The sequence below is a fragment of the Aspergillus fijiensis genome (genome assembly GCF_003184825.1).
Source record: "Aspergillus fijiensis CBS 313.89 unplaced genomic scaffold BO72scaffold_10, whole genome shotgun sequence".
Lineage (NCBI taxonomy): Eukaryota > Fungi > Ascomycota > Eurotiomycetes > Eurotiales > Aspergillaceae > Aspergillus > Aspergillus fijiensis.
The window spans coordinates 1-131,941 of record NW_024468986.1 but is presented as its reverse complement, the minus strand read 5'-3'; the positions used below and the strand labels follow the sequence as shown (position 1 = coordinate 131,941).

General features: G+C 41.8%; 40 protein-coding genes across 40 annotated transcripts; 23 read left to right on the top strand and 17 right to left on the bottom strand.

Moving 5' to 3' along the window:
* Positions 1-25,041: 25,041 nt before the first annotated feature.
* BO72DRAFT_423423 (U2 snRNP complex subunit CUS1) lies at positions 25,042-27,268 on the bottom strand. The gene is made up of 2 exons (XM_040942837.1): positions 27,059-27,268; positions 25,042-26,999 (listed from the first exon to the last, which is right to left on the bottom strand). Exons 1-2 carry the CDS (start codon positions 27,113-27,115, stop codon positions 25,371-25,373), a joined length of 1,686 nt encoding a protein of 561 aa, XP_040804130.1. The 5' UTR covers positions 27,116-27,268; the 3' UTR covers positions 25,042-25,370.
* Positions 27,269-27,336: 68 nt separating this feature from the next.
* On the bottom strand, positions 27,337-28,289 carry BO72DRAFT_398505 (mitochondrial 37S ribosomal protein mS33; the record flags this gene model as incomplete). The annotated part of the gene is made up of 4 exons (XM_040942093.1): positions 27,337-27,782; positions 27,845-27,894; positions 27,943-28,151; positions 28,251-28,289. 4 exons carry the CDS (start codon positions 28,287-28,289, stop codon positions 27,754-27,756), a joined length of 327 nt encoding a protein of 108 aa, XP_040804129.1. The 3' UTR covers positions 27,337-27,753.
* A 180-nt stretch (positions 28,290-28,469) lies between these two features.
* On the top strand, positions 28,470-29,797 carry BO72DRAFT_445535 (ribonuclease III). The gene has a single exon (XM_040944071.1). The coding sequence runs from the start codon at positions 28,718-28,720 to the stop codon at positions 29,558-29,560; it is 843 nt and encodes a 280-aa protein (XP_040804128.1). The 5' UTR covers positions 28,470-28,717; the 3' UTR covers positions 29,561-29,797.
* An 841-nt stretch (positions 29,798-30,638) lies between these two features.
* Positions 30,639-31,170, bottom strand: BO72DRAFT_12733 (uncharacterized protein). The gene is made up of 2 exons (XM_040939060.1): positions 30,793-31,170; positions 30,639-30,738 (listed from the first exon to the last, which is right to left on the bottom strand). The coding sequence occupies exon 1, from the start codon at positions 31,076-31,078 to the stop codon at positions 30,818-30,820; it is 261 nt and encodes an 86-aa protein (XP_040804127.1). The 5' UTR covers positions 31,079-31,170; the 3' UTR covers positions 30,639-30,738; positions 30,793-30,817.
* Positions 30,928-32,920, top strand: BO72DRAFT_445534 (SWIRM domain-containing protein). The gene is made up of 2 exons (XM_040944070.1): positions 30,928-31,065; positions 31,169-32,920. The coding sequence occupies exon 2, from the start codon at positions 31,263-31,265 to the stop codon at positions 32,442-32,444; it is 1,182 nt and encodes a 393-aa protein (XP_040804126.1). The 5' UTR covers positions 30,928-31,065; positions 31,169-31,262; the 3' UTR covers positions 32,445-32,920.
* A 338-nt stretch (positions 32,921-33,258) lies between these two features.
* On the top strand, positions 33,259-34,974 carry BO72DRAFT_445533 (CDC50/LEM3 family protein). Its single transcript, XM_040944069.1, has 6 exons — positions 33,259-33,387; positions 33,444-33,480; positions 33,536-33,632; positions 33,684-34,389; positions 34,439-34,601; positions 34,672-34,974. The coding sequence occupies exons 1-6, from the start codon at positions 33,294-33,296 to the stop codon at positions 34,769-34,771; spliced, it is 1,197 nt and encodes a 398-aa protein (XP_040804125.1). The 5' UTR covers positions 33,259-33,293; the 3' UTR covers positions 34,772-34,974.
* Positions 34,712-36,415, top strand: BO72DRAFT_445532 (zinc metalloprotease). The gene is made up of 2 exons (XM_040944068.1): positions 34,712-35,484; positions 35,540-36,415. The coding sequence occupies exons 1-2, from the start codon at positions 35,200-35,202 to the stop codon at positions 36,200-36,202; spliced, it is 948 nt and encodes a 315-aa protein (XP_040804124.1). The 5' UTR covers positions 34,712-35,199; the 3' UTR covers positions 36,203-36,415.
* spt16 (chromatin-remodeling protein SPT16) lies at positions 36,346-40,195 on the bottom strand. Its single transcript, XM_040944067.1, has 7 exons — positions 39,752-40,195; positions 39,605-39,689; positions 39,398-39,519; positions 39,183-39,335; positions 37,692-39,123; positions 37,040-37,638; positions 36,346-36,990 (listed from the first exon to the last, which is right to left on the bottom strand). Exons 1-7 carry the CDS (start codon positions 39,929-39,931, stop codon positions 36,499-36,501), a joined length of 3,063 nt encoding a protein of 1,020 aa, XP_040804123.1. The 5' UTR covers positions 39,932-40,195; the 3' UTR covers positions 36,346-36,498.
* A 139-nt stretch (positions 40,196-40,334) lies between these two features.
* BO72DRAFT_398487 (putative mitochondrial carrier protein) lies at positions 40,335-42,058 on the top strand. Its single transcript, XM_040942092.1, has 4 exons — positions 40,335-40,822; positions 40,887-40,893; positions 40,972-41,120; positions 41,177-42,058. Exons 1-4 carry the CDS (start codon positions 40,623-40,625, stop codon positions 42,033-42,035), a joined length of 1,215 nt encoding a protein of 404 aa, XP_040804122.1. The 5' UTR covers positions 40,335-40,622; the 3' UTR covers positions 42,036-42,058.
* A 2,325-nt stretch (positions 42,059-44,383) lies between these two features.
* On the top strand, positions 44,384-46,408 carry BO72DRAFT_371882 (putative MFS monosaccharide transporter; the record flags this gene model as incomplete). Its single annotated transcript, XM_040941025.1, has 6 exons — positions 44,384-44,442; positions 44,503-44,580; positions 44,639-44,927; positions 44,992-45,185; positions 45,245-45,957; positions 46,017-46,408. 6 exons carry the CDS (start codon positions 44,384-44,386, stop codon positions 46,406-46,408), a joined length of 1,725 nt encoding a protein of 574 aa, XP_040804121.1.
* A 996-nt stretch (positions 46,409-47,404) lies between these two features.
* pmt2 (protein O-mannosyl transferase) lies at positions 47,405-50,090 on the top strand. Its single transcript, XM_040939011.1, has 3 exons — positions 47,405-48,386; positions 48,436-49,195; positions 49,263-50,090. Exons 1-3 carry the CDS (start codon positions 47,772-47,774, stop codon positions 49,904-49,906), a joined length of 2,019 nt encoding a protein of 672 aa, XP_040804120.1. The 5' UTR covers positions 47,405-47,771; the 3' UTR covers positions 49,907-50,090.
* Positions 50,022-51,501, bottom strand: BO72DRAFT_398477 (secretion related GTPase SrgD). The gene is made up of 2 exons (XM_040942091.1): positions 51,124-51,501; positions 50,022-51,063 (listed from the first exon to the last, which is right to left on the bottom strand). Exons 1-2 carry the CDS (start codon positions 51,190-51,192, stop codon positions 50,275-50,277), a joined length of 858 nt encoding a protein of 285 aa, XP_040804119.1. The 5' UTR covers positions 51,193-51,501; the 3' UTR covers positions 50,022-50,274.
* Positions 51,502-52,219: 718 nt separating this feature from the next.
* Positions 52,220-54,577, top strand: BO72DRAFT_466326 (uncharacterized protein; the record flags this gene model as incomplete). Its single annotated transcript, XM_040946767.1, has 2 exons — positions 52,220-52,232; positions 52,308-54,577. 2 exons carry the CDS (start codon positions 52,220-52,222, stop codon positions 54,575-54,577), a joined length of 2,283 nt encoding a protein of 760 aa, XP_040804118.1.
* Positions 54,578-55,277: 700 nt separating this feature from the next.
* On the bottom strand, positions 55,278-57,728 carry BO72DRAFT_371834 (uncharacterized protein; the record flags this gene model as incomplete). The annotated part of the gene is made up of 4 exons (XM_040941022.1): positions 55,278-56,291; positions 56,340-56,677; positions 56,771-57,088; positions 57,191-57,728. The coding sequence occupies 4 exons, from the start codon at positions 57,726-57,728 to the stop codon at positions 55,278-55,280; spliced, it is 2,208 nt and encodes a 735-aa protein (XP_040804117.1).
* Positions 57,729-58,556: 828 nt separating this feature from the next.
* On the bottom strand, positions 58,557-59,924 carry BO72DRAFT_484000 (aldo/keto reductase). Its single transcript, XM_040947833.1, has 3 exons — positions 59,757-59,924; positions 59,380-59,660; positions 58,557-59,316 (listed from the first exon to the last, which is right to left on the bottom strand). Exons 1-3 carry the CDS (start codon positions 59,817-59,819, stop codon positions 58,770-58,772), a joined length of 891 nt encoding a protein of 296 aa, XP_040804116.1. The 5' UTR covers positions 59,820-59,924; the 3' UTR covers positions 58,557-58,769.
* Positions 59,925-60,016: 92 nt separating this feature from the next.
* BO72DRAFT_445524 (YdiU domain protein) lies at positions 60,017-62,421 on the top strand. The gene is made up of 6 exons (XM_040944066.1): positions 60,017-60,576; positions 60,648-60,657; positions 60,714-60,744; positions 60,803-60,953; positions 61,004-62,109; positions 62,184-62,421. The coding sequence occupies exons 1-6, from the start codon at positions 60,117-60,119 to the stop codon at positions 62,382-62,384; spliced, it is 1,959 nt and encodes a 652-aa protein (XP_040804115.1). The 5' UTR covers positions 60,017-60,116; the 3' UTR covers positions 62,385-62,421.
* Positions 62,422-65,187: 2,766 nt separating this feature from the next.
* Positions 65,188-67,187, bottom strand: BO72DRAFT_11934 (WD domain protein). Its single transcript, XM_040938998.1, has 2 exons — positions 66,892-67,187; positions 65,188-66,826 (listed from the first exon to the last, which is right to left on the bottom strand). The coding sequence occupies exons 1-2, from the start codon at positions 67,038-67,040 to the stop codon at positions 65,314-65,316; spliced, it is 1,662 nt and encodes a 553-aa protein (XP_040804114.1). The 5' UTR covers positions 67,041-67,187; the 3' UTR covers positions 65,188-65,313.
* A 305-nt stretch (positions 67,188-67,492) lies between these two features.
* BO72DRAFT_466320 (Pex16-domain-containing protein) lies at positions 67,493-71,444 on the top strand (the record flags this gene model as incomplete). The annotated part of the gene is made up of 5 exons (XM_040946766.1): positions 67,493-69,711; positions 70,070-70,260; positions 70,323-70,358; positions 70,433-71,267; positions 71,321-71,444. 5 exons carry the CDS (start codon positions 67,493-67,495, stop codon positions 71,442-71,444), a joined length of 3,405 nt encoding a protein of 1,134 aa, XP_040804113.1.
* A 26-nt stretch (positions 71,445-71,470) lies between these two features.
* On the bottom strand, positions 71,471-72,940 carry BO72DRAFT_445521 (ribonuclease H2 catalytic subunit RNH201). Its single transcript, XM_040944065.1, has one exon. The coding sequence runs from the start codon at positions 72,780-72,782 to the stop codon at positions 71,721-71,723; it is 1,062 nt and encodes a 353-aa protein (XP_040804112.1). The 5' UTR covers positions 72,783-72,940; the 3' UTR covers positions 71,471-71,720.
* A 124-nt stretch (positions 72,941-73,064) lies between these two features.
* BO72DRAFT_445519 (Cupin domain protein) lies at positions 73,065-75,835 on the top strand. Its single transcript, XM_040944064.1, has 5 exons — positions 73,065-73,333; positions 73,447-73,607; positions 73,670-74,866; positions 74,928-75,176; positions 75,232-75,835. Exons 1-5 carry the CDS (start codon positions 73,269-73,271, stop codon positions 75,447-75,449), a joined length of 1,890 nt encoding a protein of 629 aa, XP_040804111.1. The 5' UTR covers positions 73,065-73,268; the 3' UTR covers positions 75,450-75,835.
* Positions 75,755-77,690, bottom strand: BO72DRAFT_483993 (TBCB family protein; the record flags this gene model as incomplete). The annotated part of the gene is made up of 6 exons (XM_040947832.1): positions 75,755-76,089; positions 76,154-76,373; positions 76,613-76,900; positions 77,322-77,346; positions 77,510-77,513; positions 77,660-77,690. 6 exons carry the CDS (start codon positions 77,688-77,690, stop codon positions 75,755-75,757), a joined length of 903 nt encoding a protein of 300 aa, XP_040804110.1.
* Positions 77,691-77,876: 186 nt separating this feature from the next.
* Positions 77,877-78,871, top strand: BO72DRAFT_371806 (tRNA (carboxymethyluridine(34)-5-O)-methyltransferase; the record flags this gene model as incomplete). The annotated part of the gene is made up of 3 exons (XM_040941020.1): positions 77,877-77,987; positions 78,078-78,202; positions 78,388-78,871. 3 exons carry the CDS (start codon positions 77,877-77,879, stop codon positions 78,869-78,871), a joined length of 720 nt encoding a protein of 239 aa, XP_040804109.1.
* Positions 78,872-79,041: 170 nt separating this feature from the next.
* Positions 79,042-80,470, bottom strand: BO72DRAFT_11488 (MYB DNA-binding domain protein). The gene is made up of 2 exons (XM_040938972.1): positions 79,703-80,470; positions 79,042-79,617 (listed from the first exon to the last, which is right to left on the bottom strand). The coding sequence occupies exons 1-2, from the start codon at positions 80,173-80,175 to the stop codon at positions 79,212-79,214; spliced, it is 879 nt and encodes a 292-aa protein (XP_040804108.1). The 5' UTR covers positions 80,176-80,470; the 3' UTR covers positions 79,042-79,211.
* Positions 80,471-91,413: 10,943 nt separating this feature from the next.
* On the top strand, positions 91,414-92,265 carry BO72DRAFT_361753 (ubiquitin carboxyl-terminal hydrolase; the record flags this gene model as incomplete). Its single annotated transcript, XM_040940748.1, has 1 exon — positions 91,414-92,265. A coding segment is annotated over one exon (852 nt), but the record flags the coding sequence as incomplete, so codon positions are not given.
* A 374-nt stretch (positions 92,266-92,639) lies between these two features.
* Positions 92,640-93,665, top strand: BO72DRAFT_11303 (uncharacterized protein). The gene has a single exon (XM_040938958.1). It carries the CDS (start codon positions 92,735-92,737, stop codon positions 93,533-93,535), a length of 801 nt encoding a protein of 266 aa, XP_040804106.1. The 5' UTR covers positions 92,640-92,734; the 3' UTR covers positions 93,536-93,665.
* rpn8 (proteasome regulatory particle lid subunit RPN8) lies at positions 93,633-95,219 on the bottom strand. Its single transcript, XM_040944063.1, has 3 exons — positions 94,844-95,219; positions 94,504-94,775; positions 93,633-94,424 (listed from the first exon to the last, which is right to left on the bottom strand). Exons 1-3 carry the CDS (start codon positions 95,025-95,027, stop codon positions 93,795-93,797), a joined length of 1,086 nt encoding a protein of 361 aa, XP_040804105.1. The 5' UTR covers positions 95,028-95,219; the 3' UTR covers positions 93,633-93,794.
* A 402-nt stretch (positions 95,220-95,621) lies between these two features.
* Positions 95,622-97,132, top strand: adk1 (adenylate kinase ADK1). The gene is made up of 4 exons (XM_040944062.1): positions 95,622-95,949; positions 96,036-96,088; positions 96,160-96,314; positions 96,401-97,132. The coding sequence occupies exons 1-4, from the start codon at positions 95,790-95,792 to the stop codon at positions 96,807-96,809; spliced, it is 777 nt and encodes a 258-aa protein (XP_040804104.1). The 5' UTR covers positions 95,622-95,789; the 3' UTR covers positions 96,810-97,132.
* Positions 97,033-98,747, bottom strand: BO72DRAFT_445510 (Gfo/Idh/MocA family protein). Its single transcript, XM_040944061.1, has 4 exons — positions 98,600-98,747; positions 98,448-98,468; positions 97,841-98,371; positions 97,033-97,758 (listed from the first exon to the last, which is right to left on the bottom strand). The coding sequence occupies exons 1-4, from the start codon at positions 98,631-98,633 to the stop codon at positions 97,184-97,186; spliced, it is 1,161 nt and encodes a 386-aa protein (XP_040804103.1). The 5' UTR covers positions 98,634-98,747; the 3' UTR covers positions 97,033-97,183.
* A 507-nt stretch (positions 98,748-99,254) lies between these two features.
* Positions 99,255-102,079, bottom strand: BO72DRAFT_502888 (putative mRNA cleavage factor complex component Pcf11; the record flags this gene model as incomplete). Its single annotated transcript, XM_040949082.1, has 6 exons — positions 101,412-102,079; positions 100,838-101,293; positions 100,057-100,781; positions 99,805-100,000; positions 99,369-99,737; positions 99,255-99,305 (listed from the first exon to the last, which is right to left on the bottom strand). The coding sequence occupies exons 1-6, from the start codon at positions 101,577-101,579 to the stop codon at positions 99,255-99,257; spliced, it is 1,965 nt and encodes a 654-aa protein (XP_040804102.1). The 5' UTR covers positions 101,580-102,079.
* Positions 102,080-102,956: 877 nt separating this feature from the next.
* Positions 102,957-103,924, top strand: BO72DRAFT_525369 (uncharacterized protein). Its single transcript, XM_040949947.1, has 4 exons — positions 102,957-103,243; positions 103,310-103,334; positions 103,407-103,416; positions 103,468-103,924. The coding sequence occupies exons 1-4, from the start codon at positions 103,115-103,117 to the stop codon at positions 103,571-103,573; spliced, it is 270 nt and encodes an 89-aa protein (XP_040804101.1). The 5' UTR covers positions 102,957-103,114; the 3' UTR covers positions 103,574-103,924.
* A 445-nt stretch (positions 103,925-104,369) lies between these two features.
* Positions 104,370-107,504, top strand: BO72DRAFT_502880 (putative microtubule binding protein HOOK3; the record flags this gene model as incomplete). The annotated part of the gene is made up of 7 exons (XM_040949081.1): positions 104,370-105,739; positions 105,796-105,860; positions 105,924-105,981; positions 106,031-106,143; positions 106,202-106,587; positions 106,872-106,967; positions 107,055-107,504. 7 exons carry the CDS (start codon positions 104,370-104,372, stop codon positions 107,238-107,240), a joined length of 2,274 nt encoding a protein of 757 aa, XP_040804100.1. The 3' UTR covers positions 107,241-107,504.
* Positions 107,284-109,005, bottom strand: hem13 (coproporphyrinogen oxidase). Its single transcript, XM_040944060.1, has 2 exons — positions 108,846-109,005; positions 107,284-108,781 (listed from the first exon to the last, which is right to left on the bottom strand). The coding sequence occupies exon 2, from the start codon at positions 108,779-108,781 to the stop codon at positions 107,675-107,677; it is 1,107 nt and encodes a 368-aa protein (XP_040804099.1). The 5' UTR covers positions 108,846-109,005; the 3' UTR covers positions 107,284-107,674.
* A 969-nt stretch (positions 109,006-109,974) lies between these two features.
* Positions 109,975-111,028, top strand: BO72DRAFT_11109 (autophagy-related protein 8). Its single transcript, XM_040938949.1, has 3 exons — positions 109,975-110,349; positions 110,451-110,683; positions 110,742-111,028. Exons 1-3 carry the CDS (start codon positions 110,260-110,262, stop codon positions 110,773-110,775), a joined length of 357 nt encoding a protein of 118 aa, XP_040804098.1. The 5' UTR covers positions 109,975-110,259; the 3' UTR covers positions 110,776-111,028.
* A 416-nt stretch (positions 111,029-111,444) lies between these two features.
* On the top strand, positions 111,445-113,218 carry BO72DRAFT_445504 (putative mitochondrial GTP/GDP transporter Ggc1). Its single transcript, XM_040944059.1, has 7 exons — positions 111,445-111,696; positions 111,774-111,914; positions 111,987-112,024; positions 112,101-112,142; positions 112,212-112,459; positions 112,513-112,690; positions 112,743-113,218. Exons 2-7 carry the CDS (start codon positions 111,827-111,829, stop codon positions 113,076-113,078), a joined length of 930 nt encoding a protein of 309 aa, XP_040804097.1. The 5' UTR covers positions 111,445-111,696; positions 111,774-111,826; the 3' UTR covers positions 113,079-113,218.
* Positions 113,219-114,831: 1,613 nt separating this feature from the next.
* Positions 114,832-115,716, top strand: BO72DRAFT_475461 (uncharacterized protein). The gene is made up of 2 exons (XM_040947327.1): positions 114,832-114,923; positions 115,157-115,716. Exons 1-2 carry the CDS (start codon positions 114,901-114,903, stop codon positions 115,332-115,334), a joined length of 201 nt encoding a protein of 66 aa, XP_040804096.1. The 5' UTR covers positions 114,832-114,900; the 3' UTR covers positions 115,335-115,716.
* A 733-nt stretch (positions 115,717-116,449) lies between these two features.
* On the bottom strand, positions 116,450-119,079 carry hsp70 (molecular chaperone Hsp70). Its single transcript, XM_040944058.1, has 2 exons — positions 117,954-119,079; positions 116,450-117,814 (listed from the first exon to the last, which is right to left on the bottom strand). Exons 1-2 carry the CDS (start codon positions 118,700-118,702, stop codon positions 116,650-116,652), a joined length of 1,914 nt encoding a protein of 637 aa, XP_040804095.1. The 5' UTR covers positions 118,703-119,079; the 3' UTR covers positions 116,450-116,649.
* A 335-nt stretch (positions 119,080-119,414) lies between these two features.
* Positions 119,415-119,697, top strand: BO72DRAFT_11027 (uncharacterized protein). Its single transcript, XM_040938945.1, has one exon. It carries the CDS (start codon positions 119,477-119,479, stop codon positions 119,630-119,632), a length of 156 nt encoding a protein of 51 aa, XP_040804094.1. The 5' UTR covers positions 119,415-119,476; the 3' UTR covers positions 119,633-119,697.
* A 2,264-nt stretch (positions 119,698-121,961) lies between these two features.
* Positions 121,962-123,040, top strand: BO72DRAFT_445500 (histone H2A.Z-specific chaperone CHZ1). Its single transcript, XM_040944057.1, has 3 exons — positions 121,962-122,312; positions 122,385-122,394; positions 122,461-123,040. The coding sequence occupies exons 1-3, from the start codon at positions 122,154-122,156 to the stop codon at positions 122,664-122,666; spliced, it is 375 nt and encodes a 124-aa protein (XP_040804093.1). The 5' UTR covers positions 121,962-122,153; the 3' UTR covers positions 122,667-123,040.
* Positions 123,041-123,365: 325 nt separating this feature from the next.
* Positions 123,366-124,076, top strand: BO72DRAFT_456356 (SNARE domain- containing protein; the record flags this gene model as incomplete). The annotated part of the gene is made up of 4 exons (XM_040946270.1): positions 123,366-123,376; positions 123,439-123,642; positions 123,725-123,818; positions 123,873-124,076. 4 exons carry the CDS (start codon positions 123,366-123,368, stop codon positions 124,074-124,076), a joined length of 513 nt encoding a protein of 170 aa, XP_040804092.1.
* Positions 124,077-124,837: 761 nt separating this feature from the next.
* On the bottom strand, positions 124,838-126,516 carry BO72DRAFT_398397 (uncharacterized protein). Its single transcript, XM_040942090.1, has 2 exons — positions 126,233-126,516; positions 124,838-126,147 (listed from the first exon to the last, which is right to left on the bottom strand). The coding sequence occupies exons 1-2, from the start codon at positions 126,263-126,265 to the stop codon at positions 125,014-125,016; spliced, it is 1,167 nt and encodes a 388-aa protein (XP_040804091.1). The 5' UTR covers positions 126,266-126,516; the 3' UTR covers positions 124,838-125,013.
* Between the last annotated feature and the right edge of the window lie 5,425 nt (positions 126,517-131,941).

The window sequence follows — 131,941 nt, the reverse complement described above, 5'->3', positions numbered from 1 at the left end:
TTAATTTTTTGTAGCTATGCGGCTACACATGAAGATATAAAAACCTTAAGATCTTAATATTCTTTAATAGATTAATTAATTAACATAAATATCTAAATATATAAATACAGAGACATAAAAACATAAAGACATAAAAAAAAAGATATAAAGATATAAAAAAAAATATAAAAAAGAATTATAGAATATAAAAATAAAAAGTTAAAGTTATAACACGCGGAAATATTAATAAATAGTTATTTCTATATTAATATTAATCTTAATAGCTAGAATACTAGTTTATCTAAATAATAATCTTTATTATTATTATTACTATTTTTTATATTATTTCTAATATTTTATTGTATTCGACTTCTTAAAAAGTAATATTCTTTCTTATTATCTTCGGGCTGGCGCTTTCTTACTGTCTTCGGACTGGCGATATTATATAGACAGTCAAGCTAGTAAATCTTAGAAAAATTAATAATTAGTAATTTATTTATTTATTTTCTTAAGAACTCGAAGCTAATATTAGTAATATATTCTATTATAATTTTCGGTCTATCTAAAAATTACTTACTTAAAACAGCTAAAAAAGTATTCTACATCGGTTTATTTATCTAAATAAATATTTTATTAGTAAAATATCTACAGTACTATTAATATATTTTTTTTAACTTTTATACTTTTACTTATTCTACTTCTTATTTATTTTATTAATTTTATAATTTTTTATTTATTATATTTTTTCTATATTTTATTACGGGCTATTAACTATATTTTATATTATTAAAAATATAAATACTTATATTTTTTTATATATTTTAATTACTGTAGGTTATACGACCGACTATAATTCTTAATCTTATTTTTATATAATTAGTTATATATAATCTTATCTACTTCCGAATAATATATATATTAATATATTTAGATAATATTATTCGGACTGTTTATTAAATACTTTATTTTATAAAAATAGAATATAGAAATATTACAAATATTTCTACTAAAGTTCTTACTACTATATAAATAATTATTTTTTAAATACTACTATAATTTATTAATATTTTGAAAACTTAAAGTAGCTAAGATTATACTATTAAGAATAAATATAACTACTCTATTAAATAAATAAAAAAAGATTTTTTAAAATAGTAATTTATAGATTTAAGCTTATTATTATATTCTTTTTTTTTATATATTTACTAATATTTATATTTTTATAAATATCTTTTTTTCTATTAATAATATTTAAGAAAGTAGAGACTAATATAATTCTTTAAATTAATATTTTTTTATTCTTATTTCTCCGATATTTTTAGTTATACTAATTATATTAGTTAAAATAATTTCTAAGCTTTTATCTATATTAATATTACTAAAATCGACTTTTAAACTATTTCTGGTAGTCTATTTATTTTTTCTAGTATTTAGATCTGTACTAGACTTATTTATCAACTTGCTGATATTAATATAATAATTTTAAATACTAAATAAAATAAAAAAGATTAATTTCTTTATATTATTATTAATAAAAGTCTTAATTAATCTATTTATAAGCTTATCTATTTTTTATCCAGTAATAAAGATTGTATTTACTATACCAATATTATTTATATATTAAATATATTAATATAGAGAAACTTAAACTTAAAATTATTATAAAAATAACTTTATTTAAATTAATAATTAATATATTAACTAATCTATTTAAATTATAAATAAAGTAATAACAGATATTTAGAAAACAGAATTTATATAATTATTTGTTTAAAAAATAGTAATAGTATTTAATATATATAAATAAAAATATACTGAATATAAAAAATAAAAATATTATAATAGTAATTTTTTAAAGTTTTTACTTTTATTTTTTTTTTAAATAATAAGACAGTTTTTTAATACTAGAATAGACTTTAAATACTAAATAATATATAATATTAAGCTTCGGATATTAGATATTTCTATTTAAATATATCTTCTAATTAAAAATATAAAAATCCGGTTAAGTATAATAAAAAAATTTATTACCAAACTGTTTAAGTTTTCTGTATATATTTTAAGATTATATTACTATTTAAAAATATTATAACTATAAGCTAAAATATAAATATTTTTTTATAAAAATATAAATATATAATAAACTTAATAAGTTAATAAAATATATTAAATTAGTCTTATTAATTTTAGAAATATTAACTACTAAATTACTACTATTAAAAATTATTAAAAGATTTTTAATAATTAATTTTAAAAACAGCTCGTTAACTATTAATATATAGTATAAAATATATATTATAACTAATTTCTAACTATTTATATAGTAGAAATTTCCGGCTTAATAAGAATATATAGTACTATAAATAAATATAATATAATAATTAGAATATAGTAGTATATTAATCCCGAACTTAAAAAATATATTAAAAAACCTAAATAAGATACTATTTTAAAGAAATTTAATAACAAAAATAAATACTTATTTTATAAACTAAAAAGATAAATAAAATCTAAATATAAAAAATAAAATTTAGAATTATAATTATAATACTTATTTTTTCTAGAAATATAATTAATATAACTGTTTATATAACTAATCTGATTATAATCTAAATAATTAGAATAGAAACTAATATTATAAAGACCGGATAGACTTTTATAAATTAAATAATTATTAAAATAACTAATATAATAGTAAATATAATAATTATTATAATAACTAGAATAAATATTAAGATTATAAAAAAGATTATAATTATAAAAAAAACTATAAAAATTATTATAATAATTAAGAATATAACTGCTGCTGTAATTATAATTATAAAAAATCTTAGAAAATATATTATAATAAAACTAACAGTAATAGTAATAGTAATTTTTTACAATAGATATTCTCGGTATAGCTAACTTAATAAAATATATAATTAGTTTTATAATATATAAAAATATTATAATAGTAATTATAATAATAAATATTATAATAATAAAAATAATAAAATCTATTATTTTAATAATAATTATAAAGATTAGAATATTTTAAATTATTAAAAATATTAAAATATTTTTTATTTATAGTATTTAGATTACTTTATATTATTTACTTTTAATAATATACTTTATATATATATTATAAATTATAAATTAAATATATTTTATATAGATCTAAATATTTTAATAATTAATATAAATAAGTTTTTTGTATCTTCCAAACTAGAAGAATTTTTTAAGAATTAGAGATATATAATAGTTAAGATTTATATTAATAAAAATATAAATATTATTTATTTTAATTTTAGATATATTATATTAATAGTTAATAAAATCTAACTAGTAATAAATTTTTTAAAAATTCTAATAATAAATATAAAATATTCTATTTATATTTGTAGAGTTAAATAAAAATTTAATAATATAAAATATATAATACTACTAATTCTATTTTCTACTAAAGTCGATAATAGATTAGTATTAATTTAAGTATATATAAATATATATTTAATTTAAGATTTAAAAATATATCTTTTTATTAATTATAATATTTTTAGATTATATAGATTTAAAATTAATTTTAAAGACCAGTTTATTAAAGTAGTATATTACTATAATATAACTTCTCTATTTATAATTATTTTAAAGTTAAATTACCGTTAAAATTAACTAGTATTTATTAAAAAGAAGATGATAATCTTTATATATAATAAAATAATATTTTTAGTTTATAGTCTTAATCTTATAATTAATAAAGACTATATTTTTAAGCCTAAATAATATATAAATATAATTTTTTTTATTTATATTATTAATATAAATTTTGTTTTTATTATAGTTTTAAATCTTTTACTATAACTAATTACTATTAATTATTATATTAGATTTAGAAATATCTTAGAATTTAATATTATAATAATCTATTATATAACTTTCGAGTTTTAAAACTTACTTAAAAATCTTATATTAATAATACTAAAGATATAAAATAAATTAAAACTTAAAACTAATTCTATTATAATAAAGATTTTAAAAATTAATATTATAGTTTATAATATACTGGAACAGCAAAAAATTTTTAAAAAAATAGTAATTAGATTTTCTGAAGTATAAACAAATAATAATATTATTAAAATTCTAATAAATTAATAGCTCTGTATTCTTTTATATAAAAAATAAAAAAATAAGATTAATAAAATAATAAAAATATATAAATTTAATTTTATATACTAAAACCTGTTAATAATATTTTTAAAAAGCTATTAAAAACTAATTATATAAATTAATTAAATAACTTTATTTCTTTAGATATTCTAGTCTTTATTATTATAAAAATTATTATTAATAATATAAAATAAAAGTTATTAAAACTATATTTTATAATTAATATTTATATACTAAATATATTAGTAATTCTAGATATATATCTAATATTAATCTAAATAAAAATTATAATAATATTTATTAATATAATATATTTTTTAATTTTTAATATAATTAAAATATTTTACCAATAGCCGGTTTATTTAAAAAGCTGGTAATTTATAAATATTATATTTTATTATAAATAGAAATTTCTTAAGATTTATTTTATATATTATTTTAACTTAATACTATATATTTAATATTAAATAAAAGATCTTTTTCGAATAATAAAAAAGTTTATATATATTTATATAGATAATTTTATTATATTTTTAAAGATATTTAAGAATTATTTTTAGTATCTTAAATACTTCTTTAAAAAATATTAGAAAATAAGAATTATTTTTTATTTAATAAATCTTTTTTTAGATTTTTATCTATGAAAATTTTTAGATAAAATATAAATATCTTTAATATAACAACTACTAAAATAAAAATAATAATAATTTTAAAACTTAATTTTCTTAAAATTCTAATAAAATTAAACTACTTTATTAGTTTAATAAATTAGTTAAAAAATTATATATTTTTTTATATAAAAGTAATTCGCTTTTTTTAATAATATAAAATCTTACTTATAAAAATAATTTCTAAAGATCTTAGTAAGACTGTATATAAAAACTATATAATAAAAATTTTATTAATTAATTTAATAAATATAAATTTTTAATTTTTTTATATAATAAAAAAAAAATTTTTGTAAGAAACTAGTTTTTATATATTTTAATAAAATACAGATACTCTGTATTAATATTAATATATTAAAAAAAATAAAAATAATATTTTTTTATACTTTTTTAGATAATAAGTTAAATTTAAAATATAATATACTATAAACTCTGATCTCGGTTTTATTAATATTTACTATTTAACTAATTTTGTTTTTTAATTAAAAATTTAATAATACGAAATATAACTATTAATTTATAAAACTTAAAATATCGGGTTTATTTTAGATAATCTAAAAATATAGATATTTTATACAGACTGTCTAAAAAATAATAGTATATATAAACTATTAAATAATTAAACTACTATTAAAGTAGATTTTTTTAATATTAATATTAATAATATAGCTTAACTTAAGGCTTATTTATATAGTATAATATTTTTAATTTTTTTATTTATTTATAATTTATTAATCTAAAAAATTATATTTCATTTTTAATATACTTTTAAAACTATTATTTTTTGCTATTAAAACTATAGATAATAATAAGTTTTATTTAAATATACTTTAAAATAAATTTATAATACTGTTAGTCTATCTTGCAGAAGATTTTAAGAATTAAATATATAAAGTCTATTTAAAGAATTCTAAATAATTAAAAATTATTAATTAGATTAGAAATAATAAAATAGTTTAAATAAGAATTAATCTATTTTTTTATATAAAAAATAAACTATTTTTTAATACTTAGTATTTTTTATATATATCGAGTATAATGTTTAAAGAAACTCTTAAAAATATATATAATATATTTAGTTATTTAGAAAAAGATCGAATAATTAAAAACTTAAAGAAACTGATTTTTCCGAGATATAAATACTAAATAAAACAGTATATAGTATACTATTATAAATATTAAAAAAAATTTTTTTTAATATCAACTATATAAATAGTTATAATTTATTTTTTTATTATTAATATTTTTTTATATTCTAACTATTAATATTATAACTGTACTCTTTAATAACAGAAATAAAAAAAATATAATATTATTTTAATTATTATTTATAAATATATAAAATATATTATAATTATATTAGATTAATATAACTAGAATATAATATAATAAATAAGTCTATTATTTAAAAAACTTATTTTTAGTAATTAAAAGATTTTTAAAATTTTTATTAGTAACCAGAATTTAAAATTCTTATTTAATTTATAAATAATACTATTTAAATTATTTAGTATTAAACAGCAGTTTACTACTATAAGCTATATTTAAATAAATAAATAAAATAAAAAAACTAATTAAATAATTAAAATCTTTTTATATTATATAGTTATTTTTTTAATAAATATAGCTGACTAGTTTAAGTTACTTTTATAACTATAAATAATTCTAAATTTTTATAAAAATATTTTTATTTAATTCTTATTATATATATTAATATATAATATAGATTTATTAATAATTCTAAATCTTAATATAATAATAAAATTAACTAATTAACTATAGAATTTTTTTATATATATAATAGTAATAAAAGTACTTTAGATAGTATAAATAAATATAAAATATTAATATAATATCTAATATAAAAATATAATATTTAAAAAAAATAATCTAATAAAACTTTATTTTTATTAAGATTATAAGATTTCAGCAGTTTTAAAAAAAAACTTAATAATATATTTATAGAATTTTTTAAAATTCTAGAAAAAAAATTAATATTAATATATCTTATTAAGCTGTTTTCGGATTTATAAATTTATTTAGTTATTAGTATTATATATCTGGAACTATATATTAAAAAGTTAAAAAATATACTAAAAAAAAACTTTTTTAACTATTAATTATTCAAATTTAATTTAGTTATTAGAAACTTATATAAAATTAAGATTTTATTTAATTAATATTTTTAAAATAGTAATTTTAAATATTTTATAAAATAGCTCGGGTATACAGATGAATATAATATTTAATATAAAAAATAAGATCTATAAAAAATAAAAAAATTAGTTAAAAAATATAATTAATAATATTTTTAACTAACCGGTAGTTTAATCTTAAAAAGACCGATATATATAACTTATATTTTAAAATATAGTTATAATTATTTAAGATAATAATAATTATTTATTTTATTTTTATTATAATATATAATATTTAACTATTTTTTTTTATATTTGATTATTATTTTTTTATAATTTTTTTTATATTAATTTTTATATAAACTATCTTCTTTAACCGAAAATCTTTCTTTATTTTTTTAAATAATATATATCTTTTTTTTTACCGAAGAATCTATTTCTTTTTTTTTCTCAAATCTTTATATTATTTTTTAAATTTAGTAAATTTAAAAAAGATTAAAATTACCGATATACTTAAGTTCTTCGAGTAAAAAAGAAAATTCAAGAAGACAAAAAATAAAAAAAATTTAAAAAAAACTTACTTAGAATATTAAAATAATATCTGTAAAACAGGATTTTACTATCTAATTTTATAAAAAAAAGAAATATTAAATTTTTCTAATCTTTTTTTATAATAAAATATTATTATTTTAATAAAAAGAAATTTAGCTTAAAGCTGGAACAGTAATAAGAATATTAAAAAATTAAGAAAACTAATATTATTTTAAATATAGGAATAATCTGACTTAATAATTTTTTTTTATAGATTTTCTAAACTCTGCTTTAAAATAATATCCGATTTCAAATCGGATTTCGGCTCTATCTATCTTTACTTATAATTAAATAGTTTAGATTTTAAATCCAGTTATAATCCTTCTTAGTACAACGAATTTTCTAAATATAAAAAAAATTAGTTATTTTTAATAATAAAATATCTAAAAAAAAGAATAATAAAAAAGCTTTAGACTATTAAGATACTAATCTAATCCCGGGTATTATACTATAATATTCTAATTATAAGATTACTAAAAAATCTTAATTATTTAATTTATTAATTATATAATATTAATAAATCTGTTTTCTTAATATTTTTAATTATTCTTAATATTATTTATTTACATCGAGCCTAAACTACTAAAATTTAAAATTAAATAAATATAAAATACTAGCTATATCTACAAATATAAAATAATTTTTAATAATTTAATTATCTATATTTTTTACTAGTTATAAATCTATTTAAATATTTATCGGATTATTAACTAATATAAAAAGAATATTTCTAAGATTTATTATAATTTTTTTAATATATTACCCGAGTTTAAATTAAAGCACGAGATTAAAAAAAAACTTTTTAAATTATTTTTAATATAAATTAATAAAATTAAATAAGTAGTAGAGGACTTTAATAAAACTATAAATTATTAATAATAAGATATTATTAATTAAAAAATTAATATTTTTTATACAATATTTAACTTATTAAATAATAAATTTTAAAAGCTAAAAAATAATATATTAGATTAAAAAAATAATATATAATAAATTAGCTATAAAAAACTATCCGGCAGAGTATATTTATATAACTGGTTAAATAAGATTTAAAATCAGATTAAAATAAAAAATTATATTATTTTTGCTGTAAAGTCTTTTTTTAATATATTAAAAATATAAAAAAGTTTCTTAATATTCTTAAGAAAAAAGTTTAAATAGACAAAAAAATAAAGACTAAAATAAAAAAAATAATAATATTCTAACGTAAATAATAATAATAAGAAATTTATATATTTTTTATTCGACAAAAAAAAAACTTTTATTATATTAATATTTTTTAATAATAATAATTTTAATAAGCCGAAATTCTATAATTAGATAATTAATTAATATCTAGTTTAGAAAAAGGCTATAATTAAAATAATAGTTAATAATTTTATAAAAGTTTTTAATCTAAGTTTTTTACTGAATATAAAAAATACTTCTATATTTAAAGATTTTCTAAAAAATAGATATTATATAATTTAATTTATTAATAATTATATATAAAACTTTTATATATTAGTACTTAAAGTCTATTTTTCGAGTATTAATAAATTATTTAGTATAATATTCTTATTCCGCTGCTAATACCTGCTGTATAATATAAAGAAATAGTTTTTAAGTAAAAATAAGAAGAATATTATTTTTAAATTAAAACTATTTATATAATAGCTTCTTAATAAGGCGATTTATAAAAGATTAATAAATATTTATTAAACCGAATTATTCTATTATCTTTTTAATATATAAACCCGATTTTTATTTAGTATTTATATTTGGTATATAAACTCGCCTTTTTTTTATTTCTTAATCTATTTATTATAATATTGATTTTTGCGTTTTTAATTTATTTCTTGTAGTATTAATTTTCTATATTTTTTATTTTTATTATTATTTTTATTTTAGTATATACTTTTATAGTAACACGCTCTTGTTTTTCTGTAGAAAAAATATTATATTTAACTTCTTAAAAAGTAATATTTTTTTTATTATCTTCGGGCTGGTACTTTCTTACTGTCTTCGGACTGGCGATATTATATAAACAGTCAAGCTAATAAATCTTAAAAGAATTAATAATTAGTTGTTCATTTATTTGCTTTCTCGAGGGCTCGAAGCCAACATATTTTATATAAGCTTTTTTTATTTTTAATATCTTATATAGCTATATGCTTTTATTTTTATTTATAATATTGTTAAAAACAAGCTTAAACTTATCGAAGAACTTTATAATTGTATAATATATATTAATAATTATATATAATATAAGATTTTTATATCTAAAAAGATTATATATAGTTTCTAAAATTATTTATAATATATAAAACTTGCTATAATATATATTTTTTTATTATTATATTTTTTTAATATTTTTTTTATAAATAAAGTTAATAACTTTTATATTACTAGTATTAATGTTAATATTAATATAGATTTTATTATATTTTCTATTTTTGTATGAATCTTAAGCTAAAAAATTAAAGTATTTTTTTATAAAATTATATCTACTTTAGAATATATTAATATAATTCTAATCTTTAATACTAAACTAAAAATAATTAATATTTTTAAAATAGTTAATTTTTTTTATTTTTTTTAAAGCTTTTTATTAGCCGGCTTGCTTTTTATTATACTATATAATATTTTTTAAAAAATACTTAAGATCAGACAAAAAATAATAATATATTTGTATATATAAAAATAAAAGATAATAGTATATTTATATATATTATTAATATAAAAAAATATATTTATATCTACAGCTGGTATAATCAGTATAATTATTATAAAAATAATAGAAAAAGCTATTAGAATAGCAGATAATTATACTATTTATATAAAGATTAATTATAAAAACTTAGAAGTAAATAAAATAAAAGAAATAGATATAAATATTTATAATAATATAAAAATAAAAAAAACAGAAACAAATATAATAAGAAATATAAAAATAAAAATAAAAATAAATATAATAAAAAATATAAAAATAAAAATAGTAGATACTAAAGTTAGTATAAAGTTTAAAAATATTAAAAGTAATATTATAACTAAAAATATAATTAGTCTAATAAATATTTATATTATATTTTTAATATTTATTATTTTAGTTATATACTTTAAATTATTTATAGAATATAGTTATAAAATATTTTAAAAACCGGAATAAACAGCTTATTATAATATATTATTAAATAAAAATATAAAAATCTAATTTAATTAATTTATAATTATAATCTTTTTATTATTATTATATATATATAATATAATAAGATTATTTATATATAAAAATTATTTATTAGTTATATATTTATATTTTTAGTTTTTTTATATATTAGCAGATATATTATATTTATAAAAATTATAATAAATAAAAATAATATTAAATATTCTTTTTTTATTTTAATATCTTTAGATCTTATAAGTATATAGCTAGTAGTAATAAAATTATATATAAAATATATTTTAATATAGTTTTTTTAGTTTAATAAAAGCTAGAATATTTATAAATATACTATTTTTCTATATAAAATAAAATCTCCGCGGGTTATAAAATAAAAATAAAATCTATATACTTAAATAAAAATAGTTAAACTAAAAAAACCTTAGTTTAAATAAAAAATACTCTAGACTATAAAATCTTTTTTATATTTTATAAAAGTATTTTTCAAAAATAATTTAGTTACTAAATAAATCTATATATCAGTAAGTTAAACTTAATAAAAAATTAACTATTTTTAATAAAATTCTAAAAATTAAAAATAATAGATTATTTAATTTATACTCTTTATAAAAATTTTTCTTATCTGGTATAGTTGTTTTTAACAGGTTTTTTAAATAGTATAATATTTAGTTTAGAATTATTTTTTATTTATATTATAATAAATATTTTAAAAATATTAAGTATTTTTTATACTATATTTAAAATTATAATAATATAACTTTTAAGTATTTATATATATCTAAAATTTAAAATAATCCAGTTATTTTAGATATATAAAAAGAAAATATTAAAAAATTAAATATATAAAAACAGAAAATATATATATATAAAAACTTAAAAATAAAGAAAACTCAGCTAAAAATATTTAAAAATAAAAAGATATAAAGATATATAAAAAATCAGCTATATAAAAATAAAATATATATATATAAAGATATAGAAAAAAAATATAAAAGTTAGAAATAAAGAAAACTCAGCTGAAAATACTTAAAAATAAAAGTATATAAAAATATATAAAAAAAAATAAATAAAAAAGTATATAAAAAAATAAAAATAGCACAAATAAGAATATATAAAAATAAAAATATATAAGAAAATATATTAAAAATAAAAAATAACAGAAAATATATTATTATTATATATTAAGTATATTATTTAAATTCTTTTAGCAAATCTATTATATTAATATCTATTTTATTAATATATTTATTTCTCTTAGAATTATATTCTATAAATTAAATAAGATATTTGATTATTTTAGAATTATTTTTTTTAAAATACTTATACGCTAGTCTGCTTATTAGAATATATTTAATTTTATATTTATTTTTATTTTTCTATTTTTTTGTATCTTTTTATATTAAAAATAATTTAATATATTAATAATTATATAAATTTTTAGTTTTAAAGACTGGTTCGAGCTGTATTATAAAAATAATTAAATAGATTTATTAATTTTAAAAATTTTTAAATAGTATATAAATCTTTCTACTTTTTTAAGAATTTATAATAGATTTATATATTAATTATTTAGCTTATTTTTAATTATTTTTAATATACTTTTATTTATTAGAAGATTATATTTTTTATAAAATTAAAAATAAACGTTATTATTTGTATTAAATTTTATAAACTAATAATTAGTATTATAAATTTACTTTATATAAATAGCTATAAACTTATATACTTCTTTTATATCTAAATATATTTTAAAATACTATTTTTAAAATAATTATTTAATTTATATTTATAAATTAGTAAGTAGTATAGTATATATAAATATATATAAACTTATTTTTGTAACTATGTTATTAGAATTATTAATTTAACTAATTTTTTAAAATAAAAATTCTATTTATTAAATATAATAATATTAAGTATATATATATTTTAATATAAGCTTAATTATCTAATTTATTTTTTTTATTTATTTATTTATTTATAAATAATATACTGTTAAGTAATATTATATAATATTTAATTTTTTAAATATATTAGTTTAAAAACTATTAAAAAATTATATATTATAGTTAGATATAAAAATATAAAACTAATTTAAATATTTATAAAAATATAGATTATTTAATATAACTAAATATTCAACTAATTTATTTTATAAACTTATTAATAAATACTATAAACTAGTTATATTTATTTAAAAATTTTATATATTTATTTTCGAATATTATATCTCTAGATATTATATATTTATATTTAACTAGAAATAAACCTATAATAAAGTTAATTATTATTATATAAAAAAAATAATTAATAATATAATTAGCTAAAAACTGCTGAATAATTTATATCTATATATATAATTATATAAATAATCTCAATAATAGTATATATATTTATCTAATAATATATAATTTTAATCTAATATAAAATTTTTAAATATTATAAAATATTTATTAATATCTTAATAACTATTATTATTATATATTATATAAAAAAGATTATTAAAAAAAATAAAATATATACAGTTATAGTTTTTAGTATATTTATACTAATATTATAATATTTTTAAGTATATATAATAAACTATTTTTAAAATTATATAAAAATACTATTTTAGAATTTTTTATAAACTTTAAATAATATATATAGTTTTAATATTCTTTAGATATACTATATAAATATAATTTTTAAAATTATCTAATAATATAATTATTAAGTTAATATATTCTTATATTTTATAATAATATATAAATTTTTATAAAAATAGACTTAATACTTTATTATTTTAAGCGATTACTAGCTCGGCTTTAAAAAAATTATTAAATTTAACTAATATATATAATATAATTTTAGCTAAAAAACAGAATAAAATATCTATTAGATTATTAATTTTTCTAGATTTATAGTAGATTTAAAAATAGTATTTTTATATAAACTAAAATATTTAAGTAAGATAAAAATTAAGCTGTTTTAATATTATTATATTAAATATTATTTTTTAAACAAGTCTTATAATATTTATATTATTTATATAAATTATTATTAGTATATATATAGTTTTAAGATAATATTTTATTTTATAAATTATTTATATAAAATAAGATATTTTAATTTTTATTAGCTAATAATTATATTTATAAACTATAAATAATTTATTCAAAAATAGAACTAATTATATTTATATATATAAAAACAGCTTTAATACTTTATAAAACTTATTATAATTAAGATAATAAAATTCAATATTATATTTTTTATAAAAAATATTTAAATTAATATATAATTATTATTTAAATTAAAAATATATTAGTATTCTATTTATATTTATATTAAACTTTATTTAAAAATTTTTAAATACTACCAGCTTTTTAAATATTAATATTTATATAATATTATTAAAATATATCTTTTAGCTTTAATTTTTTTAGTTTAATAAGTTTTTAAAAAATACTATTTTTTTATTTTAAAAAAATTATATATATATAGTATATTATAATATTTTATATTTTAAATAATTTGTAATTCCAAGATAGTACTCTAAAACTAATAATATATTAAAAAATAAAAAAAACTAGATTATTACTATTTTTTTTAAAGTAAATAGACTAAGATTATTAATTTATTAATTTAATAACTATATAAATAAAAATATTATAAAAATTTGAATAGACTTAAACTTAATATTTATTTTTTTAAAATATTTAAATACTTAATTTAGATAGTTAATATACTAATTAAAACTAATTAATATAATAATTAAATTATTAATATATATTCTACAGAAGATATAAAATTTTTTAAAATTAAGATTTATTTATTTTTAAATATATAATACTATATTAATAAATTTTATAATTATAATATAAAATATTTTTTATTTTTAATATATAATAATAGTAAGATAGTTATAATATATATATTTAATAAACTATTAATAGAAGTATTTATAAATATTAATTATTATAATATAAATACAGCCGGCTACTAATTAAATAATATTATTTTATAATAAAACTAAATAAAAATCTAATATAATTTTTTTATTAGCTTTTTGTAAATTAACTACTATATATTTTTTTATTATTTTTATACTAGTAATAAAGTCGACTACTATTCTTTAGATTATAAATACTAAATATATTATAAAAATATAGCTTTTAATAAAAAATATTTTTTTAAATATATAAAAAATTAAATATTTTATTAATAATTTTTTAATTTTATTTATTAATATAATATATATATAGCTTAAACAGCTTAGTATTTTTTTATTAATATTTTTAGCTATTAATTTTTAGATATATTAATTATTCTAATATTAGACCTATCTAACTTAATCTATATATTATATTTATTAATTATTTTTATAAGATAATAAATAGTTTCAGGATTTTTATTATAAATAACTTAGCATATTAATAATATAATAATATTTTTTAAAACTAAATATAAAAACTTATAATTTTTAGTTAATTTTTTTTATTTCTATTTTTCGGAGTATTTTTATTTTTATTATTTATCTTACTATCTTTATACTTATTATTTTAATATCTTTATATATTTTTTTATTTAAAAAAATTAGTCTTTTCTTAATTAGAATTCTTTTATTATTTTTAAAATTAGTAGTATATACTAATTACTCTTTAATATAAATTTGGTATATATTTTTTAGTAAAAAGCAGATAAAATATTACTACTAGTATTTATTAAAACTAATTAAATTAATATATTGTAAATTATACTTATTAGAATAATAAGCCAGTTTTATTATATATTTTTTTATTTAGTATATTATAATATATTTATTATTTAAAACTATTTCTAGTCTGGTATATCTAGCTATTATTATATTATATAAGATTTGATTTATAATTTATATAAAAATAAAATCTAAATTAATTAAACATATATATACTATAAGATCGTTTTATAATAAAAATTTAAATATATAATTTATATCTTCTAATAGTTTTATTTTTATATAAATAGATATATATATTATATTATATATTAGTACTACTATATACTTAACTAAATAAATTAATATATTTATTTATTTTTTAGCTTAAATTTTAATATTAATTAGTATATTTATATAGTTTTTTAAATATATCTTTTAATAGTAGTAGTTAAATAAAATATTTTTATAATTAATTATATTAGTATTAATAAATATATTTATCTTAAACTTAGGATTATTTATAATAAATATTCTTATAGTAATATAGTTATATTAATATTTAATATTAAACAGCTTAACTAAAAAACTAATATTTTTTTATTTTATTATTATTTTTAGAAAGTATATCTCAAGAATAATATACTTACTTATAATATATTTAAAACTAATATTTATAATATAAATATTTCTACTAATAAAATAAAACTTAATATTTTTAATACTTAAGATAAAGATTTTACTAATTAGAATTAAACTATATTTTATATTTAAATAAATTATTTAAAGATTAGTTTTTTTATTAAGATTTATTATTATAATAACAGCTCGCTATATATAAAGTATATTAATATTAATATTTTTTATATCTAATAAAAATAAATATATTATTAAAAAACTTAATATATTTTAGTATAATATTTTTTTATAAATAATATAATATCTGGAAATATCAGTAAAAAACTTTTTAGTAGAATATTTTTTACTATATTATTATTTTCATATATTAGATTATAGATCTGAATAAAAAATTTTAAAATTATTTCTATTTTATTTTAAATTTATAGTAGTAGATTATAAAAACTAGTTTTTTTTTATTTTATAATTTATTTAATTATTTTATTAATATATTTATTTTTTAGAATATCTACATACGCGGGTATTTAAAGAAAAATAATATTTTAAATTTTAAAAATATTAGTATTAGTATTAAGCTGGTATTTTTAATTAATTAAATTAATAATTTTTTTATTAGATATTACTCTAATAAAAGTCTTAGATTTTTTAGTATTTAAAAAATATTTTAATTATCGGTATATATCTTTAAAAAATTCTAAAAAATTAGATTATTTCTTACTATTCGAAAAATAAGAATAATACTAACTAGTTTTATTATTAGTATTATATATTTTTATTTTATTTTTATATAAATTATAAAAACTATTAAAAGATTAAAAATTATAATAATAATACTAATTTATTTTATTAGATTAATATTAATTAATAATTTTAATCTATTAATATAAATTCTTATAATAGTTAGAACTATAATTATATAAATAAAATATATTATAAAAGTTTTTTTTTAATAATACTAATTATTATTTTTAAAAAATACTATTATAAAAAAAGTTTTTATTTTATTTTAATAAATTTAATATTAGTACTAAGTTTTAGATTTTTGCTTATAAATTCTAGTAGTAATCGAACAACCAGATTATAATAAAATATTTACTAATTAATAAAATAAATATATAATAGAAGAATAATTAACTAAAAAAAAATCTGCAGACAGATAATAAAAATATTTTAAAATAAAAAAAAACTAAAATTTTATATTAAAAATATTAATATTTATTAAATAGAAATCTTTAGATATAATCTTATTTATATAATATTAGATTTTATTAAATATATAGATCTACTAGTTATATTATTTAATATAATTATAAATCTAAAAAATATATTAAACTAATATAATATATATTATTATAAAAATTATATAAATAATATAAAAGAAATATTATTTAGTAAAAATAAGCTTTTAATTAGATTTTTCTAAAAATTTAATAATTTATAGAATTTTTAAAATATAGACCTCCGTATATCAAAAATAAATATTAAATATAAAATATTTATTAAATAATATTTTAAAAAATTAAATATAATATTTTTTCAACTCGTTCTTTTTTTTAAATCTAATATAATAGATATTTCGGATTTTAAAAAAAATCCAGCTAGTTAATATTCGGCCGTAAATCTAACTAATAAATTTAAAACTATTTTTTATTAAAACTAGTTTTGGTAAAATTTATATTAATATATTAGCTACTTTTTAAGCTTAGAATAATTAATATAACAGATTTTATAGCTAGCTTAATAATAGATATAAAAACTTTTTTTATTAATTTTAATTATTTAAAATAATAATAATAAATAAAATAAAAATTTCAAAATATAAATACTAATATATATATAATAGATTATATTTTATAAATATACTAAAATTCTTAATTTAATATAATATAGTTCTTTTTTTTATTATCTTTTATTATAATAATAATATTATTATTAATATAGCTAATATTTTTTATAAACTTATTTATTATAAAATCTATATTATAAAAAATATAAAAAATTAAAAATAAAAATAAACTTAAAAAAATTTTTATAATAATTTATTTTTAGAATTAGATATATTCGGATATTATTAAAATAGTATATTATTATTTTAAAAAAGAATTCGATTTAATAAATAATTATTTTTAAAATATAAAACTTACAGAGATTATATAATATTTTTAAATAACTAATATTATTAAAAATACTAAAAATATTTAAATATAAAATTAATATAATTTTTTTTTAAATTATAATAATAATTTTAATTATTATATAAAATATTATTTTAATATCCCGGCCGCAGCAGCCGCCGAAATAATTCTTTAAAAATAATAAATAAATCTTTATTAAATAGCTTAATTAAATAATAATTATATTTTTTAAAATCTTTTTTAAGATATTAAATAAAATAATTAGCTAATATATTTTAAATATTTTATAATTATTTTTATCAGGCTTGTAGAAAATAATAGTAATTAATTTTTAAAAATATTAAAAATAATATTCTTATTTTATATAATAATTAAATAATTCTATTAGTAAAAAAATTAGTCTAGAAATTCCAACAGCTATAATTATTTATAATATTTAATTAAAAATATTATTAAATTTAAAAATCTTATTAAATACCGGCCGGTAAATAATTCTTATTATTTTAATAATAATAATAAAAAACTATTTTATTTTCTTTAAATAAATATAGCCGGCGATATTAGTAAGATCTATAAAAAAATATTAAAAAAATTATTAAATAATATTTTAGTTTTAATTTTTAAAAAATAGTAAATAGTATTATTTTTTTTATTAAAAATATATATACTTAATATAATAAACAGTTTTTATTTTATTTTATTAAATTTTATATTTTATATAAATTATTGCTAAATTTTTTTATATAATTTTAATAAATCTTATAATAAAAATAAATAATTTATTTTTTTATTATTTAGATTATATATTAATATTTTAATATTTAAGCTTTAAAAATATAATAATAAATCTATTAAAAGTTAATAATTTTTTATTTTTATATTTATATAGTTTTTTATAAATAGTAGTATATTAGATTATAACCAGTTTTAAAATATAAAATAATTTACAGCTAGAAAATAAATATTTTAATATTTTTAATAATTTGATCTACTAGTTTATTAATAAAACTATTAATAACAGCAGTTAATATAAAATATTATTTATTAAATATAAAAAAAATAATTATAATAATAAGCTTAATAACATTTATTATTTTTTAATTATATTAAAAATATAAATACTTCTACTGCAGCTATATATTAAGTTTAATATTAATAAATAAATAATTAAAAATATCTAAAAAATAATCTATTATTTTAATATAATAAACTTATTTTTAATATTTCTAAAAAATAAGATAAAGATTAATAATAATATTATAGCAGTTTTTTAATATTTTTAGAAAAATTTAAAAATTTTTATAATTTAAATCTACTATTATAAAACTTACAGATGTTTAGATTATTATAGTATAATAAATTTAGATTAATTAATTAATAGACTAATTAACTAATTAACTAGTTAGTTAGTTAATAAACCACTTAATAGATTAATTAGTAAACTAATTAATTAAAACTAGCTGTTAGTTTAAGCCGGCCGAATAATTATATTTACTAAAATAATAATTTTTAAAAATTATTATATAATTAGAATCTTTAGCTGCTTTATATACTTAATATTAAACTATAAATTAAATATTAAATAGTTTTTTATTTAGAAAAAATTATAAATATTAAAATTATTAATTATTAAATATTAGATTTTTTAATTTAAATTTTTTTTATAACTACTATTACTTTAGTAAGAACTATTATTTTAAAATTATTTTATATTTTTAAAAGATTATAAATATTATATATTATTAATACTAGTAGTATTTTTTTTCAGCTAAATTTAAATAAATATATATTAATATAATATATTTATTATAATAAAAAAAAACCTACTAAAAGTTTTTTTAAATAAAAATATATATTTTTAGATATAACAGCTGTAGAAAGATTAGCTAAATTAATATATAATTTTTTTTATTTTTAAAAAATAATAAATAAAATTAATATATATTAAGATTTATAATTTTTATAAAATAATTATATTATAATTTTATTTATAAATATTTTTTAATAAGATTATTATAGCTAGATTAATTAATTAGTATATATTATATTCAAAAATCTAAAATATATAATTATTTTCATAGAAATAAACTACTAAAAAAATAATCTTAAAAATATATTTTTAACTAGATTAAAAAATCAAAAAATTATTATTATTAAAATCTAATATTATTTTTAATAAATTTATTATTATATTTAACTACTTTATTTCTAGCTATAATTATTTTAGTATATTTTAATTATAAATATTTTTAATATTATTTTTTAAAATCTTATTATATTTATATTTAGCTTCTCGGCTTCTAATAATCAGAATATTAATAATAATAATTTTATTAGAATTAATAGTATTATAAAAATATTATAGTAATAATTAAATATTTTTTTAATATTATTAACTAAACTTATTATTATTAAAGTATTAATTAATAGCTATAAATATTTTAATAAATAATTTTTATATTAAATTCTCTAAATAATGGATTTAGACTAATAGATTTAAAAATATTTTTAAAAAAAATTAATATAACTACTAATTTTATTATATTTAATAGTAGAAATATTAATACTGGTATAATAAATTAATTATTTAAATTTTTAATAAATAATAAAATCTTCTATATATCAGTAGATAGAAATAATAGTAAGAATATTAATAAAAATTATTATAAAAAAAATTATTATACTAAATATTATACTTACTATAATAATCTTTTTTAAATAACTATATAAATATTTTTTACTAAATAAAATAAAGATTATAAATACTGGTATTAGTAGATATATTAACTATAATATTATAAAATAAATTAAAAATAATCTAATAATAAATAAAATAATTAAATCTAAAAATTATAATATAAATTTTTTATATTAGTTTATTTTAGCCGGATATATCAGCTAGAATTTATATATTTTTTAAAATATAATTAATAATATATTTAGTAATATTAATTTAAATTTTTTTATATTTAGTTTAGTATTAATCAGATATTATAATATATTAATAATAACTATATTATTAGTATCTAGCTTAAAAAAAACTAGATTTTATAATAGTATATTATTTTAATTTTTTTTTATTTACTTTAAGCAGACTTAATAGATAGCTGAATAATTTTTTTAATAAAAATAATATTAATAAATATTTAAAATATTATAAATCTAATATTAATATAAGTTATAATTTTTTATATAAAATAAATAGTATATAAAAATATTATAATAATATTAAATATCTCTAAAAAATAATATTAATTATACTAAATAGTATAATATTAGAAGTTAAATTATTCTATATTTAATATCTATTTTTATAAATATAGCTAGTTATAAATAAGCTAGTTAATTATATATAAATCTAAAATAATAACTATTAGAAAAAACTTAGTTTTTATATTATAATTTTTCTAAAATTAATTAATATATAGTATATTAGCCTTATTAAGCTGTTTTATATTAATTTTTATAATTTTCTTTTAATTTTTTTCTTAAATTAAAATAGTAGATATTAGTCTAAAAGAATATTATAAACTAGAATAATATATTAATAATTTATAATTAATATATACTTTTTTCTCTTTAAAAAAAACAGCTAATATTAAATATTATAAATTAGTTTTTTAATATTACCCGGAATTATAATATATAGATTAATATTTCTAAAATATAAATATTTTATTATTTAAATTTATATTATTATTATAATATTATCTGCTTTTATAAAAATATTTTAAATCTATTTTTAGATAATTTTTAAATATTAGTTTTTATATAAAAATAGATTATTACTCTACCGCAGATATATTTAAAAAATATTATTATTAAAAATTATTAATAGAAATCTAATAATATAAATCTAACTAAAAATAGATAAAATTATAAAAAATATTATAAAATTTTATTATTTTAATTTTTTTATTTTTAAAATAGCTAATAAAACTATTTAAATCTAATTCTTAAAAAATTAAATTAGATTATTAATACTATCTGGTATAATATTATAATTATATTTTATAAATCTATTTATTTTATAAAAATAAATTAGTTATATAGTTAGCTAATAATTTTATAAATTTATTTAGTAAATATAATTATATATTAAATTAGTAGTTTTATTTTAAAATAGTTTTTTATATATTATATAACCACCTGATAATAAGCTTAAAAATATTAAGATTAAATAATATTATAAAATATGTTAGAAAAATAAGACTAAATAATAAAAGATATAATATAATATTAGACTCTAAATTAAAATTAAATAAAAAAATAATATTAATATATTTAATATAAAAATAAAATATTTAATTATAAATAAAATTAGTAATTATATAATTTTTTACTATTTAATTATAATTAAAACTAACCGGCTGGTTCGGTATTATATAATATAATTAATAATAAAATATATTAATAAATAATATACCGGCTGTATTATTAATTATAATAATATACTAATTATATATATAATTTTAGAATTGATATTATTTTTATTTATAAATATAAAAATTTATATATTAATATTAAATCTTTTTAAATATTTAAAATATTAATAAAATATATAATAGTAGACTATATAGTAATATAAAACCATATTAATATCTATAATTTTATTTATTTTAATATAAAACTATAATTAATATATATAAAAAATTAAGTAAATAAGTTAAAAAACTATAATTAAAATATATAAAAAATTAAGTAAGTAAGCTAAAGAATTATGGTTAAAATATATAAAAAATTAAGTAAGCAAACTAAAGGACTGTAGTTAAAATATATAAGAAATTAAGCAAGTAAGCCAAAGGGCTGCGGTTAAAGCCAAAATTTAATAATAAAAAATATATAAATATTATTTATAATATTCTAATATTAGACTCAGAATAATTTCTAATAAAATAGCAGTCTAATTTATAGTAAAAGTATTTTTAATAATTATAATAATTAGTTTTTTAGTAAAAAAACCAGTAATATATAGTAAATAGATTTATAAAATTATATTTAAAAATAATAAGTTTTTTAAATAATTTTTATTTTAAGATTTAAATTAGTTTTTCTAAATATATAATATTAAATTAATAAAAAGTTTTTAAAATTAATTACTCGATTTAGATTTATAGAAATACTATATATAGTAATTTTTTAGATTTTAAAAAAATATACTAATATAAAATAATTTTTTTCAAAAAAAATATTATTTATAAGTATAAACTTAAGTTTATAATTAAAATTCTATTTGAATATTAGTTAAAATATATCTAAATATATTTAAGCTTTATAAATAAGTTTTTAAAATTTAATAAAATATTTATAAAAGTTTTATTATCTCTGGCAGAAATTAAAAAAATTATTTTAAATAATATATTTTTTATTTAGATTTTTAAAGAAGTATTCTCGAAGAATAAAAATATTTAAATAATTTAAAAAATATTTTTTTATTCTTAATATAGAATTATATTTAGATATAAGATCTTTTTTAAAACAGCTAATAATATAAATCTTATAAAAAATAAATATAATATATTAGTTAGTATTAATTTTTATTTTTTTAGATCTAATTAATAAAGTAGTAGAGGTTAGAATAGTTATTTTTAAACTTATTAAAATTAAATAAATATTTAGAAAAAAATTAAAAAAAGATTTAAAATTAATTAATATAATTATTTCTATTAGAATAGCTATAGTATTTTTAATAATAAATCTAAATTTCAAAATTTATACTAAAATATTTATTATAAGAATAGTAATCTGAATAGCTTTAATATATTTAATCTAAACTTAGTTTTTTTTTAAATAATTTTTTAAATAGTATTTATTTTTATAAACTAGTAGTTTAGATTAGTTTTTTTTTAAATTTATTTTATTTAATAAAAAAATAGTATATTTTTTATAATAATAATATATTAGGTCTTGGTAAATACAGCTTTAATATTTATAATATATTAATGTAATCTATTATAATAATTATATTATTTTTTAAAATATTTACTAATATATTAAGTAAACTTTTCTGAATTAATTAGTATAGCTAGAAATTATAAAATTACTAATATTTTATTAGAACTACTATTTTTAAAAATAAAAATTATATAATATTAAAAAATAAACTAGTAACTAGTTTTTAGTTTAGTTAAATAATAGAAATAATAGTTCTAACTAAATAATTTTTCATAACTAGTTTTCTAAGTTTTTTACTAGCTATTAGATTAGATAATTATTAGATTTATAAATAAGATATAGCTTAAAGAACTATAATAGAATTAGAAATAAATAATTAATTAAAAAGATTATAGATTATATATAAAACAGTTAGAAAAAATAGTCAGATTATTAGAGTTAAATAGATTAAATAAATTAAATAGATTAAACAGATAGAATAGATATATTAGGTCTGTATTATAACACAACTGGTAATAAAAAACTAATTAAATTAATAATTTATATTAGATATTATTTTTAGTACTAATTTAGATATTAACTAATAAAATTATTTTAAATATTTTTTTAGAAATAATTAAAACTTCTAAATCAATCGTATATTTTTATTAAATATTTAAGATATAACTTCCTTTGCAAAAATATTTTCTAAATTAAGAAAAAATCTTATTAACTTTTAGTATTTTTTAAAAAAAATAATAAAATAAGTAATCTGCTTTATAGTATATTGAAATATTATTTTTAATTCAATTTTATATATTACATCTATTTATTATCTAATAAATTATTTTCTAAAATATAAATAGTAAGATTATAAAAGCTAAAGTAATAAAATAATATAATAAATAAATAATTTTTATAAGATCTAAAATAATAATATATTATAATAGAATATTATTCTTAATTCTTTTAATTTGTTTAATCTATAAGACAGCTGCTATCTTTATAAAAACTGCGGCCGGCTCGCTTAATTATTATATGGTTAATATCTGAGGCTTGCTATATAGATTTCTCCTCGCGATAACCGCGAAGATTGCAAGGGCTGGTTTGGGCCCTTACACAGCCGAGGCTCAGCAAAATAGTATAGTATCTCACATCTATGGTCTAGGAAAAGGTTTAGTTGATTCCCCTAACAGTAAAAACACAGAGAGTTCAGGACAGCTTAACATCTAATTCCAGCAACTGATAAGAGCACCCGGTCGAGAACAGCAGAACTCGCAATGGTGGAACAATGATGGAGTCGGCTTCAGTCACCTTGCTCTTATGACCTGACTAAGTACTAGAATGTACCTTCTATCTCTTACGTTTCTCATCCTCTTTTCTCAGCCTTTTACGACTCTCATGAGCAATCATGTCACTCAAGTCCTCCTGGAAATTCCAACCTGGGTCCATGTCGCGATACTTCTGTGACTCGTAGAGTTTCTTGATATCAGCCTGCCCCATTCCGTCTCCCGTCTGCAAAGCATCTGGGTCAAAAGAAACATCGACATCACCCGGCTTTTTCCGCTTTCTGGTGCTGTCATCAGATCCCAGAACCGGTAGGTTGTCCGAAGTCTTGTGAAGATCATAGACTCTATCTGCCCCAAAAAATCCCTGGACATGAGCCTGCCTCTCTGGGATAATCTGGAAGGCGCTTCTCTGGGCTGTGGATTCCTCTGTTTGAGTTCCTCGATAATGCTTCCGCACGTCGAACTCACCAGCAATGCTTTCAGGGCCGCCTGTCTCCGTTGGAACAGCGGATGTCAACCCACTGGGCGTCTCCAAACCACTAGGAGTTTGCATTCCCGTGTCCACATCCTCATCACCATCCGCAACACTGCTAGCTGCGTCTTCTTCATCGTCATCGCTCTCATCGTCACTTAACTCCGGTGCCTGCAATTCGCCCCAAAGATCCTTCTCCACAGGCTCACCCTGCTGGACAGCCTGCTGAGGCTGTAGAACACCGAAGATGTCACCACCGTAGAGGGGCCTATTATGCTCATCGACCGGAGGCTTTCCATACCCACCCGGGTGATATCCCCACATCGCGCCTGGAGGCGGGGGAGCGTTCAGACCTGGTATTTTGAGAGCAGGATAGGACGGAGGCGGACCATACCGTTGTTGATTGATCAACCATGGAGGTGGGGCACCCGGGGGCATATTCAAAGCCTCTTTTAACTCAGCACTAAGCTCTCCAGGCCGAAGATGTCTTAGATTAGTCTCATATTCCTTGCCCTCGTAGTAAACCTCCCCGTAACGTGTGAGTTCTGGCTTTGTTTGAAACCGAAAAAATGCTTCATAGAGCTTCTGGTAATCGATATCCAACCTTCCCATCTTCGGCTGAACCCTCTCTCTTTGCTTTTGTTTTAAAGTCGCCTGCTCTTGCTTCTCCAAAGCAGCATCACGCATCTCAGATATCCCCGTTTCCTGAATGAACTTCGGCAATGCAAACGGAGCCTTTTCGACTCCTCGTTTCGAGGATAAATATTCTCGCTTCAATGACCAGTGCGCTGGTACAGGCACAACGTTTCGATGCGATTTGAGGTGAACAAGCAGCCTTGGATCGGGCGCTGATGTGTCTGTCCATTCGACGATCTCTGGCTTTCGAACCATTGCCTTCAATTCGGCGACAGAAAGTTTGTTCAACTCCTTCCGTTTTCGTCTTGACAAAATAGGCTCTTTCGCCTCTTCGTCCGGGATTTCATTATCGTCATCGAAATAAATAATAGGTCTGGGAAGCTCCTTTGTTTCCGGTCTTCCATCCTCGGAGTCTTCAAATTTGCCAATGACATCCTTATATAAATGCCATAGTGAATCATCTCCCTCCGAAGGTATGATACTTTGGAAGTTTTGCGAAATAACTTCGGGTCCAGGGAGCGAAGGGTCGTCATGTCCCGCGGATTGCCCATTAGGCGTGCCGCGGATAATGTCGGTCGAATTAGCCTGTACAAAGCGCGAATCAATTGACAAGGTCGTTGCTAGGCTTTGAATCGAAAACGTACCTGAGACTTCAGAGCTTTCTTCTTTGCTCTTCTCAGCTGATTTTTACTGGCTTTCATAGCTGGCTGTCAGTATGATTAGAACACTCGGTTGTTCTTCTCTTGGCTTCGCAGTGACCTGCTAAGGGATACAACCGATAGGCTAGAAAAGCTGTGTGAATTGCGTAGTATTGGTAGGTAGGTCAACAGGCTAGGTTCTTGTGCCTAGGAGCAGGGCGGCGAGGAAGTTGCGTGGTCCGTAGGTGTTCCAGCCACTAACGCAATTCGAATCACGTGGCATTGTCACTCTCGGATAAGAGGTAGTCTAGCTAGGGATTCTAATTGTACGCTTAATGCATATGTTCTTGGGGACTACAAGACACTGGTTCCCTTGCAAAGACCAGATATGATCTGGGATCTCAAGCCGCAATTTTCTGCGCTGCGCCAAAACTTCAAATGTATGGAGTTTGTGATTGACCCGCGTGATTGACTGTGATTGACCCATTGAACATCTATTGTCGACTACATAGATCCCCAGAGGCCCGATGTTTGTGATTTGGGTCTTTTCAGTGTTTTGTCCAGTAATCAAGCTCACATGCAATCATTTACAATAAACCGGGCTCGGAACGATGCCATGCCTATTCCACGGCAGGAGGTAAACAGGATGTCTCAATTCCAATAATCTAGACGTGCAGTCTGCGATATGTGCTAATGGTAGACTATTTCTTCTTCTTGGCGGACCGCGATTCTGTGGTTTTGAATGAGATCATGTCTCTCGCATGTTGCAGCCATCAAGTTGGTAAGACTTACCTGCGGCGGTTCTCTTTTTCTTTGGTCTACCTTTCCCTCGTAGCTTGGCACTATTGACACCGGTAAGAATGGTTCCAGAGGATTGTCAGGGAACATACATCTGGATGGCTTCTTCCCGATCATCTTCCCCTTCATCAAACATTGTCAAGCCCAGGGGCTTGTATGTGGCTTGCAAATCTCGGAAAGAGACGGTTTTCTTGGGATACCATGCCGAAAGACTCGGACCGCGCAGTCTTTGACGTAGGACCTTGTTTCCCAGGCGTAGCCTCTCCGGGTTGAAGTTTAGTGAGAAGATCCGGCACTGGACCTGCCGAGAGGTGAGTTGAAGTCCACAACAAGTATGATGAGGGGTAGGAAAGAAGCAAATATCTTTGGCACAATTCACATCTTCCCTGAATCATCGTACCTTTGCCAGCTCTAATACTCGGCTGTATTGGGTGGCCATCTCTGGGCAATCGGGCAATAGCCACTGAGATGGAGTTACAAACTGCGCCTAAGACTGTACCCCGTATCTACTTTTGAAGCCACGCCACGTGACCGCGGTATTTTTCCAGACCCGAAATGATCTATGCAGTCACAATGTTTGGCTTGTACACAAATCCCCCAATATGCCTTCGAAAAGGAAGTCTGTCTTTTCCCCAGCATCAACTGATAGTGATAAAAAGATAAAGGTGACCCGCAGCTCTAAATACCGGACTTGTATGTTTTGAATCCTGACAATAGCAGCGCAATGCACCAGAACGCGCCCAACATCCACCCATCTTGCGTGGGCAGCATGATAAAGCATTTTCTGACCTGAAGGCTGTGGTTCGCGACGCTATCGACAACCGCAGCCTTTCGATGATCACGAACCGTCAGGCAGCTTCAGATATCATGAGGCTTCTGACAGAGCTCGATGCTGCCCTATGTCACGAAGAAGTCCATGTTCCTTCATCCAACAGTTCACAGGATCAGAATTCCAAGATCATAGCAAACAAGCATAATTCCCAGCTCCCGGATCTGCCTCGGATCACGGATAGCGCCCTTCGAAACGCGGTTTTCACGCATCCAGGCATGAAGAATGACATCGGCGCTACATACGATCGCCTTGAAGTCCTTGGCGATGCGTACATCGAAGTCATATCCACGAGACTTATTTGGGACAAGTTCCAGGATATATCATCTGGTCGAATATCGCAGATCCGTGAGACACTCGTAAGAAATGATACATTAGCCGACTTTGCAACAAGATATGGATTTGACACCAAAGCCTCTGTGCCGTCGCACTACGCGGATCAACCAAAAAGGTGGACAAAAACAAAGGCGGACATTTTCGAAGCATATGTCGCGGGTCTTGTATTATCTAGTCCAAGCGACGGCTATGGTATAGCTGAAGAATGGTTGACAAAGCTGTGGTTGCCGATGCTTGAGCGACTTGGCGACCAAAGGTCTACTTTGCATGCCAAGGAAGCGCTTGCTAAGAAGATCATGGGAAAGGGCGTCAAGCTTCGTTACGCTGATGAACGCGCTCCCTCGCCGCAAGGGAAGGGAACACAGCTCTTCTATGTTGGGGTATATCTTACCGGATGGGGCTGGCACAACAAGCATCTCGGTTCCGGCCAGGGTACTAACAAGGCTATCGCAGGGGACGAGGCAGCCCGACAGGCATTACTTAATGTCCAACTAATTGACGAGATTGTTAAAATGAAGAAAGCAGAGACATTACCCAAATTTTGAAGGTTCTCTTCCAGCTTGTTGGCCGCAGTTGTTGTTGAAACTGGCAACTTTACTGTATCAATTACCAACTAAGATTGCAGAGCACAGAGCACCTAAAACTTCTTGAACTACCTAGCATGCACAGGCTGCGATGATGCTCGGCGATTACGAAGTCAGCCGCTAGCGAATGCCTGGACGAATATTATGAGCGATCATCTCACTTGTCAACTATCTAGCATCGTACCTCTTGGATCAAGTATATGTAATCATTACGTGTATTTAGTTAAACGGTATCCAGAACATATACATATAGTTATATCATGAATGTATAATCTAAACCTTAGCTCGTCTTTAATCCTGGTCCCGGGGCAAATCATGCTCAGCAATTGCCTGTGAGACAATATACATAGCTTCCCGAGCTGGGAGGGCATCCTTTAGTATGCTTTTGGTCATACGAATAGATAACTAAATACTTGTACATTCCAATTACGATAAATCTATTCACGTGGTTTCTGTATCACCGAAATAACTCGTGATTGGAAGCCTTCGTCTGACATACTGAGTACATGCTCATAGTACATGGTACGAGTACTATGAGTAGCAGAGGAATAACTTCTAATGATCATCTGTGGGTTGGTACACCCAAAAACTACTAACCTACTCCATGCTCTGTACATATTTTGAAACCCGAGTAGTAAACCTGCAGCCCGGCGATTACGCCAATCAGCTCAGATGATGCATGCTTTGTCGGGTACCACACACACCGCCAAGTGGATTCATTGCCCCTCACTGGAAGTGGCCAAATCAGAAAAAGCATTGAATTGAAATGAAAACTTCAGGCGCACACATTTTCTATTACAAGGTACAGTACAGAGTACAGTACATATGACCAGCAATGATGACCCCGCTTTTCCAAGGTGGTTGTCGTCATGTGGCAGATCATCGACCGACCCGCCCCATATGGTATGCCCCATAGCATCATCGTTTCTGCTGCTAACGTGCGAGTGTAGTGACACATAACATATCAGTGATAAGTGATTTCTGCCCCTGACCTTTGCAGGTCATCAGGTTCACAGCCTCCACACAGTCAGCTTCCTGATTATCATAGACCAAGGTACTGGCTCACTGGCTCTACATAAAATATTTGCCTCCCAATGCCGCCACGCGCCAACCCCGCAATCCCATGAGCGCTGCTGAATCTGCTTCTATTAGTCCCTCAGCCCCCAGCCATCGGCGCGTTGACTCATACTTACCTTAGCCTGTTTTTGGAAAAGGGGTTCATAGGAAGTAAGAAAGATCAAATTCCGCTGGTTTAAAGATCTCGTGAGCTCTCTTTGCGAACCCTTCCCCCCCATAGCGCAAGGCACCAGCAGGAAATATTTGTCCTCGCCTTATACCTAGTATCCATTCATCTCGGCCATTGTGAGCCTTATCGCCGAGACCCAAATCATACCTGCTTATTGCCACCAGACAAAGAGGGCGCCCTGACAAATCAACAGCACGTGTGTTTTGCCAGCATTGATCAGGTCTCAATTCCATTGACTTCCATTAACACCCTATCAATATCCATAGCACCTTTCCACCTTGTACTCGAAGATTACATTTACCCAGGGCTGACCTTAAAAGCAGTGATCTCTGCTTTCAACAACATTTTTTATAAACCCTAAACTTTGACTCACCCTTGCCCGTGCCTGTGACCGGGGCTTGGGAATCTTTCTCCGTGATGACCTCACTCAGTACTGCCTCGTCGCTAAACCCAAGCGATAAGGCCAAAATGAGTCGTCTCCCATCCGTTTCCAGTCTGATGTCGCCTCCAGAGTCGAAACCTCTGGAGGTCTTCAATCCGACTACGATGTCCAGTTTCAAACTGTCGCAGGATCCAGCATATAGTCATAGTATGGAACTTCCTCCTATCCCAGGCAATCGGAAGCGTACTCAATCAGAAATGGACTTGCCATCCCCTCCTGTTACGCCCTATGCTGGAACTAAAAAGAGGAAATCATATGTCTCCGAACAAATTGACAAAGATGCTGTTGGCACTTCCAGAGATCCTCTTCTATTCCCCCGACATGAATCTATAAATGACATTGCCACTGACGAACCTTTGTTTGGGCCCATGCTTCCCAACACCGCGGAAGCGTTGGTCAACCAACATATCAATTCTCACATGGCGATGTTCGAGAACAAACTAAATAAGCCGACGCGCGACGAGTATCTTCTAGCTCTTTCATGCGTACCGATCGTATCTTCGCAATTTAATCGCAATCCAGCAGCATGGGCCAAAGAGGAGCGAGAGACATTGGAGCGTCAGTTGTTACTGATGAACCGATGTCGCCCACGGTCAATCGAGTCCAAGTTGAAGACACTGGCACCAGCACCAGCGAAAAGGGCGCTGGCTGCACAGCCTCGTGTTCAACGGGCCTCTAGAGTAAAGCGAACACCGAAGTCTACACCAAAGCAGAAAATCCTTGAGAGTTTTGACCTCCCGCCATCAAGCGCGAGGCAAGCTCGCACTATAGGAACTAATCGAGACGATATCGACTATAGCTCCATCCAAGATTTTTCTCCTTCGATAGAGACTCTTGGTGGCAATGCAAAGGCGCTGAAAGCAGACTGGAAAGGGCAGGTGTTAGACCTCAGTCTCGACCCTGACAGGGATCTACTCAGTTCAGCAGAGCTTAGCCTGGCAGCAACCTTGAGGCTCTCATGCGCAACGTATTTGTGCAGCAAGCGGCGGATCTTCGAAGCTAGAGTCAAGGCCTTAAATGTTGGTAAGGAGTTTCGAAAGACAGACGCCCAACAGGCCTGCAAGATCGACGTGAACAAGGCAAGCAAACTGTGGACTGCTTACGAACGCGTGGGCTGGTTCAACCCAGAACATTTTCAACAGTATCGACAACAGTAGGGCTTGGAATCTCAAGTTTTCTCTTACATCGAAGATGTCTTACTACCGCCTTTCCTCCTGGGTAATAAGCAATCCGGTATTCGAAGTTTGGCAGTGCATCATGTTATATCACAATTGTTCACGCGCTTGTTAACCTCATCACTCACTAACCATGATTGTGGTATATTGCTTAAATTTGCACCTAGACATAGCAGCCTTCCTGTGATCGCATAGAACTTCTTGCCGCCCAGCGATCATTGCGGTGTTCTATGCATTTTATTAACCATTGGTGTTTTATAATTAATACCCCGATTGCTTCAGGCTTCTCCCCATTCCATTTCTGCAATAGTATGTTCATGTCGGCTTGGGTCATGTTGCTACAATCAAGTCTCTGTGCCGCGATTTACTCAAGCCTCCGGCGCGGGGTTGGTCATGTTCATTTAGGGCACATACCTGCCTTTGCTTTCAACTCAGAATCAAGAATCTGTATTATCTTGCCAGTAAATTGTCTGCATCGTGCCTAGGTTCAATTTGTCTACAAACCACGACCCATATCTAGTATAAAAACCATAGACCATTGTGTAATTCTGACAGATCAAGCACAATGTATTATTTTGAAGCAAACCAGTTTCAGGACCAGTCAAGCCATGCACAGATGCTGCGGCAGTACGGCAGTTACCCGACTATGGGAACTGGGAAGCTTTACCTGCCAACTACGCAGTTTCCGATTTCCGGATCCTCAATTCCACGCCACCCGGCCCGCCCATGGACATCGTGCAACGCCTGCCTCATCGGATACTTGAATTGGAACGCATCCTTTAGCAATCCGCGTCTTAGGCCCGGCGTCGTATGGGCTCGATCTCATGAGAAATGTCTCACACAGAAGCCACTCGTACGGAGTACAACAATGAAGAGCATGGGGGGTCTGGCGATGACAAGAAGTCCAAGACTAGAAGACCAGCAAGTGAGGACAGCACCACCCTTGGGATAGCCTGATTTCAGTCTGATAAAGATGAATAGATACCGCTTTCCGGCAGCAGCGTTTAAAAGCCTGGCAGTGAGGAATAAAACCCGATGGAAACTCAGTCAGCTAAGAAAGCTGACACATGCAGGCCAATCCTGACCCCTAAGAGCGTGTTGCCTCTCTTTTTTGTCATTGGCGTCATTTTTGCCCCGATCGGTGGTCTTCTACTATGGGCCAGCTCGCAGGTATGTGGTTTCTTCAACAACTATTACGTCTAGGAGGCTAAAGTCCCCCAGGTCCAGGAGATAGTCATAGACTACTCAGAATGCGCCAGCAAGGCATCCTCCCAACCAACCTCAATTTCAGATAGGGTGAAAACCTCGTTCCAATCGAGCAATGAACAATCAACACCGACTTGGCAGAGCCTGAACAAGAATGGGACAACCGTCTGTCGCTTGATTTTCGAAATTCCTGATAAATTAGAACCGCCCGTATTCATGTACTATCGCCTGACCAACTTCTACCAGAATCATCGCAGATATGTCAAATCACTCGATATTGATCAGCTGAAAGGAAAGGCCGTCGACAACGAAACTATCAGTGGAGGATCTTGCGATCCGCTCAAGCTTGACCATTCCGGGAAAGCGTATTATCCATGTGGTCTTATTGCAAATTCGCTATTCAATGACACAATTAGCAGTCCCGAGCTCCTGAACGGCGACGATGCTGAGACATATTACATGACGAATAAAGGTATAGCGTGGGACAGCGACAAGCAGCTGATCAAGAAGACCCAGTACAATAAATGGCAGGTGGTCCCTCCGCCTAATTGGCATGATCGCTATCCTAATGGATACGTTGACGGAATCCCCAATCTTCACGAGGATGAAGAGTTCATGGTATGGATGAGAACCGCAGCATTGCCGGCTTTTAGCAAATTGTCGCGGCGAAACGACACCACAACCATGGCTGCGGGAAGTTACCAGCTCGACATTGAGGACCGTACGTTTGAGTATCCCAGCAATTACCAAGGTTGCTAATGGCAAAGTAGGCTTTCCCGTCACTGAGTACGGTGGTACGAAGTCGATACTAATTTCCACTCGAACTGTTATCGGTGGCCAAAATCCCTTTATGGGGATCGCGTATGTAGTCGTCGGTGGTGTCTGCATTGTTCTCGGCGCGCTCTTCACCATTGCTCACCTAGTACGACCCAGGTACGCACTAAAGCCTCAATTGGCCATTCCGCAGCTCGAAAACCACACTGCTAATCCGCGCTTTATCCAGAAAACTCGGTGACCACACCTATTTGACCTGGAACAACGACCATGGCAGTCCTGCTACCTCAACTGGAAGAGATGACAGATTTGGATCCCATGCTCCATAGGGATTTTCTGGTGTTCGTTTCGTCGCCTCTTTCATAGGAATGTAATGTCTCTTTTCCTTTTTTTCTTTAAACACTGTCTTTTCTTTACATGGTAATCGCGTCAGTAAATCGGATTCTGATGTTTTTGATGCCTTTGTTCACGGAGTTGCTTGGATCATGTCCTCATATTTGTCTACACCAAATTGATTGAAGCTACCAAATCAGTTGCTGTTCTTATCAGACGCATCCCTGGGAAGGCTGCTTCTGTTCTCCCCATCCGGGCATCTACCCCTAGCTACGGCATTCTCGAGCACCTAGGATTCCTGTGACCAAGTTGTTATACTTGGCTAACGACACATTCCACGTAGCTGTTGGTAACAGCTTGCTGTTCTTTTATTTCACTCGGGTATTCCTTCAAAGAAAACTGTTATCTTACTCAAGAAACCAGTATGGCTCGGAATTTCATATGCCCTTTGTTGGTGCTCATCATGATGGGTATGCAGGTCTTGTGCGGCGCGTCGTCTTTAGACCGCGGTTTCTGTGCCACGCCTGCGCCCAGCGAACGATTGAAAGCAGAATTTAGGAGGCTGAGTATGTCAATACCACGAACCAACTCGAGCTTTGTATATGAGACCCGAGAGGCCGAAAGCACGATTGAAATAGAAACATGGTTTCATATCGTGAGCAGCCAGGCTGCGGCCAACTCGGTTTCGGACCAGATGATAGCCTCCCAGGTTTGTTTTGTCCTATCACCTAGGTCCCTGTCCCTACAAATTAACTCGAGTATAGTTGATCTATCTACAAAAGGCATATGAGAATGCCACCATATCTTATCGCCTCAAAGGCATTACTCGTCATGTGAATGATACATGGGCCCACAACCAGGATGAAATTGCCATGAAGAGTGCTTTGCGCCGTGGGAGTTACAGCACTCTTAATGTTTATTTCCAGACAGATCTTCAGATTTCATCTGATGGAGGTGCTCGAGCATTGCGCGGTGTCTCTGCGCGACAGATGGGAACTCTATCGTCCAGCGTACTCGGCTTTTGCACTCTGCCTGACCCAAGCATGAATGCCAGTAGCCCACGTTCCACCTATATAAAGGACGGCTGTAACGTCCTGGCCAGGACTATGCCTGGAGGTTCCTTAGCGCATTACAACCGAGGAGGAACGGCCGTCCACGAGATTGGGCACTGGAACGGACTTCTCCATACATTCGAAGGAGACACTTGCTCATCCAATAACGAAGGCGACTATATAGACGACACCCCACAACAATCTGAACCGACTAATGGTTGTCCGGCTCAGAAAGACTCATGTCCAGACCTCCCTGGTCTGGATGCAATCCACAATTTTATGGACTATTCATCTGATGATTGCTACGAGAACTTTACACCTGATCAAATTGAGAGAATGAGGAATATGTGGTTTTCCATGAGGGCAGGGAAGTGAAGGAGTAGAGACACGTCGAGGTTTACTGCATATAGGCTGTACACAGCACCTCAGGGCTACTCCTATACACGTATCATGTTAGAAACGTCAGCTGTTATATTACTTGGTCGCAGTTGCGCGTGTCAAGCGGACCCTAAGAGTTTGCGGTAAATGTCATACCGATCAATGGGTGCGGGAAATCCATGTGTGACTGCATTAAGATGGTAGCACATCAGGTTGTGATCACAGTAGTGATAGTAGTAGAAGCAGTGGCAGGAGTGGTAGTCGCCATGCCAAAGCCAAACATTTCATCTCAACTATCGCTTTCGTTTCTTGCCCCGCTCCTCATCGTCCAAGCCACCTTCCCTGTCCTTCTTCTTCGCCTTCAATTCGAGCTCGTCCCAATCCTCACCGCTCTCTTCATCCGCACTGAAGTCATCACTTGCTTCAGCACTAGCATCATCATCAAATTCGCTATCATCTTCCGAGCTCTCGTCCGCAGCCGCAAGCTCGGATTCGGAGAGCTCAAACGCGGACTCCTCTTCTTCGTCCGATCCGCCCTCAGAGTCGGATTCTGCTGCCAAGAACGACCAACCTCCATCCACAAAGAATCCGTAGGGATCACTCACTACTGTCTTCATGATAGTGGTCCAGTTTAGATTCAGGGGGCCTTCAGTGAAAGCGAGGTCGACAGAATCCAACCAATCTTTCACACCCTCCAACGACTCAACGGGAATGGTGTTGATGTGCACGGGCGCCCGGTGGAAGTCCTTGAAAACAAAGACAAGGTCAAAGTTTTTGAGTCCAAACTGTAGAAACATTAGAGTCGACAAGACCAGTGAAGAGATTATAACTTACCTGTACTCTTTCTAGGTGAGCAATTTCAACTTCGTTAAGAGTGATCACCAAGAACGGGGGCTCAGTCAGTTGGACGAGAGCGTCTGTAGTAGGCTGAATTAAGACATTTGACCGGTTGGGAACACCAGTAAAGCCAATTTCTCTGAATGGGATGTCAACGTCGACTCCTTCGTCTTTGCCAGCATCCGCGATCTTTTCAGCAAACGCCTTGAACTCGCGGTCCAACGCTGCTCTTCGTCGCCGTTCTTCTTGTTCAGCCTCAAACTCCTCTTCGTCCCCATAACGGTGTTTACGTCTGCGGTTCCCAGTCTCATCGAACTGCATCTCAGTAGCTTCCCTGTAGAATTGAACATCCCTAGTCTTCCTTTTTCCTATCAGTATAGGTGTCTTCAGATGGACGTGTATCAAGACGATCAACTCATGAGCGCATGGTTGGAAAAAAAGATGCTTCACATTGCTGAAAAGCACATCGACGTGTTCATTGCGGAAGGGCGACATATAGCGAAGGCCGTTCTGATGTATCTCAACCTCACCAGGGACTCGCTTCCCGTCCAAAGGTGGCCGCAGATAAACGTCAGGTAATTTGACAGGACGACGGTCTAAAATGGTTATCCTGAATCCTCGCGTAGGCAATGATCTCTGAGTCACTTACTCCTGATTTCAATCAATTTGTCCTGCTCGACCACATCCTCCATTTCCTTCTTTTCTTGCTCACGTCGCAGTGCATTTTTCCGAAGCTCTGTGATATCTTGAGCCACCTGGGCGAGTCGATTATTATCTTTAGACCTAAGAGTCAAGTTCCGTAGAAAATGTGCCGAGAGATCCTCGAAGGGCTGATCATCTTTCCTGCCAACACCTTGGCCTGGTGATAGAAAGTTGATTCTCAGGTAGGCATATTCCCCCTCGTCACTCTTGCTGGCATTCTTGATGGTATTGATATGAAATGGGACAGGTCGGCCCATGATAGGGACGATGACCGTGGAAGCCTTGTGGTCGACATAGATAGTGAGGTCTTTCACTTTTGTGGGCAATTGATTATCCCTTTTGTAAGACTCGAATCTCTTAAACTTTTTGTGTGTGACCCCATTTTCATCCCCTGTAGTACCTGCGAACCTGTCCATCCCCTCTTTTGTTTTCTTGGTGGCCAGTTCCTTTTGATGCTCACGACGACGCGCCTCTGCGCCTTCATTGATTTGGGTTGGCCTCTCGGCACGCAACTTCGTTCGAGTGACATTCCTGCTGGCAATGGCGCTTGACTTGACCTCCTTCTTCTCCTTAACGGGCTTTTCAGATTCTTCTTCATCCCCAAAATAGAAGGAAACTGAGTCCATGTCCACACCAGCGTCTTTCGTAAAAACAAGTGGCCCATTTTCGCCGACACGGACTGTATCAGTGATGACCATTGAATAAACGGAGCTACCCCTATCTTTTGCACTGGAATCCTCAACATCAGTAAGCCCAACAGTGACTGAAAATGTCATGCCACTCTTCAATATCTTGTCATTCTTCCCATTTAGCAGCATGTTAGAATCGCGGAGCTCAATTCCTACAGCTGCGCCAACCGATTTAACGAAGTGCGTCTCAAGCTCTGGCTTTTTAGCCCGAACCAAACTGATCGCTTTGTGATACAAGTCCTTAGCCACTGCACCCTCACGAACGTCTTTGACGACCGCATCGCGAACATTCAGAAGGAAAGCATAGTTTGCCTCCTGAGACTTGCTTGGATCAACAAGGTATGTACGCGCGATGAGCGAACTGTAAGTCCTGTAGCGAATTCCAAATCCTGCGACAATGATCCCTGGTTGAAGATTGTTATTGTCGGAAGAAGCTGTGAGCCGAAGGTCATATTTTCCTCCACTTTGTACAATGGGACCGTAAGCCCAGTCAATTTGCTGGGGATCGAATTCACTTGGGAGTTTCGCTAATTTGTTGAAAAATTTAGCGTCGTCAATCTTCGCGTCAATCTTCATGGCGAGAGCCTTGTGGGTCATTTGCTTCTCTTCATCGAGGAGACGAGACATTTCGTCCACAAAGTAATCGGCCATCAAGCCACTACAGGCTCTTGACGCATTTCGGATGGATACCTTCAGAACAGTTAACGATTGCAATTCTAGCTGACGCGACGCAGCTTGGAGGAACTGACTAGTTCATCTGTATCCTTGACTGCGAGTGCAGCTGACAGGGCGCCAGATATGTCGACTTCCTCCAATTCTCCACCACCGGCTGCGTAAGCCCTCCTCCAATCCTCGGAAAAGGGGCCAGAAGCTGTATCCTTTGGCAAGATACCAACTTTTTTCTGAAGCAGCACGTTGTACCTTAGCATGTGATGTTCACCTTTATAGCCGTGGCATAACTTACACCAGCTGTCTTGATGACCTCTATGCACTTCTCAAATGATTTTGTTTTCTCTTCTGGATTCTTCGAGGTCACCAAAATCTCTACTGGGACTTTGCCCCCTCTCAATGGCTCAAGATGTTTGGCTGTAAATTAATGTTGCTCAGTAAAAGGTATATCGAAGTACCGGGCACAGGAATGTTTGATGAATCAAAAGACCGAAGGAATTACCTTTCTTAGCTGTTGTAACGACATATACCACCTCAGTAGTGAATACCAGGAGAGTAGCAGGGAATTCATAGCCAAGTAGCCAGAACTAGTCATTTGTCCATTAGTGTGTTGCCTGCCAGCCTATTTATCACCTCAGCAACAACTCACATGCATCGCGTTGTTTTTTTGAAAACTGTTAGCCTCGTCTGTCTTCCCCATGAGAATAACGATAGATGAAACGCCGCCAAAAGTGGCATTGTTGGAGCGCCTATCTGCTTTCCATGCTGAGTAGAAGCTCGTGAGTCGGTTGAAGAATGTATTCTTATCAATCACAATCTCTTCTGCCATGGTGTAGGGTTTCCAGTGGCGCGGGCTAAACGCTTAGAGGTTCGCCGTACGTAGCAGCACGCAGTCCTTTAACGAGAACTCCCGGACAAAACTAGAACGAACGTTCAGAGGTGGAACTGGAAAGGGAATGGTCGAAGTGATAGGCTGTAGGAGGAGAAGCTACAGACTACACTGGGACGAGATCTGAAGCTGCCGGTGTTGCAGAAAAATTAATTGGAAGAGAAGCGTGTTAGACCGCAACTGAGCATTTAATTAACAGTCGCGGAGGAAGCCAGGCGCAATCTTAACGCGAGACGAAGCGCGTTCTCAGAAGGCTAAGTAAGATATTAGTAAGACATGTTTGAGCTGTTTGATTTCCGTTTTGTGAACCGTCTGTTATAAGTATACTTTTGAGTATTTGAGGAGTACAGTGCATCATTTGTGTTGACCTCAGCCTGGCCGATATCCCCATCGGCTTCTTCAGGACTACTTCGTCAGGTTTCTCTTCATTCTTCATCTGAGATACTACTTGATCGCACAACGTTGTAATATTTCTCACCAATCTGTCACACTCCTACTCATACACAATGCACATATGACTGAGTCGTTCATGAAATCGAGTATTAATTTGCCATGCTTTCGTCTTAGCCGCTAGTGCTCTTTTGCCAAATTCGAAGCCTGGCCTTGCGACATCTTCTTCTGAGTTTTCAAGATGACAGATGATCTATCATCTGGTCATACAGATCAAGCGAGCATCGACGACCTGATTCAGTCGGACTCAACCTCTCGAAGGAAATCTCGACACAATGCTGCAACTGGTGCCTCTGCTGCTGGTACTCGTGCTCTGAGTGCGCAAATTGTTGCCTTTTATTTCAGGGCACCTATAAAGGCTTTTTTCCGTACCCGAGTTGAGTATGAATTCAAGCTGCCCACTCAAATCATTTCTGTTGGATATTGACAAGCCTTGCATTTGCAGCTATATGGTGTGTAGCCTGGCCTTCCTCGTCCCTATCATCTCAGTTCTTCGCTGAATTTTCCGGTTCTACTCTAAATCTGCAAAGGCATTTGCCAGGGCTGTTAACCCTCACTCAGCGAAGTCTGGCTGGTCCTTGCATACGACCACACCCGGGCTCTTGATGCACGCCGTTCGTACGTATGGTTGGCGCTTCATTCCCAATCAAGTTATGCCCCCTTTGTTAGCGAATGCCGCGTGAGCTCTCCCAATCATTGTACCACATATATGTGCATATCCTCTAACTACCGCAGAGTTGGTGCCATACTTTACACATCATATCTTCAAGTTCTTGGGAGTCTTAACGAACCTGTGTCGCAAGGCGTCAAACGTATATACCCCCCTCCTCCGCCTTCAAACACATTCGCAGCCGGATTCCTAGCCGGAACTATTCAGTCTATAGTAGCCGCCCCCCTTGATGCTCTCCAAGTCCGTCTAAGAACAAGTGATCTTCTTGAGGGGCAGTACCGGAGTATGTGGCATTATGGCCGTCAAAAGCTTACTCAGATTGGAGCTCGGGGTATTTTCGCAGGTTGGGGCCTTTCCTTCCTGCGTGATTCCCTTGGCTATGCGTTTTTTTTCTCATCGTTCGAATTTATAAAATCTCAGGCGTACTACTCATTTATCACGTGGTACTATGGGTCGTTGCATACTCTTAATGCGCAGAGAGTGCACACTGTCCAGTCCGGAAATTGCAGTGTCCCCCTCATTAGACCCCATTATGCATTGGAGCCATGTTTTCTCATGGCCGCGGGTGTGATAGCTTCAGTGGCTCAACAAGCCATACAACGACCGCTGTCGGTCATTCAAAGCATCCATGTCACTCGCTTGGAATATCTTGACCATCAAGCCAGTCTCTATCCTTCGAGGCGACAAATGCTACGTCTTTACTACAATGCATACCAGGAAACATTGAAAAGATGCAAGCGAAAGGCGACTAGGGTCGGGGGCTGGAGGAAGTGGCTCTTTCGTGGATTTGCCAGAGACGCTATTCGTCAAGTGCCAAGCACAAGTGCTGGGCTTGTGATTTTTGAGTTGGTCCGTCGTAAATATGCGTATATGTCGGATAATGTATATATTGAGAGGGATGGATATAGTATCCTACTGCCGTGAGAAACTATAGCTTTCGACTTTTCTAGGTATAATATACATAATTTCTTCTTCGTGGCATGAAAAGGATCGCCATTCTGACCGATATTCTCATTGTCTTGGTCGAAATGAGATCTCCGGCTTACCGTCCTCGTTCCTATTCTGGAATATCTTCTCCCACGTGGCACGGCGGCCTGCTCGGCTGCGCATAAGTTTATACTATTCATATACGTGCTATGTTGGAAATTGCTAGCTACTGCAAGATACTACTAAGTAAGGTACGTCCCTGTCGGGAAGCGTAGGTGGTGGAAATGGCCCCTTGGGGGTTTCTTGGCTGGTCTGGAATTATCTGTATATAAAATGACTATGTGACTATTGAGATAAACTGCTGGTAACTAACTATATAACTATTATAAATACAATTTGAGAATAATACTCGGTGTACAATAGTCCGTAATGTCTTAGTAGAAACTTGAATTTTATACATCTCTTTATGTGTAAGATAATGCTTAAGTAGCTTATAAAACTACATAGGAATAGCTTTAAATATACTGTTTTTAGATCTTACATGACATAGATATTACTTATTGGATTTTAAATTAAAGTATTGTACTCGGTAGATTACTTGTTATTGTCACTACCGGTGACCCTGTGACTTTCTGCCACCCAGCCTCGGCAGTGTTCTGCCATACCATCCTGCGCAGATATGTCAGTAGCTGGGCACTCAATCATAAATAAAATCAGAAGTAGTTTATAAATCCATGAAATAATAGATCAACTATCAACATAAACACCGAGCTATTTTTCTACTGTAGAGTAATTAAAAAAGTAAGTCTTCCTTGACTAGAGCCCTTTTCCACAGTATAAAACTAGAATCACCTAGAATTGTAGGTTCCCACCAAGCTACATAATAGATGAATCTAGGAATAAAAAACTGGTATTCAAATCGTATTTCCGATATTTAGTGAACAGAAGTAGAATTGATTCGGAATTTCTATTATAATTAAAGGTATAATCATTTGCAGAATAGAGATGACCAACGTTGATTAAGGGGGGGGGTGTTGCATCGATGAGTATCGACGTATTGCGCTGTCGGTGGAAACTAACTTGGGACAAAAATATGCATATTATAGGTAATTACTGAGTACTCTGGGCAAACGAGCGGGTAGACTAGTTACCGCACTTCTAACGGGTAGACATCGGCCTAGACTAGCCGCGTTTACCGACTTGTCCATTCACGCTGGGGTCCACTCATCCAGGTCTGGCGGACTGGCTTGCGGGGTTCCCTCCACCTTTCAGACAATAGGTACAGTACGTACACATACTGTACACATAACAGCCGTTGAATTTCTACCATAGTAGCCTTGGGATTTCTATGGTATAATGATAATCGATGTGCTCAGTGAGGCTAGTATGCTCCTTATTTGCAAAATCTTGTGTTTAATTTACCCCCTCTGATCTCGTGCCATCATTCCGTGCTATCTTACCATTCTCGGCTGTCAGGCTCCGGACTCCGTCATCCTGCGTCGACCAACCAAGTTGGTAACTGTCTCGTGAGCGGCCTTATGACCAGTGTCAATCAGTGCATCACCGCTCTCCGCCCACAGTACTTTTCCATGCACTTGTCTTTTGCTGCACACTTTCGCTCAATTTGAATGTTCCTCGCTCTGGCGTGCCCCTTCAGTCCCGGTGCAGTGCCTCGTTACTCTAACCTCCACCTGCGAATTGACGGTTGTGCCCTACTCCAGGCGTCGCCTTCTAAACCCCTTTTTCCAACAGGCGAACCACGGCTGGTGCACAGCTAGTTTGTGGGCTTAGCTTGATACCGTTCTTTTTTATCCTTGATTGGGGTGGTCAAGGAAACCGGTCAATTATATCATAAAATAGAGAAGAGGACTGAAATCGTTCCGGGGGTAAAGGGCTGTCACGTCCAGCCCATCATCACCGCCAACATTCCTTCTCAAACATCTCGACGGCATACTTCTTCGAGCATACCCTTGCGGCACCTACATTCTCAAACGCGAATTTCAAGTGCTGCGTCAGGCGACGTAGGGCAGTCGGCGGCTGAGGGGGAAAGTCGACGGCGTTCTTCGCTATCATCGGCTAACTCAGAGTTTGTCTGGACTGACAGTGGAGATTTGGCCGAACAGCCGGCTGATGCAGAGCATCCACTACAGACTAACCTTTCAAACCGACCAGAACTAGATACATCGTACCCAATTGGCTCCCAGGACCGACCCAAACAGCCAAAGCGTATCCGCATACTACACCAGCCATACATTGGCAGTCTCGCAACCGAGAAGACATCGATTGAGATACCTCAGCCACTGCCCAGGCGGATTTCACGTGCAGAACGCATCTTAGCAACGATAATGTCCCCAAACAATCGACAAAATGCCCAGATGCATGGCCTGGTTGGCAAACCATTGCTGTAAGGCCAACTCAGATTGAGTGACAAACTATTCCTATGCGCTGAGCTGACGTCATGTAGGTATTTCACGAGTGTTTTTGTATCTTTAGGCGTCTTTCTCTTCGGCTATGACCAAGGAGTGATGTCTGGCATCATAACGTATGTGTTTCATGCTCAGCAATGCCAGATTCAGATGACGATAGCTGATGAATCTTAGGGGTTGGTATTTCAAGGATTACTTCAATCAACCATCACGAGCTGCGATTGGCACTGTTGTTGCGATTCTAGAAGTTGGAGCATTCGTTTCATCCCTACTTGTTGGGCGAGTTGGCGATCTGATCGGGCGTCGCAAAACGATACTTTATGGTTCAATCGTCTTCTTCGTTGGTGGCGCGTTCCAGGCATTTGCGACTGGTCTGCCTATGATGATGGTCGGCCGTATCATTGCAGGGTTAGGGGTTGGAGCACTCTCTACCATCGTGCCCGTTTATCAGTCCGAGATCTCGGTAAATATTTCCACTGGCCCAACCCAAGCGATTGCACGGTTTATATTGACACTGTCTCAAATAGCCCCCCCATAACCGTGGAAAGCTAGCATGCATTGAATTCACGGGAAATATTTCCGGCTACGCTGCAAGTGTTTGGGTTGACTATTTCTGCAGCTTCATAGATAGTAATTACTCCTGGCGCCTCCCTCTGCTCTGTCAATGCATCATGGGTGCTTTGCTTGGTGTGGGTAGTCTGATCATCTGCGAATCTCCCAGGTAAGTGTTTTATAATCAGTCACATGTGTTCACTGGGTACATATCTTACAGCAGATCAGGTGGCTACTAGATAACGATTTTGACGAGGAAGGTATGGTCGTTATAGCGAACTTATATGGCAAGGGTGATTTGCACAACGACAAAGCCAGACAAGAATACAGAGAGATCAAGATGAATGTTCTTCTTCAACGGCAAGAGGGCGAGAGATCCTACAGCGACATGTTCAAACGTTACTATAGACGGGTATTGATTGCAATGTCAGCACAGGCATTGGCTCAGCTGAACGGAATCAACGTCATCTCTTACTACGCCCCACTCGTTTTTGAATCTGCAGGGTGGGCTGGCCGTGATGCTATTCTAATGACCGGCATAAACGCCATATCCTATCTTGCTTCTACGGTTCCTCCGTGGTATCTTGTCGACCGGTGGGGAAGACGGCCAATTCTTCTCTCAGGGGCAGTGGCTATGATTGTGTCCTTGTCTTTGATCTCGTATTTCATCTATATAGATGTTGCAGCAACACCAACGCTCACGGTCATCTTTGTCATGATATACAATGCTGCCTTTGGCGCATCTTGGGGACCTATACCGTGGCTCTACCCCCCCGAAATTTTGCCCTTAAGCATCCGTGCAAAGGGCGCGAGTCTTAGCACTGCGGCAAATTGGGCCTTCAATTGGCTGGTTGGGGAAATCACACCCGTCCTCCAAGCCGCAATCAAGTGGCGTCTCTACCTGGTCCATGCTTTCTTCTGTGCATGCAGCTTTGTGTTAGGTCAGTACACCCTTGTAATTTCTCGCACAGTCACGGCCTACCTGACAATTATCATTTAGTGTATTTCCTATATCCGGAGACAAGTGGTGTCCGGTTGGAGGATATGGATACTTTGTTCGGCGATGCGACGACCTCTATGCCGACTCCAGCAACCCAGGCGGAACGTGGCTCCTTGATGAGTGCCGGCTCACCTGTGCCTTCGCTCGACATTAGGCGACAATATGGTCCTCTGGGAGCGGATAATGCGATTCCTGGATTGGACATTGATCCGCCCAATATGAGCCCTAGTGCCTATAATAAGTCTGTTAGGCCCGTAAATCCAGAGGGTCATGCTAGTCGATCGGAGGGATTCGGCGGTTGGATCTCCAATATGATAACCCGTCATAAGGAGTCTAGGTCTTCGGCACAAAACAATCAATATAGCCGCCTTGGGCAGGAGGAGAATGACTAGGGCAGTCAGTCATTGTATTGCTAACGTGCCCTTACACTGCAGGAAACTGCGGTGCTGCCCGTTTCTGCCTCGATTGTGTTTTCGCCTTTAGGCGCGCAATATTGACCTAGTTTGTTATTCAAGCAACCTGCGCTGGGAATGTTTTGCCTCTTTCCGTTGTTAGATGTCGTTGTTTTGTGTTTGTGTTCGTTCCGATGCCCTCATACTGAAATTTTTTGGGATAGAAGCGCGGACTACAATTATCGCGTTGTGTTTCAAATACAAGCTAGCAGCATGACGATGTAATGTGCTCGTGAGATATAACCCATCTTTATACTTATATGTAGTACTTGGCGGAACCTTATGTTTCTCTAGAAGCAGCTGCCATATATATGAAAACTCATTTGTAAGGTATGCGAATCGGGGCAAACTCAATGCGCCATAGAATCGCATCTTCAGTGTCAACAACTAATGAGGTAATGTGCTTATCATGGATCCGGGTTGTCTGGGTCTGCTGTCCTCAATAGCCCCCAAGTGGGGCGGAAACCATTCAAACATGCGCCCGGGCTTTCCATGTTAACTCCAGGCCAACTCTCACTTTCACCTGAATGTGCTGCGCCTTTTCCATACCTGTCTTTGCCCCTCGCCATTTCCTTCAATCTTCTCTTGGTCCTGCAGTTCACTTCTGTCAAGAACTCTAATCATTTTATTTTTCGTGTTATCTTCCTACTTACCTTGTCGAATTATTCTGAAAACAACTCATCCCACTGCCACTGCAAATCCTTCATCTAAACCCCTTACATTTATTCAAACAGTCATCTTCCGCAGTCTTTCTCTACTGACATATGAAGCTTCTCGCGGGACTTCAAGAGATGACCCCTTTCATTTGAAATCAAGTCTCAATTTCCGCTAGGTTCACTGTGCCAGATTGTGCCAGTTCAAGACTGTGCTATCCAGTCCCTTTCACTTTCAGCTACAAAAGCTACAACAGACGTCTTTCTTACTCTTTCTCTTCCCTATCTCTCTGAGCTATGGCCGAAACAACCGGCTCAAGCACTGGTGCAAATCTCACACCTGATTTAAGGCGCAGGACGATTGCACGTGGGGGGAAGCCGAATGTTACATCAGATCAAAATCACAATGCTGCGATGGAAGTGAAATACAAGGTGAGCATCATCTACTGTCTGCCAAATATACACTGTCAACAGGTGGTATTGAAATGCAGCTCACATACGTTCTATGAGGTGTAGCCTCGACCGGATTCTGACATAGCCTACTGGGAGCCTATCATCGCACCGTTGCTGCTCACAGTAATGTCTATTTTCACTCGCATGTATCGCATTGGACGTTCGAACATTGTCACGTGGGATGAAGCGCAGTAAGAATGACACTGTTCTGGAAAAGTATGTACACCACTGGGCTAATCCGTTGCTCATTGCTATCTAGTTTTGGCAAATTTGGGTCCCATTATCTGAAGCGCGAATTCTACTTCGATGTCCACCCCCCGTTAGGCAAGATGCTGGTCGGACTATCCGGGTATCTCGCTGGCTACAACGGCTCCTTCGAGTTTAAGTCCGGAGAACAATACCCTCAGGATGTCAATTACACCTTCATGCGTGTATTCAATGCTGCCTTTGGTGCAGCTTGCGTCCCTTTGGCATATTTTACCGCTCGCGAGCTCGGTTTTCGCCGAGCCACTGTGTGGCTTATCAGCTTGATGGTACTATTTGAGAACTCGTATGCGACAATCTCAAGGTTCATTCTACTCGATTCTATGCTACTATGTTTCACTTTCACAACCACTCTATGCTGGGCGAAGTTCCATCGATTGCAGGCGAATAGTTTTTCCCTCGAATGGTTCACATGGCTTTTCCTCACCGGCGTTAGCATTGGCTGTGTCTGCAGCGTCAAATGGGTTGGATTTTTTTGCACAGCGATCGTCGGGCTGTATACAGTTGAAGACCTATGGAACAAATTCGGCGACGTGAAGATGCGAAGGGTACGTTATGGTATATTTAATGACCAAGATTGTTGCTAAAAAATGACAGGCTGTGTTAGCGAACCACTTGCTGGCTCGCATTGCAGGCTTGATACTTCTGCCATGTATCGTCTACATTCTCTCGTTCTACGCCCATTTTTGGATCTTGGAAAATAGTGGCCCTGGTGACGCCCAAATGAGTTCACTCTTCCAGGCAAATCTTAAGGGGACTGAAGTTGGGCAGGACAGTCCTCTTGAAGTTGCTTTTGGCTCGAGGGTTACCCTGAAGAACATGGGCTACGGTGGTGGCCTGTTGCATTCGCATGTTCAAACTTATCCTGAAGGATCTGCTCAACAGCAAGTCACATGTTACCACCATAAAGACGCGAACAATGACTGGTTTATCTACCCCAATCGACAGGATATGGAGTATGATGCCAATGGCCCACTGAGGTTTATCGGCGACGGCGATGTGGTGCGCTTAATTCATGGGCAAACAGGCCGAAATCTACACTCGCATGCGATCCCAGCGCCAGTAACTAAAGGCCACTACGAAGTATCCTGCTATGGCAACATTACTATTGGAGACGACAAAGATCATTGGGCAATTGAAGTTGTTGACGATGTCGCTTCCAAGGACAGGAGTAGAGTCCGAACCCTTACCACGGCGTTTCGCCTGAAGCACCCTGTCCTAGGTTGCTACCTGAGGGCTGGAAATGTGAATCTCCCACAGTGGGGTTTCAAGCAGATCGAAACTACCTGTGTCAAGGAAAATAAGCCCAATGATGTGTATACGCACTGGAATGTCGAGTCCCATTACAACGAGAGACGTAAGCACTGTCCCCCTTTTCTGTCATCTGCCCATCGTGGCGCTCAGTTTACTCACTCTTATTTTAGTTCCACCGGGAGATCCTGGTTCTTACAAGTCGCCATTTTGGAAAGACTTCATTCATTTGAATGTCGCCATGATGACATCCAACAACGCCCTGGTTCCTGATCCAGACAAGCAGGACGATCTCGCCTCAAAGTTTTGGCAGTGGCCAATTTTGAACGTTGGTCTCCGCATGTGTTCCTGGGATGATACCACTGTCAAATACTATCTTCTAGGAAACCCTTTCGTATACTGGGGCAGTAGTGCCAGTCTCGCTGCCTTCGGACTTCTAGTTCTCTGGTACCTTGTGCGCTGGCAGCGAGGCTACAATGAGCTCACACAAGCTGAAATTGACCATATACATTACTCAGGATTATATCCGGTTGTGGGGTGGATCCTGCATTACTTACCTTTCGTGGTTATGGCACGGGTGACCTATGTCCATCATTACTATCCGGCTCTGTATTACGCCATACTTACATTTGGGTTCTGTGTCGATTGGTTCACTCGGACGGCCAGTGATAAGTTACGCGTGGTATTATACACAGTGCTGTATATTGTGATATTCGGGTTGTTCTTATACTTCCGTGTTGTGGTATTTGGTATTGAGGGCCCAAGCCAGAATTGGAAGCATCTAAACTGGCTGAGTGGGTGGAAAATTGGTAATTGAGGTTCAATATTCCGATCACACCAGAATGTCGACCTTCTTCCTAGGACCTACTGGCCTGCTCCATTGCTCCATTTTTTGATTTAACATGTCCACCAGGGCGCCTGCTCATTTACTTGAGCAACCGAATCTATGTTGTATTTAACCACAATTCATGGGAGAAGCCTCCTTCCGTCTCAGGTCTCTTGGAGATCCTTGAGCAATCTGTTCTTTTGTTTGTGGATGTAGTTTGCCAGACATGTAGAATACGTGGCTGAGCTACTTTCCCCTGCTTGTTTAGAAATTAGAATAGTCAGGTGTGAGAATGAGCTTTTATTGTGTAAGTCACACGACCCGCCTAGTTGGTTGTCCAGATGGTACCCGTATAGCCATTAGCAACAACCACCAACGACACCATTTCCACTGGTGCGCATTGCATCGTTCAGGCCCAGGGTAACGGTCCTAGGGGCGCCACGATTCGGTCCACCGGTAGCGCCAAAGCCCTTGACGCCGCTGCGGCGATCGTGTAGGTCGTATTTACCGGCTTCAATATTGTGGTAGATCATGTCAGCTACCTCGAGAAACGCACATTCGACGTTATCGCCAGATTTTGCACTAGTTTCAACATAATTTGCAACATTATTCTGGCGGCACCACTCTTCGGCTTCCTGCCTGGTCACCCTTCTCTGATTCGAGGTCGAACCGTCATCTGCCAGATCGCTCTTGTTTCCAACCAAAATAATCACAATTCCGTCTTCGGCGATTTGCCGTAGATCCTGAAGCCACTGTGTACAAGATAAGAAAGTGGAAGGCCTGGTGATGTCGAAGACTAAAAGTGCACCAGAAGCACCGCGGAAGTAAGAACGGGTTATGGATTTGTATGTTTCTTGACCAGCCGTATCCCAGAGAGAGAGTTTCATTCTCTTTTGACACTCGACGACCTTGCGCGGAGGACTGGGCAGTCCAGTGACAGCAGATTGTCCCGAAGCAGCGGCGGATGTCTGGGAAGGAGGTGACGAAACAGACGATGATGTTGGAGATCTTCGAGCATGGGAGTCTAGTCTCAGTTCAAGACTTTTTGATGCGGGCGGGCCAACTGGGACGATGCGCGAACCAAACTCCACGCCGATCGTGACATCGTGGGAGGATGAGAAGCGACCTTCACAGAGTCGAATTGTTAACTAGATAGGGTACTGTCTGTCAGAGCCATCCTAGCTGAGGTCACTGTCCTTGAAACTCACGCTGGATTTCCCAGTTCCAGAGTCGCCAATGCAGACGAGCTTAGCGATGTAGTCCCATGGCTGTGACATGAGTATAATAGAGCGACGCAGCTCTATGATCAAGTAGAGGAGCTTGTTTCTGAGGTTCTATGATGTCCGGCAGATCAGACTCGTGAGGTCATACTCCAGCCCCAGCTGTTGGGAAGCCCATCCAAGGTTTGGTTCTTTGGGGGCCGTCAGCTAAGATTGCGACGCACAATTAGAAAACTTTCCCTTGCGATCGCGGATCAGAAATCGTGAGATTGCCTAGGATGGATGTTTTCGTTGGCTTGGGTTGGACCTTTGAGGAAAACGCGTTGTTTGGACTTGCGTGCTTAGGCACCGTATTGCGGATCCGGACTAGCACTAAAAAGTTAATGCCTATCAATACTACGTACTAGCAATATTGTAGTGGGTTATTACTATGGTGGGGACTGGCTAACTGGAAATCGAGAAGCCCACTCGTACGCTAATTTCAAGCTACAGTTCCGAGGTCAAAACTGTCGGAAGGTATGTATCTCTGGTGATGGCTTAATTTCAAGCCCGACGGAAAGAAATTTCTTCATATTTGCTAGGTATCAGTCACAAGGTAACTAGTTTTGTCTGAGTTGACTTCCCGTTTACTCTTAGTTAATTCAATTAGTTGACTAACTGAGTGAACTAATCAGTTACTCCAGTGCTGAGTCATCTGTTACCATGACCTTGCCCATATGACGCTGGCTGGTTGTAAGCTACATCAGCGGCCAACCCTCTTCCTCACGGTACACCAAGCGGGCTGCCTCTCCTTCCCTTAGTCCTCCTTTGATACTCATACACCTGTAATCAAAATCACGAGGCTCCTGTTTGAGATCTTTCCTTTCTCCTCTACGGAGTACCTGCTATGTAGTTCTTTCTCAACGAGTCCATTGTGATTTGCGAGTCAAGAACTCAGAGGAGCTCACCGCTACATTCTCGGCGTCCTTATCAGGGAGCGTGATATATGACCCAGTACTTGACTCACTTTTCGGCACCAAGCAACAAGAACGATCAGGAAAGCGGCAGATAAGAGGTTCAAAGTCGGCCAAAGGTTTTAAACACAATGTTCTCTGAATGTATGATTCCCTGTTAAATGCTAGAAGGTATCCTATGCTACGTTTTGGGGGTACCCATCTTAATAACATGCTCAGACGCCTCTCGATTCCTCGCACAATCGCAGTCCCGGTTGGTAGTTCATTACGACGATGCCCGCCGAAAAGGCCAAGAACGCTTGATTCAGCCGCCAGGAAATCCACGATCTCTTTCGTCACGGTCCTTTTTACAGCGAGCGGCCGTTGATCCGTATCAAACAGCCGCCTCGCAATTTTCCAATCTTGCTCTGGGCTCGCGTAATCCGGTTCACCAAGTGCCTTTGTTCTATAGTGCCACAGATGAATTCCGAGAGGAGGACGATGAAACCGAACACGAGCGGGAAATTGCAGATTTCTATGCCTTGCAGAAATCACGACGACATTTTGGCATCAACCATCTGATGGACTCTTCAGAAAATGATGAAGACGGTAGATTCCTTTCCAGCCCAGAAGAATCCGTGCCGCAACAACTCACTCGGACAGTCTCCAAGGGCAAGGGTATTTGGAGCTCATGGCGCGAAGGCAGTCTTGACGATAATGCACCAAATCCACAGATCTTCAACAACGGCCTGTCCGCTGAGCCTAGAGAGGAATTACAAACGAAACGGATGAGCTTCCAAAGAGGCGAGAATCTCGTTGATGTTCGCTTGGAGGACACAGTTATACCGGACGCCCATTTCGAGGAAGCTACGCCTCCGGAATTAGGTGATGACACCCCGCCCTCGATCCAGCGATTTCGGGAAAAATCTGGGCCTCGAATGAATAGACTTGGAATAGGTTCATCCACCCTGCCACCAGGGCCAGACAACGCCGAGGCGCCGGCGCTCTTCCAAGGTGAGAGCTCACCAGCTTCATACCAAGAGTCGATCGTATCGGTTACGGTCGGCTCACCTGTCTATGACGCTTTCTGGGGCCAACTATTTTTGATATCCATCGCTTGCCTCTTTGCTACTTCGTTCCTTATTTATCTTCATACTTCTCCACCCTCTGACCTACCTAAATTGGGCGATGCAGTATACTCGACTATCCACAACTCGTTCTTCAGGTTGGCAATTTTTACTCTGGTCTCGATATCTATATCTCTGCTTTGGCTCGCATTGCTACGGTCATATGTACGCGTCCTAGTCTATGTTATCATATTCGTCGTACCGGCCATTTTGTATTCCTTCTCACTCTATCCTTTCATCTCGAGTTTTCGTGGCGCCTGGCATGGGTCGAGCATCCAAGACAAAGTCATGAGATGGGGGTCAGCTATTCCTTTCGTGATAGCCAGTGCTTGGATCTATAACATCATTCGCAGCCGTCGTGCTATAGGCCGAGCTGTGGGCATACTGGAATTTGCCTGCCGCATCCTTGCCGCAAATATCGAGCTTCTGGTTCTTGGCTTGGGTGTCCTTTTGCTCATTGTCGTGTGGACGTGGGGTTGGATGCTCATGTTCACACGCGTGTTTCTAACGGGACACACCTCAGGATCTGTGCTTGTTTTTATGGATCCGAGCAGTTGGTGGTTAGGAGCCTATTATGTACTGATCTACCTGTGGTCTCTGGGAGTCATCTCTGGTATTCAACGTACGATCACAGCTGCAACAGTGAGTCAGTGGTATTTTCACAGATTCAGTACTCCCGCTCCAACATCCAGACAGATCATACAAGCCGCCGCGTATCATTGCCTCACAACATCTTTTGGCACAGCTTGCTTGTCTAGCCTTCTGGTCTTGCTAATTCGGCTTCCACTTCTGCTGCTCCCTAACCGGATCTCCTCTATTTTTAGTCTTTGTGCCTACTCCCTTGTTCCGACTCCATTGGCCGTTATCACAAATCCTCTTGCCCTCACTTATGCTGCAATTCATTCTCAGCCACTTGCTGTATCAGCCCGTGGTCTGATGCAGATGACAAATCTGGCGCCATCAGCAGCCATGACACCTTTGCATCCACGGTCATTTACTTGGTCTCGCGAACACTGCGCACCCCTTGTCTCATACCGGCTATCTAAACTTATCCTTCATGCTGCTCGCCTTATGATGTCACTCGCTCTTGGTTTCGGAGGCTGGGTTAGTACTGCGCGGAACTTCCGCGTGCCCAGTGAAAATGGCGCGACTCATGGGAGTCTCTATGCCTACATGATAGGGTTGATTGCTGGAGCGATTGGCTGGAGTATCTTGGGAGCCGTCGAGAGTGTCATTGCTGATATTGTCGATGCGTCTGTCATCTGCTGGAGCAGTGAAGTTGGTACCTATGGACGGGAGGCCAGATATTGTCGGGAAGCTGGCTGGCTCTTTGGCCAAGAACCTATTCCCTCGGTCAGCTATACAGTTTCTAGCGAACCATGATCCACTGACCTCATACAATTCTGCGTGCGGGGCACAGGTCATCCAAAACATTTATATGCGATAATCATGTGGTACATATGATACCAACATGTCCTTCCTCGTGGTACCTCGGTCATCTTAGACAGTCGCAGATAAGAAGTGATTTCCATAAACTGACTTACCTGGTACTTTGTGTTTGTTTTATATCATATTGTGCAATCTTGTTACAGTCATATAATTCTGCTATCTCCACTTCCCGTGCACTGTCCTGCTTCTTAGTAAATTTTCTCTCTCGGATTTATCGCATAGATTTGCAAATTTCATTGTGCTGTCTTTAGTAATTTATACTAACCATCACGAACCGTACCAATATTAATCTCAAAACATAGGGCTAGGAGTGAACCACAGCTGAAAGCAGTGCAACGAAGAGGACAAGAAATGGCACGGTAATTCTTATGGTAGTTTTATTCTATAAGGGTTGAATAGCTCTCTTACTACGTGTGCACTAGATGTGGGGATGCCAAGGTAAAGCACAGTCACAATTGTTGGGAGTAGATCATGATCTAGAAAAGGGCAAAGAGGTGCAACTCGGACACATGACAAGGTAGGTTGGTATCATAAAAGAAGAATTGGCAGCAAGCTCCTGCATACCACCTCAGAGCGCTCAAAAGCCAAGGTGGAAGATGCAAAGGGGATATCGAGCAATTAAAATCCAGCTGAGCTAAGCATCAAGTCTACTGCGCCACCCAATGCCTTCCTTCGTGCACCACTCTTTCAAAATTGCGCAACTGAATTTGATAATCTCCGAAGGTGTACTGGTTTTTCTCAACGGAAGAAAGTACTCGATGGATAAGTCACCAGCTTTTGAAAGTGGCTTCCCCTGCTCCGAGAAATTCTTTGATCGATTGGACCATGTGGCAGGGAATTCACTAGCAAGGACGTTCTCAGAAAGACCGCGTGAGCCCTCCAGCCATAGCTTTTGAGACTCTCGGTAACACTCAGGCAGTCGATGCTTCAGCTCGTTGAATTCCCTTCGGGCTTTCCTATACTCGTCCAGTGCAACCGCTGTCCCGTCGCTGCCCAATGTAGAAATAGCAGTATGCTCTTCAGGTACAGCTGTAACTGCAAGTCTTTCCAAATCAAGTGCATGGATTGCATCATACGAGACAGCACCAAGCATGAGACATAGGCTGTGCAATCGGGGATAGGGTGCACTGTTTTTCTTCACCACGCGCCAATAGGCAAGAATGGACAGCCATGAAGAAGAATCGGCCACTTGGCGACTTAGAGCCTTGAAGTGGTCATCTGCGACAAAAGCCAGGATGAAGCATATGATAGCTTCCACAGCCGTGGCAACCGCGAGTTTTTCATCGAGAACAGTCGCGTTATCTTTAGCTGTATGACGTTCCGCGGCATGCTTCAGTTCTCGGCCAAGGTTCCCATATTTCTGGTATTGCTCCTTCCACGCCCGACGCTCACATTGCCGAGATGCAGCGCTACCTGTTTGAGGAGATGGTGGTTTGGTAGGTGTCGGCCACTCTGCTGTATGTTTCACACCGGATTGGATGGGCATTCTCTCGCCAGTACCTCCAGGCACTTCATATTGACCAGAACAGCTGGAACTTTTGCCTGACGTTGACTGCATCTGCTTTGACCTATCCTGCAGGAGCTGTTTGGTATGCGGGCTCGGAAATTTGGGTGACTGGGGCTGATCAATAATAATAGGGGGTTTTGACTCTTTCGAGCATTCTTTCGAAGACATATTTGCCGTGTCATTTTTGACTTTAAAATCGTTGCGAGATAACTTGCTGCCATTCTCTGCACGCTCAGATGCTGTAGCCTTCGCTACAGCCTGTCCAGATATTGTAGCATGAGAAATATCAACACTTCTTACGGGTGAGCTTGATGTACCTATCTTCCTCTTACCGGAGAACTTTAGAAGGGCTTCAACGCGCTTCCTGTTCGCTCTGCCATACCTCAATCTGACGATAAACTTCGTTCTGGCATGACTTGAGTGGTAACTCGTTCGTGTATCCACTGAATTCATTACAGCGTCCTTGGGTAGGTGTTGGGAGCCAACTTTTGTAGTTGTAGTTCTAGATGAACCAACGTCCGAAGGTTCTTGAAGGACACTCGATCTTCTAATGGAACCAGGGTTCAATATTTTGTTTTGCCGGCTGGAAATGGGTGACAAGCTCATGTGGGTAAAGCCACGAACAGCAGGTTTGGCTTTCTGCAAATTCGAAGCATCAATATTTGACACATCTGGGCGCTGCAAGGAGTCTAAAGACACAGAATCCACATTTTGCATCGACAACTCTTTCTCCAGATCCGGTGGAAGTGTTGGAGATAGAAGTCGAGGCAGTCTCGGGCTGCTTGAGACTGGGGGCAAAGTCGGTGATAGGAGAGCAGGAAGTCCATTGCTCCGTAGTCGTCCCACTTTGGTGGGTTCTACTGTAGGATCAGTAGACAATTTGGTTTTTTTAAAGGAGACATGGCCCTTCCCAGTTGATTTCATTGGCTCATTATCGGCTTCAAACGGATGTTTGCGATCCATATTCTTGTCACCAGGCGAGGATTGCACGTTCCCTGGAGCCGCCCTGTCTACCGATCCCTGTATATCGTCAACGAAACCACTGGCTTTATTGGTTGATTGGCTTCCATTGAGCGTTTGAGCGGTCGATGATTGGAAAGGGGCTTCTTGATTGACAGGGGAGCCAGAAGGTGCGGCTGACTTTCTCCTGTTTTTGTAATCATTTAGGCTTATTTTCTTCTTCAGGGAACTATAAGATGGTGTGCTTGCTGCACTCTGAGGCCCGGATTGCTGATCAGACATCACGTTTCCTGCACTGTCAGACCAATCGCCCACAGCGGCTAACAAGGATTCTTCGTCGTGATGAGTCAAAAAAGTCATGTATTGGAGTTGCTGTTCCTCTGGCGTGAAAGGGCCGTCATCACTCACCGCCCAGTTGTTGACAAAGCGCCCTCCAAGACGGAAAGGCACATCAGTCGGGACAGTAAGGAGGAAGGGGTAAAGTGGAAGGACTTGATCTTTAAGTCGCTTCAATCGCCGATCAATGGAGTCTTGATCTATATTGGATCTGTGTTCGCTCGCTTTCTTGGTTCCTCTCGATTCGGCGTTCGCGGGGCGACGAAAATGCTCTCCAGACATGGCAGTCCGTCAAATGGATGTGTGGGAGATTGACAGCAGCTAAAGCAAGCATGCAATTCCTTGTAAGAAGGTCTCCACCCACACTTGAGCTTCCTAGCTCCAACACCCTTCTTTGCTGGCTTCTTTGAGATGGCTGTGCGTTTGCATGTGTTATTTGCGATCTGGATTCCAATGGTGTTGAACATCCAAGCAGCGTTATCGCATTCGGTCTGGTGTCGTGATTCCGGTTAGCTTCTCATCAGTTCGTGATCGATCTATATAGTGCCCCACGCCTTGATCTGATCCTTGGGTCTCCTTCGAAATCCCGGCGTCCCCTTCAGCCGCGCATAGCCAGCTACCGTGGCAGAGCCTGTTCAAGAATATTCAGTCACAGACCCTGCGGTCCACAGTAGTAATACTTCCTCTATGCAGATGAATTTTCAGGAGTTTCGGCTGCCCTGGACACGAGGTGGATTGCCGACTAGAAGCCGATGCCTAATATACTGCACTATCGAGCGCCCAAGCCAATGCCGAACCTATGGCTGTAGTATCTGGCCATAAGGATAGAAAAGGAACCCCAAGCCCAATAATTAGGATAATAGATGTCCCTAGGCTAACAGCGAAAGGGGAGTAGAGGGTTAATGTCGAAGATGAGCCGAACGGAGTTTGTTGTTCAGTAATAGGTTAGGTCAATGCTCCGGCCGGGTTCTAAGCGGAGCCGCTTGGCAGTAACTTGATGGGCGCGCGGAGGGTGTATGGTGCAGTACTCTCCGTACTCCGTCCGTATAACAACCAGTACCTAAATCAGTTCTCGGCTCTAATTCACAAGAATTATTGAGATATCGACTTCTTGTTTGCCATCAATTCCTTGTTGTATTTTCTTGAAACCTTCGCTTTCCATGATCTTTCCTTTCTGTCCGAACTCTCAACGCAGACCCTAACTTATGTAGATGTTTGTGGAGTCCTTGGCAAAGGTACTCCGTACAGGCCAGTTGAAATCAGATTCATTGGCAGGAGGTTACCGTTTAACCTCGTGCACACTGTACAAATACATAAAGACCACTATGAGCGGTCGGAAGGAGAGAAATTATTCCGCCAGAACGCTCGAAAATGCGCCTGCTGGCCTAGTCTGGACACTTCGTTAACTTCCTTGGGTGTCAACTCGAAGGCAAGTGCACGCAAGTAGCTGCTCAGGCGGGATTCTTTACTACTGGTCGTAATTGCCACGGAACCACAATCCATAACCCATCTCAACAAGATCTCTCCCTCAGTGACCGCATACTTTTTGGCCAGACCGGACAACATCTGATCAAGGGGACCGCCCCTGGCGCGATTGATCGGAGTTAAGGGACCATAGCTAGCAGTTGTAATCCCTCTGTCTCGATGAAATTCTAGCAAACTACCATGTTGAAGGTAAGGATGGAACTCGACCTGGTTGATCGATGGAGGCGTTGTGGCTGTACCCAAGATGGCTTCAAGGTGCTCCTGGAGAAAATTGGAAACTCCTATGGACCGGGCTTTGCCAGCGGCCTTGACCCGTTCCATGGCAGCCCAAGCTGTCTGTAGATCACCATCGGACTCGGCAAAGAACGGCGAATGGATCAAGTATCTTTATCTCGCCCATAAATACTTCACGGGTTTAATGTAACGGATCTAGGTACGGTATACTTACAAATCGACGTAGCTGAGTTGGAGCTTCCGAAGACTCAGATCGATGGCCCCCGGGATGTCAGCGATGTTGGTATTCACCTTCGTCGTCACAAATAGGTCTTCCCGATCAACGCCACTTTCTTTGATGGCAAGACCCATCTCAGGCTCCGTACCATAGACCTCAGCCCCATCAAGGTGACGGTATCCCAATCGAATAGCCGTTTTTATGGAATCGACAAGTTCGCGATCTATACTCTCATCCGTTGCCTTCTTATACCAGGCAGTCCCACTGCCGTACCCAAGCTGTTATGATCATTAGTATTTAATGAGCCGGAAGACACTGCCGGTAAAAAGAGGTGTCGAGACACGCGACGGAGAGAAAGGCATGGAGCAACTTACCAGTGGAATGTTTATCCCATCACTCAATCTGACAAAGGGAAAGTTCCGGGCTGTGGACGACATTGGGCATACGTATGCTATCAATCAAGAGCTGTGATTTGTGAAAGTAAATCAATGTATAGACCTTCCAGAAAAAAAAACCCCAAACTACTCATATATAGTAAGCACGTATGAGGAGTCTGAAGGGTTGACGTCATCTTTAGATATGCGGTCAAGTTTCCGAACCTTAGCGGAGAGGCGCTAAGTTACTCCGCAGACATTACAAGATCTCATCATTACCTATAAGAAGTTTCCGAATGAGACACAATATAGAAGCTCGTATCAGCTCACTCTTGATGAGCAGTCCGCACCACAACTCTCATGGTCACCATCAATGCTCGCCTGGCATATCCCTACGTTAAGTTAGCATTCTTCCGCAGAGTGCGTACAGGGTTGTGGATGCCTACTAGGCGTTTTCACCACATGGCTTCATCATTGCAGAAATCCGGCGAAGGGCTTTCGCTGCGCGAGCTTTTCAAGTCCAGTGTCTTCACATCCAAGCTTCCTGCCGACCCTGCGTTTGAAACACCGGAAATATCGCATCGAGCTCCTCGTGAGGCTCTGGGACCGCGCTTAGTAAGAGGTGCGCTTTACACGTTTGTGAGGCCCGAGCCAGCAGAGGAGTATGAGATTCTGGGGGTAAGCCCGAAAGCCTTGGACGATCTTGGACTCGCAGCTAGTGAAGCAACAACACAAGAATTCCATGCCCTGGTTTCCGGAAATGAATTTCCATGGGACCAATCTAAGGGTGGAATATATCCTTGGGCACAATGCTATGGAGGTAAGTCATGCCACACTCACACCGTTTTCACATATAGCAATCATGGAAGGCAACTGAATAACATTTTGAAGGGTGGCAATTGTACGTTACAGGATTCGTGGATTGGTAGCCCTATGCATCCTACTGACAAATGGTAGTGGCTCATGGGCTGGTCAACTAGGGGACGGGGTGCGTGGCACCTGGCCGCAATTGAACCTAATATATGTATTGAATTGACATTGAGCAGCGCGCTATAAGCCTCTTTGAGAGCTCTAACCCATACACGAACATTCGTTATGAGCTGCAATTGAAAGGAGCTGGACGGACGCCCTACTCACGCTTCGCTGATGGCAAAGCCGTGCTTCGGTCGAGCATCCGAGAATACATTGTCTCTGAAGGTGGTTCCCCAAAGAAATGCTATACTGGCGGAAACTAATTCCTCCTTAAGCTCTTTCGGCACTCGGTATTCCAACGACCCGGGCCTTAGCCATTACTTTATTGCCGCGATCGAAAGTGCTGCGGGAGCGCATTGAACCGGGAGCTGTTGTAACTCGATTTGCAGAATCTTGGCTCCGTATTGGCACTTTTGATCTATTGCGTGCACGTGGAGACCGTGACCTGATTCGAAAGCTGGCGACATATGTCGCCGAAGAAGTTTTCCATGGATGGGAGACTCTCCCTTCTATTACGTACTCAAATAATGGTCAATCCTCGCCTGCCATGGATAGCACATCCGGGAATACTCCAAAAAACGAAGTAGAGGAACATCAAGGTTTGCAAGAAAACAGGTTCACGAGGCTTTATCGAGAGATTGCACGCCGCAACGCTAAGACCGTTGCTGCCTGGCAAGCCTATGGCTTCATGAACGGTGTTCTAAATACGGACAACACCTCGATTTGCGGCTTGTCGATGGACTTTGGCCCTTTTGCATTTATGGATAACTTTGATCCCCACTACACGCCAAATCACGACGACCACCTACTGAGATATTCTTATAAGAATCAGCCTAGTATCATCTGGTGGAATCTGGTCAGACTTGGTGAATCCCTCGGGGAACTTATGGGGGCAGGTGACCGAGTGGATCATGAAGAGTTTGTGAAAGAAGGACTGACTGAGACCTCTGCACCGGCCGTAGTCGAACGTGCCGAAAAACTCATTGAACAAACAGGCAAGGAATTCAGGGCTGTATTCCTGAGTGAATACAAGCAACTTATGAGAGGGAGGTTGGGCCTTCAAACGGAGAAAGAGACAGATTTCCAGGATTTGTTTTCAGAAATGCTTGACATGATGGAAGCATTGGAGTTGGATTTTAACCATTTTTTCAGGAGACTTTCGAACATTCCACTTTCAGATATCGAGACATCAGTTCAAAGAACGGAAATGGCGTCGATATTCTTCCATAATGAGGGATTTGACAATGTCAGCTTAACAGAAGCAGCAGCTAAAGAACGCATTGCACACTGGCTTGAAATATGGAGAACTCGCGTCTTGGAAGACTGGGACACGGACAATGATGTAGCGAGGCAAACGTCAATGAAATCGGTAAATCCAAGCGTATGTTTCTCTCGGGAGTGAGAATCGAGATATTTGGAATATTGTGGTTGTCCGCTGACTTGAGTATCACATAGTTCCTACCACGTGGCTGGATACTTGACGAGGTCATTGACCGCGTGGAGCACAAGGGGGACCGAGATATACTTGGACAAGTGATGCAAATGGCGCTGAAGCCTTTTGCCGAAGATTGGGGTCTAGATAGAGAGGAGGAACGGCGGTTCTGCGGTGATGTTCCGAAATTCAAAAGGGCGATGATGTGCAGCTGTAGTTCATGAAAGGAAGTTTTTGTCTCTTGCGAATAATCAATATTCTATTTATACAATGGTAACCTTGTTTAGATATGTTGTAGGTGCCCTGCTCGTTCAGTTTCCTTCGAGCCTAAGATGCTACTCAACAGCGAGAGTCTGCACCGCCTTCTAGATAGCAAGAGTAAAACTACGCAATGATGGAAACAATTCGACAACGACACATGAAGGAAGGGTACACCTCGAATTGCCATGCAGTGAATATAAGGAAGTAGAAAGTTCGAATATGTCAGCAAGGATGTCCAAGATAGAGGAAATTCTGTGGAAACGATGTAGATTGCTGTTAAGATAATTCCGTTATCGTGGACAAAAGTCTTCCGCAGCACACAAGTGATTTCATCTATTTGTCCACCCGCAACACAATGCACCTATCAGTCCTCAATCTGACCTTACTGCCTTCAAGCAAGACAGCAGATCGTTCATACAGATCCATGGCGGAATAGATATCTTTCGGATATCGAACAGACCAGATATGGTTGATAAGGGGTATTCAAAGCCTGGCTCGTATGCCATGTCAGAGATTGGCTTCAGGATAAAGCGGGAGAAATGAATTGCAGATCGTCAATGAGAGTGCGATCGAGGTGCATATTCCCGTGTCTGGTCCCATGCGAGACATCGTGACAGAAGACAAACAGTCCAGAGTGCATTCAAACTAGTTAGGGCAGGCAGCCTGAACGTGTCCAGGTTGCTTGCAGTTGTAACACACGCGTTCACCCTTGGCTTCAGTGGGGCAATCGCGGGAAACGTGACCAACTTCACCGCCTATGTGATCGTCAGTTTCGAAGCTGAGGTCGACTGAGCGGGATCATACTCACAGTTGTAGCACTTCTGGCCGTTAGTGCAGTCGCGAGCCATGTGGCCGAAGCCACCGCAAGAGTAGCAAGTCTGCTGACGGCCGCCGAAGCCACCGCCATAGCTGCCACCCTGGGGACAGTTTCTCGCGATATGGCCGACCCGACCACACTTGTAGCACTCCTGACTACCACCAGCAGCGCCGTAGCTCTCGCCCGAGCCAGCCTGAGGACATTCGCGGGAAATGTGACCAGTGGCTCCACAACGATAGCATGATTTCTCCTTCGGGGCTACCGTACATTCACGACCTGCGAGATGTCAGCCGGGTCCGCCAGGATCGAAGTTTACTGCATCAGTGAGCAACTTACTGACGTGTCCCTGACCTGAGATCGGGAAATCAACAAGTCAGATCAAATTTAACCGCTCAACAGCTTGACAGCTTCCAGAGGCCAGTAGCCAATAGTCAAGATAACGAGAAGGGGAAGTGAATGCGAAAAGGTCTGTGGGAAAACTGACCACCACAGTTGTAGCTGCAAAGTATTAGTAAGTGATTTTGTTTCAGCCAGGAACGCGATAATCCTCACCAAGTAGGGGTACCCTTCTTGGGGCAATCGCGGGCCTAAGAATAGTCAGACTCCTTCAACGACAATGCCACGGCACAGGCCGACAGAGACGAGCTATGATGCTCTCCGCCAACTTGTTCTGGGAGTAGGCGATGTTTACCTGATGCGAGGCATCGCCGCCTAAATTGCAAAAAGAAAAAAAAAGTTAGTGTCTTTAATACCCAGGTGTGCATGGTAAAATGATTTGTTCACTCTCTGGAGGAGCTTTGTGCAAGTTGCTGAGGCCAGATCCGCGCCTCAAGCGTCCCGGGAAAGAGAGATTGCAATATGTACTCGGTTCCAATGGGACTAGAAACAAGAGAAGAGACTGGTGCGACCGGGGAAAACTTCAGATTCTGGATGCAAATATGACTTGACAGCCAGGGAACAAGGTATTTTCTGGCTTCAGCTTCAGGACTCTAGGACTCTGTAGAGGCAAAGAGAACTGCTAGCCAGAATCGCGCCCTCGAATAATGTTTTGTTTGTTTCAAGAATTGTGTAGACTTACAGTTGAAGCATCCACGACCTCCAGCTTGGAAACTCATATTGTCTTGTGGAGGAAAATAGCTGGTTTAAGAGGGGCTGAGGTAACGAAAGAGGGGAAGAAGGGCGGCGATTTTGGGAATTTTTTTTTGTGAGGATGGATGGAGGTTGAGGGGAAAGTCTCGGCGATCAGAAATTTAGTGGTAATAATGAGCAGGAAGAGAGGAGTCACCCTAATTAATGCAGACCATAAAACAGAGATATGCTAAATCGGTGCGGGGGAACCTGCAGGGCTTTAACACTAAGAACCGCCGCAGTGCCGCACACAACGCCAAGGAACGAGGGCACTTGACAAATAGCCTCTTTTTCTCTCTGCTTGGATTTCACTTACAATTGCGGTGTAATTCAGTACTAGCTGAACAAATACAGAAGGGCATGTGGTGGTAATAGTAGAAGAAAGAGGATTCATAATTAGTGTGTCAATAAGGGGGAGGGCCTCACTCAAGTAGATCAAAACAATCCCCCACTCATATCTCTCTCCTCCACCATATTCTCAGCGCCACACGATGCCTGTCTATGGATTGACCACTTTGACTCATCAGGCTTCTCTAGCGAGGCCATCCTGATGAGGCTGGGGGTCGGTTGGCAGCACTGAGGAATCTCTGCCTACTCATAAGGAAAGCGTGTTGTTACCAAGAGGCGCCTGAGCTTGTCAGTCAATCGTAGCCTCGCTTCATCCAGGGAAACCAAGGACTAAGACAGGAGGGTGAGCCGGAAGGTGAGCCGGACGCAGGGCCATCTGCTATGTTATATATCAAAACTACAAAAAGGCATACCTCCCAAGGTCCCCTTGAACCCCACCTCATTATAAATGAAGACCACATAAGTAAATGTCACTTGACAATTTCACCTACTATAAATGAAGCCTGCCGTGGATCTGAGCATTGAAGCACAAGTCTCCTTGACTGGAATCCCACTGGCTGGAAAACTCTCTATACGTAGAATTCTCGATCTTGGCCTACTCACGTGAAGTCATAACATTCCAGCATGTGCACGTCAAGTCCATCCCCACGCAGTAGGAGGACACATTGATCATCAAACCCAATACAACCACTTATTTCAGGCATGTGGTACGGAAGTCCTGTGGTTTGCAGCAGAGCATTGGCTTTTGTCGGAGAACTCGACCTGAGTTCACTGACATCACTCTGCCTATTTCCAGGACTAACTCGAATGCTTTTTCCATGTCTCCGCGCTCGTTGCCTCCCGAAAGCTGAGACTAGGGCTTCGAGTTCCCACACTCTTACCTCATCTCCCCGGGAGCTTACCGATACCGCCCTGCCACGATCACTCACTTGCACGGCCGACACTGAGGATGTATGACCCCAGAGCCGCTGTGCACCTTTGACATACAAGCTCGCGGACGTGGAGACAACAAGGTACACGGTTAGAGTATTGTCCGTGTGTGACGTTATCAAGTAAGGGTGTGAATAAGAGACGGAAGTTGGGGTTTCCTGATGATGTATAGCGGGTTCAGCCGGCCTCATGCACAATCCGCCCTTGGTATTTGTTGCACCCCACGCGCACGGCGTGTCGATCCCCGAGTAAATCTGACCAAGTGGCGGACAAACTCCATACTGAGAATCCACGGTTGTTGTGAGCCGCGAGCACTTCTGCTGTAAATCACTCAGGCTGAAATGTAATTCTTGAATTCCCAAAGACCAACCGCAGCCGACATGGTAAAAGCTGTACACTATAGAAGATATGATATCAGAGCCTACCGAACGGATCGAGATCGACAGCGGCTCTAAGATGCTGTCTGCCTCGAGACATGATAATAAAGCCGGTTCCTTGGGTAGCAAACGGCTACGCGCATCGGATTCGGTCGTGATCTTGAAAAGTGACAGAGCTTTATGGTCGGATGCCAAGAGGATGTAGGGGTAAAGCGAGGCTATTGTAGTGATGCTGCCGCTCGTCGATCCAGCGCAAGTGGTGCGGAATTCCAGTGCTGATGCAGCAATGTCCAGGTTATATATCCCGAAGTGACCGTCTTCGAATCCAACAACAACCTCGATTGTATTCGAGCGAGAACCAACCATTGCCGTCATTGCTGTGGGCAAGGCAGCTAGAGGCGTTCGAAGTTTTGCCAAAGAAATCTCTGCGAGGTAGTACGCGGGAATCTTGGTAGACTTAGCTCGAAGCCAGTTGTCCCGGTCGACAGTGAAAATATTACCAGCACAAAAAGCGACCAACGCTGATCGACCATATGGGTGAGAGGACTCGAGTTCGGTGACACGACAGATTCCTTTAGACCAATTGTGCCTAAGACGGTATTGGCCCTTCCAATCCATAGACCTTCCTTCATCTGCAAAGTGACCATGATCCAGCCATGTTGACACCTTAGGAGAATATCTGACCTCTGAATGGGAGAATACGGTACGCTTCACGTTTGCTAATCGAGGTCGAATCCATCGGTGATAATAATGTCGCTTCCAGATTTCTGAGTCTTCTGCAAGCGCCTTGAACCGGCATGACAACCTTCCTCATAGATTTTCGTCAGCTCAAGTTTTTACAGAGACGGGTTGAGCAAGACTAGGACGTACCGTTGACAGGCTATCAAAGACGGGACTGGTAAGAATGATAATATGTGGAGTAGTATTTCATCGGAGAGAGAAGAGATTATATTGGGTTGGCGCCCACGTTTCGAGGGAAGGGGTGCTGGGTTTCCATCTTCGTAATGTCGTTTAGACATTTACCCAGTAATAGCCACGAAGCAAGCACTAATTACTCGGGGCGAAAGATGAGATACAACAACGCAGGAATCGACAAATTAGTTCATGATTGCCAAAGTGCCATGCTGTACGCCTTTCAAATGGACAAGGTTAGGGTAGCTAGTTACTTAACTACTCGTAAGTTACGCAGGCAGCTGGTTGAACAGATTAATTAGTAACTTAATTACATGAGATCAGCGCTTACTAAGGTCGAGCTTATGCGACCCAAAGAGATCATAAAACATCACGGAGGCATATCTTAAATTGCTTGGCAGATATTTGGCACTGTAAATCCAACCCCTATGTCCCTTTAAATCAAACACGTTGACTAACTGATTTGCTTATTCCAGTCATATTGTTATCCATAGTACATAAATCAGAGAATTTTACCATTCATGTGACCCTTCATTCGCAGATTGATCATGTCCTCGTGATGGAGGCTATTAGGACGCTTCGATCTTCTCTCACTCGAGCACTAGAGAACAGCTTCGATGAGGCTATCAGGAATGTGAAAGCCGAGATTTCCTACCACGATGCGAATACACAATCTGCTGAACAGAGGGCCACGAATGCGGAGAAAGAACGGAATAAGGCTATGGAAGAGTTGGACTCGCTGAAAGATGCCATCGCTCTCCTACGTGAAGAGCTACGCCTTACCGACTTTGAGTCCGAAGACGACAAGGTTTCTACGAAGAAGTTTCGGGACTTTGAAGCAAGATATGCCCCAAACCAGGTCTTACATCACCTCAGCCATGCCTCCGGTGGTGACATCGCAGATATCAACCCGTACGCGATCAAAGCCGTTGCTGAAGCATATACGGCTCTATATGGGGAGACTCAGGAGCTTGTTATGGCCTCGTGCGAGCTCAGAAAACAAGTCAAACGATACAAGGGAAAGTTAAAGTTCTGGCAAAAGTGTCTCGAGCTTGATAAATTCACTTTGGTGCTCGAAGGCACAGCAATGGAGTTCAGATGCACTGGAAAGATCTCTATTGGTACCCAGAGCAAGCCGCCGGCCGCAAACCCAGCCACTTCTGCTCCCGTGTCGGGCTTAAATGGTCATGGCATTGTGGATGAAACCGCGACCTCTCCACCAGAGGTCTTGGGAAGGAACCATCATGATAATAGTGATGCAAACCATTGGGGCGCAAAGAACAGAAACTGGAGCAGATGCGACGGTTCGATTCGAATGTCACCAGCGCAGCCAACACTAACACAGTCGGGCCGGTCCGAAATTGAGAACGTTATTCCAACTGCCCAGGTTTCTACGTCGGGGATGAAAGCACCAGAGTCCGAGTCCATAACATCGCAAAATGCCCCGAAAAACTTTATGACCCAGTGTTCAACCTTGATCACAGGTGTAAGAAGAGCGGCACTGAATTCTACCTTGGTCAAAGATGAAGATCTGTCTCAAGAACCGTTGCCCAAACTATCATCCGCGTTAAGAATTGTTGGCACCCAAGATCTAGACGAAGTTGGTAGTACTGTCGAAACCCCCAGAAAGAGGAGGAAAGTTCGAAATAGTGAAGTACAAGGCGATGCCTCGAGAACAAATACCCCAGCAATCAGTGAAGATAGTCAAGACGCCGATCCACCTCCGCCACTATTTTTCTCCTCTCCAAAACGACCTGTTGTGCTAGAATTTAGCAATGCCAACCCTGGAGATGGAAGACGTGCTCGATTGCCAGAACAACCTCAAGAAGAAGCTCAAACGCGACCCGCAAGTGCCCACGTATCTTCAATCCTAGAAGATGGCGATGAGAGCTTCTCAAATCTACCTTCAAGGAAGTTGCACAGAACATCTGGGGCAGGAGCTTCAGGTCTCACACTAGCCAGCGAAACTACCACTAATCAGCGTCTGCAGGGTCTGCTCGAGGGGCATTCACCTGCTAAATTGGAATTGCAAACACTGCTAAGGGACTCGGGCGTTTCAGACAGGGCTCCCAAGCGTCCTTTCGCATTGATGGAAGAAATACCCACAGTAACTTCCAATCCTGATGGGTTTGAAATAACAGAAATGCCGCGAATAGCCCCAAACAATGGAGCTTCGAGAACCGCATCCGTTAATAATTCCCTGTTGCCTGCAAGGGACACTGCAGTTCACCCCGCAGGAGGTTCTCTAAGAGCACGGCCGGTTCAACATCTTGACCTCAAAGACTTCAAAATCAACCCGGACTTTATTCAAGGTTATGACTATGCTTTTCACAGCGTGGCTCACAAGAAGACTGAAGTGAATTGCGCCAAGGGATGCCCTCGTTACGATTGCTGTGGGAAGAAATTTCTAGGTTTGGCACGAATGAATGGCCTTCCAGCAGATGCAATGTGCTCCAGTCAGCAGCGCGAAATGAATGACCAGAGAATCCTTGAAGAGTTTCTTGGCGACAAAGAACACCTGATCAGTGAGTTGAGTGTAGAGGATCGGAATCATCTCTTACAAGAAGCAAAGGCGAGGCTGATAGCCAATGAATTTGGGAAACACAAGCAACAGTATCAACGTGCCGGGTCCCCGCCCGGGTTTTGGCGTACTGATATGCCTAGCACGCAAGAATTGGAACGCGACCACCAGGAAGCCAAGAGGCTCGAGAAAGACCGGGTGAAGGACAGGTATAGAGAAGCAACGCGGCCGGGAGGCGTCTGGAAATTTGCGGATGAGTGAGCAGGTGTGGTACATGATCATTGTGGAGCCTCCATACTCAGTCCATATATGTACATATCAAATCTAGTATCTTGGTCATCGGTGTAAAGTTACTCGGTAGCTTTTCTGCCAGATACTGTTCAAAGGCCATAATGCGACACCGTGCCAAGAATCCCGGGATTCAGCTGAACCTCGGCAGGCAGGGCGGTGATCAGTGTATGATCCCTTGGCAGACGCGGCACACGTGCCTCATCTCCCGGGGATTGCCCACTGCCCTCCGCGGATGAACCTGATCTTCCTGTGGGCATAGCTCTCCAGCTGAGCCTGACTGCACCTAAAAACGGACTGCTTCCGCTCGCCGCTCTGAACATTTAGCGACACCATCCGTACTATTCTTCTCCCTTTCGTGGAGATGGACGCTACATGCAATACTGAGAGTGCCGCTTCTGCTGCCCTGCTACGACCATCAAGATGGTTGCTGTTGTACGAAGAATTTGTAACCAAGAACGCTAGCTCCGTAAGCCAGGTAGAGTCGGCGCTGAGATCCCTAACATATATCATTCCAGGTCAGGACCACTGGCCTGTTCAATTACAGTCTCCGGGGAGGAGAAAAGCTAATGTCTTCCAGGGCGATACCGAGACTCGGAAATAAGTTCGGAGTGTGGTATGTTGCCCCAGCATTAGTAGTGCCAGACTGCAAATTCTGTCTAATTGCCTAACTTTGTGTGAATTGCCCAGTACATTCGGGAGTCCAGCTACTGTCCCTTTATCACAATGCTCTTGTTTCTCGAGTTGTTTCCAGATTACCGCCGACTATCCGGCGGCCGATACCGACTCCTCACACGCGATATACTAAATATTGGACGTCTCGCTCTTCGCTCTATCATAAAGTTGCACTTGCACTACAGATGGTCCAGTACACAGAACTGCTCTGGGAGATGATTGCCCGTCGACGTGGGGAGAAGATCCGTTGGCGCGTCGTCATCTTCATTGAAGCCATAAAGGCGGTCTGTCGTCTATTACTTCTTCGTCTTACAAAGTCCAGGCCATTGGTTACCCCCCCGCTGCCTGAGAGAGACATTGATCCCAGATCGCTAGAAAAAGTGGACAGCGATTGGAATGGGATGCAGACGCCCGTTAGCGAACGATCATCAAATTTGAGCTGGACAATGCCTCGGACGGGCTTATCTCTCCCGTCGCTGCCAGAAGTAAATGATGTCTCCCATTTCCTGATATCCAAGGTCCTCACCGCCGACGACATCAAAGCCCCCAAGGCTCTATTGCATCGCGTTACTGGCCAAGGACAACTAGCTGAAGTACTATATATCCTTCGGCCAGTGGTCTACGCGCTAGCGTTGCAAAAATACAGCGAAGACAGGCATAGCTGGAGACCTTGGTTGGTTGGATTTGGCCTGGAATATGTATGCCGACGGCTTGCTAAGTCTGACTTTCGAGAAAGAGTTGCCGGCGGCCTTCGAGGACTGACTGGGCTTGAACGTGAGGAACTCAGAAAAAGAGGCTGGGCGATGGGTTGGTGGGCCATGCGGGGGGCTTTCTATACGAACTTGACCAGGTGCGTGTTCCGGGCCTACCCTTGCAGCGGCGGAAGAACACTAATGATTATAGACCTTGGCTACGCAATTTGACTGGGAAGATGAAGGGCAAGCCCCTGCTTGACTTGGTAGGCAGCGTCATTGACGACTACGAATACCTATGGGATAATTACTATTTTTCAAGTGCGACGTTGTGATCTTTCGTCCCTTCAGTTGCACTTGCAACTCAATTCAAAATTGTACTACTTATTGTCATGGCTGAGATTCATTTAAGACGGCCCTGTGATTGACTGGTCGTAATCCGTTTGCCCTTACTGACACGATCTCACCTGGTTTCCCCCCACATCTGAGGTCTGCAGTCAACGGTTTGTGGATGTTATCTCTTTTTGGGGTATCATGATGTATGTGAACCGGGTATTGAATTTGTCATTGTCGTCATAATCCTCGACTGATCCGAGGCATTGTATGCTATGTCATAGAATGTCTGTTGACCTCGACCCGTACCATTCTCGCAGTTCATGGTATAATCTGGTGTTGGCACCGGCAGATGTCAAGAGGAAGTCCTTTAGCAGTGAATAATCTTCCTCCGCCGGCCAGTCGACTTTCGACCCTCCCTTCAACTCCAACATCTCCTTTGCAGTTCCCCAGCTGAAACGACATTCGGTTCCCCACCCGAAGATAGGATCCATATTGTTTCGAAGCCAGCCGACACATTTTGAGTCTGAGGGATATCCGCTACCCCAACTTTGAATGGTGGTTTTTAGAGAAGGCTCTTCAGTAGCACATCTTCTTGAGACCTCTTTGTGGCTTAGCTCCAGCGCAATGTCCCTTGTCACTTTGGCTACAACACTTGCGGCGCTGACACAGGGATACAAGGAATCAGCCTTCTTAGCCACTGTTATCTTCAAGGAAGGGAAAAGTTTCTCCAATTTCTGTTGATATGTCACGGGATTCCCGATTGTATCAATGTAGACCTCCCCCACATTCATGCCTCTCTCCTCAATGATGCCTCGGATGATCTCGACCGTAGCATCCATTGCCTGGGCATTGAGATTGTAAGACCCAGCGCCTGGTCGCATCATGCCTGATGAGATGTCGCGTGCTGATAGCAGCTTCGTAGCCCATCCGCAGCACTCAAAAAGCGGATTGCCAGGGGTGCACAACAGTCTCATTAGGTTCATGCGCACCCCGGGCGTAAGCACCTTGCTATCATCGAATCTGTATTCTCGAGAAAGAAGGGAATGGTGAAGCTGCTGCGGCAAAAAAAAGGCACTGTAAACCATCGGGCCTAGGACAGGACCGCGCCCCGCCTCGTCCACACCGAGGACGAGATAGTCGTCTTGTGATGGTTCATCCCCGGTAGTCGAGTTGGATGAAGCGAGGAAGGGTGGACGTGGTGAAAAGTAGGAAAAGGAGTCGCCAGATAGCATCTTAGTATGATCTATGCTGGGGGGTATGAAGTCGCCTGTGAAAGCCGAAGTTGAAGAAGCTTTTGGAGAAAGGTCGCAGACATTATCTTGAGTGGATTCCCCCATCTTCTGCGTTCTGGGGTGTCAGTCAATTACAGGAGACGCGGGTCTTACTGGGACAAAAATAGGCAAGCATTCAGAGCACAGTAAAGTCAAAGAATTGACTAGCCAAGGCAAGAAAGAAAGGGTGATGAGAATGAAATTGAAAGTGCTATTGTGGTATCCTACCTAGGAAGCCCGAATATCTATCAACCGGCAACATGGGGACGCGTCCCAAACAGTTCAGGACTAGCGCGTGTCACACCTTCGCCGCCGCCTCCATGAATTCCAAACTCCCCACCGTAGCAGTCGGTGCCATTCCGACTTGGACGACTTGTCGCGCTTTAGAGTGCAGTATCTTTTTAACTGAGCTCCCCAATTTCAGGTACTCAAGGAGTTCCGTGCCGCGAAAATCTCAACCACGAAGTACACATCCGAAGCAACCGACGCGGATTCTTTTCATCCTGCCACAGTTCTTATTCTAGCCGCATACAGCTCCGAAGCTCCGCAGTGATGGCTTTCCGGGGGCCCTCGAAAGCTCGCGACTATGATTACGCCAACGTTGGAAAAGCCGGAAGGTAGATTTACACCTTGGAAATAAACTTGCTTCCCATTGCCTCTTTCTCAACTCCGTCCGCTGTCACTTTGACTTGCCTTCTGCTTCACTGGCTAATGCGAGCGAGCGGTACAGGCGCACAGGTATAATCCTGAAGGAAGGAAGGCGTGATGAATTCGGCATGGAAGAAGTCGATGGCATATTCTCCTCCCCCGAAAGCTCCCCGACGAGAGACATTGGGTTTGGCATCCGGAATGAAGCTTCAGTCGGCTCAGATGGCATGTCCATGGATGAGGGTTTGTAGACTCTTGATACATCTACATCATGCATGCTGACAGTGAGAAACTTATCTACGTAGGAACTAGCCCTGGCCCTGCAGACTATTTGAACAGCAGACGTGGCTCTTATCTACCTCCCCCTGTCGCACGATCTCCTATGAAAACTGGGCTCACAGGCTCCCCACGGCGAACGCCCGGTCTGCGGTCGTCGCAGAGTCCACAGCGCAATCACCCCTCCTCCAGTCCTTCCGATGGAAAGGGGTTGGGAATCGCAAAGGGCGAATCATGGCGTGACATATCCCCTCTGACCAATCGTTCCGTGAACGCGACACCGTCTATGAACCACCTGCACAGTGCGCGCATTAGCAAGAAGACTGAGATGGTCGCCCAACAGCTCATAAGCCAAGGTTACTCTGATAGTGATACTAGCATTCAGTCAAGTGGTGACGAAAATGCGGATGTGCTTGGACAGGAGCATGATGCGGTGGAAAGCATTCATGCCGACGAGGACGTCCTGACGCAGGACCCTATAGATGAGTTGAATTTGGATGAGGCACGACCCGAGTCCCCATTCATTCTTGCTCCCAAAGCGCGTACGAAAGGTCGACCTAAGGCTTCCTTCATAGCAAACGTGGATGGCACAAGACAGAAATTGCACAATCCGGACGCCAGTGATCTTTCTGATATAGTACAAGCAGATGCCACACAAAAACGCAAGCGCCCTGGCAGGCCCCCTAAGTCTCAGCACAGCACAGCTCATGATATGATTGAGCAGAGACTGATAAAGAAACCTAGAGTGAATGCTCAAACTAGCCGAAGATCGAGTTCATCTGGCGACGCTGAGCTGGATAAAGTGGTGGAGAACTATATTAATCGCACGGGGCCGTTGAAGGGTCGGAGCTTGTATGTCTTGAAGCGCGAAGCCCCGTCAGACGACACTGCTACGCACACCCGATCGGGTCGCGTCTCAGTAAGACCACTTGCTTACTGGAGAAACGAGCGATGTGTTTACGGTGACGGCGAGGCTATAGAAGGTCAAAGATTTCCACTGTCAACCATTAAGGAGATCATTCGCACAGAAGAGCTTGAGCCAGAACAATCCCACTCAGGCAAACGCCGCCCTTCGAAAAAGTCTCGAGCGAAGCAGAGTAGAGATGAAGACTCTGATGAGGATGCGGCTTATTTAGACCCGTGGGAAAAGAAAGGTGGGATTCTGCATGGTTATGTCAGAATGTGGGATTCGGAATCTCAGACGGCAGCAGAGTCGGACATCGTTGGTGGGTTCACTGCACTCTTCCCAGTCATGTCAGGTTCAACATTAACTGACTTTACACGTAGATCTCGCATATGCCCCATCTGGAATGGAGACCAAAAGTGTCAAAGACTCGTCGTGGCGATTCGCTAAACTCATCAGTTCTCCCTTCATGGGTTCCGGGATCGTTGAGTTGCCGCCTGGCGGAGTCAAAAAACCCAAAAATTCTAAGAAAATGCATATGGTTTTCTACATTTGCAATGGACGCGTGCAGGTAGATGTCTCAGGGGTACGGTTCAGTGCGGGCAAAGGCTGTGTATTTCAAGTCCCCAGAGGTTGGTTGCGTTTATACTACGTCCAACTTCCATCAGAAACTGACACATTTCTTAGGCAATTATTACAGCTTTGCGAATACGCACAATAAGGATGCACGATTATTTTTCACGCAAGGCTGTCTACCTGAAAATGACGACTCTGCCCCTGGCTCTGCGACAAAGGCCGGTATCATGGAAGCTGACTCGAGCACACCGACAGGGCGCTCCACAACTACTGGGAAAGGTAGGCCCAGGGGCAAGCAGAAAACCGGGCCCGGGCGCAAGGCGAAATGAGTAACCTGCGTGCTATGACCATTCTACTTCACCTGTTGAGGACTGCTCCGTTCAACTGCTCGCCTATCCGCACTATGCTTTGCTCGCCTTTCCACCGGAGTGTTGGCTTCTGAATTAGCAAGTATGTCACTTAATTGCTGGGATGATAAGGATATAGTTCGTCACCACATATCTCCCATTTCTTTGGCGCTGGGGCGTGTGAGTCCAGAAGAATTGAGCTGCGATTACAAGCTTCATTGGAGTCTTATGCATCGGTTAGCGCAAGGTTGTAGTTTCATGTAGTGGCCATGCCAAATTACTGTTTGTTAGATCTCCTCCATTTCGGCATCCAGATCATCCAAACCCAAGGGCGGGAAGTCTCCTACTTCCACTTTCTCGGGTTTGACAAAGACACCCGTCTTATTCGGGCAAACAAAGTATCTCTTTCCGCCAACACTCCCGTCGTTCTTGCCCAGTGGCTCGTCGAGCTCAATTCCTACCCAGACTGGAAAATCTGCGGAGTCTACTAATTCAAGGTCCACGCCAGGGAAGGGGATTGTCGGAACTGGCCCAACATAGCGAATTGTGCCGCGTCGAACATGTGGCGGAGAGGAGGGAAGGACAATGGCTCGATTGTTAACAACAATGCCTACCACGAACGCTTTGATCAGTGATTTGTCGTTTTATACCTCGAAGTTGGCAAGGGAAGACATCATTGTGCTCACCTCTTTGTCCAACCTCTCCAATGTCTTTCAAAGCTTGGCTGCGCATCGCTTCTTCGGGTCTTGCAGCATCGGGGTCAAAGCGGCCAAGCTTCTGGTTCTTTTTCCACGCCAAAACAGAATTCGAGAGCGCTTCGTATGTGGATGTCGGCAATACATACTTCTCGACGGACGTCAGGTCTGTGAGATTAGGCCGCGAAGCCTGAGGGCGGTAATCATGGACCTTTGTAACGAATTCACTCATCAATGGACAATTCAAAGATAACGACTGTGTACACGGCCGGTTCGGAGTGCCCTCAGAGGCGTCCCAGTCATTGATCCTCAAACGGCGTGCAATTGATAGGGGGAAAGGAGGTATGGAGGGGAAGCAGGTGAGATCTTTGCAATGAGGATAGCGGACGGCTGTCGTACTCATGAATGCCCAGATCAGCCTGCAAATTTGATGCAAGAAGTATATCTTACCTCTATTTCGCAGCCTCTCATCAACCCCCAATCACCGATGATACTATTGTCATCTTCGACCCACTGATCTGGGCGCCCAGGTGACCTAAGGCGAAGACGCTGGCAGCCGGGCGGAACGCCAGTCATGGTCTCGAGCTTCGTCTTCAGCTGCATGACAGTCCATGTTGGAGTGACTCGGCGCTCCGTCAAGAAGCGTGGCTCAGCGCTAGAGCCTGTGCCAGGCGTAGTGATGACAACAGAAATATCCGCAGGGGTGGGTTGGAAAGCCATGACCGCTATTTTGCGCAGCTTGGCAAAATATCTTCAATAGCCGTGTTGTCCTTCTCCCCGTGGGATAGTACTCAGAGTCCGTGGACTAGACGACAGATCAAGTCTGCGCCGTAAGTTAGATAACGAGTGGTATGACAGAAAGTAAATGTGGGACCACAAGAATATTATGGTAGGTTGGTTTTGATTCCTTTTTGGTGCCCGGGGATCGGAGAGAGGAGGGGGGGGGGGGGGGGAGGAAAGGAAAGAGATGAGATTCTAATGCACCCTGTCTGGCCCTATTACTCCCAGTGAGTATGAAAATTAATGCTGTCATACAAGGACATGCACATAGACATGTAAGTATATACCGGTGTACTCGTAGATATTTTTGAAGTGGGCGGCGGGCTTGTTGAGGGGGGGCAGATTAAGTGACGCCATTTCTGGTTAGCTTGATACTCACATGCTTGATCAACACTTCAAGTAATCTGCCAGTTCAAGGCTCAGAGCTGGGTTCCAGTGATAGGGATAATTCCTACTAACAGCAAGGATCGGGATTCTTCTATTAGGTGCTTCTCGAACTGTGCCAATGCTGTTTGCATGATCCGGAAGGAATTCACTCCCAACTTGTGTCTCTAACCAGGTACTTACTGTACTGGCAGTCATATCTTAGTTGAATAGTTACACAAGTTTGTGAATATTAGTCACTATCGTCAGGTGACTAGCATGGCTAGCCTAATCTAGTTAGTTAGAACAGCTCCATTACTGTAAGTTAAGATGAGGCAATAATGAATAACTTACTATACGGTACTGGACAATCATGACGATACATGTTGAAGGACCTGGAAGCTGTCTTCTCGGGAAATTTCTTGTTCTGCTTGCCATCTCGAACGTCTCGGGTACTTTTTTCCATTCCTTCTTCTTAACATATTACACCACATTGGTTGAGTGGTCTTCCTATAGAAGTGTTACTCATACCACCATCACCATATTGTGTGCCTTTATCTCGAAGACCATGATGGCCTCCAATACCCTTGTCCCCAGCCAGGAAGAAGACGCCTACGAAGAAGAGAATGTGCATCAAGTATACCAACAGATTGCACATCACTTTTCATCCACCCGCTATAAGGTATTTTCTTATTTCCCTTGACTACCTCGGCCTCTTTGATCCCTACGTCCCAATGTACTGTATGTTCGTCACTAACCGTGGCCATGTCAGCCTTGGCCTATTGTGAAACAATTCCTTACTGACTTGAGGCCCGGGTCAATTGGTCTAGACGTGGGGTGCGGCAATGGAAAGAACCTGAGTGTAAATAAGGATGTGTTTATTGTAGCTTCAGATCGGTATGTCATCACGTTTATCTCCATATACTTGTGACTAATTCCTGCTGCCCCTCTTTCTGACCCCTCACCTTTCCATGATCATACCAGTCATGCCTCTCCCGCAAAGAATGATCCCAAATCTCAATAGAGATGATCATAAATACCCATATCCTGCTGGGTTTCAAAACTGATCCGCCGTATACCAGGTCTGAGAACCTTGCCCGCATTGCCCGAGCTCACCAGCCACATTCGACCGTAGTTGCCGACATCCTCAGCCTTCCACATCCCGATTCTTCCTTTGATTTCGCCATTTCGATCGCAGTGATTCATCACTTGTCTACCCCAGAACGAAGGGTGGGTGCTATCCGTGAGATATTGCGGACCCTAATGCCTGCCTCCGACACTGTGCCGGGCGGGAAAGCACTCATCTATGTCTGGGCTCTAGAGCAGAAAGATAGTCGTCGTGGTTGGGACAAAGGCGATCAACAGGACAGAATGGTTCCCTGGGTCATGAAAGGGACTGCGTCTGCTGGCAGCGAGCCCCAAGTGTTCCACCGATACTATCACCTCTACCAAGCCTCGGAACTAGAGCAGGACATCAATGACGCAGGTGGCTATGTTCTGGATTCGGGGTATGAAAAGGATAATTGGTGGGCAATTGCAGTGCGGTCAGGTCCCGAGTCATCATAGGATGTGCGCAGAGGGTGCAGTGGACTATTTTGAGGTCCAACCCCGAAGATGATGCCGTATCACATTCTCATGCCATGGCATGCGACGAAGCCAGCGAGGGTCATTTCCCATGATGAACAATCCTTTATTGCTCTTTTCCCCTGCCAAATCAAAACTGCACTGCAATGCAACTCCGATGCATTGGCAATCCGAAGTCCACCTATGCACATATCGAAGATGAACATCTATGATAAAACCTCCCTTGAAACGACCAATACCTCCAACCAGCGCTATGCAATTCGTAACGACGCAATGGGGAAATCCAATAGACATTGTTATCGTCACCGTTCCCCCGGCCTGCCTAGGGAAGGGTTCGAGGAGGAAGACCGAGATTCGGGCCGAATGGGCCGCCTTGACTACCACCCAGATCCAAAGGGCGGCTTATCCTATATGCTTCGCGGGGTGGCAGAAAAGGCGGAGGTGGCGCAAATGCGGGTACTCCAGCAGTGAGTTCCTCAACGGATGGAAGCTGCGGGGGATGGTGTATCGAACGCGAACTCGATCCTTTCCTCGGCCGAGACAAAGATGTGCTGGCTCTGCGTGCTCTGGGCGCAGGTGGATCGATAGCAGTGCTTGACAGCGAGAAAGGAACAACTCCGGCACGACGAGCCATCTCCTGCTCTCCCAATTGCCAATGCATGGCTTCCGCTGCCCGCCATGGAATCGCCATTTCCTCTGCGACCTTCGACCACATCTCGGCCTTGAACCTGTGATTGAGTCAGTCAACCAGAACCCACCATACCAAGTGACGTTGATGAAACCGGCGGATGGCTCCCGGCAACAATAGCATACCTTTCATATAGTCGCGCAAGCTTGTTTTTCTTATCCTCGTCCCATTCACTTCTGCGTTCCAGATAATTCTGATAGTGAAGACGGCAACTAATGGCACTTCGCCCCGGAAGGCGCTTGCTGATATCTTCCCATTTCATACCACTGCCTCGCAACTCGATGATAAGAGCATCTTCCTCGGAAGACCATTTTGACTGCTTCTTGGCAGGGGACTCCGCCGTATGTGCTGGTTGAAGACGCTTGACAGGGACTGAGGAGGAAACCTTGGTGAGCGGCGGGACCGCCGTTGCTGAATGAATAGTAGACGGTGTCGCCAGAGGCAGAGACGGGACCAATGAAGCTTGAGATATCGAATTCGTCGCATAGGCGGGCGCGCTAGTCACCGAGGCAGTCTCTTCTTCATCTTGGGGTTTCAGTAACAGTGAGATATCCACTTTGGCGGAGGGTAAGATGGCCTGGTTTTGTAACGCAATCATATGCGCGATTAACAACGACGGATTGCTGCTCTTGGGTAAAGAACTTGCTGCTAGTATAGCTTAGAAGAGCAGTCAAGGCCGGAAGAAGAGACAAAGCAATGAGAGCTGTTTGTGCAAGGCACTCCCACAGGTTACCGTACGCGATGTGGAATTTCAGCGAATGTAGAAAAATGACCTTGACCAGGATGAATAAGCCCAATCCACGGATATGTCTGTGTTTATCTCTGTCTCCCAAAGATAGGGACGGTTCACAGAAGCCAGGAATGTCTAGAGCAAGGAGCAAAAACTCGTGGCACCCCGGGTGCTTGTCGGAATATAGAAAGCTGAAGAGTAGGAACCAGTCCACGAGTGAGCCGTAAAGGAAGAGAAGCTGCAAAACAACAAGAGCAGGATGGAAAAATGGTTTCTGGGACGGGGATAGCAGATGGTGACTTGATATGTCAAATATGGCGTTTGGGAAGCTTCTGAAGTTGTGCCAGGCTGACTGGTAGACCAACAAATGTGGTAGTGGGAAAGTAATGGCTAGGCACAAGGTATACAAGCGGCAAGAAAGAAGAAACGACAGAGGCAGGAGATGAAAATCATTGAAATCAATCGTGAGGATCAGGAGTGACAGACAAGAGGAAAGGGAAAAAGGCCAGACACGACAGTGGAAACGCCTGGACATGCATAAAAAACGAGATCATCGGCATTGACAGCTGATGGAAGAGACAGCAAATGAAAAGCTCAACAGTAATAGAGTACGTAGCAAGGTGCTGGTGGTAGCTAATACTAAGGTAGCAGGCAATAGGTATGGGGAACAAGAGACAGAGGCTAAAATTGAAGAGGCGAGGCCAGGGCCCTGTGGTGGGGGGGAGGGGGGGATTGTTTTTTTCGGGAAGCCGTTTAATAAATGAAGCACATTAATATGATTAGGTAGGCATGGATTGACCGTTGAGATTAATTAGGTATCCTACACAGTATTTTGATTTACTCGTATTCGGTAGATGGTTATTTTTCAATTTCCCAGCAAGTCACTTCACTAGCTTTCAGTACAGAATAACTATCTACTCAGTATACTATCCAGGTTCGAATTAATACCAGCCTTGTGGACTACACTGGTCAATAGCAGAAAGGGTCAATTTGACTGACTGACTTCATTGCGATCTCATTGCGATCTCATCTGGACTACGAAGTACGATGTAGTTAGTGAGCCGGACTTCAGCCGGGTACAGTGCCATGCCTTGTCGTTGAAGTACGTACCTACCTAATGTTCCTAGGGTTTTCTCATTCATCACCTCTAAAAGTGTATTCACACACTGCTGTCGAGAGAGCACCTTCTTGGGTTCAATTATCTCCCAAGGATTGAACAGGAACAAGGTAATGGCCGTAAACTACAAAAAAACGGGACGAATGAGAGAGAGAGAGAGAGAGAGAGAGAGAAAGAGAAATAGAGGACCTAAGAAATTGATTCAATTCAATACAAAAAGAAAAGGGAACGACCATAAGAACAACGGTTCCACCAGCAAATACTAAACTATACTGGAATGGAACACTTTCCTGGCGGTCAAACCTCGCCGGGAGCATTCGAGCCTAGCCTTGGTCTGGGTATTATAGTGACTTGGTTTGTTGGTGAGGTGATTGTCAAGACGGTGAAACAAAAACCCATTCGAACTACGACTGTAGCCCATAAGGTAAGCACAACATCTCAGGGCCCTTCGCTGGAGTTTGTACCCACTATCATCCGTTGCGAACTTCGGATAGACGAAGGCAAGGCCGCGGGCGGGACATGCGGGATATCCACCGATCTCTACTTCCTTAAGCTGCGATAGACTGGTGTCGCGTCACTGAACATGTATGGCAATGATAGGGATGAACCAGAAAAGGCAGAGTGGTAACATCGAAGGCAATATGAGTGACGAACAGTCCAAGCCACAAAGGCTTAGTGGTGGACAACGGGAAATCCTGTTATGAGACTTGGAGTAAAAGTTCTTTACATGACCACACATAGAGTGTTGCATAGACCAGGGAAGGCAAAACAGAAGGGGATGGGTGATTCAGAAAAATTAGAGGAGAAAGGAATTACCCCCACCCCCCTTCTCCTTGGAAAGAAAAAAGAAGTAAGATGAAATAAGATGAAATAAGATGAAATAAAAACTAAATAAAGTAAAATAGGGCGAAAAAGGACTGCGAGCTAACCTGAGAGTTATCCCAAATTCGAAATAACAAGATAAACAATAACAGTAATAACAAGACAGCCAGAGAACATGGTTCCTCCTTGTGGAGAACGCCATCATCCTAAACCGGGAGGTGGAAATGGTCTGAGGAGCTCCATTCCAACCAAAGGGCGAATATGGGCAATAATGGGGAGGATGCGTAACAACGACGGCGTCAAGTCGACTAGTCTCCCAGAGCCTCGGCCGAAACGGAGTCAACAGTCTCTGCTGTGGGTAAAAGGGCAGGCGGAAGGTCTGATTATATATTTACTCTACGGAGTACATAGTCAACTCAGAGAGTACTGGAGCAAGTAATTGCCTCCCACTGGCTCCTAGTAGGTGTGTAAGTATGAGTAGATGTAACTAGCAGTGGAGCACTGTACTGACAAAATTAGGGTTCTGTCAACTTTCAACCTAATCAAACATAGCACTGGCGATAAACCCTACCTCCTCATAAGATAGGTTCAGATAATTCTCCGAACTCAGGCTTTGAGGCTGTCATCCGTCAGAGTGTGATTCCTTGTTTCTTGCTTTCTAAGTTGCCGCCTCGCTCGGTTCCTCAATTGACAAAATGCAAATTTCCGAGAACCAAACGGTGCCGTGTTCCCTCCCACCCAATGACTAAGTCTGATGGGCTGGCCGGTGGTACCAGACCGTCGCGATGGATTTGCCAACGGCGAACGAGCCCCAACCCCCAGGCCTTAATTGGAAAGTATCGGCCCAGGTAATGATCATATTACTTGAGTACATACTCCGTACAGTGTAGTATGATACCGTACCTCGTGAGCCACTTGAATCAATTGACACCACTATCATTTCAGGAATATTGACTCACCAGCCGCTAGCTGGGATCTGGGGTCTTCAAGTTCCTACCTTAGCAACCACTTGGTCTACTTTCGGCACTTCAGGCCCAAAGTTCTCAATTGATCGACCTTATCAGGACAAAACCGCCGTTTAACACGTATGGAACGAGTAGGCAAGCAGGAAGCAAGCCTGCAAGCCTGCAATTTGATGTGACCAGTCCTCTCTATCCAGGCCCTCTAAGATTGAGATCTCATCGAGTCAACCAAGCGAGTGGACCCCTCCCGTCCCATTGTGTCCGGACTAGGACATGGGACTGCTTGGCTTTGGGCGGAGGGTACCAACGGATATCGTCTATAATATGATAGCAATAACAGTCATAACAATGGTAATAACAATGATAATAATGATAATATGAATATTGTACTACGTAGGATACTCGAAACATGTGTAGTCCCGACCAGAAGTGATACATCCACTTTCCAACGGTGACAGGGCGGCAACTTGCCTTTTGCCGCGAAATGTGGAGTGGGTTGGTTAACTTCCGGGTTCCATGAGTGGGTTTCATGTTCACTTCCTGTCTGAAGGATGCGGCGTGGGTCGGAAATTTTCTACAGATCTGTTTTAATGTTCCTTCCTCCTACTGTATATGATCCGGTAGTGTATTATTGCTTTGTTGCTGCTCCCGATCCTAGCCCGGTATCGGCTCCGTATGTACTGTACTACTCATAGATCTTGTCTCTGGCAAAACCATTTACCACATAGAACCAGAGCATATCATTTCAACATACATACATACATACATAGCCTTCCAAGTCATTGTAGTCGATGATACCCATACTCCAGAGACTATATGCGCACTATATGCGCTAGGTAATACAAATCAAAAGTAATCTCAGCAATGGGCAATCCGTTACGTGCCTTTGAATTGCTGAATCCGGCTTTTACCTAGCATTCCCAGTCTTCAAGCCAACACACAAACCTTACTCCTGACCCGTATGCCGTCGGGAGGCGTCTGGCAATCAGTGACCTTGGCTTTCCCTACTTCACTGCTGATTATTGTCTCGCTTGCTCCTCTTGATTGTTTAGCTACTCCATGCCTCTTGCTGACATGCTCTGGCCAATCCTGCTGCAGGGCTCAAGAACCGCCAGATGCGCAATCTCTTTGTGTGTGTGCACATGCTAAATTGAAGTAACTTAGGTCTGGGAAGCTCTGCCGGTTGCATTTTTTTGCTGCAGTTAAGATCGATCCCCTTGCGGTCGGGTGGGATTCAGAGGTCGGACATCATGGGGTCTCACGGTATAACTGATCATGTACTGTACTAAATACAACAGACTCAGCCACTTATTAAACTCACCACCCTTTAGTAATCTTGTAAGATGAAGATCCTTTGGCCTGGACCACCAGAAAGAGAAGAACTACCCGTGTCCAGACCATCCGGTTCGCAAGACGCGTAGTTCGCTTGACGTGCACCTGAGTATATCCCCACCACGCTAGAAGGGAAGATTGATCTGATGTTGGGACTCTCCATTCCTTTTTGTTTGACCAGGTTAAAACAGATGCTGTACTGTACATGCTATGTATGTTTACTATGTATCTTGATACCCAACCTCGTGACATTTCTCCCCATTCAAGATAGTGGACTGCGGATCGACCGCATAGCAAGAAAAAAGCCAATCTAGATACTACGAGTAGTGAGTCTACAAATCTACGCTGTCTGGGCAGCGACAAGGAAGATAATGGGAATTGTCTCTATGTGTGTGGTACGGTGGTGTCTGGACCAGTAGAGGACCACTAAGTAAGCCTAGAGCCCGGGAGGGTAGTAAGACTGATCGATTAATCATTGCCTTTCGAACGACGGGGCCGCGGGAACAAGGGGTTTCCCGCCAGCCTGCACGCCTGCAACAAGTTCTGCAAGATTACCTAGGGACCGGTGGGGTCGGTCAAACGGTGGCGCCTTATCAAAATGAGAAAAAGTAAAACAGAAAAGGGACAAAGAAGATAACTGTCCTTCCATACTCTTACACTTGTGCATATCTCCTCATAGTCTTTCATTTTCCCCAGGCCAAAAATGATTAAGGTGCAGAAGAGAAGGAAGAGAGGAGGGAGAACATGCCCCTCCCAAGCGTTGAGCAGTCTGGGCTGAGCATGATTGTCAGGCTAAGTGGGCCCGACAACGCCATGACTTACATAGTAGTTAGTGTGGTGCATTCTGAGTACTCCGTGACATGGCAAACGCGCTGGCTGTTCGAAGCCGCCCGCGCGAAGGCCAGACTCAACTCCATTATTCCCCTCCTTGGTTCACTAGACCAGGCATGGCACACTACTAAACAGAAATTCACCCTACATAGTATAGTTGTTGCATAGATCCCCAGGAGATCTAAGATGTACTCAGGCCATTATGGTAGTGTTCTTTCCCTAGCACATTTATACTGCCACCTGGATATCTCCATTGATGCCGCCTGTGTGCACCATAACACTGATCGAGTACACCAACCTTGAAAGATACTTTTTGTTGATTGAGACCACCGGTGATGCAGCTAGACAGCTCTTGAGCTACCATTGTGGTCATTCGAGTTCTCCTTCCCGCTTGAACGCAATCCTCCATATCCTGCTCCTCCTACAGTTGGGTTAACAGTCTCCCGGCAATCCTGAAAAGATGTCTGCGAAGCAACAACTAACTATAAGTTGGAGCGTTGGAAACCACGAGTATACTCTCATTTAGCGTGACGCAGATGATGCAGGCAAGCTGCTGTGAATGAAGAGGCAGCGAGTCACCGCTCAGTTGTTGATCACGGAGAATCGATTGGGTACGTATAGCACATTTAATGCGTGGCCACAGGCCATTACTGGATCAGCCATCTCTCTGGCGACACCCTTTGTGAGGTCGAGGCTGAGCCTGACACAATGCAAGACTCAATCCCCTACCTGCTGTCTGATTCCCGGGCCTTGTGCATATGCTACGGCTTGTAGCAGCCAGACACTGCCTACTATGCCTGACTGGGGAAATGGCGGTGGGTTGCATCCCTGAGGTAGGTCTAGAACCCCACCGTGAACGACGCCTCCCGTAAGTTGCTCTTTGTTCGATCTTATTGCCAACAGAAAACCCATCTATTCTTCTCCAAAAACGAGAAAAAAAATTCAAGGGTATCCTCTCGCGGTCTAACTTATCAAGTTGAAAACTCTCCTGGTGTTGGGGACCAAGGAAGCAAACACAGCGACACGCTTCCAAGCTAGGCTGAATAACTATGTGCAATGACTTTGCATCGACGCTGAGGAAGTCTCAGCAAGGTGCTGTACTACTGCTTGGAGGTCCTATATACGTAGGTAGGGTTCAGCGACCAGAGCATGCAGTAGGCCTATCAGAGCTAGACGCCGAGGTGCCCAATCACGGATTGATACAGTCAGCTATCACATATACTCGAAAGCAAGATGTATGAAGTGTGATTTTCGGATTTGATTAGGACAGGCTCATGTCCAAAGTGGGAGAGGAATACTGGGCCATGCCAATAAGCATCACCGATTCACTCTCAAGCTATGTGTGGGTATTGCAGGTTTACATTCACACCTTCTATCTTTGCACCTATACAGGACGTATCACGAGCGTTGAGCGCCATCGCCGCTATCCGGGTCGCCGTTATCCGGGAACCTCAAACGGTTCTCTACAGTGGTCATTTCATGCCATTGGGTTGAGTCCTGTGGTGGAGCCTGGCAGGGAGCGGAGAATTCGATGATAAGCTAAGTACTAATCGATTACTCTTAAGTACTGTGATTGGGATGCTTTTGGATTGAAGTTGGAACCCACCTTCAGACTACGACGGCCTATGTATTTCCTGAGCTTCTTACGGTGCTTACTGTTTGTATTTCCCCCCATCCGATCTACGACCTGCTCGGCTAGGTAGGGCAAGTAGGTACAGTAGACATATATGTAGGAGGTCATCCTCTATATAGCACTCGATCGGCTGGGTCAACCCTATAAATACGTGCTTGAACCTCTTAGGATATCTAACATAGAAAGGGCGAAAACCACGGGCACTACTAAGCTTGAGACTTTGAAGTATTTCTGAACGTTTGTTATGAAATATTAAGTAAGTCATGCAGGTCAAATTTATCCTTCCTGTATCGAAGCGGAAAGGTGGTTGGTAGCTGTGACTGTCGGCGATGGTACGAGTTTGCATGGGGCATTCGACGGTGTTCAATCGCTAGTTGAAACAGTCGGCGAGATAGAAGATCTCTGGCATCTACTGAGTACATTTCCTAAGTGGCGGTTGTGCTATGCCCTGGGTTGGGATATCCAATGGCCCTGGGTTTGCGCCACTGCACTGCCTAATGATCTTCGTGATCCGGAAAAACGCGCGCACTACGGATCTGAAGCCGATTAGCGAGCCCATGTACTCATTCATGTATGTACATAGTACTGTACTCAGTAGCTTGTCTTGTGAATCCTGTGAATACTGGCTTGAGTGATTTGAGTTCAATCCATGACATCTACGACCTTGTCCCCTCGATCTTCCTTTGACGGTAGTCTCTTTTCTCCGCAAGTCTTTCAAATCTCTTCCTCGACCCAATGATCAAGCTATCAAGTGCGCGTCAACATTCTCTGCTACTACGAGTATGTACACACTCGATCTGGCTTTGTGCAGATGGGTCAAACCCACCGAAAATGCCTCGTATTGGCTCGAACACTCCAGGGAAGTCAAAGTCATTCCAAGTTTGAGAGGACTTGGGGAGAATTCTATAGTTTACTCCTCCGGTTCTTGAACCTGCAGCAAACTGTGGTTCATCGCGCGTTTCCGGGTGGAGGGGCTGTCAGTAATGAATACGGGCTCAACAATTCTCTGCTTTCCTTCAAATGGCATGACTGTCAATTGGGCCCCGATGAAATCGTTGCAACGTCATCGACATAATCCACATGGAGCATATCCAGAAGGGATCTGCTTGTGCAAGTCTGGGAATTTGTGAACGTCGGTTGTCCTTTGCCACCTTCTACGGTATACCTACACATGTAAGTTACAGTACTGTATATATGAAGTAGATTATAGTACATAAGTACATCGCCACTCACCAATCGTCTCTCTACCTGGCTCTCTCTATAGGAACCTTGAAGTTAGGAAAGTATCACCATGACTGTTTGGACCCAGCCAGGGTCGTTGTTCGAGACCCTCGCTGGATCAGTAACAGCCTACGCACCCAGATAAGGAAGGAACAGCATTAATGTATGAGTACGGAGTACTCGACTGAGTAGTACGAATGGACTGACTTCCCAGTAAGATTCGAGTCAATAAACTGACTTTTAAGTGCTTTGTGTCTATGTTGGATTGAAGCGCGTTTCGCCTGGTCTCTCCAGTCTTGTGAGCCACATCTTTACATCTTTACATCTTTACATCTTTCTTTACATCTTTCTTTACATCTTTCTTTACATCTTTCTTTACATCTTTCTTTCTTTCTTTCTTTCTTTCTTTCTTTCTTTCTTTCTTTCTTTCTTTCTTTCTTTCTTTCTTTCTTTCTTTCCTTCTCTCTCTCCTCCATTGCATTCTCCCCAAAGGCGAGAAGGGGAAGCAAGCGGAAATGATCTCTTTCCTCCATTGAAGCCTTCTCCGAGTCCTCTTCCATTGCGAGAAGAAGAAGCGATCATGTCGTACAAGTGAGTTGCGGCGGGCGGAATCTGAGGGTAATGCGCGCGGGCTGCGTAGAGGCTTGCAGGTGGTAATTAATTCCGCTCCACATCGGACAAGATGAAACAAGAACCTGGGCTGTGTGGAGTGGGGTAAAGGGCAGGGAAATTATGATCACACTTGCAACACGGTCATTCCCGCGTCCAAGCAGCGGAACCACCGTAAATGAAGTGGGAAAAAAAATGTCAACTTGTTCAACAGTTCGTGAACCAGCGAGTCATGGCCCCGAGGCGGTGGTGGCCTAGACTTGACAATCGCGGATGTGCCCGACCGTCTATCGCCTGTTCGCGCCCCTTCTGTTGTTTATGATAAATGAGGCCAGAGCCTATAAACAACAGCTGGATCGATTCCACAATACATGGATGCTGTTAGTATCATTGTTTCAGATGTTCCTAAACCCTGTCCGCTGCCTTTACTGTCAGTGTCCGACATCCTGGTGAGTGATTGTTAAGAGTTTCGAAATGAGGGCATTCTCACTCACCTGAGCACATAAATGTGTGTGGAATAATTTGTGGACAGTTTGTGACTTTAAATGACTTGCGGGGGGAACGTTAACCGCACCCTGGCAGCTCATGTTTCTATCCTGAGTATATTTCTTGATCCACTCACTCCGTGTAATGTAACTTGACTAACTACACCTTTAGCTATAGAGTCACTGCTGTACAGTAACCCTTCTTGAAACAACCCGTGTACAGTATCAGGGTAATCAACCTGCTGATGTCTGATTCAACCTTAGACAGATTCAGGTATTGTGTAAGAGATAGACACACTGGCACAGAGCCCCATCACCGGGGGAACCCTTTGGTAATCTTGGTCGAGTCTGACTTCCCCTCCATCGTGCAGCGGCTGCCTTACCTACCTACTATGTGGAAGCTATGAACCCCGCTGGATCTTGAAAAGTCAACAACTTACTTTGTAAAAGTCAAGATATGCCTCTTTCACACTGGATACGCTACGAGGGCAAACTCCTTATGTGGAAAACAAAGAAGGGTAGGTGCCTTGTTGTCCTGCAAATCAGCCAGACCTTTCAGCTGTTCCAAGTATGGAGATTTTAAAAGTCAATAAAGAGTGATGAGCAAAAGGAATAAAGCACCTCCATGCTACGTACAAAGAGACAATATATCAGTACTAGCGATATCGCCTCCTGAACTGGCATTTATCAGATGGAGAGTGTGGTTCTAGTGTCTGAAAGTTTGACTGGTAAGACAACGTATAGGGAGGTGTTGTCATGCGAGGCTTACTTGAAGAGTCTAGGGATAGCCCGACTGACATACATACCACCTATAGGTGGGTGGTTACAAAACATCAAACATATGTTTCCATCCTGATTAAGACGGTCTGTGGAATGAACACGGTACACATCGAGAACTAGTCATGACCAGCTACATGTTTTCCCGATAACTTGATGTAGAGGTCTCATACAGTATCTCTTCATATAATCAAATCAATCCTAGAATATTTCCAACGTAATTGGCATAGAACGATTCATTACTTGTTCTAATCCCAAGGACAAATTGTAAATAATCATGACTGACATAGAAGCGTTTGAAGTGCTATGTTCTACCAAGCTATGTGTGAAAGAAATCTACATAAAGAGATCAATGTTAGAGGAATATATACAAACATCTTCTACCAATGGATCTTGCTAATACCACATAACATTTGACAGCAATGCTAATAAAGAGCAAGATATCTAACAACCATTATTCACCCTCCAGTAACCTCTTTATCATTCATGTACCAAACAACATGACATATGTCTATATACAAAGGTCTTCTATAAACAAAAGAAGGATCACCCTGAGTTGTAAGGGAGGTATGTACTATCTGTTGTTCTCTTATAGGACTACTTTAGCGATAAATTCAATAATATATACAAGGACTGGCACGGTATCTGCATGGCGACTAAGATAATATACTATCACCTGGACCCAACTTATACACACTCAAGCACTTATTACTCAGAATCTGATCGTACTTAGGCCTACTGTAGTAGGTAACATAGTAAGCCCCGACAGGAGGTGCACTGGAGATGAGTGATTCAGCTGATATATACAACAACATGGTGCGTCGTTGGTGAAATAAATGCTTTGACCGTTCAAAGTGGGCTCACTCTGCGTTTAGGGAAGCCAACTCAGATCAGCGTGGCCTAGCGAGACTTATAGAAGTCCCAGAGGCTTTGAAAACCCAAGAAATCTATGCTACCGGAATGCGGCACTCATATTTCTGTTGCATATGCCCGATTTATGGAATTGGCTCAGGTGTTCCTATCAACCAAGTCACGACCTCGAGAATTGCGGCTTTTCGAACGGTTGTTTAGGATGTCAATTGTGCCGTCTATATGAAGTCTATTGGCTCGAATCTCCACGCGATCTTGAATCATGTCTTGGGGTTCTCTGGCTGCATATCCAAAAAGCTGCTTGGAAAGGGCGGGATATTCGAGAACAGCATGATATATGTGAGTTTCTAGACGCCTTAATTGCGCGGCTGTACGCCGATAGTACGGAGAAATCAAGAGCGTATGTTCTCATTGACCCCCAGACATGCCAGAAGCTGACTTCGTTGAAGCGATCTTGAGAGCATGTTCCAAAGCATTGTCGCCCGAGAAGGTCAATGTTCCCAGTGCGGGCAGCGGAAGACTCTACCAGCGAGTATGAACTGGTGGCTTATTGCGAGTTTTCCAGAAGACCTTTGCCCGGGCTCTCATGGGCTACACAAGACAATAGAGAACAACCTGCGTCCGACATCTTTGCAAGTGGCTTGTCGCGGCTGTGGTGGTTCTAGAACTAAGCACGAAATCAGTCAAGATATTGTTCTTTACCCGGAAGTTATCTTCGTTCAAATCAACCGGTTCCAGCATGATAAACAGAAGAATCAAGACTATGTCTGCATCGAAGAGACCTTGACCTTTCCACCTGAGATGATACAATATCAGCTTTTTGCGTTTGTCAATCATCTGGGTAGAAACATCGACCACGGCCATTATAGTTGCTTCGCACAGGGCCCGTATGGTGACTGGGCTTGTTTCAGCGACGGCATAGTATCCGCCAAAACACTTGCAGCACTCAGGTCTCACGAGAAGAACCGCAAGGATGTATACGTGCTAGCTTATCGCCGGACACAACCTTTGCCAGTGCGATCAGTACCGCCAATTATACCAGATTTTGAAGAGGAGGGCCAGTTCATTGAACAATCTCCCAGTGAGGTCACATTGGACGAGATGATCAAGTTCGAGGGAAGAGCCGTTCGATGGACTTTCAAGCAACAGCTGCCACCTCCTGGTGATAATGGAGCTTTGATCAAGTTGAAGTCAGCCAGAGCCAGAGTGCAGCGGGCACAGGTACGAATTAGGCTCACGTCCACAACAGGCGAAGTCCTTGAAGGCCAAGGGATCATTCCCCTCCAGCCGAATATCATTCCCGCGCAACCGGTAAGTAAGACAGCCAGACCTCGGGGTGTCCTCAAGAGAAAGTTGCCTAAGCCCAAGATTCCCCCAGGTCCTCCACCCTTCACACGACCCGCCGCAAAGCGTCTGCAGCAAAGCCGCGGAGTGGCTGGTTGACACCTTATGCCTATTGCTGGGGTTGTATTTAGATTGTGGTAATCTGCTGCCATATAGTATACGACCGATATGTTTTTTGTGCTCCATGGTGGGATTATTCTGGCTTTATTGTCTCCGTCGAGTTCAAGATTGATAGAGCGCTCATGTCCATATGAAGTCTATAGCCATGTATATAATTGTCTATTGGGGTGTGCATCGGTTGTAGACGGGCAGGAAGGAGAAATCGGGAAGCTTTGCCCAGGGGTTAATACTTACCGGTTAATCCGAATACATATCCTGTCCGTTGCAACAACTTCGAATTTTTCTTCTTTGAACCGCCAACCCAATGGATATTCACGAAGACAAACACCAAAGCGATTTCTTCACTCCTGCTGACTTTGTGGACCAGGTGGCTTCTGGCATTTCAGTCTTCAAGGTCAATACTTCGAGCGATGGCCAGCAACACGAACAACAACAAGAACAATATCCAGCCTGCGGAGAAAGCCCGTCCCGTGGTTTCTCTGCGCTGCATGCGACCCAGATCGCCGGTGTAAAGTCTCTGATGCTAGCTCTCCATTGTCTTTTCCCTAATGAACTCCTGCTCGCTTTGGATATCCTTGATCGAGGGTTGGTAAGACGTTTAGTATCGACTCACGACGCGACGAATCGCCCCACGACCCAGGCCTCGTCGGTAAGATCGATGGAGGATGTATTTCTGGTGAGTTCAACCTCCGGGGTTCTCACGACGCAACCGTCTTCGCGATATCACCCCTACAAGACAGATAGCGAGACAAAAGCGTACGAAGTCCGCCTGCAAGCCTGGAGTTGCACATGCCCTACCTTCACATTGGCTTCATTTCGTGGGCCATTGTCACCCGCACCTGAGATGACCTCCTTATCCACTGTTGCTACTGCTTCTGCTATCGAGTTATCGCCACGCCGGGATTATGCAATCTCCCATGGTTCTTACCCATTCGGGGGTATGTTGGCACGCGGATCGGTCCGGTCTTCACCCCCCGTTTGCAAGCACCTCCTTGCGAGTTGGCTGGCTGTTCGCTGTCCCAGTCTGTTGGGTAAGGGGAATGACGGCTTCGTCTGTGTCAGCGCGGAGGAGTTGGCGGGCTGGTGTGCCGGCTGGGGCGGCTGAAGCCCGTGTCATATTTGTGCCACGAGTCAGAGGGGGCTCCAGCGTGGTCACCTCCAGGGAGTTGATTGCCTCACTACAAGATCAGGGTGCGGTGTTAACAGCCTACGGTACAACTGAATACTCAGCACGATCGATGTCTCCGAAGACAACCCCGTATGGTCATGATCAGCCGTGTCCGAGGTTACCCTAATGTACAATCTCGTGTAATAAATGAATTGGTCCTTGAAAATTGATCGTATCGCGTTGACTCCAGGCCCTTCTATTCCCCTCTTGAACTCTTTTTCTTGGACTTATCCTTCACTACTTCTTGATCCTCCTTCTGCTCTCCATTGACGACGCCATTGGTCTTCTTAGACGTGTCCTTGTCGTCCTTGGCCGCAATGGCGTCCTGCTCCCTCTTCAGCTCGTTCTCTTCTTGCTGCTGCCGATTCTGAATCTTATTCTCAATCAGGTCGTGGAAGGCAGTGATGGCGCGAATCAAGCTACTCAAGTAGATCGCCATCAATTGATCGTTCGTCTTGATGCTCATGGCACGTGCCAATTCGCTATTATCCGTCTGATGCTCTGGGGCACCACCGCTGATGCGAGGCGTTGCAGCAGGGGTGGATAAATTAGGAAGAAGGTTGAACACATCTTGGAGGTTGCCCAAGATGGCATGATTGACGGGCAATTCTTGGTCGAGAACTTTCTGCAGATATTGGCCGATGTCACGCAGACGCAGATGCAGGCCCTGCAGCGATTGCAGCTGGGATGTTATCCGGGTAGAAAGTGTTCCCACAGCGACATCCCTGATGTCACGGAGTAGGTGCTCCACTCCAATCTCCTCGGCCTCCTCTGCTTCAATTATAGACGGTGTGTGGACAAAGGTTCTGGACGTCGTGGTGCCATCCTGTAGTGGATCACCCCGAATTAGTTAGCGAGACCAAGGCGGATATAGGGTCCGAGAACTGAATCGCTTGGAAACCTACGTCTTTGATTTCGTCAACGGCAAAGTAAGCGTCGGTCGGAACGCCTACTTCTTTCGGCTGAACGTCCACAATTACTAGCAAGGGGTTGGGTGTGTATCGTTTGAAGAGCTCGTTGATCTCCAGATCTGAGGCGCGCAGCTTTGGGCCTGAGTGATACCAGCCGACCAGCTTCTCCCGCGCGTTGATCTTCTTGAACATGTCCCTCATCGACTCGACAAAGTTGTGGTCGAGAAACCACACAGATGGATCCTTCTCATCCTCCTCGAAGGGGACTAGTCACCAAGAACGGTCAGTTCATTTCGGTGGAAGTGTGAGACGCTCTACCAGCAGATGAGCTTACCGGCAAAACTGTTTGATACGCGGACAGTCTGGCCCGAGTTCTCTCCTAGCAGCACACCCACCACTCGTTTCCGAGTGCCTTTAGCTGAGCGACCATAGTGATCTGCGACGGAAAGAAGGACTAATGGGGCAACGGTGACAGTTCGCTGGACAAGGGAAAGTGTGTCCGCCGTGGTGGCAGGCATGGCGGGAAACAAGGACGCAGAGCGGTATCACTGAGCTAAGTGAGAAGTAACAAGTATAGCGACGACTAGGCTTGTCAAAGGATGGAGAGAGAGCCTTAGCACGGATGAGATGAGAATGGGAAGTAAGTGACAGGAAGTCCGAAGAGAGGGAGAGGGAGAGATAGAGAGAGAGAGAGAGAGAGAGGGAGAGATGACGATGGAATAGCTGTGGCAGTTCGGGGGAGCTTCCGGGTGTTGTGTGGCTGAACAGTTGGTTGATGCATCAGCCACACTGCATGTCATGCCTCAGGCCCCAAGGCACTACAGGCGGTCTCGCTGTCCATCCGTCCGAAATGCGTCTGTCTGCACTCTGCAACTACTAGCAATTGTCGCACATGTTAGATAAATAGTTTAGATGAGCAAATCTCGCCTAGAATATAGGTCCCTTGCTTCGCCATGGTCACGGCAATCGCAATTGCATACTGCATTACTGAACTTCTTTACAAATAGTTGATTATTGCTCCGCGCGGCGCCGCAGCCTCGGGTGGGCGCGCCGCGACTCCACCCCGGCACTCCGGTCGGCGGCCTCTTTTCAACCACTTGACCCCCCCCCCCCAAAACGAAGTCAACTTTCTATCCGCTTCCCTTTCCCCGTTGCTTTTGCGCGCCCTCATCCTCCTTCTCTTCCCTTGCCCCCCTTTGTTCACTCCGCTTGTCTCTTTTCCCGGCTACCTTTGGTAGTGTCAATTCCACAACACTTCCTCACCATATTTGACAATCGCAATGGCTCCCATCACGGAAGAGATCATCCATGGTCTCAAGGACACCATCGGAAAGCTTGAGGCTCGTATTGAGGACCTGGAGGGTCGCCTTACCAGTGAAGTCAAGCCCAAGTCTGTTACCGAGCATATGCGCATCATCTTAATGGGACCTCCCGGTGCTGGTACGCTTGGATAATGCCTATTATCTTGCCATTCCTGTCCCTCCCCTTGTTCTTGGTGCGGAATTCTGACCGATCGCTGTGTTCAGGCAAGGGTACCCAGGCCCCCCGGCTCAAGGAGAAGTACTGCGTCTGCCACTTGGTGAGTTTATGCTCTGGTGGATAGAGTCTGGATTCACTGATACTTGGTTCTGACTGTGCGTGTGCGATTAGGCTACCGGTGATATGCTGCGGTCTCAGGTTGCCAAGAAGACTGATCTGGGAAGAGAGGCCAAGAAGATCATGGACCAGGGAGGTCTGGTCAGTGACGAGATCATGGTCAACATGATCAAGAGTGAGCTTGAGAACAACAGCGAGTGCAAGAACGGGTCTGTCCCCCCTCCACCCACCTCTGTTCCTGATATCCTTGAGCCACAATGCACAAGAGTTTGAGCTGACAATGTGCGGTTTCTAGTTTCATCCTCGATGGATTCCCGCGCACTGTTGCGCAGGCCGAGCGCCTGGACGACATGTTGGCTGAGCGCCAGCAGAAGCTCCAGCATGCCGTTGAGCTGCAGATTGACGATGCTCTGCTGGTTGCTCGTATCACCGGGCGTCTGGTCCACCCGGCCTCCGGACGCTCTTATCACAAGATTTTCAACCCTCCTAAGGAGGAGATGAAGGATGATATTACCGGCGAGCCTTTGATCCAGCGTTCCGACGATAACGCCGACACTCTCAAGAAGCGTCTCGGCACCTACCACGCCCAAACGGCTCCCGTGGTCGATTACTACAAGAAGACCGGTATCTGGCGTGGTATCGACGCCAGCCAAGAGCCTGGCCAGGTGTGGAAATCGCTCTTGGGGGTTTTCCAGAAGCCCTAAGCAGTTAGTTGCTGCAATTCCCACCAAGGAGGGATCCGAGTCATTGTCTCCTCTTACCTATAATCCTGATACCTTCTTGCCCTCGCGGGACGGATTAAAAGGCGAGGGAACGATTGTTCAGGCGAGATCTGATCCCAAGTTTTTTCCGCCGGTCACGGATCAACACTGCAGAGAAGGCTGCGGCGATCGAATGAGGTAATGGGCATGAAAAAATGTAATGTGTCTTAGGTTTCATATATAGATGAATACCTTCCGGGAGGGATTTGCTATGTACAGTACTACTTCTTTGAATGGCAGCGTGCTTCGGACTAGAAATTGTCATTTGGCCTTGCATTTGTAAGCCTCGGTCCATCCAAACCTGTCCCGCGTGAATACTACAGTTGCGTGGGGTAAACCGTCGACTCGATCTTCTCCGGATAAGTCAGCCCGCCCTGACGCCGAACCTCATCCATCACTTCCATGATGACGATACTCTCCTCCCATGGCAGGGTTTCGCTTTCTAAGCTTCCATCCCGCAAGCACCGCGCCACCTCATCTGCTTCCCAGAACATGCCCTTTCCGTCGCCAGGAAACGGGCACTCGACCTCCTTGAATTCACCTTCCCCTTTCTTGGGAATGATGCGGTACCGCTCCGGTCGGAACGCTGGTCCGTCCACCTGGATCTCACCCTTGGTGCCCTGGATGCGAATGGCTGGACGGGCAGTGTTGGCCTCGTCGGGGTCGGTAGCGACACGTAGATTGGTCATGGCCACGGCGTGGGATTGGCCTGGGTGAGGCAGATTGGACGGCGTACTGGTGGGAAAGCTGAGGAGGATAGTGGTCGCTTCGTCCGCTCCAGTTAAGTGGTAGAGCGCCATGTGAGCTGAGATGGCTGAAGGTGGTTTGCGCTGATCCCGGGGAAGGGTGTGATACAGGGTCTGGAAAACCCAGGTCAAGGAGTAGATACCCACTGCAGCATTTTTTTGGTCAGCTTTGGCCTTTTCGGAGCACTGGGCACGGCTCAGGTAAGAAGGTAGGTAAGAGAGTCTAACAGTCCAATAAACATCCACCGGCCAAATCCTTGTTGACCATTCGATGTTCCGTTCCCCAGCGTTCTTCAACAGGGTCGCCGAAGCTATTGTCAGCCGTCACACGGAGGACCTCGCCAATGGCCCCCTGCTTGATTAAGTCTCGGACCTGCACGCTGAGCGGGAAGTATCGCGTCCAAACGGCCTCCATAAGGAACAGGTTCTTCTTCCTGGCTGTCTCACACAGGATCTTCGCCTGGGCCGCATTGACCGTGAAGGCCTTTTCGCAAAGAACGTTCTTCCCCGCCTCCAGGGCTAGCATGACGTTTTGGAAGTGGTGGGAGTGGGGAGTTGCGACGTAGACTACGTCCACGTTGGCATCGGCCACGAGCTGCTCATAGGAGCTGTAGGCTGCACAGGGGGCGGGGATGCCCGTGTCAGAGATGAACTTCTCAGATCGAGCTTGCGATGATGATGATGCTACTGCCACAATGCTGTGGGAGACGTCAGATGCGCCACGCTCAAGAGGATCTCGGAGAAGATCTCGAACGAAGACTATTTGCTGGTCAGACTAACGAAGCCCGTGTACGAGATCCTTCACACACGTCGGATTCTATGGAGGGAAACATACCGTCGGCAATCCAGCCGGTGGCTAAGCGGAGTTTCGAATAATTTTATCACATGTCAGTCTGGTACCATTACAATTGAGTTTGTACAGGATGACTCGAATCAGGGCGGGGTGGGCGTGGAGAGAGAAACGCATGGGATTGTAATGTTTCTTACCCATTATTCCCCATCGGACATTGTAAGGAGCCATGGTGAAAGGTCTAACAAAACGATCAAGCTGAAGAGGAATGGGGTAGGCGAGACGGTGACAAAGGGCAATAAGGGAATGAGGGAACAGGGGAACAAGGGAACGAGTGGACTGGACCCTTCTTTTAAGTAGTTTAGGTGTTTATTTTTTATCTTTTGACAACGCGGAGTAACCCCGAGCGGGGCAAACTACCCCCGCCTACGTACGTCACCTACAGGCACTGGGCAGGGAGGGGGGGGGGGAGAAGAAGAGACATAGAAATTTAAAATAAGATGTACCAAACCAGATTAAATCAGATATGATCCGACTGCACTCATCTCTACTTTTTTTTTCAGATCATGATGGTGATCTATATACAATATCCGCAAGAGAGATTCATTTATCTGTGGATGTGCGCGGCCTGTGGCCCATCAACATTGACAGTGCCCTTGGAGTCTTGAAGTCCTGGATGGGGAAAGCAGCAAAGAGAAACAGTAACGCCGCCCATGGAAATGCCTGTCTTCCGGTCCCGATGCAAAACAAAAGCCACCAGCCGATGAATGTCGATGCAGCTTCGCTCCAAAGCAATGTTATGAAAGGAAGTGGGTGTGAGGAATGGAGTCTATGTGGCATGGACACCGCCATTCAGATAGGCTCTGTCTTAATCCGTCCATTCGAACTTGGGGAGTTGGTCACCTGCTTGACATTGTTAGAGATGGACAGCCTGCTTTGTTTCAAGAAAGAAAAAAGTATACTCACCTCTGCCTTGCGTTTACCCAGCACAGAGTCTGGAGTCCCGGTGCGTGCCAGTGGCGCCCCCCGATTAGCTGGCGTTGGGCCTTCCTTAGTCACTTCAGCATAGCAGCTAGCATGGTAAACACGACTCCCAACATTGGTTGCATCCTGCCAGATCCAATCTTGTACATCCTCGGACCAGGTGGATTCAAATTTCTCCTGACAGATTGGACAAGGAGTATTCCGCAGAGTCGCATCATTGGGCGCGCGGATCCACGGCTTGGACGGTCCCTTTTTCGCTACATTACCATCATGTCCATCAGCCGCGTCGCCAGAGGCTTCTGTGTCTGTAGGATTTTGGTCGTCTCCTGCTTCTCGGGATTTGATCCAATCCTAACGTTGTTTTTAGCTTGTGAACCACCTCGGAATGGCCTCCACCGGAAGATTGCTTATCACTTACCCGTTCGTCAACGTACCAACTTCGATTCTGGGCCCGCTTGGCAGCGTCGGACATGCGTTGGTTGGTGCGGAAGTGCCAATCCAGGTGACGCGCCTTCTTCTCCTTCCCTTCTTCGGTCGCGAAGAATCTACGGCCACACGTCCCACATCGATTGGTGCGCATTTCATAGAGGCTGCTAATAAGTGCATATCGTGGGCTATGGTACCACAAGTCAGCAGGTCTCAAGGACGTCTTCTCACACGCGCAGCTTACATTTTCATGGACATAGTATTCATCTGCACATCCATCTGCCCTTCGGCATTGCCTTGAGCCTGCGGTGTGGGTACAGGCGGTGTATATCGCACCTGACCAGGCACGATGAGTGGGAATGCAGACGCAATGTTAGGAGGAGGAACGGTAGACGCAGTTGGAGGTGCCGATGCCGGTGGTAATAGCCCCTGCGCCCGCAAAGCAGCAATGAGAGGATTCTCCTTTGTCGCGGAAACAGCGGGCTGGGGCGTGCTGTTCAAAATCGGTATCTGGGGTAAAATCCCGGTCATTTGAGGCGGTGGGGTGGGCTGTTGACGCGCAGCAGTGGCCTTGATAAGCCCGGCGAGCATACCCGGATTGAGCAACTGCTGGAGAGGCTGCGAGTGCGTTTGGGCTGGTGGGGTAGCGGCTACAGGAGGTATCGAAACAGGAGGGATATTTTGGGGGGCTTGAGGTGCCGGGATGACTGGTTTTGGTGCCAGGGCTGACACCTGATCACGAACCAATCTCAATTGCTCTTGGGTGAGCTCTTGGCGTTGTAAGATGCCCTGCAGGTCGAGGAGAGCTTTCAATCGTTGCTGCACGGCCGAATCGAGAGGGTTGGTGGCGAAATCACCGCGGGCTGCGGCAATCAAGGATTCAATATCCCGGTTCAAGGCGGATAGATCGATTTCCGAGCGTTGCTGGATTTGCGCTGTGGACATGGCGCGTGCAGCATGCGTGTCCCCCTACGAATCAGTTCAGTTAACCAAGTTCGCTGGATTTTCCACTCAACAAAACTCACCGAGGTCGGATATGCATGACCTGCGCCATTCCGCTGGTAAGGAGCCGGCACGGTTTGACTCGAGGCTGGCGGGTACCGGGCCAGATTCTGTGGTGGTGTTGGAGTACTGGACCAGCCGGGGGGAGTCCCATTTCGACCACGCGTGAGGATTTCCTGCTGGCTTCGGGCTTGCTGTTGCTGAAGGGCTGCCGTCCTTGCCTTGATCAAGGCACTTTCGATACTGCGCGTGATTTCTGGAGGGAACACGGGCCTGGTGTCTAAGGAACCGGGCACAGGCTCTTTCCATGTTTTGAGCATCTCATCGAGCTTGCGGCGAGTTTGCGAATCCACCAGCGTATAGGCATTCATGAATGTCTGATACATGTTGCGACCCAGAAACAAGGTGTAGGGCGTCCCTACGTTCTTGACGATCGAGTCGACTACATACAAGGCAGGCAGTTTTTGAGCCGGCGGTGTCTACAGAGCAAATTAGAACTCATCCATCCAGAAACCGGAACTACAGACGGTCTTGCGCTTCGGCAGGTCCAACAGCAGCAACTCGGCGTTGTGAAAGTGGCAAGAGTATGTCACCTACTGTTCGAATGTGATTCTCCAGCACGCGAGAGATGGCCATTGCATGTTCTGTGTTCTCTTTCGCAATAACCGTAAGATTGCTGATCTGGAACCTATCGTTTGTGGTTAGATCTTCCAAAGAGTTCTTGTAATCCTCGGCCACCTCATCGGAGGCCAGTCCAGAAGACATGATGGGGATGATACACGGTAACAAGGGGAGCCGAGATGGGCAGTGAAGAATGGGGAATGGGAAAGGACTAAAGAGAGTTGTAGGTAGTGCTGTAAGACACAGAGAGATATTATCGTCAGTTTCTCTGGTTTTTCTTCCTTATCTTTTTTTTCTCCTTCGGCAACTTTCGAAGCTTTCCTTGTGCTTGTATAAATGTTATTTGCGCTGATAATCTGCCTCTTTTTTTCCTTCGTTTTTTTCTCCTTTTATTCCCTCTTTTTTTCTTCTTTCTTTCTGTTTTCCTTTCTCAAATGGGATTTCGGATTTTGGCTTCTTTTCTTTGTTGAGTCTTTTTTTCTTGTGGATTGTTTCGAATCTTGTGAATACCCAGATTAGAACTTCCTATTTTGCCCTTCTTTGTTTCTCTCCAAGAACAACGATCTCCTGGAAGAGCAAGAGATGGAAAGAGACGGCGGAACTTGTCAAATGCTTGCTAGCTATCTGGGTCAGACTCGGAGAAAATAACACGCGGATGCAGGCGCAATTCCTCCACCCGAACCAGCAGTCACCGAAATAGCACCTGCGCACTCCCAATCCTCCCGTGTCCTCGATGTCAAACTACCTCATGCGATCAATCCAGCGCCGATCAATACTTCCTGTAGAGTATACCTAGCCAAAGAAGTTCCAACGAAACTAAGATGCTGGACGAGGATTTAGTTTCTTCGGGGCTGAAAGAAGGAAGGCCCTCGGGAGATATAAATCGAACCACGAGGACAGTTGATGGAAAGGGCACGAGGTGAAGGTCCGAAGCGAGCGTTAACCGTAAGCAAAAGCGAAATAGGCAAGTAGAATGTGAATCTGTTGGAGACGTGAAGACGTGAAGAAAGTCGACAGAAGGGAGGAGAGAAGACAGAGAGGGTAAAGGAAGAGGAGGAGAGCGGAGGGGAGGGGAAGAGAAGTGTAGGAGGGATAAGGCAAAGTGAGCAGCAAGCAAGGAACGAGAAGAGAAAGAATGGGTGAATGGGTGAATGGGTGAATGGGTGGGGGGAGGGGGAGGGGGAAGGGGGAAGGGGGTTGAAAGAGCTTGAAAGGAACTGAGGGAAAAGGGCAAGGCATGGAAAGCAGAAGCAGAAGCAACTGCTGACCTGAGAGCACTCACCAGAACCGACGGTCGGGAAAGGGCTGACTGGCTTTAGGCTGAGTCAGCAACCACTCGACTTGAATAACTTCGTATCTTACGCCATGATAACAACACACATACCAGCTCAGTGAGGCTGCAGTATTGATACTATGTATCTTAAATACAACCCTAACCCTCTTCGGGACAATACAGCCCCCTTAGGTACTAGTTCAAGTCGGCATTAATGACGCGTGCATGAATGGGCAGATTACAATTCATCCTACTCCAGTCTCCGGTCCGGCTTCGACCTTATCAGTCCATAGTCTTCAGTCATAGCAAGCCTTTTTCCATCAAGACTAGAAAGACAAGTCCACACTTACTCAAGCTGCTTTGTCGTATATTCAGTGTCCATTCCGCCCGATTATCTCGTCTCAAAATGCAGCTAATCTCGGCGGCTATCTTCGGTCTTGTGCCGCTAACTCTGGCTAATTCGGTTCTGGTCTCTTTCCCTGCAGGGACTCCAGATTCGGTGCTTCAGCAGGCCAAAGATTCCGTTCTGGATGCTGTATGCTGCTGAATGCCTGTCATAAGTCACTGTCGCGCGACTTTGCTAATTGTTTTATGCCCGTAGGGTGGCCAAATTACACATGAGTTTAGTAAGAACTTCTGCACCCCTGTCTCTTACCACTTGTATTGGACTTGGAACTAACCATACTCTGTCTTTGTAGCTCTGATCAAGTAATTTCATTGCACCTATTCCTCGTCGCTTGTTCTGACCTTCGCTTTCAGAGGCTTTTCGGCCGACTGTCCGGAAGAAGCTATCCAGCAGATATCAATCCAGTCCGCAGCTTACAAACCCACAATCGAACAAGATCAAATGGTCTCGATCCAGTGAAATGAACCGGTGCTGTTTCAAGTTGGAGGAGGTCTGAGGTTGCTCGTCGTCACTTGGCTTACCTCCTGCTGGTCTCGGGAGTTTGAGTTGTCCAATGTTGGCAATTAGCGGGCTACTTCCTGAAAACAACAATGTTATGATAATGATGGCTATGAGGGATTTTGGGGGCGCGCCGGAATTTAATCCGAATCTGTCTTCAGGTCTTTGCGTTGAATATGATAGGTAGTTATCTTGGGATCTTGTGTCTTCCTTGCCGGTGTGCGGCTAAGTCCCCCTGAATAGTTATTACGTACAGTACAATGGAATTGTGATTCGCGCAGAGAGCTTGAGACATAAATAGACACTTCGGAATCTCGCAGTAGAGGCTCGCCATAGCAATAAAGTGTATATACCTTCCATACAACTACTGATATCGACCGGATCTTTTCTTGGTGGCCCCGAGCGGGACTGGATTAATTAATTATAGTAGCTCAATCTTGTCCCTGCGCGTGGCGTGGATCCCGCGCCTCCAACCCTCCAACCCTCCAACCCTTTAGGCTTAATACCCCGGGGTTCATCCTTCTACCAGAAAAAAAGATCGCTCGACGATCTCAGTCCCATCCTTCGTTGTCCGGATTTGTGTTTTCTTAGGTTGATGAGGGGTCACTTTAACCTGTTCCTTCCTTCTTCGCATCCGGCTGCACCCCCACGAACACATATCAAAAACATCTCAATAATTCCGCCCCCAGCAGCTACTTGGTCGCGGTGTTACCCTCTACGCTCTGAACAACTCCACTCATCCGCTTGACAGGCAGCCATGACCGCGGAGCATACAATCACGCAGGCTCTGTTAGAGTGGATAAACAGCTTCGCTTTGGGTAAAACCATCCGCACAACAGAGGAGCTCTCCGATGGGACCATCATCTGGGAGATTCTACAAGATATCGACCCGCAGTACTTCCTCGATGAGATTCCCCAACGAACCCCGTCTGACCACTGGCTGTCTAAATGGCAGAATTTGAAACATATCCACAAACTGCTTGTCAACTACATCCGCCAGCAGCCTGATGGCATGCCATCCGGTCTAGATCCGAATCCCAACCTAGAACTTGTCGCCGAGAAGAACTCCGAGAAAGAGGCCAACAAGCTTCTCAAATTGCTATTGATTGGAGCCATTCGTTCGCCAAACGCGCCGACCTATGTCGAGACCTTGCAGACGCTAAGCACCCCAACGCAAGAGACCCTTAAGAACATCTTCGAAGAGGCACAAAATGGCCAGCACGAAGCCATTGACGGCGAGGATGACATCAAAGAGGAGCGGGAGCCACCCGTCGATCCAGAATTACAGTTCGAGGAGCGTGTCGGAAAGGTACTGGCGGAGAATAATCGCATGGCTCGGGAGAAAAAAGATATGCAGAAGCAAATTGACGACATGCATGACCGATTGGCACGCCTCCAGGAGAACAACGACACCTTGCAGAGCCGCTTGGCATCCACTGAGGATCGGCTTATCAACTTGCGATCTGGTAAAGGAGATCTTGGACTCAATGCCAAGGCTCTCGAGTCCAAGTCACGCCAACAAGAAGATATAATTGCTACCCAAGAAGCCAGGCTAGCCACGGCACAAGATGAAATTGACAGTCTACGAATGACCGTCGAATCACTACGAGTCAAGAATCAGCGTTTCCAAAAATTGCAAGATGACTATGATGAGCTGAAGACCGAACGAGACCAGCTAGCCCGGAAAGCGAATGCAGCCGAGAAGTACCGCCAAAAGTTGCAAGCAAGTCAGGACTTTGAGAAGGAGAATCAGTCCCTCAGGAATCAAATAAAGGATCTCCAGCAGCAACTAAAGGAGACGGATTCACAGCAAAAATGGAATTCTGAGCGCGAGGTAGAGCTTGAGGAGTACAGGAGAGTTCTGCCTCGCATAGAGCAGGAGTGTAGCGAAATTCAGAATCTTAAAAAGCAATTGGAGTTCAACAATCATGCACTTACTGAGCGTCTTAGCAACGCCGAAGAACAACGCGAGCGCGACGACGCCTTGATCAGCGAGCTGAGAGAACGAGTCCGGGAGTTGGAAGGTTCTCCCGGTAGTCCATCCTTGACGCCGGGGACAGAGACTCCGAAATTAGAGGGAACCCTACAGAAAGACTTCGAGGCCATCGGTGTGAAAGAATCTCAACTGTATGGATATCATTCCTCTTATTGCTGGCAAGGCATGTGCTAACGGCTGTCAACAGTAAACCTGAAACCGAGGATCTCAAGAAGGAGGTTGAATCACTAAGGGGACCTTCAGCATCTGTACGTCGCTTCACAGCTAATAATCTACCCACGAGGATATTGACGGGCAACTTATAGATACTCGAAGGCTTCTCTGAAACATTCAGTGAGACTTTACAACAGGCTCGCGCCAACTCAACGCAGAGGTGTGTTTGCCTGTGATTAGCCAGCTCCGTTTCTAATGTTGATCCCTAGTGATGAGTATTGGAAGCTGTACGATCAGTTCACAGCGACACTCAAGAGGCTGGCAGAAGCTCAGGACTCTCTTGATGTGACTAAGCGGTCGTTAAGTGATACAATGGCAGAGCGTGAGTTCGATTTGCTGAAGCCTCGTGAGCCCAGATGATCGTACTGATAGTCGTGTAGTCGAACTTGCCAGCGACGAAAGAATTGATTTGATGGCGGAAGTCAAAGCACACAATGCAACAGAGTTAAGCAAAATGCGTGATGCATGGGATGACGTGACGCGCAAACTCAACAATCTTCAAGCTGAGCTTGATTCGACTCATACCTTGGTGCAGGTAACCTGTGCTGAGCGCGACGACCTTCGAGGCCTTCTAGAGAAGAAGCAAGCGGAGTTCCGCGCAGAGGATCAGGAAGCAGCAGAGGAGATGAAGAAGTTGCTTGCTGAACTACTGGCACAGGAGGACGGTGATGACTCCGAAGCTGCACAGAAATCCGCCGTGGAATTGACGCGGCAAGTTGCCGCACAGATTGAGAAGAATCTGGAAAGACTAGCCAAGCGCGCAGAGGTCAGTTATGCATTTTCTCCACAGCTGTCGGCTTGCGTCAGACGAACCAGCGTGAAGCTTGCCCCCTTTGGGCCTTCCAGTGGCTGCAGAAAACAACTCAATCACCATACGGACCGGCCATTTGGCAATATGCCTGTCTTATCGGCTAGAAAGGCTGCAAGTCTGTACCATATGAGTCGCTTTCTCGTCACAAGGTTCAAGTCTTGACTCTCGACTGCTGCGACTTAGTCGCTTGACCCCTGAACTCTTTTTACTCATTCCAGAGACTAACTGGACCGTTGTAGTACATTCATCAACAAAACGAGCATATCAAGTTCCTCCAGGAGCGCATAAGGCAGCTCGAGGATGATACAGATACTGGAATCAGCAAAGAGCGTGAGGTGAGTGAGAGTCTATGCGCCGAGAGTGAACTCGCGATCTCATTCTGTGTTCAACTTTGTCACTCCACTAACTTCTCATTTGCACAGTTTGAGCTTCAGAAGACAATTGAGGCTCAAGCTCGGGAGCTTGAGCTTATGAGCTCCTCATGGTATGATCTGCAGAGTCGACTGCAGAACAACAATGTCACAATGTCTAGATACCGCCACGGAACCCTGGCTGATGCACAAAAGGGTTGGCTGGCCAAACAGAGAAGCGTGGTCGCTGGTCGATAGAGCTGAGCTTTCTGTATGTATATTCGGCCACGCCTCTTTCCTTTTCATAGCTCTTGGTTGAACTTGCTCCGCGTTTCGTCCCGTGTGTCCCATGTGTCTATATATCTTTGGGGCGTGTTACCCGTTATACCTTTGCATTGAATTACCCCATTGTGCGCCGCATAACACCATCGTTGTGGATAGATTTCATTCGTGTGGGAATAAAATTTGATCATCAGTCTCAATTATTGCAGATAATCCGTGACCCTCATGGCCACACTGTATGCTCAACATGATCTCGTCTGCGGTACCGAGGGGGTTACCGAATTACTTTATGTGCTACCATGTGTGAGCTCACTTTACTCGATATCGTACATAAATTAAATTGTCGTTCAGAAGGAAGGGTGGACCACTCTGATGTACAGGAAAGAGAAATGGGAGAACTCCGGTTATTCCTAGACCCATTGTCTAGGATGTCTTAGAACATCCATGATCTCCTTCTCATGCTCCTTGCCTTTAGTTAACAGCGCTTCTTCCGAATCAGGCTCCTCGGTGCGAGTCCCGGACACTGGGTCCATGTAGGCCCAGCTTGCTGTACGAGGAAGACTCATTAAGATACTTTCAACTCGGGCATTGGGTGTACGAAGACCGAAGCTGGTACCACGGTCGTATACCAGGTTGAATTCAACATAGCGACCTCGACGAAGCTGCTGCCACTCTTTCTGTTCTGGGGTGAATGGCATATCCTTCCTGCGCTCAATGATGGGCACATAGGAGGGGAGGAAAGACGCAAGCCCATCCGACACGAAAGAAAAGAGAGTCTCCTGCGGATTTTGTGACGAAGTGGACGAAGACTCCAAGAAACTGGCATCAAGGTCATCAAAGAAGATACCACCAACACCTCTGCACTCACGGCGGTGGGGTAAATAGAAGTACTTGTCGCACCAGGCTTTGAACTTGGGGTAATATGTGGCGTCGTGTCGATCACAGGCGTCCTTAATTGTTTGATGGAAGTGTTTGGCATCCTCAGGGAAAAGGTAGGTGGGAGTCAGATCAGTACCGCCACCAAACCACCAGTTCTTATCACCGTTAATTGGGTCCTTGGGGTCCGTCGTCTCGAAGTAACGGTAGTTCAGATGGACTGTCGGAGCCATAGGATTGTGTGGGTGCAGGACCAAGGAGAGACCGGCTGCAAAGAAGCTCAGCGAGTCCACATCGGCCCCGACAAAGGACTTGTGATCAGCTCGCATCTTCTCGATAGCGGGACGAGGTAACTCCCCGTATACAATCGATACGTTGACCCCAGCTTTCTCGAAGACATGCCCATCCTGAAGAACACAGGATATGCCACCGCCTCCATTGGGGCGCGTCCACTCGTCGCTCTTGAATTGCTTTCCATCTATCCTGCTCAATTCTTCCACGATCTTCTGCTGGTGTTCTTTGATCAACTTCTCCATCCGCAGACGCATAGGTGACGTCTCGCTGATTGTTGCTTGTTTCTTCAATGCCTCATCGAGCTCCACAATTGACGGCGAGTCGAGTTCGGTTACTTCACCTGTCATCTATATAGATCGCAAGGTCAGAACTGGGGCCAGCGGTGCGGGGCTGAAGAGTTGCAGTTGGTACCATGGAATAAATGAGGGTCGCGATGAATGGGACACCGATTGCTAGTCGTAGGTATGGCCTCCACACAGTAAAGGGTTTGGATTCGCGTGGCTTTTGCTCTGATAGGTGCCTGCGAAACTGCGCTGAGACGCCGCGAGGAATGCAAGAGGCTCGAGGGAAGACCTGACAAACGGACCTCCGCAGAGGCATATATGGCCGAGCCATAGCCATTGTGGACGGGGCAATTGAAGAATTGGCTGATCTGCTTAAGGATCGGGTGGTGCCAGATTCGTGCTTGCGTTCTTCCGAGACTCCGCGCTATTGTTCAAGTTAGTAGCTTGGAGCAGAAAGTACCAAGTGCGGCGAACTTTCACGGGATAATAATTGGTTCGATGGCTCAGCTAGGTTCCGGAAGAGTATGGGACCACCACCTCCGAGGTCCTGCGGCCGGTTTGCATAAATCCGCCATGTCGTGAGTGCACTATAGTTACCCGCAGCATGCGGTTTGTGCTGTTTGTGCTGTTTGTGCTGTTTGTGCTGTCTGTGCGGTATGCTTGGTCTGTGAAGGTCACGTGCTAATCGACTCCTATGCCTCCAAAAGTGTGTGTATCTTCTTTGTCGATCGCATTACTGTACTGTGCAAGGATTGGCACAATCTTTGGTCTTATGAAGTCTTTACATATCGCCAAACATATAGGATTAACTGCAAAATCAATAGAAGGAGCTGTGACTCAGGAACCACCTTCGGGGCCCTCAGGGCTGTACCTAGTAGACAAAATTCCTCGGACGGAAATGGGACCAAGGACTCGGGATCTAGACACTGACCTAAGTGGAGGCACTGGTGGCAACGCACCCGCCATGTAGATTATCTATGATCAGTCAATGTATGTACGGGTGGTAAAGTCACATTTGCTGGAGAACCCAGGATGGCAGCCAAGCGATACGATCATCCGACTTGGGTCAGTTGGACGAACCTTTGCTTTCCACGTGAAGAGACAATGACAAAAACCACAAAACACCTGACCTTGCTTTGACTCAATCCAGACGTGTGGGGGCGCGGATTCACCGCCTCCGCCCCCGTGATCCGCGCTTGCCTGGCGGCCTTATCAGCAGCCCCTACTGCTCTCTGCCATGACGCGGGGCTGCCTGTCCGCCTTCTCTTGACCTTTTGTCATCACCGTTCATCCTCCTTTCCACCACCCCCTCGTCTCTGTCTATCTATCTATCTCTCTCTCTCCATCTATCCATCTATCCATTTATCCATCTATCCTTACACCCATTTGTCAACTGTTTCGCTTCTTTCCATCGCTTTCATCATAGTTCAGATTCCGGTTTCACCCTAAAATCATCTTATCGCAGCAACTATCGGTTCCCTTCGATCTCTATCGGTCTAACGCTCCCGCTCCCAACTAACCGCCCCGAACCCGCTATCAACATGCGTTCCAAGTTCAAGGACGAGCATCCCTTCGAGAAGCGTAAGGCTGAGGCCGAGCGTATCCGTCAGAAGTACGCCGATCGTATTCCGGTATGTCCGCCCATGCTCAACATCATTGTCTTTGGGGTTTCATTGTGTCCGCGGCTCACCGCCTGTTCGCGATACTAACCACGCTCTTTTCTACCATACAGGTGATCTGCGAAAAGGTCGAGAAGTCGGATATTGCAACTATCGACAAGAAGAAGTACCTTGTTCCGGCCGATCTCACCGTTGGACAGTTTGTCTACGTGATTCGCAAGCGTATTAAGCTGTCTCCTGAGAAGGCCATCTTCATTTTCGTTGATGAGGTCCTTCCGCCAACAGCAGCGCTCATGAGCAGCATCTACGAAGAGCACAAGGATGAGGATGGATTCCTGTACATCACGTAAGCTCTAGGCCCATACTTGATGAATTACCTTGGCTGATTTAGTTGTCGCTGCTAGGTACTCCGGCGAGAACACATTCGGTGACTACTAGGCGCTGGTCGACCTGTCCGTTTCTGTCTTGCTTTACCTTGAAGTAATCAAGTCGCGCCACTGCTAATTCGCTTCGCCGTGGGCCTTCTGAGAGATCCCTTGGGCGTGGGATGGCGTGGGATCTATCAGTTGTAGGCCGTAGCAAGATGGGCAAGCTCGACTGCGCTGGTCACTGGTGCTTTTGATGTATCGTTCCGTCGGCGTTCTTACGGGGCTATCTATGTTCTTCCTTTCCTTTGACTCTTTTCTTGGCGAGCTGTCTTCGAGCTGTCTTCTTCATGTGGAAATCGTCTAAATGGGATCAAACTTCAGATCAACTGTTATCGAATGACTGGAGACATTAATCATGCGCGATCCGAGATGTCAAGTACCCGGGGGATTTTCGTAATCATCGTACCTTGACTTGAAGCACTGTGCCGCTAAGCTTGGAAGGAGCGGACTTGTATGGTTCCGAGGATCTCAAGCTGCAGGAACACCTCACTTCTATTGCGACTGTGACTTGCGTGTTTACACTGACCAACTCCCTTGGCCCGCCACAATCGCTTGTTTTCCAAAAATGAAAATGGAATGAATATGGAGTAGTCTACTACACTGCACCTGGGGAACGCCATTTGAGGCCCGGGTCCGTCCCGGAATCCCGTCACGGTGCCGCGTGTGCTGACTCAATTGTCCTAAGAGAGCGGCTCCGATTCAGGGCCGGTGGTGCCAGGCCTAAAGTAGTCTAGTCGAGTTCATCCGTCCGCCGCGGCCGCTGGAAGTGGTTCCGAGTCGGCGCAGAAAGTTGCGGGAAAGTTGCTCTCTGTTCTTCTTCCTTCTCCTTCTCTCTTGGCTGGTGTGCGTCTGCCTTTTTTTTTTCCCTTTCCCTTCCCTTCATCGCTGCATTGTCTGGCTCCAGTCGTGTTTCGCCCCTCTGACTCTGGTGGTGAGTTGTTCCCTCCTGGTTCCATACTTCTCTTTCCCTTATTTCCAATTTTATAAGACTCATACTCACCCAAACAGGAAAAGAAAAAAATTCAATTCAGATTTTCGCCATCTTTATCAACCAAGTCAACATGTCTCCCGCCCTTGTTCAAGCTGGTGCTGGCTCTGCCACGAAGGATGTCAAGAGAGAATCCGCGACCGCCCGTCTCCTGGGTTCAGGTAGGTGTTCATATACAGCTCCGAGAATAGTTTGGTGTTTGTACTCGGTTGCTAACCAGATGTTGTTGCTAGGAACGGCTGGTATTACGGAGCTCATGGTTTTCCACCCTGTACGAATGCCCCCATACTTGTTGTGATGAAAGCGATATCGCGCTTGTTGAGACCTTGTGCTAACTCACCTGGAAGGTCGACACCATTGCCAAGCGGTTGATGAGCAACCAGACTCGTGTAAGACGACATCAACTCTACAACTGATTTCGGCCGGCTCAAGACTTCTCTGACAATCGTCTTCTACAGATCGCCTCCTCTGAAGCAATGAACAAGGTTATTTTCAAGGAATTTGCCGACGCCCCCGCTGGCCGCAAGTTTACCTCTCTTTTCCCCGGTCTGGGTTACGCCGCCGGTTACAAGGTCCTTCAGCGTATCTATAAGTACGGTGGCCAGCCCTTCGCTCGCGACTATCTGGCCAAGCACTACGGTTCCGACTTCGACAATGCTTTTGGAAAGGGAACTGGCAAGGCTATCATGCACGCGACAGCTGGAAGGTGCGCATGTCCGATGTTGTTTGACTTGAGCCCCTTCGCTAACAATAATTCAGTTTGATCGGTATCGGAGAGATTGTTCTTCTGCCCCTCGACGTTCTCAAGATCAAGCGTCAAACTAACCCCGAGGCCTTCCGCGGCCGCGGCCTCTTCAAGATCATCCAGGATGAGGGTATGGGACTGTACCGTGGTGCTGGCTGGACTGCAGCCCGCAACGCCCCTGGATCTTTTGCTGTATGTGACCATTCCTCTGAATGTTTCTTAAATGCTGACTGGGTGTGAACAGCTTTTCGGTGGTTCCGCCTTTGCCAAGGAGTACATCTACCAGCTGAAGGACTACAACTCTGCCACCTGGGGTCAGAACTTCGTGGCTTCCATCTGCGGTGCTAGTGCTTCTCTGGTTGTGTCTGCTCCTTTGGACGTCATCAAGACCCGTATTCAGAACCGCAACTTCGAAAACCCGGAGTCTGGTTTCCGGATCGTGTCCAACATGATGAAGAACGAGGGATTCACCAGTTTCTTTAAGGGTCTGACGCCCAAGCTGTTGATGACTGGACCTAAGCTTGTGTTCAGCTTCTGGCTGGCTCAGACGCTGATCCCTGCGTTTGGCCAGGTTGTGTAAAAAAAAAGTAATTATATGTTGATTATAGTAGCGGGTGCTTTGCTTTTTTGGGACGCGATTTTCTGTCAGGTTCGATTTCGGGGCTTTCTGGTACCAAAATAGAGCAGTCTGTTGAGCCTTGCGCATTTGATAGACAAGACCTTTTTCTTTTGCTTTCACGAGTTTGATGGCGACATGGCGATTGGAATTGAAGAAACACATCTCCCCTTAATATGACTTCCTATCTACGGTCTTTTACCCTTATAGACGAGCATGGTCTCCAGCCCTCTCGATCTTTTTGGAGTAACCTCTAGGCTTCGCCTTTGATTGTAAAACTCCATCGGCGACGGGGAGGGCGTCATCCCTCATGATTTAGTTGGTGGCTCTCCCTAGGCTCTCCGCAATATAGGTCCGACAGGCGCATTTCTCGTGGCCAGCCTTGCCAGCGTAGTCACAGGATCAGGTACACGGGAGCTTGATAGTCTGGGGGTTTGAATGATGGATATGTGGAGGTTTCTGGAAGATACATCATGTTGGATGATACGTGTTTCAAGAGCTAGGCCTCGCGGGATTACAGCAATGTCTCACAAAGTCCGGTTTTCCTGCAACCTGCAAGAGTGAACACACGGTAGTGGCCATAAGACTCGACAAGTGGGCGGCGACAGAGAGATTGAGGATACGTGGTAGACTGTAGGGCTGAGTGCATGTGCAGTAGTACTGTTTCGTCTGTGCTTTCCTGCCCAGCGAGTGGCTACCCAGTCCGCAGAGGCAAGGTACACTGAGGGATTTAAATATGCTTATCGTTGTTGTTCTCTCCGTCTATCAGCTTAGCAGGGCAGTAGGGCAGACAAGACGCACTGGTAATAGATGTACGGTGCTAATTTCATGTATCTCAACCCCAGGATTCTAGAGCCTGGGCATGTTTCTGGGCATGTTTCTGTAGGGTTCGCGGCCTAATCTAGTTGGCGCCGACACGCACGATCATTCGTGCCTGCCTATGGTACTGAGCATAACTTATTTCTGAAGTGGTAAGTAGATTCGCATCCCTAGGAGGGCCTGAGCAAGGATGATGAACGCTAGTTTACTGAAGCTTCGTGTCTAAATAACTGGCTCAATTGGCTCCTTAAAGTTGTAGTGTTGTAGTATTATGGCTTGTGCTGAGATGGATGGCGGAGAGGAGTCTAGGGGAGGGGCGATGCGAAGCCTCCCCAGCTGCAAATTTAGACCATACGCCTGAGCCAATGTATAAGTCTTCTTTGGATCAATATCTTAAACTGGCCGGTAGGTCAATGATTGATCAAATAACAACTAGTTAACTCGTTGTACATGCTTCGCTCGGCTTAAGCCGGAAAATCATCTTCTTCGAAATTTCTGCAGCAATAGTAATTCTACATTATGTGGGATGCCTACTATTATCTTACAGGATATAAGAGTTACTAGGAATGGCCACACAGAGATAGTCTATATGCTGTGATGTCCACCCTCCTTGGGTGAGACAGACAGGAGAGGGTGGTTCTACATCGACGGTTGATGACTCGAGTGGTTCTGCGCTACAGAGTTAACACATTGGAAATAAAAGACAGATCATCCAGCATCATAGAGACTGTTTACATGGCAGAGGTAGGTAACAGATACATCGAGGGAGGATGGTACTCTAGAACCTGGGCCTCGGGAAGCTCCTTGAAGTTCCACCTCACCGCCGCAATAAGTGGAATGCTATGCTAGGCATGAGGTGCTCCGCAGTTACGCGACAAAGGAACTTTCTAATTTCCGTATTAACTCCACCACCTCTACGTGGACCACCCAAACCACTACCATCATCGACACCAACGCAGCCTTTACAATGCCTATCTACCTAATCTCCAAGTATGTCCCAGTTCTTTACCCATCACAACACCCCCAATTCATGTCTACCCAAGAAACAGCACCCTAAACACAGTCCGCGCTCCCCATCATCCCCTCTTTCTCGTTCTCCAGCTCCGAGCCCAAACTCCCAACCCCACAACACCCAATCGCAAGTTTGATCCACGACTCTTTGAGACTGAAAGATCCGATCGCAAACTAAAACAATATCCTCGTTCTTTGTACCCAAAAAATAGAGCCGCAGATCCTATCTTCGCCTTCGCGATAGGCACCACCGCCGCCCTCCTGCGCATCCAGCGCGAACAGCGCGAGAAATTCCCCGAGCGAGCCAAGGACATCGGGATCGGGAGTGTGGTGCAGCTTGGGGCGAGTCGGGTACAACGCTGGTGGGCGGGCGATTTCGCAGGGCTATGATGGCTCGCAGGCATATCCCCGTGGGATCTTGTCTTGTTCGGGACATGTTGTACGGTTTCCTGTCCGCCTATTCATGGGTCCAGGAGTTTTCTCGCCGTGGAGAGAGGTGCTTCTGGATGGTTGTGAGGGGGGGTTATTGAGAGGGGAGGGGGCAGGCAGCAAGCGCTGATTGATCGGATTCGGCCTGAGTTTGGGGGGAAGGAAGGAGGTTCGAAAGTGATTCATTCCTCTTCTATCATCATCAATCGGACTATTGCCTCTGGTTGATCATTTGTATATATATGTATGTGTTGGTGGATAATTGTGTGGCGTTGAGGGTAATTGATGGATTTATACATCCTGGGCTTTTTGTCTATTGCTGTGGTGGTTATACTATATATGGGTAACTTATACATGAAATTTGCAGGTGTAATTCATAGACTCTTCAACAGTAGGGGAGGATTAGTATTGACCGGAGCACCCAGGCTGCTCAGGAAAGTACTGTACTATGTCTGATCGCCTCCAGCTAGGTAACAACAGCAACCCCATGATTGGCTTAATCTTAAAGGAAATATAATGGGTCGATAGGCTGCCTCTATACCCTGACTATTAATGTATAGTATAATATCCATATTTCGTGTCGTGAAATCGCATTGGAATGATTATAGGGATCTTGACTATTGTCAACATGCAGAAGTTAGCACAAGTGATGATATGGTTGCATTATTCATTAGACTGTAGCTTTTATTAGGATGATCAAGCTAGGGTAGATATGCAGGAACGCCTAAGAGAAGAGTTGAACTATCACTCTAAGAGCACCATAAATAATGCTTAATAACTATACATTCTTGAAAATCTCACCATCACCAACGACAAGGGTCGTCTCTCCAAGGCGGAGATTGAACGCATGCTTGCCGATGTCGAGAAGTTCAAGGCCGAGGATGAGGCCGAGACTTCCCGAATCTAGGCTACAAAGTACAAACAGTCTCGAGTCCTACGCCTGGTTCTGACTCCCTCAAAATCCACAAGTATTATTACGGCTAGAGCTTACCAAAGCAGATTTTACTACTAAGAGCGAAAGGATGAAGGACAAGGTTATTAGAAATTTATTGTATTCGTCGAAAGGAAACTTTTCCCTCCTGATTACTGCAGAGTAAATCATCATGCAGTGAAGACTAAACCTCGAATCTATGCAATCATGCACAAGAAAAGGATCCCATAATTTCGTTAAAGAAAACAGAAGACATGAAGATTAGAACATGCAAATAGAGAAGAACTTAGCCAATGAACAGCCATGGGTAGTAAGAACTAGAAGCAAAACTGAAAGTTGAGGCATTTAGTCAAGCTCCTCGGGGCCCTCCTCGACGTCGTCAGCAGTGCGGGTGGCGCCGGGAGCGGCACCGCCAGGGGCACCACCAGCGGCACCGTAGGCAGCGGAGATGATGGGGTTGGCAACACCCTCAAGCTCCTTCTGCTGGGACTCGTACTCCTCCTTGGTGGCGGTCTGGTTGGAGTCGAGCCAGCTGATGGTCTCGTCGATCTTGGCGGTGACCTTCTCCTTATCGGCATCGCTGATGGTGAGCTTGCCCTCGCTGAGAGTGTTCTTGAGGGAGTAGGCGTAGGACTCAAGACCGTTCTTAGCCTGGATACGGGAAGCCTCGGCCTCATCCTCGGCCTTGAACTTCTCGGCATCGGCAAGCATGCGCTCGATCTCCTCCTTGGAGAGACGACCCTTGTCGTTGGTGATGGTGATCTTGTTGGTCTTACCGGTACCCTTCTCAATGGCAGAGACGTTCATGATACCGTTGGCATCGAGATCAAAGGTGACCTCAATCTGGGGAACACCACGGGGGGCGGGAGGAATGCCGGTAAGCTCGAACTTGCCAAGGAGGTTGTTGTCCTTGGTGCGAGCACGCTCACCCTCGTAGACCTGGATCAAGACACCGGGCTGGTTGTCGGAGTAGGTGGAGAAGGTCTCGGACTTCTTGGTGGGGATGGTGGTGTTGCGCTTGATAAGAGCAGTCATGACACCACCAGCGGTCTCAATACCAAGGGAGAGAGGGGCAACGTCGAGCAGGAGGATCTCGTTGGTGGACTTGGAGGAAGTGTCACCAGACAGGATAGCAGCCTGGACAGCAGCACCGTAGGCAACGGCCTCATCGGGGTTGATGGACTTGTTAGCTTCCTTGTTGAAGAAGTCGGAGACAAGGCGCTGGATCTTGGGGATACGGGTGGAACCACCGACGAGGACGATCTCGTGGACGGAGGCCTTGTCGATCTTGGCGTCGCGGAGGACACGCTCAACGGGCTCCATGGTGGAGCGGAAGAGGTCCTGGCAGAGCTCCTCGAAACGAGCACGGGTGATCGAGGTGTAGAAGTCGATACCCTCGAAGAGAGAGTCGATCTCAATGGAGGTCTGGGCAGCGGAAGAGAGAGTACGCTTGGCACGCTCGCAAGCAGTGCGGAGACGGCGGAGAGCACGAGCATTGGTGGTCAAGTCCCTAGTTAAACATTAGCACAAACGCTCACACAGCAATTGAGGGGGAAATGAATAGGAAATGAGGGGTAGATGAGAGGGAGTTGAGGGGGGAATGAGGGGGAAATGAGAGGGAAGTAATATGAAAAAGTCACGTGACTAACTTCTTGTGTTTTCTTTTGAATTCAGTAACGAAATGGTTCACAAGGCGGTTATCGAAGTCCTCACCACCCAAGTGAGTGTCACCAGCGGTGGCCTTGACCTCGAAGATACCCTCCTCGATGGTAAGGAGGGAGACATCGAAGGTACCACCACCCAGGTCGAAGATGAGGACGTTGCGCTCACCCTCGGTCTTCTTGTCCAGACCGTAGGCAATGGCAGCAGCGGTGGGCTCGTTGATGATACGGAGAACGTTCAAGCCGGCGATGAGACCAGCATCCTTGGTGGCCTGACGCTGGGAGTCGTTGAAGTAAGCGGGAACAGTGATGACGGCGTTGTTGACGGTACCACCAAGGTAAGACTCAGCGGTCTCACGCATCTTGGTGAGGATCATGGAAGAGATCTCCTCGGGGGTGAACTGCTTGGTCTCGCCCTTGAACTCAACCTCGACGATGGGCTTGCCAGCCTTGTCGTCAACGACCTTGAAGGGCCAGTGCTTCATGTCGGACTGGACCTCGGCATCGGCGAAACGACGACCGATCAGACGCTTAGCATCGAAGACGGTGTTGTGAGGGTTCATGGCAACCTGGTTCTTGGCGGCATCACCGATCAAACGCTCGGTGTCGGTGAAGGCCACGAAAGAGGGGGTGGTGCGGTTACCCTGGTCGTTGGCAATGATTTCGATACGGTCATCACGGAAGACACCCACGCAGGAGTAGGTGGTTCCCAAATCGATACCGACAGCGGGGGCCATGATGTGTGATGTGATGTGTGTAGTAGAGGGAATTCGTTAAGCAAGATTATCGTAATGTACAAAAAAGTCTCGAGAAAGGGTATAAGAGACTTAGAGCGTGGTAAAGAAGAAAGGGTAGGAGGAAATGGGAGTAGTAGAGAGTAGTAGTTGCGTGTTTAGAAAATGGATGAATGGAGCAGAGAAAATGTGCGACTGGCAACGTTGATATAGTGGCGGGCGGTGAAATGGCAACTCCAGCGAAGTTTCTAGCAAGCGGCGGTTCGACGGGTATCCATGGGGTTCGATGGTCTTCCACCCGCTCCATCGCCAGCTTCGAGAAAACCGCCTGCAGTTCTGGGCCATTCGATAAAGGACTAATCAAAGGGAAAGAATGTATGGGATGATCCTCGTTGCTGCTAGATTAAACTACAAGCTACGACAAGCTACTACTTCATTACTTAGTGGCCCTGACAGGGTCCTTAACAAACACGGTATAGACTACCTAGTACTAGACTACCTTATACTATAGACAGGTGACGTTTGGCGGAACTGATGGAACTTTGGTGGAAAGGAGAAGAGGCTTCCATTTTTGGGCGAGGAGGGGTGTTTCAAGTTTTTCTGCCAGGCTTTTCGGGCGGCGGTTGGCGGGGTACCCAGCGGAGTGGGTGACGTAATCTAATCTTCGTTCAGACTTTTTTCTTTCGTTCTCTTGTTCTGACTCATGAGGCTGATGAGTGAATATGAGTTGAGTGCATTGAGTAGAGAGCTATTACTACATAAGTTACTGAGTATTACATGATCATGCCCACATATACATTCGCATGTGTTCAGACAAGTTTTGTTACTCTGGCTTTTAGAAGATACATACTCTACACCGCAGCTACTCTCTGTGTGTGGATTAGATTCAACAATGCCGGATTAGGGCGGGACACAATTAACATTAATAGATGATAGTAACTAAGGGTCTTTCCATGAGTACAATATCTGATCAGACAATCTCACCCATGGAATTGAACAGAATATAGTCCGTCATAATGACGGCCAACACTGTTCTCTAATGTCTAGATCTCTGGCCCGTTGTCTGCGCTCGTGCTGTGGCCTGTTATATGGTAACAGCCAGTTTATGTGTCCTGAAACTAATTCATGTAGCCTTATTTATTGTAAGCAACTCCCTCAGTAGCCAATGTTGCGTGTGCCTCCATCCCCGGTTTGTATTTCTGCCATATCAGTAAGAAATATGTCGAACGCAGCGAGGACGTCTCCAGCAGACCATAGCAATCATAGTAGGTTTCAACAAGAGCATTTGCTCGGAGAAGAAAGAATATTTTACCAGTACACAACACATCCTACCATCGGCCATAGCTATGCGTGTGTATCTCCTTTGGGACTGGTTGGTTATCGCTGGTTCAGAACGGGCTCGGGGGGTTTCCTCTGCTCCACAATCTATGTAGCTTGTGAATCTGGGCCCAATTTAACATTCGGGTTCCGATTTCAAATATCTAAAGCGTCCCGCTTGATTTCGGTAATGCTGGAGGCTCAGCTGTTGCGGCTTTGCCAAGTTGTCTCTGTATGTCGCTTATGTCTTTCAGCCTCCACATACTTGTCGTTCTTTTGTCCTGACATCTGCGAAGCCTAGCCGAACTAAGCGCTGGCATTCGATGGCATGAATAAGGCCTGTCTGCGCTGCATATGTGCAGCTTGGAAGTAATTTGCAACTCGGTGCCTTTTCTTATTGATCCGTTATGCTTTGTCTTGTTGATTCACTATCCGCCGTGTTCTGACAAAGGCCCAAGTCTGCAAAATCTTTGCCTATTGGAATCAGACATGCGAGTCCGATGGAAGCGTTCCATGACTGGATCAGATATTCAGGATAAACCAGAGAAGATCTAAAAGTATTAATCTAATGCTTTCCCAGCATAAACCAAGCTTCAAGACTCGAAAAGCATCGGATCATACATCCAGGCTGTAAAAGGCAACAATATATTCAAATTCTGTCAGGCGCCTTCGCTGATAATTCTCGGATGTGCTAAGTTACCTGTTGCATGGCTGGACAGAGATTGCGAATGTCGTGCTCAGCTTGCGGCACAGCTCAATCAGATCTGCGAAGGTATTTGCCCTCTTCGAACGTAGACTTATCGGTCTACTATAGGCATTTGTGAAGGGACTAAATTCCTTCGCTTCATGGGCCCTCAGTGGTGCCACCGTCTTCAAGAACCCACAAGAAGAGTGCCGTGCACGGCTTGATCTGTCCAACTACATTACTTCAACCGAGAGTCCAGCTCGACGCTCTGGGTGTTCCATTTCGGTCTGCGCTACATTCCCGCCTACTTTGAGCACAACGTGTATCGTCCCATCAAGGTCGACGGTCTGCTGTCCGTTACCGGGCTCTCGCATATTCCATGATCCCAGGGAAGATCCTCTCCGCCCGCCTGCTCGACACCCGCACAATCACCGGATCCAAGACCGCACTCGTCACTTTGGGGCATGATGGACATCGTTGTGCCTTGCTTAAGACACAGCTGAACCGGGTTTCGCAAGCATTCGCACCCCCCAAAGTAGTAGATCTATTTATCTACTCTGAAAATACATCAGGCTCTATCCCGGAGCTATCAGCGCTTTGATTATAAATGCCTGAGCCTCTCCTGAACATATAATGGTTCTAGTGGAGAGGCTGAGCCTATCAAGACGATAAAGGAAGCGTTTTGAGAGTGGAACGGGCATCCTTCATGTCAACGCATTATGGACCATTGATTAATGCAACAAGGTCAGTCTCTGACTTGTGCATGAGTGCTTGCCAGCCGTTCAACGTCTATGATGAAACGTTTCCTTTTGCTCTTGTTTTTGTGAAAGCGCCTGGATGCAAACCACTTTTAGTCTTTCGTTCTATTTGTGGGGTGGAAATGTGGATAAAGCCTTGGTTAGTAGAAAGATATTAACTATGAGGAGGCTATATGAACAGCAGCAAGGGGAAGCGGAAGAGACGAGGCGTTGGAAACTCAAACGAAAAACATGATGGTTGATCGGAGTTGTACTATATTATCGATGTTACACCTATTTTCTATGACCTAGAGCTACCAAGAGCAAAAGTCGAAGTGTAGCAAGGCATGGCACATCTATCATAACTATATTTGAACATAGAAAAGAAGACCATCGTGAGTCTCTAGAGGATTGGGATAAGTTACTGAGTAATTCCGCTAGGCTGGGGGTTCAGTTAGGTAACATGTTTGTTATGCATAAGGTGGTGGGCGCCTCAATCCTCAGTTCCCAGTCACGGGAGCCGCAGGTGTGCCGCCCTGGACAACCACCGCTCCGGGGACGGTTGAGCTGAATCTCCCTTGCGCCTGCAACACATCCCTAAAATCTCTGCTTTGGACCATCCTTCTGTAATTCCTTTCTCTCTTCATTACCTTTGCGCACTCATACATCCTAATCCATTTCCGACCCTTCGCCCTAGAACCGAGAACTTTTCATCATGGGTGACAGCAACCAGGCCACTACTCCCGGCTACGACCGCGCCGCCAACGCCCCCGATGCCGCTGCTCTGGACAAGGGCAAGGGCCGGGCTACCGAGCCTACCCACGACGAAAACCTAGAGGAGGAGGATAGTGACGAGAGCGAGAACGAGGAGATGGTACGGCAATCCCAATCCTGACAACATTATCTGACTTGCGAAACTAACCAATTTTCTCGCGATGGTACACAGGCTGAAGACGGTATGATTTGCAATGAGCTACAGCATTACAATTAGTGCCAGGCTAACCCTATAACCTTTTCGGCAGATAATGATGATGACGGCGATAGCCTCGAGCCCATATCTGAAGACAACATCATCTCGGGTGGCCGTCGTACTCGCGGCAAGATCGTTGATTATCAGGCGGCAGCCGAGAAGCTAAAGGCCGATAACATGATGGACGACGACGAGGAGGACGACGATGAGGATTATGAGGGTGGGGAAGATGATGAGGATACCGTCATGCGCGGCTGAAATGCACGATCTCTTAATGACTCGGACGAGACTATCATACCACCATTAACATAGGGGCGGCGAGTGTGAACGGGCAATTGGTTGACAGGCGCAGGCAGGATTTTGGGGGTCTTCATCGGATTCGTTAACGTCGGGGATTATTTTGCCATTTAATCAATGCTGGCTTTTTCCTGGCTTGGGATAAAAGAATATTCTACAAATGTTTCTGTGTCTGTCCGCGCTGAGATCTTTGCTATTTATGTGCATGCAATGCACACTTCTTCGGAGCCAACATGAGTTTACAGATCTCGCCTCGCGGTTGTTTTAGCATAAACTACAGTCCGGTCGAATAGTGAGAGGATAATTGCATTGATTGCAGTAATGAAATGAAATCATAAACCAATCGCATATTCAAGGATCAAGCAGGAGCTGTTCAGTAACGTTGAACATGTAGGCTGGCTCACGTGCCGGAGGCGTCTCCGCCCGAGCAGAGAGGCCCGGCTAGCAGCCAGCGTGTTTCTCCGAGTCGATCGCCGCAACCAACTTGCAATACCCCGTCGCATGACAGACCCGTCAGCTCCATAGCCATTCAGACAGGCTGGAATTGGTCGAGAGCGTCCCATAATACTTATCGAAAATGCTTGCCAGCTAAGTTGCATGAGCTGTTGAAATAATTCCCTTTATCGACCTCACCCGCCCACGACTACGAAACGACTCGTTATGGCCTCACGGTATGACCATGCCATCTTCATGCGCATCAGTAGTAGTAATGGAACTAATCATGCGTCACTAGATTCCCACGTTCAAATCTTCATCAACGCGATCCCCGCGCCTCGTCTTCCCTTTTCGACTCTTATGGCGGCGATTCTCGGCCGGCCAGTCGATCTCCTGGCCGCATAGGAGGATACGGATACGGAGGCTACACTCCACCGGCTGGCGAGGGCTTGGGGACTGGCGGGCCTACAGGAGGATACAGGACAGCAACTCCGAACAAGAAGTGAGTTGTCCGCATTTCAAACAAAAGACGGGCATTTCGAAGGGATCGAGTGTGCAACTGGCTTACATCTTCCGGCTTGTAGAGGCCATTACTCGGATGCTGTTCTCGACCATTTGGAGTCGCAGAACGATGCAGAGGTGGAAGGAATCAGTGCAAAGGTCAAGATGTTGAAAGATGTAAGGATGCAGGCAATTTGATCCAGGCAGGTGACACTAATTGCTCGCTTCCAGCTTACTGTCGCCATCGGCGATGAGATCCGGGATACCTCGGCGATTTCCGACCTCAACAACACTTTCGAGAACACTAGAGTGCGTCTCCGCGGTAACATGACCCGTATGCTGCGGATGGCGGAGCGCACCGGTGTGGGCTGGCGAGTCTGGCTGGCCTTCTTCCTGGCTGTCTTTTTGCTATTCGCGTATGTGTGGATAACCTAGTCGACGGGCGCAGGCACGCTTCTCAGAACCACTCGCTCCCAACATTTCCCGAACATCAGAACCCAAGTGCAGTATCTCCGCTTGTGCTACGAACTTTTGCTCTCGCTCAGCATGCGCTTCATTCGACCCCCCCCCTGTGTTTGGCCGATGCGCTTTCCTTATACTACCTAATTATCTTTTCTTCCCAGCCAACATGATTCGTGCACCACGGCGTTCTCAATTAGAAGACTGGCCCTTCGGATAGCACTGCAAATAATTGTCTAACCTGCAGACCTTGGCAAATCGCTTCTATGGCAAATGTATAATGATTCTTGTTGTCTCGTTCTTCTGTCGAGCTTCTTTTTTCGCTATGACAGTGCATATCCGGAGTTTTGTCTCTAGGCTGCTTATGGCCTCCAATGTAGCGAGCGAGTGAAACCTCGATGCTTTTGGTTATCAGTGTACAATGTGATGTGTATATAATTTATGCATAGGGCTATGGCTATCACTGCGCCTAGCTGGCTATCTTCTCATCTTTATAGCACAAGGATTGAGCTTGTTGGCACTTTGGGGTAGCCCTGGCCACTCACTTTCCACTGAGCAGCTGCACAGGGGAATCACACTTACTTATGCAACATGGTTCATGTAAGAAAGCACCTGAATTATCAGAGTACTGTTAACGGTGGAATTTCCTGCTCTAAAATGTGATAGTATGGCATGGAATGGGTATCTCTATAGCGACTGGTAACCATATATACCGTCTGGAAACAGTAATCTTGATCATGCGCCTAGCTCTTCTACAATCTACTAGTACATACTTGGCCTACTCATTCCCCGGTTTGAGCCAGATTGACTGCCATGATTTCCACCCTCCACCAGAAGAAAGAAAAACGACCTTCATACACACCGCACATGTTAAAACTCAAACATCAGACTGCAACAATGCAGAGGTAGAACTTTATTCGAGGCTGTCTCTGGGACCTCCCATTCGACGACGAGGAAACCGGCTGAAAACACTCCTCCGACTGGCCTGGCTGGCTATCGACGCTCGTAGATCTTCTTCGTCTACAAGCATGCTGCTGGTGTCAAACGCATCCCCGCCGCCACTCCAACGCTGCAAGAATCTTCGCTGGGCCTCTGTCTCTCGCTCTCGTCGCATTGGCACCGGAGGCAAGCCACCACGACTGCTCGTACTCGCGCGAAGACTTTGCGTAAAGGGATCCTGCGCGAAGCTGACATCCTCTTCATCGTCAAATTCGGCGTCGGTATCCGTATGTTGCCATTCCTCTTCCTCTCCTTGTGCATAGTGATCGTTATCAGCCCCGGGAACATCATCGTCCAGATCACGGCCCATGGCTCCGTTTTCGCTCATATCGTCATCATCATCATCGTAACCTTCCTCCGGCGCACTCGGGATGTCAGCGTCCAGGTCTGGTTGGTCGTCGAAACCCTCGTTCTCCTCGTCCAGATCTTCCTCATCGTCGTCGTCGTAGCCAGAAAAGGCCTCAGGAATGTCATCATCCAGATCGCGTTCCATGTATCCCTCCTCATCCTCGTCCACAACACCTTCCTCCTCCAGACCTTCTTCTCCTTCCTCGACTAGACCGTCTGCATCAGCGTCAGGGATATCGTCATCCAAGTCTCTTTCCATTCCCGTATCGTCCTGCGTCCCCTCTCCGTCCATTGTATCCTGCGTCTGGCCCCCAAAGTCATCCATGCCCGCCTCGGCGGCGGCAGCCGCAGCTGCCATCTCCGCGGCCGCGGCCGCCAGAGCCTCCTCGCGTTCCGCTTCCTCCTCTTTCATCCCCAGCATCGTCTTTGGACAGCCGGCCGGTTTGATCCACGAGTATCCGAACGAGGCGATGTTGTTCTTGCGAGCGCGGAGGGCTCGTTCCTCGAGGAGAAGGGATGAGAGCATGTTTCCAGAGGAGGCAGAGAGGCCGCGTCCAGTGTTGGGGTGGTTGCTGCCATTGCGGCGATTGGGGCCGTGGGGTTCTCCCGGGTGATGGTGGTGGTGGGAGTGATTAGGTGTCGCGGACGTGGAGGATGAGGAGCGGTAAGGTTGAGACGAACCGAACCAGAGCTCGTGGGACTAAGATGGCTTGTTAGAGACGAGTAATTGCATGAGGTCAACTGGCCTTTGAAAGTCATCTATCTTCAAGGCAGAGATGACGTACATCGCGGGGGGTAATGAGGGGAAGAGAGAGCATTGCGGTTTGTTTGTATCCAGCCAGGCCGTTCGGGTGGAATATGCGTGTTGCTGTGTTGGCTGGCCGGAATGATGGCGCAGCTAGGTGTGCTTCGCTGTAGTCTTGAGACTAGACAGAAGGCGCACTATCTGCGACAGGGTGCGAAATGCCTTGTTGCGCGACTTGCTTCCGTGCTGTGTATGTGGATGCTAATGAGTGACAGTTGCAAGGGGAAACCGAGAAAAAACAACAATCAATAGCGGAGGAGTGAGTCTCCGCGTGCGGGGAAAGACCTCCCCGACGGAAGCTTACCTGTTCGAGTCTGCCGCTGTATTCCGACATTCTAAACACTGGCCTACCATGGCACAGAACCGGGACTATACAATTGATTCAGTAAATTTTCTCGACCTAGCTTGTCAATTGACTACACATACTCTGCACAGACTAGTTCGTTAACTATGAAGCGACTATTTGATGCTTCTGGGTTACTAGACACTAGGTAGGTACAGCACTGTACCTCCACAGCCAATAGCTTCGAACTACAAGAGCCAAGTATGTGCTAAATCTACGCAAGATTTGATAGTCACACTTGTGATCAACGTCCATGACTCTTAGAGTGAGATCCGCGCAAGTAGCGATTCCTTCGTCTGCAGCTCAAAGGACAGTGGCAATGGCCATCTCCTGTATCTACGGAAGCTGCAATGTCTGCACTCTATATGTATACATAGATTCTGTGGAGTTGCTCCAACCGATCGGACGAGCAAGTATCTGTGAAACTGTTCTTGTATTCCTGTATAGTCGGGGTGAGGCCAGGCGAAGGTCAGTCTACTCACTCACTCAGGAGCAATTCTAGGATGGTGGGGGAGTTGATGAGCTGTATGGTCAAGCAAACATTCCTTCAGTAGTCGTTCGACCCGTGCGGGAGAGAGACTCGGTGTAGAGAGACTGTGCGTACCAAGTAACTATGTAGTGTAGACCGACTACAAGTAACTTAGGGATGTGAGAATCAGACCATTTGCGCGGAGCAGTCTGCTCCACCACAAGTCCTTCCACATTCTGTCTACCGAGGTGCAGTAGCCTGTAACGGGTGCTGCAGTGGCAGGCCCGGGGACAAACCACTCCTGCAAGAGGAGCCATTGAACTTCATCCAGTCGGAGGAGGACAAATCATCAGCCGAAGGAGCCTGGACGGAGGAACGACTTCTGCCTGCAGTGCGGCCCTGCACTCTCCGGAGCAGCTGTCTGTAAGTACTGTAAGTACTGTACCTTAGTGTACTGTACTGTACAGTTCTTCGTCAGGACCAGTACTTGTTTGCGGCCGTTACCGTCATCGACTCCTAAAAGTCCCGAAGGGTTGCAGTCTTCCGCTCCTTCGACGAGATCACATCCGGTGAACCTAAACCGGTCAAGCCTGAGCAGACACGCGCCGGAAGAATTCGGGAGACGGAAACATTGGCATCTCCGCTCAGTCATGTGATGCCCGTCCCAACTTCTATTCCTCATGCACTGAACATCCTCTGGTGTGGGCACTGGGCAGGTTGCGCGTCCCGACTGAGTGACTGACACAACAACCGCTTTGTTGTGGGATTCTTGATTTTTCCTACACTATCGGGCGGGTTGTATTGGAGACGCTCTCCATACCGAGGGAGACCAGTTCGGGCTCATCTCCATCCTTCCTCAACCCTGAGAGTGCAGGTTCCCCGAGAGCTAGCGATGTGCCATGAATTGACTAATGGTGGTGGATGTTGGCCATGGGCATGATCGCTGCAGCTGAGGATTTGATTGCCTGTTCTGTCTCGACTTCGAATCGGCCGAAATGTAGGGGTTTGAACTCGATCGGTGATAAGAGGAGGGGTTGCTGGTGCCGCCTTATCGATTGAAAGGTCGTCTGAGAGAGAGGTCTCGGGGTTGGGGGATTGAGTCGTAGCCACAGGCCACAAATTTTGGCAGTTGTCACGCAGTAGGTATGATCTGGGGATCGCTAACTCGCATGCACATGCCCTCTCAGGATTTATGCTCCATACAGCATGAAGCGATATCGAGAAGGCTAGATTGATAGATCTGTGTATGACAATTTGCATTACATTTATTGATGTCGGCTATGCTTATCGGTCTTGGGATTCGGAACTAAACATCCTATCTCTGCGTTGTGAAATTCCGAAGTCGTGAGTGGGCAATTGATAGGTTGCAGGCGAAGGTAATAATAGGTAGTCTGCTAAAGTACGGAGTACAGCACTGTACTTCTGCAAATCATCCGTGGGCAGTGGGCAGATAGCTGCTACTGTAGATGTCCGGCCATGTGAACCGCTCGTATTTCCGGGGATGGTGTATGCAAGATGAGGCGGCGTTTATTGGTCGGGGGCCATTCAACGGCTAATTGAGTTGTCCCCGGACCTACCTAGTACCTACTTGTGCACCCTACTACGTTACTATACAGTGCGCACACCAATCCCGGGCATGGAATGCTTCGATGCCACGGGGAAAGCGTTGACTCGGCCCCTCGGCAGCGAAACAGAGGGGAGGGGAGCTGTCAGGGTGGATATTCCCCGGAAAATAGACAAGAATAGAAATAATAGCTACATAGGCGCTCCTTGATTACAGCAGAGAAAAAGTTGTGAAAAGGATCTGAATGGTATGTTCAATCTGTAAATGAAGATCGAGTAGGAACTTAGAGATTAGTTGATAAGTGGTAAGTTCCAATAGGGGCCCGGGATGACTTGAAAGAATGAGCTACGGAGATTCCCAAAGGGGCTAGACAGTCTCATAGGTACGTAGTTACAGGGGCAGAAGCCTCCGGAATCGGGGCAAGGCTCGAAGAGCCTGGAGGCAGCCGCTGTGGCCAGCTGGTAGCACTTTCAGGAAGGGGGCCAGTGGGAAACGTGGCCCAAGAGAGGAGGGAGAGGGAGAGGGGAGGGATTCCGGGATGAATAGGGAAAGGCGCCCAGCTTGGCCGTTGTCGGAAGGTCTGAGCTGGCCTCGAACGGTCGGGCGGACAGACAGCTAAGCAAGCAACCAAGCTGGTGCAGGTGGTGGGCAGGATGCATCGCAAGTGTGTAGATTACCGCTCCGTTCCCAGGGAACTCATCCCACCTTCCCGGCATCTGCCAATAATACATATACTAGCTGTAATCGTGTACGCACTTGTTATACCGTCTTGATTAACTTACCATTGATCGCCCGACAGCCTGCACCGCAGCGTGGGGCAAGTTCTAGTAAGCTGCACTCAGTTGCAAAGCAGTACGTACCAGTTAATCAAAGGACTTTCATTATTATTAGGAGACAGGGATGGTCACTCTGTTCCTACAGTTTTTCCGCTCTTGTGGTCGCCATGACCAAACTCTGAAGAGGGACACTACTCAAGTCGTTCAATGCCTCCATCTATCGATTGGGGCGCTGCGCTCTGTGGTTGTAATGTGGCAGATCGCGAAGGCGCCGTGTAGAGTATTTTGCCCAGCAAATTCAATATCTTGTGTTTTTGGATGACTTAGTATAACGTTTGTGCGCTCTGCCAGAGAATCAGAGGCACAGGACGCTATGCAGCGTCCTTGGCGATGGGATAACATTGCAGTAGCCACCAACCTCTAACCCTAACAGCTGAGGTGAGTGTGCTATCCGTAGCACAGTCATCTAGAACAATCCACCTCTCGTCTGCACTATACACTTGGCCAATTATATCCAAGATCACTTTTGCTGATGGGACGGCCATGTGTAGTGTTCATCCTTTCCAAGCCTTCCTTATTGAATCAAGACTGTGTCTTCTACTTGTGCAATTTTCCTCAACACAAGTACTCTTGTAAGTCTTCCCGGATCAGTTTCTCTCCTCTAGGGTCGATAGATAGTGGCTAAATACCTACAGGCCATACATCTCCTGTCTAGGCTGACCAACTGTTTGGAACGTCCTTGGGGATAAGCGTTCCATCCCTGCACCGCCCCACTAACTTTCGTACTTAATCGAACGAGCTTCATGTCACAGAAATGCGGCAAGTGATTTCCTGCCGTTACCAAGTCACTCACCGAGCCTTCGGCTCCTGTCGCTTCAACAGTCTACGTCTACATCTCTTGCATCATAATGCGAATCGGGGAGTATTGTCGGATTTTTCGGGGTGGCACCTCCTGGTCTACACTTCATGTACTTATTGCAATCAATGGCTCACAATCCGGCTCGTAGTCCAGTCCTAGACAGTGTTAAAGAGCAACGGGCCGCTGTTGAGTACGTAGAGGTGAGATAGGGAGAGCGAACACCTAGGAGATGTAATAGAGGATATTGCAAGCCTCGCCATCTCCAAACCCACATGAATGGTAATAGTAATGGCATGGGTCAATTTCCTCTTTTTGGATAACGAAAGAACTCCAGGGCCAAACTCATTATGAGAGAGAATTGGAGAGTTGGAGACAAGAACCCAATTTCCTTGACCTACAAGAAATGTTGTTTTGGGATTACAGAGTGGAGGAACCGGGTAAACTATTACAGCCCAATACGAAATTACAGCAGCGGTTCAGGCAAGGAAGGACTAGCGCCGTCAGTTGGAAGCAACCTCTTTTTTTCTGGGTTTGAGACCGAAGCTCCACCGGCCTGGATCTTGACGTAGTTGAAACCTAATCTACCAGCCAAAGTGTCCTCGACTTGTAAAGCGGCTGTCCTGATTGGTGCACGGGTGCTTATCTGCCTGCACTCTAGAAGACCCGAACTGAAGTGCAGTCATTTCAACCTCTAGTTACCTACCTTCTTGCATGATGAGTCTACTGAGAACGAGTAATACTAGGTAGACTAGAAGCACCAACACAACAAAATCTTGATGAAAGTGCTTGTCGATCCCTTCGATCCCTTTACGTATCCCTGCGTATTTGTACAACGGTGGTTGGGATGGTAGAGCAAACGAATGGTGCCAGCCCGAAAACGACCTCATTCTGTTGCTTCTAGGCGGCTCGGGAGTGGAAAGCTACCATCGACTGGTAGAATGCGGATGCAGCAAAGAGCAACAAACCAACGAGTAAAGTTGTCTGTGACTGACTAGTCCCAAGTATTAGCTTCGTTTCCCTCTTGCGCCCGTCGGTTGTTCACTATGGACTGACTGTACTGTACGGGAGGGATACTTTCTAGTCTAATTAACTGCTGCTAATACCACTACTACCACCATCATCACTACCACCACCACTAGTTACCAGCACTAAGTCATCTACTACTCAGTACTTGTCCCTCTCCGTGAAGCTGCAGTTTGCCACGGCTGTTCTCTGATCATCTCCACTGTCGTATTTTTTTCTTCTTCCTCTGCTCTTACAGTAGTCTGTCCGGTTAAGTTAGTAGACAGTAAGTTAGCCACTAATAAATAATCATACATGCAGGAGTAGGAGCAGGAGCATATTGTTCAAGCATTATTACAGTACATCGAATTGGACATCCCCGGACCCCTGCCCCCCGTCCATCCTTCCGCTTTGGTTACCCTTTTTAATTCATTTCCTCCTCCCCCTCCTCCCCTCCCCCCCCTCCACCCAATTTCTTCTCCCTCGGGCTCACGGATCGGCGCTCTTCAAGTAATATCTTCCCCTCCTTTCCTTCCTCTCTACTCTTTCCCTCTCTCTTCTTCCATTCAAATCCTCATCAGGAGCTAGACGTTGGGTCATCGACAGCAGCGCCTCGACTGTCCCTCCTTACCTGCGCTCTTGACCCTCCAACTCTGTGACAACATAGTCCCGCCCC

Coding starts and splice junctions, on each gene's coding strand:
- BO72DRAFT_484000 (XM_040947833.1), bottom strand. CDS start 59,819: ATGTCGTCCACAGCCCGGAACTTTCCCTTTGTCAGATTGAGTGATGGG. Junction 59,661..59,756: donor ATGGGATAAACATTCCACTG/GTAAGTTGCTCC, acceptor TGATCATAACAG/CTTGGGTACGGCAGTGGGAC. Junction 59,317..59,379: donor CAACTCAGCTACGTCGATTT/GTAAGTATACCG, acceptor GGCGAGATAAAG/ATACTTGATCCATTCGCCGT.
- BO72DRAFT_423423 (XM_040942837.1), bottom strand. CDS start 27,115: ATGAAAGCCAGTAAAAATCAGCTGAGAAGAGCAAAGAAGAAAGCTCTG. Junction 27,000..27,058: donor AGAAAGCTCTGAAGTCTCAG/GTACGTTTTCGA, acceptor CGCTTTGTACAG/GCTAATTCGACCGACATTAT.
- hsp70 (XM_040944058.1), bottom strand. CDS start 118,702: ATGGCCCCCGCTGTCGGTATCGATTTGGGAACCACCTACTCCTGCGTG. Junction 117,815..117,953: donor TTCAAAAGAAAACACAAGAA/GTTAGTCACGTG, acceptor ATGTTTAACTAG/GGACTTGACCACCAATGCTC.
- BO72DRAFT_445521 (XM_040944065.1), bottom strand. CDS start 72,782: ATGGGGGAATCCACTCAAGATAATGTCTGCGACCTTTCTCCAAAAGCT.
- BO72DRAFT_398397 (XM_040942090.1), bottom strand. CDS start 126,265: ATGCTCTCTCTTCCCCTCATTACCCCCCGCGAT. Junction 126,148..126,232: donor CCCTCATTACCCCCCGCGAT/GTACGTCATCTC, acceptor AAGCCATCTTAG/TCCCACGAGCTCTGGTTCGG.
- BO72DRAFT_445534 (XM_040944070.1), top strand. CDS start 31,263: ATGACCTCACTCAGTACTGCCTCGTCGCTAAACCCAAGCGATAAGGCC.
- BO72DRAFT_445533 (XM_040944069.1), top strand. CDS start 33,294: ATGTCTCACACAGAAGCCACTCGTACGGAGTACAACAATGAAGAGCAT. Junction 33,388..33,443: donor CAAGACTAGAAGACCAGCAA/GTGAGGACAGCA, acceptor AAAGATGAATAG/ATACCGCTTTCCGGCAGCAG. Junction 33,633..33,683: donor TACTATGGGCCAGCTCGCAG/GTATGTGGTTTC, acceptor AAAGTCCCCCAG/GTCCAGGAGATAGTCATAGA.
- BO72DRAFT_11109 (XM_040938949.1), top strand. CDS start 110,260: ATGCGTTCCAAGTTCAAGGACGAGCATCCCTTCGAGAAGCGTAAGGCT. Junction 110,350..110,450: donor AGTACGCCGATCGTATTCCG/GTATGTCCGCCC, acceptor TCTACCATACAG/GTGATCTGCGAAAAGGTCGA. Junction 110,684..110,741: donor GATGGATTCCTGTACATCAC/GTAAGCTCTAGG, acceptor TGTCGCTGCTAG/GTACTCCGGCGAGAACACAT.
- BO72DRAFT_445504 (XM_040944059.1), top strand. CDS start 111,827: ATGTCTCCCGCCCTTGTTCAAGCTGGTGCTGGCTCTGCCACGAAGGAT. Junction 111,915..111,986: donor CGCCCGTCTCCTGGGTTCAG/GTAGGTGTTCAT, acceptor TGTTGTTGCTAG/GAACGGCTGGTATTACGGAG. Junction 112,025..112,100: donor AGCTCATGGTTTTCCACCCT/GTACGAATGCCC, acceptor CTCACCTGGAAG/GTCGACACCATTGCCAAGCG.
- hem13 (XM_040944060.1), bottom strand. CDS start 108,781: ATGACAGGTGAAGTAACCGAACTCGACTCGCCGTCAATTGTGGAGCTC.
- spt16 (XM_040944067.1), bottom strand. CDS start 39,931: ATGGCAGAAGAGATTGTGATTGATAAGAATACATTCTTCAACCGACTC. Junction 39,520..39,604: donor CGTTACAACAGCTAAGAAAG/GTAATTCCTTCG, acceptor ATTAATTTACAG/CCAAACATCTTGAGCCATTG. Junction 39,124..39,182: donor TCAAGGATACAGATGAACTA/GTCAGTTCCTCC, acceptor ACTGTTCTGAAG/GTATCCATCCGAAATGCGTC.
- BO72DRAFT_11303 (XM_040938958.1), top strand. CDS start 92,735: ATGGATATTCACGAAGACAAACACCAAAGCGATTTCTTCACTCCTGCT.
- BO72DRAFT_11027 (XM_040938945.1), top strand. CDS start 119,477: ATGATCATGCCCACATATACATTCGCATGTGTTCAGACAAGTTTTGTT.
- BO72DRAFT_445535 (XM_040944071.1), top strand. CDS start 28,718: ATGAGGCTTCTGACAGAGCTCGATGCTGCCCTATGTCACGAAGAAGTC.
- BO72DRAFT_445500 (XM_040944057.1), top strand. CDS start 122,154: ATGGGTGACAGCAACCAGGCCACTACTCCCGGCTACGACCGCGCCGCC.
- adk1 (XM_040944062.1), top strand. CDS start 95,790: ATGGCTCCCATCACGGAAGAGATCATCCATGGTCTCAAGGACACCATC. Junction 96,089..96,159: donor AGTACTGCGTCTGCCACTTG/GTGAGTTTATGC, acceptor GTGTGCGATTAG/GCTACCGGTGATATGCTGCG. Junction 96,315..96,400: donor AACAGCGAGTGCAAGAACGG/GTCTGTCCCCCC, acceptor TGCGGTTTCTAG/TTTCATCCTCGATGGATTCC.
- BO72DRAFT_11934 (XM_040938998.1), bottom strand. CDS start 67,040: ATGTCTAAACGACATTACGAAGATGGAAACCCAGCACCCCTTCCCTCG. Junction 66,827..66,891: donor TCTTTGATAGCCTGTCAACG/GTACGTCCTAGT, acceptor TCTATGAGGAAG/GTTGTCATGCCGGTTCAAGG.
- BO72DRAFT_445532 (XM_040944068.1), top strand. CDS start 35,200: ATGGCTCGGAATTTCATATGCCCTTTGTTGGTGCTCATCATGATGGGT. Junction 35,485..35,539: donor ACCAGATGATAGCCTCCCAG/GTTTGTTTTGTC, acceptor ACTCGAGTATAG/TTGATCTATCTACAAAAGGC.
- BO72DRAFT_398487 (XM_040942092.1), top strand. CDS start 40,623: ATGACAGATGATCTATCATCTGGTCATACAGATCAAGCGAGCATCGAC. Junction 41,121..41,176: donor CCTTTGTTAGCGAATGCCGC/GTGAGCTCTCCC, acceptor TAACTACCGCAG/AGTTGGTGCCATACTTTACA.
- BO72DRAFT_12733 (XM_040939060.1), bottom strand. CDS start 31,078: ATGGAATTGAGACCTGATCAATGCTGGCAAAACACACGTGCTGTTGAT.
- BO72DRAFT_525369 (XM_040949947.1), top strand. CDS start 103,115: ATGCAGCTAATCTCGGCGGCTATCTTCGGTCTTGTGCCGCTAACTCTG. Junction 103,244..103,309: donor AAGATTCCGTTCTGGATGCT/GTATGCTGCTGA, acceptor TTATGCCCGTAG/GGTGGCCAAATTACACATGA.
- BO72DRAFT_445524 (XM_040944066.1), top strand. CDS start 60,117: ATGGTCACCATCAATGCTCGCCTGGCATATCCCTACGTTAAGTTAGCA. Junction 60,954..61,003: donor AGAATACATTGTCTCTGAAG/GTGGTTCCCCAA, acceptor TTCCTCCTTAAG/CTCTTTCGGCACTCGGTATT. Junction 62,110..62,183: donor TGAAATCGGTAAATCCAAGC/GTATGTTTCTCT, acceptor AGTATCACATAG/TTCCTACCACGTGGCTGGAT.
- BO72DRAFT_445510 (XM_040944061.1), bottom strand. CDS start 98,633: ATGGCTCCTTACAATGTCCGATGGGGAATAATGG. Junction 98,469..98,599: donor TGTCCGATGGGGAATAATGG/GTAAGAAACATT, acceptor AACTCCGCTTAG/CCACCGGCTGGATTGCCGAC. Junction 97,759..97,840: donor CGGTGGATGTTTATTGGACT/GTTAGACTCTCT, acceptor AAAATGCTGCAG/TGGGTATCTACTCCTTGACC.
- rpn8 (XM_040944063.1), bottom strand. CDS start 95,027: ATGCCTGCCACCACGGCGGACACACTTTCCCTTGTCCAGCGAACTGTC. Junction 94,776..94,843: donor CGTATCAAACAGTTTTGCCG/GTAAGCTCATCT, acceptor CTTGGTGACTAG/TCCCCTTCGAGGAGGATGAG. Junction 94,425..94,503: donor CCGTTGACGAAATCAAAGAC/GTAGGTTTCCAA, acceptor GATCCACTACAG/GATGGCACCACGACGTCCAG.
- BO72DRAFT_445519 (XM_040944064.1), top strand. CDS start 73,269: ATGGCTTTCCGGGGGCCCTCGAAAGCTCGCGACTATGATTACGCCAAC. Junction 73,334..73,446: donor AACGTTGGAAAAGCCGGAAG/GTAGATTTACAC, acceptor CGAGCGGTACAG/GCGCACAGGTATAATCCTGA. Junction 75,177..75,231: donor TGTATTTCAAGTCCCCAGAG/GTTGGTTGCGTT, acceptor CACATTTCTTAG/GCAATTATTACAGCTTTGCG.
- pmt2 (XM_040939011.1), top strand. CDS start 47,772: ATGACACTGTTCTGGAAAAGTATGTACACCACTGGGCTAATCCGTTGC. Junction 48,387..48,435: donor GCGACGTGAAGATGCGAAGG/GTACGTTATGGT, acceptor AAAAAATGACAG/GCTGTGTTAGCGAACCACTT. Junction 49,196..49,262: donor GTCCCATTACAACGAGAGAC/GTAAGCACTGTC, acceptor CTCTTATTTTAG/TTCCACCGGGAGATCCTGGT.
- BO72DRAFT_475461 (XM_040947327.1), top strand. CDS start 114,901: ATGCCTATCTACCTAATCTCCAA. Junction 114,924..115,156: donor CCTATCTACCTAATCTCCAA/GTATGTCCCAGT, acceptor CCCAAAAAATAG/AGCCGCAGATCCTATCTTCG.
- BO72DRAFT_11488 (XM_040938972.1), bottom strand. CDS start 80,175: ATGATTGCGTTACAAAACCAGGCCATCTTACCCTCCGCCAAAGTGGAT. Junction 79,618..79,702: donor CTTGCGCGACTATATGAAAG/GTATGCTATTGT, acceptor ACTCAATCACAG/GTTCAAGGCCGAGATGTGGT.
- BO72DRAFT_398477 (XM_040942091.1), bottom strand. CDS start 51,192: ATGTCACAGCCATGGGACTACATCGCTAAGCTCGTCTGCATTGGCGAC. Junction 51,064..51,123: donor CTGGAACTGGGAAATCCAGC/GTGAGTTTCAAG, acceptor TACCCTATCTAG/TTAACAATTCGACTCTGTGA.